This window comes from Argentina anserina, chromosome 3 (genome assembly GCF_933775445.1).
Source record: "Argentina anserina chromosome 3, drPotAnse1.1, whole genome shotgun sequence".
NCBI classification, from domain to species: Eukaryota; Viridiplantae; Streptophyta; class Magnoliopsida; order Rosales; family Rosaceae; genus Argentina; species Argentina anserina.
In genome coordinates, this window is record NC_065874.1 from 16009027 (window position 1) to 16152664 (window position 143638).

Here is a 143638-nt window from a genome sequence, read left to right on the forward strand (position 1 = left end):
TGAGATTTACAATGTAAAGAGAAGTGTAAAGTTGTCAGCATTTTCAAGCCAAATGACAAATTAATCATATAAGGAAGTCAACTTTGCCAATATAAGACATGCATGAAAGGAGACTCTGGATGAGCTCCTGTTGTTAACGCCACCCCCTGAATGGGGTGATATCCGGCTTAATCTCCTCCTGCTCCGGTCACCGGACCGGTGGCCATAGACCTAGAAGACCCAGCATGCAGACATGCTGGCCCGGTAACCCCTCTGCTTGCTCGGGTAACGCCATTAACGCCACCCACGATGGCTCGCCTTCAGGGATATATGCAATGTACTAGCACACGTTCCCACATCGAGGGAAGAGCCATGCTCATTCCCCAATGCACATATAAATAGGCTGCCTAAACCACCTAAAAGAGGTAACGTATTCCTAAGTCCTTAACTCTCGAACGTATTCCGCACCGGATACTAACTTAAGTTTCGGAGGGTCAAAGGCCAGCGCATCGCTGGCCCTTTGACTTTAACTTGTGTTGTGCGCAAGTCCCACTAGAATGCAAGGCTACGAGAAACTCGATCCCCCGGATTTTGCTCTCGTAACATTTGACGCTAGAAGGAGAGTTCTCGTCAGTAAGACTTCCAGCTTAACACAATGGTGATTCCGAATGAACAAGAGAACCCATCGTCGCCTCACCCAGTCCCCCCCCCACCCCCGAGAGGCGGACACAACGCTTTCGCTAAGATTGTTCCCCGATCCTCAGCACGGGGCCGAGTTATTCCCCCCCCCCCCCCCCGACTTCAAGACCACGGCTGGGAGGTCGTCCCAAGTACCATTCACGGATCCCCAGGCCGTGCTAGAATTGACACTCCAAGACTGCAAGTGACTCCAAGCTGAGATGGAGTTGGAACGTCAGGCCACGCGTACTGCCTTGGCATGCTCAACATCGCTGGAGAAAGAACAACAGCTCCTCCGGACCGCCCTTGAGGGCTAAATAAGTGTGGACAAATCCCTGGAAGTAGTGCGACAACGATTCTGCACTTCGGATATACGTGTGATGATCGCGACAGAAATGCCAGCAGCCGCGCAACATCTAGGGCCGCATCCTAAGACGGTGCTAGTCACCGAGTCTCTTATCAATGCTTTGTTGGAAGTGCCCCCTCCGACGCCGCAATATGTAGACATGAAAGCAGGAGATCAAGATATGGACCAGAACGACTCGGGGGTCCAAGTGAGCCCACCCACGCAAGATCTTCAGACTCAACTCCTACTACTCATGAGTGATACTTTGGAGCGACTGTCCTCCAGAGTCGATGGGATTGAAGCAAAGAGCACGCCACGGCTGTTGCAAGGGGGATATGGCGGCCGAACCGGCCCATTTACCCAGCTGGTGCAAGCGAAGCATCGCCCCTCGGGAGATAAACCGCTCAAGGTTACCAACTACAATGGACCCGTACACCCATTTGGAAAACTTCCAATCCGCCTTAGCTAGCACGCGGTACACAGACGCTCAGTCGTGCCACGCCTTTTAGGAGACACTTACCAATGAGGCCTTGGAATTGTTCCTCAGTCTCCCCTCGAACTCAGTGGATAACTTTGGGGAACTTACGAGCATATTCCTTAATAGTTTCATCTTGTTGGCCAACGCCCACCACGATACAAGCTCTCTGTTTCTGATAAAGCAGAGGAACGATGAGAAACTCCAGGATTTTGTAGCCCGGTGGCAGACCGCCACGGTGCAGTGCCACGACCTGGATTATATTCTTGCCATGGCGGTGTTCCCGCAAGCACTCAAGCAGGGAGATTTCCTCCACAAGATTAATGAGAATCCTCCAAAGACTTACAAGGAGTTGATAGAAACAATGACATTGTGGGCGGAAGTCGAGTACCGCACTTATGGAAATCCCAATGGGGCATGCTCGTCCACGCAGATCAACGCCCGAGACGGCGGTAGCCGGTCCGCATGGGACATGTTAGATAAACCCCAGGGCGCCAACAAACAGGACACCAGAGATGTGGGTAGAGGCGACAGGTACCGAGACCGCCAGGGGAGACGAGGTCGGACTGACCCGTATCCCACCCGGGGTCGCAACGCGCCAGGATATAGGCAACAATGGGCTCCCCAAAATGAGGTCTTCACAAACCTCACCATGTCTTACGCCGACATATATGAGCGGCATAAGAATCCCCTACCAAGGCCCCCAAATTGCCGATATGACAAGAGGCCGATGAGGTAAAATGGGAAATACTGTGTTTACCATGACGACTCGGGGCATGACACAGACGGCTGCTATACGTTGAGGTTCGCCATTGAGGAATTGGTCAGGACTAGTAGGCTGGATCAGTATAAGTCGGCAGCAATGGACGCCAATGCCATTCAAATCCATGAGGAAATAACAACCTTGCGCGACAAGCGATCCGCCCCCCCCCCCCCTCACAAATCGGCAAAAAGACAATAGACTTTGGAGCTCTACGCGCTCAGCCAGGGTGTCAAAGCCGCACCGGCTACCTGGGACACGATCCAATTCTCCAGAGGGGAAGCGCCCATTCGGACATCCCAGACCGACTCATTTTTGATAACTACACATTTCAACCATTACTCATGTCGAAGGGTATTGGTGGACACCGGGGCAACGGTCAGTGTTATGTTTGTCGACTGCTATCACAAGCTCAAGCGGGACCGGACGAAACTGTTCATCAATATCTTGGCTCTGACCGTATGACCATATCGCTTTTCTGGAGAGGTTGTGCAATATCTTGGCTCTGACCATATGACCATATCGCTTGGTTCAAGGACAAAACAAACAAGGATCAAAACCCGGTTCCTCATAGTGTCCTGCCCGTCCTCTAACAACGCCATCCTAGGCCGGGATGTGCTGTGGGGTCTCCACTGATTTCATCTTCGACAAGTTAAATATCTTACCGGGGTCAAGACCAGTGCGTCAAAAGTGCCGGGCCTTTGACTAAGAGAAATATCAGGTGATTCAAGCCAAAGTCGAGCGACTCTGAGACACCAAGTTCATCTGATAAGTCAACTACCCCATGTTGGTCTCTAATGTGGTAATGGTTAAGAAGCCAAATGGCTCGTGGCGAATGTGTGTAGACTACACCAACCTGAACTAGGTCTGCCCGATTAACAGCTTCCCACTCCCCCGGATAGACCAGTTGGTGGACATAACTGTCGGTTTTGGGCTTCTAAGTTTCCTAGACGCCTACTCGGGCTACAACCAAATCAAGATGCACCCAAACCACCAAGAAGACGCAACATTCGTGACTGATAAGGGATTGTATTACTATCAGGTATGTCGTTCGGCTTGAAAAAGGATGGGACAGCCTATCAGAGGGCAATAACTCGAATGTTCGAGAAAGAAATAGGCGAGACTATGGCGGTATATGTGGATGACATGGTAATCAAGAGCAAAATGCCGGAGGGACATATCGCCAACCTTGACAAGGTATTCTCCATTCTAATCCACTACGACATGCGGTTGAACCTAGCTAAGTGTGTGATGGGCGTAACGGGAGGTAAGTTCTTATGCTTCATGGTGAGCGAAAGAGGCATTGAGACTAACCCTAAAAAGGTTCAAGCGATAATGGACATGAAGTCGCCATCAACCAGGAATGAAGTCCAATCCCTCGCCAACCGAGTTGTAGCCCTCGCCCCTTCATCTCCCGCCTGATGGATAAGTGTACACCATTTTTCCAATTGCTCCGGACTCAGCAAGAGAAAGATATCACATGGGACCCGGAACAAGAGACGACTTTTCTCCGGCTCAAGGAATAACTAGGGTCAGTCCCGGCATTGACAACCCCGGTGCCTGGGGAAATTGTATTCTTATACTTAGCGGTTTCTCAGGTAGCAGTGAGCTCCGCCCTAGTCTGGCGAGAAGAAACCAAGGAACTCCCGGTATATTACAACGACAAAGGTTTGACTGGCCCCGAGGTTAGGTATCCGGAGATCGAGAAACTCACCTTAGCACTGATCACCACCGCCTGACGCCTTCGATAATACTTTCAGGCCCACACTATCTATGTAATGACTAACCAACCATTACGCCAGGCACTTCAAAAGCCAGAGACGTTTGGGCGATTGGTAAAATGAGTGGTTGAGCTTGGGAAAATTTTGATATTCAATTCAGGCCCCGGACAACGCTAAAAGGATAGGCCACGACCGATTTCATCGCAGAGTTTATCCCTGCAGAAGACGCCACATATCCCAACGTAGTGGCAGCCGCACCAGCGCCAATATGGGAACTCTATGTCAATGGATCGGGTAACAAAAACTGCAACGGCCATACGTGATCATTAATGACCCGGAGGGGCATGAATACCCATATGCTCTCCGGTTATGGTTTGAAGCCTCCAACAATATAGCCAAATATGAGGCACTGATCGCTGGGAACCAGTTTTATCGAGAGTTGGAGGCAACCAATGTCCGCATTTACAGCGATTCCCAATTAGTGGTCAATCAAGTTAATGGAAACTATCAATCCAACCTCCCCGACTCACCTCATACCAAAATTTTCCTGGGTCACTGCTCTGGAAATTCGAACACTTTGAAATCAATCAGATCGTCTAGGCTAAGAATGCTAAGGCGGATGCTCAATGCCACCAGTACGTCAACTACATCAGTCGCTTGTCTATCCCACTCTCAGTTATCATCTCCCCAGTCTCTTTCACACAGTGGGGACTTGACTTGATTGGGAAACTGTCTGTCATCCTGGGGCAATTCGGGTATGTCATTGTGGCAGTAAACTACCACACTAAGTGGATGGAAGCAGAACCAATGACAAAAATCACCACGAACTGGGTGATAAACTTCTTATGGCGCGGTGTGTACTGCCGATTCGGTATCCCAGAGGCTTTTGTCACAGACAATGGCACCCAGTTCGACAACGATAAGTTCAGGGCATTTTCCCATACGAATGGCATAACAGTTTTATATGCTTCCCTAGCGCACCCCCAGACTAATGGTCAGGTCAAAGCCATCAACAAGCTCATCAAACAGAACCTAAAAAAGCACCTCAATGAGGCCACCAGACTTTGGGCTCGAAAACTCCCAGAGGTGTTGTGGGCGCTCCGGACGACCCCGACAATGGCCACATCGCAGTCTCCTTTCCTCTTAGCTTTTGGCACCGAGGTCGTAATCCTTGTAAAGATTGAGGTTCTCTCCGAGCGAGTCGAAGGCTACGACCCAGATACAAACACCGTTGGCCTCCAACTCAATATAGATTTGCGTAAAGAACGCCAAGATAACGCCCACCTACGTAATACCAATGTAAAGCAACGCATCGCCCGACACTACAACAAGAAGGACAATCCCCGGCCCCTGACGGTCAGCGATTGGGTGATGAAAGAGGTAAGGCCCTAGCTGTCGGTTTACACCCTAACTGGAAAGGTCCCATGGAAATAATTGAAGCGGCCAGACATGCCACATTCAACCTCCAGGACACGTCCGGACGCAAGTTAGCACACCCCTAGAATGACCAACATCTCCGCTACTTCCCTAAGTATTCCCTGATTTCAGTCACCCAGTAGTTATCTCTGTTACTGTAGTTGGTCTCCAATTTTACATCTCCATCCTGTTTTTCTTTGGATTCTTTTTGTACTATTTGTCATACGGACTTAGTCAATAAACGAAGACTTTCATGATATATGCATTGATTATCTCCATAACGTTCTCCACTTTGGTTCAAATGACAATTTACTACACGATTATTCGCCAAAATAAACTAAACAAACGGTTGATTGCCAAAGGGTAAATCGCCCCGATAGTTTTTATTCATACAACACTGTTTACGACAATACATGAAAGCCCCAATTGTCCTATGCTAACTCAAATGCATTGGTCGGGGACATTCCTAGTGTAATAAATGCGAAGCAACGTTGTCGGGCCCTGATACCATCACTCTCAGCCGACGTCCTGACTTCTTTTCCTCCGCTCCGTGCTGTTGTTGCCTACGAGAATGCGCGGTCGCCGGGCAGGTTAGCCTTACTACCCACTTTCGCCATGCTAGATCTCGGCAGACGAATGGTGTAGTAGGGATCCAACTTGGCATCCAGTAGGATGTGCTCTGCTTATGGAAGGTTGGGACAAGCTATCATCCCTCCTACACAACCTACCCTCGAGACAGCTGGGCCGAGACATCGACAGCCTCCGGCCTTCCGAAGGATTCCAAGAATGTTTAGCATGAAGATATGTTTTTACGCCTAAACTAGTTTATGGAAACATGATGGAATCTGGAGGAAACAATTTGGGACTTCTGAGAGGTTTAAAACCCAGAGAGAAAACTGTGCACTCGAAACCATGGCTATTTATTGTGTTTTCATCCTTGAGGTGCTCTCCTTTTTATAGGAGAATAAGCCACGATCCAACGGACAAGATCTCTCACTCAAACATAAGGATTAAGGATGGCAGTTACGCCTAATTATGGTAGTCATGTGAACTGGGTGGCCACGTGGACTGGATTTGTGACTAATGGTTTTCCCAAGGTTTGACTATAATTTCCATTTATTAGGTGGTTGGACGTTTGAACCGTCTGACTGGGAACAGTCACCGAGCTTTCACTTTGGGCCTGGACTCTGGAGAAATATGGCTAGTACAAAAAAATCAACTCCATTCGCGGTTAACAAATACACATGGGTTTGAATCTCCATTTTCACTTAAATGGCTCGGATGAACCAGCCGGGGGTACATTTCAAAAAGAAAAAAAGATACAACAGGCAGAATAAGTGAGAGGCTACCCTACAGACTGGACTCGCCCCCCTCCCAGCATCTTCACCTCTTTCCTCGCCCAGGACCCCGACCATATGGCATCTTGAGCATCAAGGAGGTCGCCGGGGGATTCCCGCATGCTGGGGCTCTGACATCCGACGCGGAGGTCTCCGGCTGGGAGCGTTGTGGAGGTGTCGGTGATTTGGAGGGCGTTTGCCCATGTCCTAGACCGCTTCCCGGACTTTGCGTTTGTACGGAGCGTGCCATGGTATTCCGGGACACAGCCACCTGGAGATTGGGTGCGGACCCAGCGGGCGGTATCCTGACTTGCTCGTGCTGGCCGGCACGAGCGCCGAAATCTGGAGGTGCTTCCGCGCCACTTCGAGGATGATGAAGCCACGCTTCACGCCAAACTCGAAAAGGTCATGCCGCCCATCATTGAAACATTCCCGCTGGGTATCTCTGCAACCCTCCAAGTATGCCTCCTTCGACCGTTGCAGCGCCACCGCCCTTTCCTTCTTGAGCTCTTCAACGTGCTCCTTATCCGCCGCTTTTCGGCGCAGGGCAAAGTCGACTTCTTTCGCCACCAGCTTCTGCATAAGCTTCTCGGCCCACTCCGCTTCCAACTTCTCCTTCCACTCTTTCTTCCGGGCCTCTAAGGTCATGGTTGCTTGGTTCCACGCCTTCTCCTTCTCCTTCAGTGTCACGAGCTCCTTCTTCCTTTACGCCAGTTGCCCCTTCAGTTCGATAACCCTGGCATCGCTCTCAGCAAGTGAATCTTTGCCCTTCTGGAGCTCGCCTTGCAACTCCCCAATCGCCCCGTTGGCCTCATCCACCCAGGCGTCATTGACCACCTGCCGGTCCTCCAACTCCTTCACCCTCACCAAGAGTGATTTATTGATGGCGACGTATTCCTGGATGACCCGCGCGTCCTCGACCGTCTTCGCTTGGAATTGGGCCTCCACAACGTCCCGGGCGTTGTGCACCTCGGCCGCCACATGTAGACAGTATTAATTAAACCTTTTCTCTATCACATCAGGATCACAATTGAAACGTACACTTACCCGCGTGAGCCTCTTCTCCACCTCGTGGAAGTTAAGCAGGGCATCTTAAGTGTGCCAGATCATTGGCCCCTGGCACCTATGCCTTATATGCCCCGCCATCCTCCTCAAGTGGGGCGCCAAACTCCCCAACCTCGGCCAACTCCGCCAAAACCCCGTCCCTCGTCTCCGCACTTGTGGACCTCGTCCTCTTCGCTCTTGGTCCCCACCACTCTGGCTACTTTGTTGCCAATGGCTCCCCTCGGCCGCCCGCACCCCTGCCTCTGGCCTAACCCCCCAATTCGCCGTTGGGGCCAGTAGAGCCGGTGCCTCGACTTTCCTTGCGTCCTGGTCACCCCTCCCGCCTCACTGGTCACTTCCTCCGGCACTATCTGCTCTAGCACCGGACCGTGGTTGGGCCGCTCTTTCCAGATTCTCTCCATGACTTTCCTCTGAATCGGTCACAGCCACCACCTCCTTCGGACGGTCCGTCGCTTCTCTTTTTGGTCCATCCAAGGGCCTACCATCCCGCCCCACCCCCCAATACACTACCACCTCAATCGGAAACAGCATGTACTGCTTCAACACCAGAGACATGGGGTAGATGTCATCCTCCAACTTGTCCAGCACCGGGGGGAACCCCTCCCTCACATCCACGTCCATGTCCTTTGGACCCTACTCCAAGATGACGTCTTCAATCCCCTGGACCACCTCTTCGTACGTCATCTTATGGAATGGCCTAGGCTACTTCCTCTCGGGCAGCTTGATCTCTACCGTCGTTGTAATTAATCATTGTTAGAACCAACACAAGAAAATATAAACTCAAGCTAGCTTGTTAAGAACTCTTATCGACCGATTTGACGACATTATAGGCTTGGTATATGCCCATCATGCAGCATCGATACACCGACCTGTCGGCCTACTCTTTAAAGGTGAGCATACACCTCATCAATCGCTTCTCCATCATTGGTAACAATTCGGTGCGTATCGACACTGTAAAAACAAGACTTAGCCTCCGCTTACACCATCAAACGCGAATATAAACAAAGAACCGGGGGGGGGGGGGGAGACACAACTTACTTAGCGGCTGAAAGGCCCCTGACACTTGCAAAATTGAGGCTTCCTTCTGCCACTGCCCCTCCACCACAAAAGCCTGCTCCCTCTAGTTGGTCGGGGTAGAGCTCAGGTGCACAAACACCAAAGGGGCATACTTCTCCCCCGGCGTGCCATCTTAATGCAACCCCCGCTCCCCCGTTTCAGCGAATACTGGAGCGACCAGTAGACCAAGAACTCTCTCCAGCATGGCTTCCCTTGCCTAAGCGCCGAGAACACCGCGATGCTCTCCAACAATTGCAACCACATGTTAGGCGTTACCTGTTCTGGGGCAATGTTCAAGCTGGAGAGCATATACTACACGCAGAAGGACATCGAGAGAGTAAGCATGTACGCTAGCGCCTGCTACATTATACAACACGCTCCCTCCTGCGATATGTGAAACAGCTCTCCTTCGGCCAACAGCCTCAGGATAATTTCCGCTGGGATATCGTACACCTCCCAGATATTCTCCAACTCCTCCACCGTCGCGTCGCGACCGGGTGGATCCACCTTCTTGTCCCCCAGCCACCATCTTCGGTCGTCGCCACTGATTCCCGCTCCTTCAGTTCCTCTCTCCGCCATTTCAATGCCCTACAACAAAGACCGAGCAGATTACTAGATGACCATGCGTCGCTCATATAGGGTACGCCCACCGATTCAGACTTTCCCCATCTCACGGCCCGTTCTGACGTGTTGGTAGCCGGCGAATCTGAGTGAAAATCCTCAAATCTGCAACTCCCAACAACTCTGGCTGACTTTCCCATTTGCTAGAACTCCCACACCAACACATATTAGCTCATTACTCCCAAACCAGAAAAAACAGTAAAGAAACGAGAGCGATACATTTGGTAGTTGTGGATGACCTGACGTAGCGATTCTCATGTTTGCAAAAATGGAAATACCTACTCTTTTGCGATCATAATCGTTATGAATTCTTATCTTTCTTTCCTCTTCTGCTCTAACAATTTTCATAAATGAGACTGAACAATTCCATCCCTCTATATATAATCGCTAGAGATGATCCCGACCGTCGACAAAAAAAGGCCCTAGCCATCGAATCATCGCCATGTGCCCCACTACCGTACAACCGCATCGGTTACCCTCCCATGCGCCCCACGCGCGCGCATTGATCCATAAACCTTTGATCCTTCACCTTCCCCCGTACTCTATCATTGTCGCAGATGTCACCGTCGCTTCACATCCTCGAGGGACCCACGCTTGTCCCCTACATTAATTGTTCAGACCCTTGGAGCGAGTTCGCCACTCGCGTCGGGGGACTTCAGCCATTGTAGTGGGGGACATTCTTTGAAGGGGGACTTTGGGGACCCAGGCCAATCTCCAGACCCATGGATGCTCCGAGCGTGTTAGTTAATCCTCGAGCCTAACCCCGAGATCATATGTCACTCCAGGTCCGAAGACGCTATGATGTTAGTTAACTCAAGTGCCTAACTGCGTTTATTAGTTAACCCTTGTCTAACATTGAGGTCCCGACCACTCTCCAAGTCCTAGGCCACACTCCAGATCAACGACGCTCATGCACCTAGTTAAACCATGCGTCCGATGCGGAGGTCCTTGACCAGATCCATGTGTGTCTCATACGATCGGCAACCGACCAGGCGATCAGAACCTGACCCCGACATACCTAGGTCACGCTAGATCCATGGACGCCTTGAGCACGCTAGTTAACCCATATTTCTAGCCTCTGGGTCCTAGATCAGTCTCCATGGCCACAGATAGGCCATCTCGGATCCTGAGTAATTTGAACTCGGATATTTGCGCCGGAGATGAAGATATGAAACTCCCCACCCAAGAAATATTCTCAACTAGGGACTTGTTAATACCACCCCCTGAATGGGGTGATCTTCGGCTTAATCTCCTCCTGCTCCAGTCACTGGACCGGTGGTCGGAGACCTGGAAGACCCAGCATGCAGACATACCGGCCCGGTATCCTCTTTGCTTGCTCGGGTATCGCCATTGACGCCACCCACGGTGGCTCGCCTTCAGGGATAGATGAAATGTATTGGCACCCGTTCTCACATCGAGGGAGGAGTCAAGCTCATTCCCCAATGCACCTATAAATAGGCTGCCTAAACCACCTAAAAGAGGTAACATATTCCTAAGTCCTTAACTCTCAAACTTATTCTGCACCGGATACTAACTTAAGCTTCGAATGGTCAAAGGTTGGCGCATCGCTGACCCTTTGACTTTGACTTGTGTTGTGCGTAGGTCCAATTGAGCTGACACACCGGAATTCAAGGCTACGAGAAGCTCGATCCCCCGGATTTAGCTCCCGTAACACCTGTATATATACACCAAATTTTAATAAAGATTGACAAATCTATAGCTTATTATTGTTTATATTGATGTAGAGCATATATGGCAACTTCAAAGGCATAATTGTTATTTACTTATTTATTTGTAATATTTGATATTTCATTGTTAAGGTAGTCTTAGGGAATCAGTTTACAATTAATTAGGATAATTAGCTTTCCATTTAGCTTAGGTCTACATATTCTCCAAGTATTGTGAATCATATATATATGGGTATTGTCATCGTTGTAAGTGAACTTATGTTTTATGTTAAAACCAGTTTATTTGTGGCATAATTTTGCCATGTTATGTGACTTTTCTAGTAAGTAAATGTTGGAGACCTGTGTTTGATACCATGATTCCCATTATATATGGTCTTTTTTTGTTTCCATGGCCTCTAGGTTAAATCTTGTCTTATGTAAAATTAGCTTGGTGAAACTTCCAAGGGCTAGAAGGGCAATACAAACTATTATGAATTTAATGCTCAGTTAAAATAAGACAATGCGGCATCACCACAGATTGAAGGTTGATGACCATAATGCGCATTTACTATTTTTTTTAATGATTCTATTGCACCTTGTAGAACGAGAATCTGAAAATCAAATAAGAATGCAGACACGTGTACAAATAAAATGTGATTATTGAATATCAAGCGCGGAGTTACAATCTTTGTGAACTCCTCTGATTCTATCTCCGTATATGACTTGGCTCAAGGGTGACGTGCACTTGAGAATTTGAGTTTGATTTGGATTTGGTTTTGATGGAAAACGAGCGATTTGACCGCTTAATGATTCTTCGTGGACTTGAGTTTGGATTTGGATTTGATGAAGAACGAGGGATTTGGCCGCTTGATGATTCTTCGTGGACTTGAGTTTGGATTTGGATTTGATGAAGAACGAGCGATTTGGCCGCTTGATGATTCTTCGTGGACTTGAGTTTGGATTTGGATTTGGATTTGATGAAGAACGAGCGATTTGGTAGCTTGATGATTCTTCGTGGATTTTGGGAGACTTCGGGATTTCTTGAGAGTGATATTGCTCCCTTCTCCTTCTCCAATTGAAAAATCCCCCCTTTTTTTATGTTGAGATGGGTATTTATTGTGTCAAGAATACTCTATTTTATAGAATATTTTAATGACACTAAAATAATAATATTTCTTTAGTTGCATAATTAAATCAATATATATTTTCTGATTAATTTAAAATTAGTTATGAGAATAACTAAATTAAACAGATTCAAATAATTGATTTAATTATAACCATAAAGAAATTTATTACTTTAATCAAATGTCCGATTACCATTTCGATCATCAATGACATTCAATTTCCAATTAAAGCCGGAATCACGTAGCTTTGATTACGATCATCCATTTCTGTGCTAATGCGAATTTTATTCGGGTCCGTACTGACTTTGTTGACTTTTAGGCCACGTGTGCAATTTTGTCAGGTTCTTGGTCGATTTAATCATTTAATGAAAATGATTTACTTCATTAAATTTCTTGTGTCTACAAATGCCCCCACTTCAAGTCGTGCTGCAGACATGTCGTCGTCACGTGCCGAAAGTGCAGCTTGAAGTATGTACTTTAATTTGGAGAATTTGTGGAGCTAGCTTCTGGGACTCCGCAAATTTTGTAGTAATTTTCTTTATGACTTCCGAGATTTAGTTCGTCACAAAGGGAAATTACTGATTTTCCCGTCGATTTATTTGAATTGTTGTTGACTTGGCATGATTTGAGCATTTATTGATGATCATTGACAATTCATCTCTAGCATTTATTGCTCAGCAGTGTTGGCTTTTTTTTTCTCTTCTGCCTGCATTAATGAGCTGCATTGATTGCTCAGCAATGTTGGCCTTTTTTTCTCCGTCTGCATTAATGAGCTGCATGCTTGCTCAACAGTGTTGGCTTTTTTTTTCCTCTGCCTGCATTAATGAGCTGCATTGATTGCTCATCAGTGTTGGCCTTTTTTTTCTCTGCGTGCATTAATGAGCTGCATGTTTGCCCAGCAGTATTGGTTTTTTTTTTCTCTGCCTGCATTAATGAGTTGCAAGTCCTATTTAATCCCATGTAATCGTTGGTTCAACACACGAGTTGGAGAAGCTTCAATTAGCTTCTTACCAGTCTCGGTTTCAACTGGTGCTTCAATTTCATTTTCATGATCTTCATTCACAAACAGCTCTGTTGGTCTTCATCCTCCCTTGAGGCACCATATTTTGACACCCTGAGACTCCTGTGAACTATACTGAGCCTAGCAAGGGCTGCTTTCTTCAAGTGAGGTCCGTAGAAGTTATCAACCACCTATCGGCAACAGCCTTTCCATGTGAGGGAACTCCTTCCTCATCACAGACTTGTGAACCAGATTGGCTGGCTTATTTTGTTTCCTGGTCTTAGTGGTGGCAAACCAGCATGCTTGTAGGAGTGGAGGTTACAGAGGTTGTTGAGCTCCTTGCTGAAGCGGACGCCGGCCGAACTGCTTGACCAAAGAGTTGTTCTTCTTGGCGATCTCCCAGATCAACTGCCCCTGGTACAACGGCCATTAGAGACTTCGGCAGACGACAAATGTTTGAGATAGAGAGAGGGAGGTAGCGTGGAGGCTACTGAGTGGCTCTCAGACGTTTTCAGAGGGGGAGAGATAGATGTGCAATGTTGATAATCAATGAATCATTGATTAATCAAGTGTGCTCATGCGTTCATGCAATCGATATGTTTTTTTGTCTGACTTTTTTTGTTTGACTTTGACCTCTTTTTTTTTTACCTCTCTTTTTTTGTAGGATTTTGACAATAATTCGAGCGCCGCGGTCAATCTAACCATTTGACTTCTTTCGAAACGCGTTGATTTTTGACGGATTTGAAAAACGTAAACGACCTAATCGCTTGACTGCTCTCAATTCATAGATTTGACTACACTCAATAAAAGCATTTTAGGCTTTACACATCACATTCAGCATGACGGCTTTCAGAGTTTTAAGAACGTAAACGACCTAATCGCTTGACTGCTCTCAATTTATAGACTTGACATCACTCAATGAAAGCGTTTTAGGCTTTACACATCACATTCACCACGGTGGCTTTCAAGAGTTTGAAGAACGTAAACGATCTAATCGCTTGACTGCTCTCAATTCATAGACTTGACAGCAGTCAACAAAAGCGTGTTAGGCTTTACGCATCACATTCACCATGGCGGCTTTCAAGAGTTTCAAGGACGGGACGATCACTATCCTCGACGATGTCGAAGATGAGCAACATGATGGCGTCACCTTAACCGTATATCTCTCTCTTACCAGGCCATTCGCTTTTAAAGCTCCATTCTATGGCAGTTGAATTCCCGTCTTGCAATGGATTTACGCAGTGAATCATCAAGTAGCCAGCTACCAAATGCCCAGGTAAGGCGACAAGGTGCTAAGTTGAGACGTTTGTAGAGCTTCGCTTGATCATGAAAATCCAAGAAATTCGGCAAAATACTTTTGATCAGCTTCAGTGTATGCTTGATTCCTTTGAGAACTTGAAGGAAGAACAACAGATTCTAGAGCAGATGCTGGACTTACTAGATGCAGACATTTTTCTTCACGATGCAAGACTTGTTGATTTAGAACATAAAAAATGTCAAATCTGAGAGATTCCAGAACTAACTGCAACAGAGATTGAAGAGGCAAAGAAGTTACGAGCCAGTTTTGAAGAACGTCGGAGCAGCTTCAAGGGTTTGACCTGAATGTGACAGCTGACTTGAATGATCAGGATTTGCTCATCTCTTCTTCTTCTTCTTTTTTTCAATCAAACCCTTATATTTTTTTTTGATGTGACTGAACTTAAGATTGTTATTCTCAAGATGCCTACGTATCCTTCTAAAGAAAGAATCAAGTCATCACGTAGTTGAAGGGTTTTATTTTTGTGCCTCGTGCAGTTTAAGCTCATGCAGGCGTGGAGCGTTTTTTGTTTTGTTTTTGTTTTTGTTTTTGTTTTTGTTGTCTTATGCAGTTTAGGCTCGTGCAGACTTGGAGTATTTTTTTGTTTTTTTTTTCGTGTCTTGCGCAGTTTAAGCTCATGCAGACTTGGAGCATACTGTGATGTTTTCAAGCATGGTACTTCTTCAAGAACTTGCCGTTAATGGGACCGATCCTCAAACCGTCTTCCGCCACAATTTTGTAAGCTCCATTGGTGTATACTTCTCTAACGACATAAGGACCATCCCACTTTGACTTGAATTTGGAGCCAGACTTATGCGTCATAATGATAGGTCTTCGAACAACAAGAACTAAATCATCAACTTGAAATGACCGTGGTCGAACACATTTGTTGAAGGCGTGTGACATCCGAGCTTGGTAGCATTCCAGGTGTTATTGTGCATCAAGCCTCTTCTCGTCCAATGCTTCTAACTCTTGAAGGCGCAACTTGACATTTTCCTCATTTGTGAGACCTTCTTGCAAAGCGATTCTCAACGACGGAATTTCTTTCTCTAATGGTAATACGGCTTCGACACCATAGACAAGAGAATAAGGTGTAGCATTTTGTGGCTTGCCCCCCATCTTCAAGTTCTGGAGGAGCTTCGTCTACTTCAATTTCAAAATCTTCATGATCGTCTTCCTCTACATCATATGCTTCTGCCACCGTGATATGATAAGAGGTTTGGATAATGTTATCCTCATCGCCATTACCGAGGTTGGTATCTCCTTTTTGGCCAGTGAATATGATGATATGTCACTTCACTTTGTGTTGATCCGTGGAATTCACTTCCAACACACATTGCCTCCTCATGCGCGACGGGATAAGATTTCGGATTTCTTTGCTCTCCGCTTGACTACAAGTCATTTTCTTCTTGCTTATTTGTCGTTCCTTATGTTCGCACGCCTCCTTTGTGAAATGGGACGATGCTTTTATTGGGTGAAAATAGACTGTAACTTATCTCAAACTGACTTCAGCAACGTCGTCAACGTCCAGCTCAATCCCCCCTTGCTTGGCGAGATTCATGATCAGATCCTTGAGAACAAAGCATTTCTCTATAGGGTGACCAACGATGTGATGATATTTGCAATACTTCGGATCGTTGACTCGATCCATTTCTTCTGGACGCTTGCACTCCGGAAGATCTATTATCTTGTTTTCGAACAGATCCTCAAACATGCATGCCACATCAGAGTCTGGGAACGGGTACGTCTTTCGCTCCATCTCCTTCAATGTGCGTTTACTCCTATCGTAGGTTCGAGGAGGTTCCACCTTATTGAACTCCTTCTTATCCCGCGTAGAGATCTTAAATGGTGCAGTATTGATGACCATTGATTCTTTGGAAGGCTTCTTCACAACCTCGTCAAATCTGCTTCCGAAAACTTTATATGTTCGTTGGTCAACCAGGGACTCATTCTTTCCTTTATGACTTGCCAAGCTAAGCTCCATGTTGTGGGCTCGAGTAGCCAACTCTTCGAAAGAACGAGGCTTGATTCCTTGCAAGATGTATAGAAAATCAAAGTGCATGCCTTGGATGCACATTTCAACGGCTGACACCTCTGCCATTCGGTCCTTGCAATCAAGGCTAAGTGAGTGCCATCTATTGATGTAGCCAATCGCGGGTTCACCATTTTGTTGCTTCGTATTAGTTAGCTCCATCATGCTCACCGTTCGCCTTGTACTATAGAATCGATTAAGGAACTCGCGCTCCATTTGGTCCCAACTGTCAACATACTCCGGCTCTAAATCTGTATACCACTCGAATGCATTTCCCTTCAACGAGCGAACAAACTGCTTGACAAGGTGATCGCCTTCTGTCCCGGCGTTACTACAAGTCTCCACAAAGTGGGCGACTTGTTACTTTGGGTTCCCTTTACCTTCAAATTGTTGGAAATTTGGTGGCTGATACCCCCGCGGCATCCTTAAGCTGTCGATCCTCTTAGTGTAAGGTTTGGAGTAAGTGAGGGAGTCATGAGAAGGACCTCCATATTGAGCCCGAATTGAGTTGGTGATGATGTCCTGCAATTGTTGGAGTGATAAGGAACCAAGCGATTTGTCATTGTTCTTGGACGTTTCTCCCTTTTCGTTTACTTTGCTCCTGTCAAGCGACCCCTTGGTGGAGTTCTCATCTTCGTGATCTCCCAACTTGCTATAAAGCTCAGCGATTTGCATATCCTTTTCTTCAACTGTTCAGGTGAGCTTTTCAACCATCTCCAACAAATTGGAGAGTTGCTCCTCGATTGTGGATGCCCCCGTCACCAAGACCTCCACATTGTCAGAAGAGGACTCATGCGTCATAGAATGGAAGTTGTCGCCATCTTCTTTGGGACTTCCATGGTATGATGTCGTGCTTGATTCGTCATCAGAGAAAACGTCTTCCAGGATAGGGCCATCACCATGAACGAATATAGGAGATTGCTCATTTGGCTCATTCTCTTTTAACACTTGCTTCTTCCTACTTTGAGAGGCATACTTTGTTGCTCCCAACCTCTCCAAGGTGATGACTGGTTGACGAGGCTTACTAGCAAGTGCCATAAATGTCGTGGGTTGAGCTCTAGCCACGCTCCGGGTGACAAGGGCAATCGGTTCACTCTTTGATTTGGAGGATGTTTGTTTGGACTTCTTGACCGGCTCAGCCTCTTCGCTTGACCTCGCGGTTGTGGACTTGGATTTCTTCATTAGGACGGCTTGGTTGTTCTTGGAAACCATCGCACCAACGGATTTGAAAATTTCTTCGGAGAAGGAGATGAGAAGCCAAAAATGTCCCACCGGGCGTGCCAATTTGTAGAACGAGAATCTGAAAATCAAACAAGAATGCAGACACGTGTACAAATAAAATGTGATTTATTGAATATCAAGCGCGGGGTTACAATATTTGTGAACTCCTCTGATTCTATCTCCGTATATGACTTGGTTCAGGGGTGACGTGCACTTGATCTTGAGAATTTGAGTTTGATTTGGATTTGGTTTTGATGAAGAACGAGCGATTTGACCGCTTGATGATTCTTCGTGGACTTGAGTTTGGATTTGGATTTGATGAAGAACGAGCGATTTGGCCGCTTGATGATTCTTCGTGTACTTGAGTTTGAATTTGGATTTGATGAAAAACGAGCGATTTGGCCGCTTGATGATTCTTCGTGAACTTGAGTTTGGATTTGGATTTGATGAAGAACTAGCGATTTGGTAGCTTGATGATTCTTCGTGGATTTTGGGAGACTTCAGGATTTCTCGAGAGTGATATTGCTCTCTTCTCCTTCTCCAATGTAAAAATCCCCCCTTTCTTTATGTTGAGAGAGGTATTTATAGTGTCAAAAATACTTTATTTTATAGAATACTTTAATGACACTAAAATAATAATATTTTTTAGTTGCATAATTAAATCAATATATATTTTCTGATTAATTTAAAATTAGTTATGAGAATAACTAAATTAAACAGATTCAAATAATTGATTTAATTATAACCGTAAAGAAATTTGTTACTTTATTCAAATGTCCGATTACCATTTCGATCATCAATGACATTCAATTTCGAATTAAAGCCGGAATCACGTAGATTTGATTACGATCATCTGTTTCTGTGCTGATGCGAATTTCATTCGGGTCTGTACTGACTTTGTTGACTTTTAGGCCACGTGTGCAATTTTGTCGGGTTCTTGGTCAATTTAATCATTTAATGAAAATGATTTACTTCATTAAATTTCTTATGTCTACACACCTCTTTGAACCAATTGCTCAACACTTTCATGTAATGATAACTTTTGAGTCATTGGCAACTGTTTCACCTTCACCTATGCCAGTGAACATTCAGCATGCGCTGCTAGGCATGCATCAGGTTTTATGTGTTGATCTTGCTTCGTTGTTTCTGGACTTGACAATTGGTTTTGCACTAATAATCTAGAGAAAATTGCATGACACACTCACATAAATCTTTATCATGTAGAAATTTAATACAAGTTTCTCAAAGCTAAAAGGTTAGGGAGTCAGATATTCATAGCTGTCATGAAAGTGAGTAAGAATTAGTACTTCGCTCCGGATAGAATATAAGTAGAACGTCCTTGCAAATTTTCGTCTAAATTGAAAGCCTTACCGACTAATCAACTTGTACAATAATTTGCAGTCTCTCTCTCAAACAAACAAAACATCCAAATAGAACCCCATTAGATTTACCAAATCTACCTAAAAATCCCTCCCCAATCTCTAAATAGAAACCCAATCCCCGCCAATTACGTAACCAAAACCTCCACACAAATCTTAGAATATTTCTTTCCCGGCCAACAGCCCACCCCAATAAAAAAAAATAAAACAATAAAAAATAACGCGGTTTTAGCTTCCTCCAGCACACACTCACTCACTCTCTCATTATTAGTTGTCCCTATTTTGTCCTCTCTCTCTCTCTCTCTCTCTCTCTCTCTCTCACTGAAAACCCTCCTTCCGATTCACACGCACAGTCAGTCCTGAATTCATGTCGCATTTCCCTCTCAATTTCTTTCTTCCACTCCATCTCCAGATCCGAACTCACATTCCTTCATCTCTAGCTATGTCTCACTAGTTCCGTCCCCCTTGTTTTTTCTCGCTCCTCCCAAATGTCGAATTCGGGCCCTAAAGCCCGGCCCCGACCCGGCCCATGGCCCCCGGTCCCGGAAGCCTCCCCATTGCCGCCCTCCTCCTGGGCCAAGAAGACCGGCTTCCGCCCCAAATTCTCCGGCGAGACCAATGCCACCGACTCCGGCCAGATATCTCTCCCCCGGCCGCCGCGCCAGGCCGAGCCCGATCTCGAGGCCGGCCGCGCGCGGCGGACGAATGGGGAGACTGTTCCTGTTCCTGCTCCGGTTGGGGATAAGGAGCAGGCGGGGGTGAAGAGGAGGAAGGAGAGCGACGGCGGCGGGTCGAAGAATGCGGGCCATCATGGGCCTAATGGGCAGGCGGCGGTGGGGGAGCCCAATTCGCAGCCGAGGAGGGCTGCGAGGAGCGAAGAAGTGGTGGATGCGGTGCCGAATAATGCGGAGGATGATGCGTATCTGTCGAGGCCTTCTCATATGAAGTATGAGCTTCGAGACACGCCGGGGTTCGGTCAGTTTCGACAATGTACCTCATTTGTGTTGTAATTTTGTATGCTTTGTTTATGTGTGTTACTGATGTGGTTGGTGTGGAATATGCACAATGCCTTCTTCTTCTTTTTCAGTTCCCATTGGTCTTTATGGATTCCAGCATTATCTCTCGATATTGGGTTCGATAATTTTGATTCCACTCGTCATAGTTCCGGCAATGGGCGGTACTTATGTGAGTAGTTTGACGCATACTGTTGTGGGTTTCATGTTATATGTTTGTGTAGCGGACGGTGCAATGTTTGGACTGTTTGATTTGACTGGATTTAGGTGGTGTGTAGGAGGATACTGCAAATGTGGTATCGACAGTGCTCTTTGTTTCGGGAGTGACAACTCTCTTGCACACGTCGTTTGGATCAAGATTGCCCTTGATACAGGGCCCGTCGTTTGTTTATTTAGCGCCTGCTTTGGCAATAATCAATTCCCCCGAATTTCAAGGACTCAATGGAAATGTATGTGGTCTTAGTTTTTCAAAATCCCACAATGCGCTCTTATATGAATTCGTATCAGTGCTGAACGGTGGTTTTTTTTTACTTTTCAGAATTTTAAGCATATCATGAAGGAGCTACAGGGGGCAGTAATAATAGGTTCAGCTTTTCAAGCAATACTTGGATATAGTGGACTGATGTCATTGTTTTTGAGGTATGATTTCTGCATCTTACTACCTCATTATAAATTTTTCATTTTATATTATGGTTACTTGGGAAAATGAAAAGGAATACCTTGTATGTTTTAGTTTACTTTGTATAGTACTTGACGTACCTACCAACTGGTGTTGCTTCAAAAAGCTCGAGTGGGTAGGTAAATAGTTCTTCATTTGGTGGAGATGGAATTGGCTTATGGTGTCAAGCTTTTGCTGGTGTTTATTCTGGTAGCTTGCCTTTTTTTTTTTTGTTATATGTTTTTTTTAGAAATATAGAAATAGCTGGCATGTCCTTTCACATCATGATTTGATTATTCACCACTCAATAACATATAAATCATCCTCTTTTAGTAGCTCCTTATTCAGTGCTGTATATGGATCATGATTACCATTTTTTTAAACCCAGCTTTAAGTATGGGTCCCTCTACAAGCATGCAATATATTTTTCATTATTGAAACTATGGGACAATGACGAAGAAGGGGTAGATGTCTATACAGCCTCGTTTTTTCCACTCAAAATTTTGAAACTATGGGCCTACTATATGTATATGAAAATTATGTAGAAGACTTGTAGTAGTTTGGTCTTACGCCAGATCCCAATAACTCAACATCAGTTGACTTGCCTTTCTGTTTCAGGTTGATCAATCCAGTGGTTGTGTCACCAACAATTGCTGCTGTCGGACTCTCTTTCTACAGTTATGGTTTCCCATTAGTTGGTAGTTGTCTTGAGATTGGTGCTGTGCAGATATTATCGGTCATTCTTTTTTCTCTTGTAAGTTTATGGAAACTACTGTCCTGTGTTAGGATATTATTCATCTGTAGTTATACTATCATTTATTTTATTCCTGTAAGTGTCTAATATTTTGGTGAGACAAATTAGTTAATTTCTTTTTCTGCTTTCCACAGTACCTACGGAAGATATCTGTTTTTGGTCATCGTGTATTTCTAATATATGCAGTAAGTTGGAAATTCAATTTTTTTTTCATATTCATATTAATATTGATTTCATCTTATAGCTTGTATGTATGTCTTCTGTGATGTTATTTTAGTGACATCTATATAATTGCAGGTTCCATTGGGTCTCGCAATCACATGGGCAACTGCTTTCCTCCTAACTGAAGCTGGAGTGTACAATTATAAAGGCTGTGATACTAATGTACCAGCATCGAACATAATTTCTGATCATTGCAGAAAGCATGTGTCAAGAATGAAGCACTGTCGAGTTGATACTTCTCATGCCTTGAATTCTTCCCCATGGTTTAGGTTTCCTTATCCCTTACAATGGGGTACTCCTGTTTTCCACTGGAAAATGGCTATTGTAATGTGTGTGGTTTCAATTATCACATCAGTGGATTCGGTCAGTACCACTTTCTTCTATTTAATTTTGAATTTTTGGTTAGATACATCTTTTTATTTTGAACTGATTCTGAACAGAACATAACTGTTGTCTTAAGATAGCACCAAGGAGAATCATCATTAGCAGTTCTTAATGAGCTAGTCAGATCATTAATTGTATTAATTTCTTCTATAAGAGATGATCCCTATTACATCACTGTTTGAGAATTTCTTTTCAACATTACCTGTGCCTGTTGGAAATATTACAGTGTTAATCAACAGCATTATTTAACTGCTTTACAAAATTAGGCAATATTCTTGAATTTAACTATCATGCTGGTTATCGTTGTTCTCTTGCATGTAGTACTTGTTACTGTTGTTTCTGACATTGGTTTTTGTTCAACTTCTTAGATTGGCTCATATCATGCTTCTTCACTATTGGTGGCATCCAGGCCTCCAACTCCCGGCGTTGTTAGTCGAGGGATTGGTCTTGAAGGTCTTTCCAGCGTCTTGGCTGGTTTATGGGGTACTGGAACAGGGTCCACAAGTTTAACTGAAAATGTGCACACAATAGCTGTCACTAAGATGGGAAGCCGTAGAGCAGTTGAATTGGGTGCATGTGTCTTGATTGTATTATCCCTTGTTGGTAAGTGCTGTGAAGTCTCTGTTTTCACTTTAACATTGAGCCTCTAAAACAAAAATATAACATCTTGTGCAATGTTTAGTAAATGACATTGGCTAAATATTCTCTCCATATAGTTATTATTGATTTATAGTATTCCTCTGTTACTTGTACAAATATCGCGTAACTACTATTTTATCTTCTCTTATACTCGGGTGAAATCACATCTTTAATTGCTCCCCTTTGTTGTGATTAATTGCATTTGATACGATGTCTAGTTTCAGTAACTTTAATAGCTGGCATGTCTCTATTGGTCTTGGATTAAAGATGAGTTTCTTTGTGGTCCATTTTAGTGACTTTTGTCTCATAATCTTGAAAAAAATATATGGTTTCTTGACGTAACAAAATCAAATTGATAAAGGATAAATCTTAATACTGGAAGTCCTAGCATCCAAGGGAAATTTATGCATAGCTTAGATGGTGGTAGGGTTAAAGCTTTTTAGGGTTTGGCAGATAATGTTGAGTTCTATTAGGAATCAGTTAGCCTACTAGTGTAAAAATTCCGAATGGAAGATAATTTATTACATCTCTACCATCTTGATATTTCTTAACTAGCTATTATTATGATTTGCCTCCAGTCTGTCACATTTATTACCAACGTACATGGTGATTCTGTTGTCATGAAGTTTGCCTGAGTGTGTTTATTGCCAAAAGAACAAAAAACATTTTATGACTGCAGTAATATCTTGATTTAGGGCAAAAAATTAAAGTTGGTACTTTAACATGCAGGTAAAGTTGGAGGGTTTCTTGCATCAATTCCGCAAGTCATGGTTGCAGCACTTCTGTGCTTCATGTGGGCGATGCTTGCTGCACTGGGTCTGTCAAATCTACGTTATAGCGAGGCTGGAAGTTCTCGGAATATTATAATTGTCGGGCTATCTTTGTTTTTCTCACTGTCAATTCCGGCATACTTTCAGCAATATGGCATCACTCCAAACTCCAACTTATCTGTTCCAAGTTATTTTCAGCCATATATTGTTGCTTCTCATGGGCCCTTCCGTGGCAAATATGGAGGGGTATGCTTCCTTTTGATCTTCTATGATACAAAAAAAAATGTTATTTATGTGTTGTCTTTCCATGTTTAATGAAGAGCCAATAAATGTTATAACTAAAATAATTGTCCAACGTTCACAATTACCCTCCTCTTTTGCACCTGTTAAAGTGTCTTGGTTTGATGCATATGCATTCATCAAGTCATGGTAAAATTCCAAAATGGTCGCTGATCAGTTGGTTATTCTTTTTCTTTCTTTTTCGGCAAAGGACCAGCTGATTATTCATCCTTTTCAATTTACTAGTTGTATTTGCAGAATTATTTATTTAACATTTTATATAATTCCGTTAGATTTCAATTATTCTATTCCGATTTACTTCTGGTTACCAGGAGTTTCACCTCTGTTCCTCTGCCAATACGAACTGCTTACTATGTGAGATAGAAGTGAGGTATCAACTTAGATGAAAAGATGATTGATGACCTAGCTGAAAATATGATAGGTTAAATGAGGGTTGCTTAGTTGGTTCCACATACGCTAATTTATCAGTTTGGGGGGCGTGCATGTCTGACTGATTCTGCTATTTTCTGTTTGCAGATGAATTATGTCCTCAACACATTATTTTCATTACACATGGTGATTGCATTCCTTGCGGCTGTTATCCTGGACAACACAGTACCTGGAAGTCATCAAGAACGTGGTGTGTATGTGTGGTCTGAACGTGAGGTTGCAAAACAGGAGCTTGATGTTGCCAAAGACTATGAGCTGCCCTTCAGAATTGGCCGGGTTTTCAGCTGGGTGAAATGGGTTGGACTCTAAGAAAAGGGTCGGTTACAGTCAACATTGATCCGTTTTTAAGCTATCCGGTAACCTCTTTCAGGGTCATGATATTGTGCTGTGATTCTCAATGTAAGTTCGGCTCATATGCATGGTTATTGGTCTGGATACTGTTTTTGCATACACGGAAAGTGCTTGGAACTTCTTAGGTCTATAGGTCTTATAGAGATTGTGTACATTTGAGGAACCAATGAGTCTGGTAATGTTGTAATATTAGATTATGAACAATGTTTCTAGGTTTTCTATTTAGCATATCAGTGTATCTATTTTAAATTGCATTCCAAATACCAAATGAGGACCTTTTTCACGCGGTCGGGTAAGCGAACTTCCCCTATATGGAAATTTATGTTTTTTTGTCTCATCTTTGGCCAGATAGCTACTTTCACTAAACATTGGATTCTCAATGAAAAATTAGGTGCATATGCAACCATGAAAAAATCAACAATGTCAATCCAGGAAAAACCAAGCAAAAACCAAATGACCGGGCACCATTACCAATTCTTCTATATCACATTTAAAGATCAATAGTATTTATCCAGGAAAACAACCACGTACTGAATGAAGAGTAAGCAAATAAGATAACAGGGAAAGACAGATAGATGCTCAATACAAACTGATGCTGGCCAATATTAATACATTGAAACCTACAAGCTAATAATAAAATTACTCCTCCATTGCATGGACTTGTTCCACTGACTTTGAGACCTTGACTTTATTCTGATCTTGTCGAATCGATTCAGGAGCCTTAATCATTGTAATGCTCTGATCCAATTCCTTTTTATCATGCACAAATTGGGGTTTCTTGTCCTTAATCATCCTGATCAACATTTACCATGAAGATATTAGTATGAAAACTCTCACAAAAAGACGTTGGCATTACCTACTATAGATTGCAACAAAGAAAGAAAAAATGTACCTCTTCTCATAGTGCTTCACCTCTCTGACGACTCTAACCTTGTCAATCTTCTTAATGGCCTTGAGAGTGTTTTCTGTAATATTCCTGTCATATCTCTCAGGCCTATTTCTCTTCCTCTCAAACTCAAAAGTTGTATCCTGGAGGGGCAAAAATGTATAGTCATATATGATTAACAGAGTTATTAAGCTCCCCTATAAATCAGTAAATCCACTGGGACCAGATCAAGCAACATGTATATTTACCTGTGTCATATCCTTTCCACGCAACCGCCTATAGGCCTTAGTCCACTTCACCTTACGAGGATTCCTTTTCATTTTGAAGTTCTTGTGGCATTTAGATCTACAAAATCGAAAAATCTAAAGGAGAAAATGTTGTCAAAAAATTGCTACTGAAGAAGTGTAGATAATGCAAAAGAAACCAGTCATAGAAGACGGATAGACAGTTCTCAACACAAACCATAAGTAGTCATGAACAGAAAAACTATATCTTGCATGAATTTGGGTTAATATATTAAAAAAGGGATCTCATGTCTGAATTCCATTAAATTAATGGGGCATAGCGCCAAAGAAAACATTCTCACTAACATTTGACTAAATGTGACTGTTCAAATTTCTTTTCAAGCTAAATCCTTCCCTTAATAGATCTCGAATATATAGATCTCTTAACGTTAAACATTTTCCTATCAATCAAACCTAACAGTAATGTTGATGGATGTTTATTGTAAAAATGAATTTCCTTTATGTTCAAGAATCAGAACCATAATGAGCAAAATTTCCAGGCTTCCGAAGCTGCTGCCAATTTCTTTACAAAAGAAAGCTGTTTTTAAGTTACAGTTAATTTGATACTTCCACCTACCATAGGAAGTTCATCTATTACTTGAAAAAAAAACACCAATAACACATGGCAATTATGAACCCAGTCGAATCGTATCCTATGATATAAGTAAAGCAAAATTTACCTTCGCATCATTACGAACAAACTGGATACCGTGCCCAGGATATACAGTTGAAGAACAGAACCAGCACTTCTCCAACCTCATTGTCTCCTCCTAACTATACGCCCTTTGTCTGCCGACACAAACCGAAAAACAAAACTCTCACATTGGGAGTTACTAACCAGACAGGAACTAAAAATAAAAACAGAAACAAAATAACAATGTAAATCAACCATGGATTCAACTTAAACAATGCCTATTTAAATCATGTTCGATCCGACATCCAAGAATCTCAAGAGTAATCCCAGAATTACTAATCAACCACAGTTTGAACATAATCACCAATAACTCACCGACCCATCTAGTATTGTAATAGGATAAACAAACCCAAAACTACAAAACGACATCCTAACTAAACCAACAGTACACCACCGAACATTTCTCAAACAGCATAAATTTACAAAAGAAACAAGCTTCGGCTGAAGACCCGAAAATTAAGGGTTTCCAGGATGTTGGGGGGAAATGGAAACGAAGTGAAGCCCTAGAAATTAAAGAGAAAGGGGGAAGAGTGAAGGATTGAAGTAAAACCCTAGGAAGGTAGAGATGGTGGTCTTACCTGCAGCTTTCTGAATGGGAGAGAACTGAACACAGGGGGCAGCTAAGTTGGTATTTAGGGTTTAGTGAAACAGATATTTGGGCCTGAATTTTCGGTGCAACGGAGCCCCGTTCATTAAAGAACCCGACCCGACCCCGCTGAGTCTGGCAAAACGGGAAGTCATTTAAGAATAAAAGAAATATAAAACCTCTTAGCCCCGTTTGGTCGGCGGAAATCATATTATGGAAAAAAATTATTTTAATTTTCATGCTTAAGTGTTGTTTGGTTGTAATTGTTGTAATAAAAATAAAAAATTTGATTTGATTAGAAATTGACTCTCTCTTAAATTCGGGAATGAATTATCTACCAAGATGTGGTATTTTATTTTCATTGCCATCGGTGAAAACTAATTTCCTTTTAAACTACATCTTTTTTCCTTATAAATGAGTTTTAATGAAAATTTTGATTAAATATTTCATCCTAATTACTTACTAAAATAATGCTAATTTTAAATTCCCGATATCTACCAAATACTCATATGAAATTAACAAAATCTTTTTCATTTCCATATTAGCCTGAAAAGAAAAAAAATCAAATCTTTTTCATTTTCTTACATTCCATTTAAATAAAAGAGGCCTTAAAGATGGGGGGTGGGAAGCAACAAAGTTGCATGTAATCTGAAATCTAGTCAAAAACTTGAGGCATGTTAGGGAGTATGAGGTAGTCACTATACTATCTAACATATCTGGTCTCTGTTAGCGGATCAAGTCATAATCTAACAATTTAACTGAGTACTGTACTGATGATGCCATTTCATTAGCTGACTTCCCAGTGAACCAAAATGGTCTTAGTTGTAGAGCTAGGACAATGAGCATCGTCTTACACAATTAGGCTTCCCAAGAGGGTATCGCCAAAAAGAAAAAACAGTTTTTACAGCAGTCAATTCTCCAATAATAGGTTACATTTCAACGTCGGCAAATTTTTGAAATGTCTCCACAACTCAAAAATAACACTAGAGGAATTTTTGTTGCCTATAACCTGGGTCGCATTGAAGAGTGAAGACATGCGTATTTCTTTTCCAATGATGCTCTTCGGATTGAGAAAAAGAGGAAAGCTAGACAATGTTTCCTCCAATCATTACCTTGTGTTCCTTATTTCTGCTTCAGATGGTTGCAACCTGTTTTTGCCTCAAATACTGTAGGTGTTCCCTTTTCTGAAACTCTTTAGTTTAGCGAACAATGATTTTTTTTTTCTTTCCAAGAAGGCACTTTTTTTTTTTTGGAATAGGAGGCGCTTGTTGCGAGCACCTAACCAATGGTCCTCTTATTGCTTTTGCAAACTTGAGCGAACACCACAGTTAGAGCAAGACGTACATTCTGTAAAGCCTTTTATATTAGAGCTTCTGTAGTTCTAGAGAACTCTATTCTCCTAGAGAATGGAGGGAGGCGGATATAAGAAGACATCCAATCTCAGCAACGCTCATTTCATCTGTTTGAATCCGATTTTTCTCACAAGTGAAAGACATGTTTATAGGCTTCAGGTACGTAGCATAACCGTAGAAAGCCTTGCAAAAACGCTCATGACACTCACCCTAGACTCAACTAGAATAACTCGTATATATATACATAGTTTAGTAAAACTTGATAACTTTTACAATGAGGCTTGGTTTATTTCGTTACTAACTTATATTTAGTTCATGTTGTTTCGTAACTTTTCATATATTTTAAAACTATGCGTCGTTGATTTAAAAAAAAACAAACTTATACGTACTGAATTGGACAAGTAAACCGAGGAGACTTCTCATTGGATCAAAAAGGCTGCATGTAGCTTAAAGTCTTAATCTGTTGCAATATGAGCGACTCACATGTGAGGTGGGTTAAAGTAAAAGAAAATTAATGTTGGCCAAAATCTAAGAGATTAAGATTTTGAAAATAATGATAAAATCCAACAAAACAGAATAAATAAACAAGTAGAGTTTAAGAGTTTTGTCTTGTTTTAATCCTAATAGTCACTATCAAGTCTACTAGTGGTTATGAAGACGTTAGGACCTGTAAGTACGATATGGAACAACTACGTACTTAAGCAGGAAACAATATGAAAATTGATTCCACCGATAAGGAATAAAATGCATGCAAGTGACATAGATTACCTCCTCTATATATGAGATTAAGCTGCTGCATCTTGCCGGGTTAATAGAACCAGCAGAATGCAATGATACGGAAGAAAACAGCAACTCAATGACAGCAACCTCTTATTGTGTTTTGCAATCTAGGTGGTACCACTGGGTACGTAGCTCTTCTTTATTTTGTGTAGACGATGATGGCGAAACACATGCAAAGAGCAAAAAGGACTAATCATCTATCCGAAGTAGACTCTCTTGATATTGGATCATTTTATGACCCATGCCCTCAACCTTATAGAACCCACAGTCGTCTCCTTTGTGAAGAATCTTCACGGAAACATTCTCACTCCGGTCAGATGTCCTGAAAAGAGTACTAGTTCCCATAACAAAGAGGCCACGGAGCCAGCCTGCAGCCCCCGTAGGAGGGTATGAAAACTTCAAGTTAAACAGCTTAGTCCATGAGTCAGGCACATCATATTCTCTCATGACCCATACATCAATGTATTGATTTGCCTTATCAAAATCGGCAAGAAGCAGGCATTCTCCAGCGGAAAGTTCATACTCCGGGAAATGGTGCCCATCGAAATCCTTGGGAAGTAACATTTTTCTGACTTTGTGTTCCTCTTCCTGTGCCGAATCGAAAGCCATGATTTCCTTTTCATAAAGGAGCCAATGAAGTGCCTCATTAATAAAAGTCCCCTGATCAGATATCACATCTATCTCGGTATCGGAAACCTCAAAGGTTTTCCAAGCGTTAGCTTTTGACGAGAACATGGCGCACATATCAGGGAAATCAACCACACCATCGTAGGCTACAATTACTCTGTAGTCGTCGGTGGCCGGCAAATAGCCAACGCCAGAAAAAATGATACGATCATTATAAGACCCAAAGGAAACACCCGTGTCCGGTAATTCCCTGAAGAACCCAGTTGAAGGGTTCCACATATAATATATCTGATCATTAAAGACAAGAAACACAATGCCATTGCATGAGCCCAGTAGCTCGACAGCACCACCGGCCACTGGCTCGAAAGGAAAATTGAGCTTTGTAACAGACGAATTATCTCCAAACGACGGCGTCTCCAGGTCTATGGATTCGAATCGAGGACAGTCAATGGGGAAGAGGAGTCTAGGACTCAGGGTTTTGCGGTCACGAGCAGCTTGCAATTGGAGAATGATAGAATGGAAGCTTTTAGAAACGCAGATAAATCGGACTAAGGATTTCACGGGAAGCCAGGAGAGAATTAGCACTATCATCTCTTCAGGCAGGTCCATTGCACTATCTCATAACCAAAATATTTCATTTAGGGTTTCGGCTGTATATTCAACTCTTTTTTTTTGAGGTAGCTGTATATTCAACTTTATTAAAGGAGAATCGTAGTAAGAATTCTGAGATATTCAGAATACATTCAACTTTAGGAGTTTCCTATTCAGCATATATAAATATAACTGGAATTGCACTTACAAATTGAATCATGTGACGACACTTCAACTATGTTTCAATTATATTTTGCTTCATATATCATATATGAATGATTGGTTTTCATCTACAATTCTAATCAATGTCGGAATTGTGTGTGTTTGTTTTGTGAAGTACTAGTACTACATGGTTATCGTGTATCTTTATCCCTTCGATATTCTTTTTTTACCGGAGCTGGTTAATTATGCATATTCATCTGATCAATGTGAAATATCTGCATATCTATTGTTTTATATGGGATTGATCGTGAGCTCGTGACGGTATACTGATAAGTTAGGAAATTTTGTTTCGTTTTTGAAGAATTTGAAACAGCTTCCACATTGACTTAATGATGCCTGATTTCGTTTTATTTGATACATTTCATATTTTTCATGTTTGAGTGTCCTACGAGGTCAAATTGATGCAGTGCGAGCAGGAATTAGTCTCAAACGTTCGATAGTTGTGGTCTTCCTTTTTCTTTGGTCTGAGTTCAATAATTGTGGTCAATGCCACAAATCATTCAGACAAGTGCAAGCACTTTAAGAGGTGCTGAACTCATAAGAGGATTCTGGAAGTCTGTAACCCATTACAATTTGAGGTGGCGACTCCAACTTTGTGGAAATAACAATCAAATTCTCAAGCTAATTTAATGGATAAATTATATTTTCCAGAGGCTCTCCAGATTTGTCTATTTGAATTTTGAACAGATGAAACCTACTATGGGAGCAACTATTTTCCAGTAGAATATAATCAGCAACTTCGGATTATGACTCAGCAGAGCTCAAGCAATCTATCACTACATGACTACATCGCCAAGGCATCAGTGGACAATGGGAATTCAAATGAACCCAGTTCAAAGCTCTGGGTTCTCCACCAAATCAGAAGTATTTTAATTTGATTTTTCGTATTTTGTTACAACAAATACGAACAGAACTGATTAGAAACCAAAACAGATGGTGGATGGGGCTGAGCTTTGAACAGAACTGATTAGAAAATCAGAGCATAAATTTCGTTAATGGCTGGTGTTTGTGCCTGGAACTCTTCGGGTAAGTACACATCAGTTGCTAAGTTTTATCTTATATGTAGCTGGGATCTACTATGATGCAGCCATGCATATTACAAAAATATGGAACCACACACAAAACGGCAGACGGGCAAGTTCAGCTTCAGAAATCTCATAGTACTAAAGAGAGACACAGAGACAGTGATACCTGGTTCCTCCCTAATAATGTAATACATGCCCTATGTTCCACTTTCCGACCTTCACTTTGTTAGCTCCAGTTGTTAGCTCCAAATTACTCTTTCTTACATTGCTGAAACAATGATGCCCGCCGGTAAATTGATAATAAAAAACAAATTTTGAATGCAATCTGTTCGAAATGCAACCAAACACATTAACCTTGTTCAGAATGAGAACTGGTCTACCATATGAGAGCTTTAGGACTTGGGGACAGTAACATTGAGAATTTTCACATCTTGGTGGGGCTTGTCATCTTTGTTTGTCTTTACTTTTTCTATAGCCTGCCAAAAATGAACAAGAGTATCACAGCAATGATCCAGGATAATTAGTTTCACTTCAACTTCCATTTGCCATCTAGAAAGTTATCATTGCAGTATTTCCATTGAACCTTAAGATCAATCATACCTGAACAACATCCATTCCCTTAATCACTCTTCCAAAAACTGTGTGCTTGTTGTCCAGCCATGGAGTAGCTACCGTTGTGATAAAGAACTGAGATCCATTTGTGTTTTGGCCAGCATTTGCCATTGATACAGTAAAAGGCCTATCATGTCGTAAACTGAAGGAACACAAACATCACATCAGTAAACATTTCAGTTATAATAGTCCAAGAAATATGAAAGCTCTAGTTGATTACAAAGAAATTACTATCGCAACATATTCAGCCACCACAAGGGTCTGTTAGGGCATTGGAGATTACATGTACGTATGGAGTGTTCAAATGTGAGGGTTAGTCCCAAGTAAACACGGAAATATGAGAAGATTTTATATATATTTGTGCCCTTCTCACTCTTGTCTAAGTTGCATTACACAGTAAGAGGAAAATATAACTTAGAAATGCAAACAGTTTTTTCTAGGCAGCTTAAACCATTGAAAAACTGTCGAGCAACCAAACAAGATACAAGCAGAAATCTTTTACCACAGTATGATAAAGAATTTACCTTTTGTGAAATTCATCCTCGAACTCCCTTCCCCAAATAGATTGGCCACCAGTACCATCTCCCAAAGGATCTCCTGTTTGTATCATGAAACCTTTGATGACGCGATGAAATATGTGGTTATCATAATAGCCATTCCGGCAGTGCGTTGTGAAGTTCTCCACAGTTTTAGGGCATTCTTCTGGATACAACTTCATGTGTATGTCACCCATAGTTGTATGCATAATCTATGAAACCGGGGAGAAATAGAATATTGAAAATGAAATTAATTGATAGATGAGAAAAGACAATAAACATATAATAAGCAACAACAATCCAAAGGTATGCAGCCAAGTGAAGAAAGGTCTTTAAAACAGGTAATACTGGAGCCACAGTATTTTTTTAAGTTAAATGCAAACCGATATACATCTAAAGAGCTAATCCCCAAAGAGTTAAGTTAAGGTTGAACTTCTGTGTTTCTTCTCTGGTTCTTACTCTGCATATAGTAGAGAGACTGCAAAATTCTAATCTCTTATCATCTGGTTTCCCTAACTAGTAAATTCTACAACGGTTTTACTCACAAAGAAAAAAAAAATACACTTCAATTAATTTATACCCAAATAGAATAAATTGGGTACAACGTACAGGGAAATTTGCACTATAATTTTTTTTTTCGTTTTTCTCTTTTAATCAACCACAGAGAGCCAGAATTCCAATTCACGGCAAACCCTACTGTCTTTAGGGGACAAAATTAACTTTCTTAGTCATGCAGGTACAGTGAGGACATCTAAACCCCAGAGCTCTCAGGAGTCGAGACTCAGGAGATAACCATGGGTCGAACCCTACCACCTTTAGGGGACAGGAAGTCAACAATTAGCCAGGCAGGTAAAGTAAAGAAATCTGAACCCCAGAGGTCTCAGGAGCAAACCATGGGCCTGGCCACTACTACTAAGTTGGTATTCCTAAAAGGTTCTTAAAACAGGTAAATTAAATAAAGGATATTCTACATACAAAAATCTCTCCAAGGAATCTTTGATACACGCACAACACACACAGAGAATTTCAGTTATGAAATGTATTATTGATTATTTTTCATACTTTTGGAAAAGGGCATAATGAAACAAGTACTTGTCTGATCTTTTCTTTCTTTCCCTTATCCTTACACTCTGAATTCCAACATGTTCTGCTGAAAATTTAATGGCTCACAGAGACGAATAAACAACAATATCAACGGAGTTTTAAAATGAGATTATACTTCTACGGTTGACAGGATTTGAGATCAATCCTAACGTTTCACATTTTATTATTAACTCTTCACCAAATAAAATATTAGGTTTAACTTTTGCTTACAAAAAATGCAGTACTTCCAAACATAGAAGAACATGGATGAGAAGGTCCATAATTCACACAATAGCAAGTAACTCACCACATTGTCTGGCAGGGACGTTGTGACTGATTTGCCTATTTCAGAGGCAGCCAAGAGCTCATCAGCAGGAGGCTTCTCATTAAACACATCTCTTCCCTTTGTTGCATCTTCTGGCTCTTCTGGTTCTCTCTGACTGATTAGAGCAAAAAGAAGAATCAAATAATAGTCTAGGAGAACTGTAATCAAACGTAGGAGACCAGCTAGATACACTAAGACGGCCAGAATATTAGAGATATATATAAAGTAGAAAAACAGTTATGATGTTATACTCAACTACAACTATCATGAGAGTTACATTAAATCTTTAATATGATCAACAAAAGATCAACATAATACACCTCTTAATTGATTTGAGCCAGGATCAGATCTCATATTAACAACCATGCAAGAATCTCAGACAGCTAAAATTACCAAAAGTACATACTTCCCCAAGATACAGATAAACAATAATGACCAAACAAGTATTTAAAATCGTTCAAAGCAGTACCTGAACAAATAGATTCTGTGTTTCTTGAAGGCGCAACATATGAGAGTGGGATCTGACAAAGGCTCTTTGCTCTCATTGACATTTGCTGCAGCTGCAGGAATTTTTCTAACTTTTTTACTGCTTCTGTCGCCTTGGTATAAGGCAATTCTCAAGAACCTATCATTGTTTTCCACTTTTCCAAGGATGCGGGCAACTTTATTAGTCTGTAAGTTTACAACCTACAAATAGAAATTATGTATGAGAACAATATAATATAATATGGTCTTTTTAAAATATTTTGAAGGGAGAGAGGATGTCATACAATCCTATTAAATGACAGTATTATCTTACTTTTATCCCAAGAAGAGTTGGATATATAAGAAAATTTGAGCTCTCATCAAAAACTGCATTCGGCTGTGGCGCAGTTTCTGTTTTCTCTATCTCTTTCTCAACAGCCATCCTTCGACCAAAGTCTATAGCTTCCAGCTGGTACAAAGGTACATCACTTCTTTGGAGATCTTGGGCGACCTAATGTGGACAAGATATTTCACTAAAGGCGTCTCCAAAATATTCTCAAGAACAAAATTAACATAATTAAAGATTTATCACATAATAAGCAAGCATTACCTCAAGGGATTCATCATAAACTCGTCGTATTTTACCAGTTAAAAACCAAAATACACGTATCCTACGGTCAGGTGACGTAACCGAAAATTGTTTGCCATCTGGGCTAACCTGAAGAACCAAAAATTGAAATTTACTAGTAAAAAGTTCCTCGTCATGCATTAAGTTTTGAGAAAAACTGAAACAGTGAAGGATGAAGATTAAAAATTAAAAAAAACAAGATTAAGCTTTATCCATTAATGCAAATAGAATGCTACACGGGATGGATTGTATACAGTACCTCAATTGAAGAAACTGAAGTTTTGCATTTCACTATATCAAAGAGATTTGTGTCACTTTTAAATCTGAATTTCATCCTGCGAGCACCACATGAACATAATTGGTTACAGACTTTCATGACTACTAGGAAGGACACATTAAAGAACCTGATAGTCATTCATTCAAGGATATCTATACATATGAACTACAGGTTTGTATTATTTATTCGTTAATGAGAGAAAAAATGCAGAGAATTTACATGTCACCACTACATTTTCTAAATAATAGCACCTGCAATTTTATCAGTAGTCTATAAGAAGTCTTCCATCAGTTTCTAGTCATATTACACTATGATGAAGGTTAACTTATAACTGTTAAGCATTTCAAGTCTGACTACAACTGTAGCACTGTTGTTAAAAGAATTTCACAGAAATTTCATACAACTCTTTGATCCTCATATACTTTGCCCTATAAAAGGTTGGTGAATGTGTGCAGAGTTAATGTTTATGGATGAAGAAGCATTATTATAATAACATGTCAAAGCAGCAAAACACACATACCCATTCTCTGGGAACTCAAGTGTAGCGGGATTCCAATATTCAATCATTCCCTTCTCATCAGCTGATATCACCGTATCATATTCATGATTGTATCTCATGAATTTCACCGGGCCCAAGTGTATCTACGGAAAATTAGTATTAGAGAAGACCTAGAACTAGAAAGGACAACTTTAAATTAGAACTCTTTAGGATGCATGTATCCCATTGTTTGGAAAAACAAAAATCATGGTGACGAAAGATTTTGAAACATCCAATAGTTGCAAATTACCTTTCTGGATATTAAAGGTTCATTTGTACCAGCCCGCGCATCAAAAATGTGTACATATGATGAGTTTCTATCACTGATCGCAAGCCTGGCTTTGACATCCCCTTGTTTGTAGACCCACTCAACAGCACCAGGAACAAAGGATGTGTGAATCATGGCCATCATATCATAGTTGACAACATCATATATCTTCACGGAAGGATCATTTGAAATTGTACAGCAAAGCAAACCATCAGCACTAACCTGCATAGTAAAACCCTGTCATGGTTCATGACTGCAATAACAGCATGATTTGAAAAAAAAAACTGTGCTGCTGTCTTGCTGAATATAAATGGGTGCACAATAAACTGAAGCATTACAAACAAAAGCATCCACTGTTTCCAAGATCCTAGTAATAAAGAGAATGGGAAAAGCATGAAAATTTTAATGGTATGAAGAACAGGATATTTGTATATGAACTTAATCATTAACTTCAGAATATGACTAAGAAATTAGATAACGAGTCAGAAGTCCCTTTTGTCAGCTTGTGTGCAAAATAAGTGAGGTTTTGGGAACACAATTTCTGTAACCCCATTCCTCAATCACTGTGCATCTATTACAGTGTTCATACTGTACCATTGAGCGTAAACCCTAGGGTATTGGGTGTTCTCAGAAACTAAATGACAAAGATGTAAATGACTAAACCTTATTTCATGAGACTTTTGGTTTTGTCAAGATCCAAATCATACTTGTTAGAAGAAACCTTGCATGTTCCATCTAGACCTGATAGGAGATTATTTTCTATTTTTAGTCACTCACATTCAATTTGGAAGCTGAAGTACCTTGTAAGGTCTGATATATTGTCCCACAAAACGGCCATCTTCATATCTTTTACCCCCTAGATGTTTGATACATAAAAAAGCTGCTTTAGATTTTCTTTTTTTCGCTGCTTCACTATTTACAATTTTTTTGAAACTAGGGATCTGGTTTTTTTCACCTGTCTGATCCCTAGGCTTCCCACTTGACCCCACGACATTTATGGAACTGGAAACTGTAGCAATATCTAGGTAGGTACCATGGGAGAGGGTCAAACCCCAGACCACTTGGGCAAACTAAGTTTCTCACCACTAGACCAACAACTATTTGCAATATCCTTGCAGTGGCTGCTTTCTTATCTAATTGCAGTATCTTCATGGGAGAAATTCTTTTAGGGATCAAATGTACACTTTCATGTTGCCCTATTGTCTGGGAGATGCAAGTTTTTCAGAGCTCAGAGTAAAATGTACTGGGATGAAAATATAATATATTTTTTCCAAGTTCATTGCAGGGAAAGGAAAAAAGGATCTTTAGGGGAGTAATAAAATTGGAAGCTTGATTACACATGGCAAAGGGTTCATTTCTAGGCTTCACTTTGGCGTCAATCTCTCTAAGCTTTAGAGACGGTTATTTTCAGGCCTTTTCATGATTTGTAAATTATGTTGTCTAGTACGTTGTAATCTAATTTGCTAGCTGACTCAGGGGGCAAACAATCCCCTGCAGTGAATTTCGCTTAACTACTAGTAAAGAAAAGGTGTTGTGTGCTCATAAGAACACTCAGAAGTAGTTTTTACAGAAACTAAATTGAAAAATGATACTAATGGTGTGCTTGGATGAGGGAAAGAAAGAAGGAATTTAATTCAAAGTGAGGATTTTATAATTTCAAAAGACAATTCCCTCATTTGGCAACTATAAATTGGAAATTCTAGATTTCTGTGGAAAATATAAAGAAGGAATTCATTGTTCAAATTCCCCACTTGAATTCCCCACAAAATAGGTGGCATTAGCAAATTTCTTTCCAGTATTCAATTATCTTTCCAAAACAATACTCTTTTTATATTTCATCTCTTTAATTTATTTCAAAATTTCTTAATCTATCACAAAAGTCACATTCCACATAAACATAACCAAACAGTAGAATTTACAATTAACAAATTACAGATTGATGGGATTTTAAGATGCCATCATTTATAAATTTCATGGAATTTATAATTTCCTCATCCAAACACACCATAAGCTTTCGCATAAGTACAACACAAAAGATAAGAAATGCTTGCAACACATCTCTGATCAATCAGGACTAAAAGAAGACAAAGAAAAGTTCATTCATTTAGTGAATGTGTCTTACACATCATGAAATTCAACAGCAAATCAACATGTGATATTTTATGCGTTCCCATGAATATTTGCATTCGCAATCAGGATAGTTCAGAAACAGATCAATAGAAAACCAAGAATTCACAAGCATATGCATGTAGATAGATAAGTTTGACTACTGTCTCACTCCAGGCTCATAATCAATCTTTATTTGTAGATTAGAACAAGGCAGTAATCAATCTACAAGCAGGATTGCATGGCATGTATGTAATGAGGTAACATATTTAAACTTACAGCTAGACCTTCAATGGGACCAAGGTGAGACCTAAAATGCTTTGCAAATTCAATGCCAATAGGCTTTTTCTTCCAGAACTTCAAGTGTCCTGGTCAAAAGAGATAGAGAAATGAGGAAACAAAACACTTATCTGTATGTATGTAACAAACTGAAGACAGAAAAAATAAGTGACATGTTAGGATTATCATGCGCCAATTCAGCAGTCCAGGTAATTACATAAACTAGACAACCATCAGTTAGAGTATAAGAAGATTTAGATACATGTTCAGGCATTGCTGCTATAATTATGCTAAAGAAAATTTGCATCCATGCTTGTATTCAGACACTCTTCGAAAGTGTATGAAACTGAGTCCATATCAGATGATGAGCTAGCTGTGGAAACACCGTCATCGCAAACAAACGCTTCGCTCACAATGCACAAGTTTCATTATAATAAAATAGCCAAAAAATAGTACATAATAATTTAATCAAATACAGATCCATGAATACGCAGTGTCTGAACCCTAGATCAATAAATTGGAATGCTTGAAACTTGTCCTATTAGAAGTTCAGTAACGCAATCCAAATCAAAGCTTTCCAAATAGCCACGTATATCACAATACTATGCTACCAAGACAAATGTAGCCGACAACATGCGCAATACTACTAGCAGACCTACAGATTCAAGCCATGAGAAAACTCACCATCGACACTTCCAGTGACAACAAATTCGGCCGCCGACACAGCAACATGAGTAACCACATCTCTGTGCATATAACTCTTTTCGTACCTGTTCATGCCGCCATATCAAGAAAACAATTTCATACATTTTGAGAGATAGTATTAACAAAACCTCAAAAACAATCATCGAAAAAATCACAAAAACTCATGACAGATTACAATGACTCCTAAACTCCAACACAGTCTTGCTAAGTTGACAAGAGCTTAGGGTTTAAGCCAACAAATCCACATCAACACAGTTTCAATCACAAATTGCGGAACTCAAACCTATAATTCAATTCATCAAATCAAATTTTCAAGTCCGATCGAGAGAAGATTAGCTCAAGAGTGAAGAGATGCCATACATGAGAGCGGAGGGTAAGGCATCGAGGTAAGCCTGCTCGAACTGGAGAGGGCGCTTGGGCCGAGCTCGAGGCGCCGGACCAGGCCCGACTATCGGCTCCTCCTCACTCTCCGCCGCGATCGCGTTACCGTTCTGAGGCTCCTCCGCCATGTTTTTGCTTGCTCCTGGTCGAAGTTTGAACTACAGGTGAGAGGAAAACCGCAGTGCGCGTCGGATTCGGAGCTTCGCCGTAAGTATGCCGGAGCTTGGACGGAAGTTGAGCGCTGAAGAATTGTGCAGGGGCTCTGTAATTGGCTGTGGGGATTTTGAAACGAAGAAGGAAGGGAGAGCGGGTCGGTTCAGTCACGAATGGGTGTGAAAACAAAAATATAAGCTTCGGGCTCTTCTTTTTGGGCCGGGTTCTGCTCCCTATATTTGGGCCTCTCTATTGGTATTTCATTTGGCAACCCACAAGACAGAGGATTTGAAATTAAAAAATTTAGTAAATGGACTTCATAAATTTGAGAAATAATCCAACAACACAAGGTTTGAAACTATGAACTTTCATTAATTAAATGGTCAAGATGGACAACGTACCACATTATATATGATATATCCAATGTTTTCGGGACATAAGCGTCAAAATAGTTCTTCATGAAGGAAATTTCTTTTTGTAGAATCAAAACAATGACACATAAAGACCGTATCTTTGGCTTTTGACAATAGATATAAGATTGACCCTATATTTAGAAGTTTTTCCCCACCTAGTTAAATGCAAGCCGACCACTATGAACATGTATAGTTTGTAAGCTCCTTTTTCTTTTTCTTTTTTGAGAAAAGTATAGTTTGTAAGCTTAGAAATCAATTAGAGAAAAAAAAATATACACCCCTTCTATTTCCTTATAAACTAGCTATATGCTTTTGTCTTTCAGTATTTAGGATTTATCAATGGGTGAATTCTGAAGATTAGGACACTTCTTTTGTGTCTATCGCTCCTAACAATCTAATAAGTTAGTGCAGCATTGTCTTAACAGGTATTGGTCCATTTGCCAAATTATTGTTTTGCGTTTCCCCCTACAAGCACATGATAGTGTTCTTCTATCAACATGTGCTAGTGCCAAACTACATATATGTAATTAGTAACATTTGGTAAGATGGCAATAGCCTAACACTTTAATAAGTTAGACTCCTTGACAAATATCTTTTTTGGGCCAATTAGATATAAAATACACAAAAAGGGTATACTGTATTAGTGCTATAATAATTGCAAAATGTGCCTTTTTATTTGACTCATAGTAGGAGTTTAGGACCATAAGTATATGAGAAATTTTAAATACACACCTCAAACCTCTTAATACACACTCATACTTAATACACTATCTATTTCAATTTTTATTTTAATATTTTTACTAAATACACCACATAAAAAATCTAAAATACCCTTGAATTAAAAAATCACAAAATACCTCAATATTTGGCTATATAAAGCTATTTTTTTTACAGTGATTAGTATATTAATATTTATATTAACATCTTATAGATATTCATATCGATTCTTATTTGTTCTTACGAATCATTATAGATCGCAATTGTTTTTTTTTTTCAAATTCTCTAACCATAAAAATGATAAACAACATGAAGAATATATATCATAAAGAGTTGAATTGATTGTTTAAAGAAGATGAACATTTATTTTTTAAGAATGTATGAAGATGAAATTTAATGAAATGAAAAATCATATTCTTTTTCATGAATTACCTTGTTTGGGACTCCAAAAATAGCAATGATTTTTTTTTTTGGTGAAAAATTAAGAAATGAATTGATTTTTTTCCATCAAAATATATACAAATTTAAATGTTCTTATAAATTTCTTATTTTGATTGTTTCCAAGAATAAATTCTTAATTTTGATAATTTAATGCCAAAAATACTAATTTGTACCCTAAACTTGGCCATAATTGTCAGTTTACACATCGAACTTGCATTTGAGTTAATTTATCTTCTAAACTTGGCAAAAATTGCTAATTTGCACCTCATCCGTTAAATTTAATGTATCTATTCAATTTGAAGTCACATGTCATGCATTTGAGGAGTAGTATTGTCATTATATATTTTTCATATTTAATAATGAAATAAATTAATAAAATTACATAAGAGGAACACTTACTACTATATTTTCTATTTTTTTAAATATGTTATTGATTTATATATTTATTGTTTTACGTTATATAATATGTTAAAATATATTAGAAAAATATAAATAAATACATAGAAAATTTAAAAAAATGTACATATAAAAATATATATACACAACAGACTATATTTGAATGGGTGAGTATGTTGAATATATAATTCGAAGTAGGGTTAAGTATGTAGAAAAAAAATGTAATTAAAAATAATAATTCTCCTTTTAAATAATATTTTTATTTATTTTTAAGAAAAATATAAATAGAAAATGACAACATTACCCCTCATGTGCATGACATGTGACGAAACATTAAATAGAAACAATTAAATTTAACGGATGAGGTATAAATCGGTAATTTTTACAAAGTTTAAGAGGTAAATTGACTCAAATGCAAATTCAGGGTGGAAATTGACAATTTCAACCAAGTTTGAGGTGTATTTTGACAATTTTGCCTAATTTAATTTGTTTTTGATTTTATAGATTTGTTACATGTACATATTTTAGTCATTTAACATACATGCAAAATCTTATATGAATTATTGAATAATAATGAGAGGGAAGCCAATCAAGCCATCATAGAAAAGTCGAAAACGACCTAAATACGCAAACAAACATTTCATGCTTGTTTGAGTAATAGTCATGAGGAGAAACTATTATATATACTCGTCACATATCTCACGTGGCGTACCCCTCTAATATTATGGTTTATTTTTTTATATGTGATTGTTTTTTATTAATTCTTATATGTAAATAAACTTTTGTTATTTTCACGTCGTGCATGTTAATGAGATTCCCCAACTCTGCTACCATGAACGAACGATTATAAACAATTCGATTGACGAGTGATCGCGAGATCAACCTTCCCTTCAATCAAACCCAACGTTACTGTACACGAAAGCCGATCTACACTCATCTTCATGTGTGAAAGGGATTCGCAAGTTTTAGAAGCAAACCATTAATCATCATGTGAGTTCCACCCAAGTTTAGCCAAGTAAAAAGTAGGACATCTCCTCAACCCCACCATCTTCCTCCCGACGAGACACTGCACGTGCTTCCCGAATGGCCTCCGCAAGCAAACACAGACCCCCCTTCACATCCAGACACACAATTCCAGTTCAATGCCGCCGAAGCCACACATCTCCAAACAACGCTGCCTTGAATCGAAGGGGGTCTCCGGGGGGGGCCATGTGATCGATCGCTATACAGCTTTAGCTTATAGTGTCACTACTAGATCGTCGCATGCATTTGGTATGTTTCTCTTCCATTCCAAACAATTCTGTATCTATCGTTATTTATGTTCTTATTGTCGGGATCTGATGCTTCCGACACGTACCGGCATTGACTTATCGGACTAATGACCGTGACCTTGCTTCGTCTCATGCGCTTCCCCTGAAGTCACGCCTTATGTCATACGTACCTTCAAAGGCCCCCCGCTCCGAACAACGTCCCTGTTGGACGAGTATAGCTAGTATTCCGGTGACATGGTAACCCCACGCAACGTAAAAGTTGAACAATGAATCTGTCGTGGAAAGACATTTACCGGAGAACTGCCCAAAAAGAGCTTGGGGGACGGTCAATGGGGTTGTTCTGTGACTTGCAAGTAAATATAAGAAGGGTTTGGCCGTTTGGGCGTGAAAAGATCAGAGCTCGAGGGTTAGAAATGTGCAATATATGTTTTTATTTATGTTGTGTTTGAGACTAATAATAATCCACTTTCTCCGGACAATTAGATACAAGCCGTCTGCTAAATGGCGGGGGAATAAATGGTGGAGGAGTACATCTCAACAGTGCCCAATTGACGCCATGGAAAAATGGGTGTCGTTTGATCGCTGATGCACCCATTAGCGATCCCAATCGCCTGTCCGGGTCCTTGGCCAAAAGCTGCGAGATGAGGTCCTTTGCCATGGAAGGCACGGCAGGTTCCTTCGGAAGTTCCAAGGCACGAGCAACAATATTAGCTAGGGTTAGCTCATTGTCCACACCCTTGAAGGGCGTCACACCGTAAAAGAGTTCAAATATAAATATCCCTAACGTCCACCAATCCACTGCACTACCATGCCCCTCGCCGGACACAATCTCGGGGGCCAAGTATTCGTGAGTCCCAACAAAAGACATGGAACGGACGTCGACAGGCTCGGCAACAAACTCAGGTCCGTCCCGATTGCCCTGCTTCTTCTTCTTGCGCTTGCTCTTCGGGTGGAAACATGACACGGCAGGAACTATACAATTTGGAATCATGCATGAAGACGAGGTAAAGCGAGGGGGATCTGCTGCATACTCTTTTTGAGGGGCCGCGACTGGAGTGTTCTGATCAGAAACTAAATGAGCAGCAGATGCAGTATCATCGCACTTCAATGAGAGGTCAAAATCTGTAAGCATGATGTGTCCATCTGATCGAACTAAAACGTTTTCAGGCTTGAGATCACGATACACAATTCCCATCATGTGAAGGTACTCTAGAGCTACAACCACCTCAGAAGCATAGAACCTAGCCAAGAGATTGAATAAAAGTTAGTTCTAAGCCTTAAGTTTCAAACGACATCTTAAATCATATTCACATATTCATAGTGCACTTTGATTGGTATAAATAATATAATTAATAACAACCTGCTAGAGTGGGAAATGATGGTTTAAGAAACTAAATCTAAAAAAGTACAAAATTAAGCATAATTTTGCAAATGACGATCAATCATTAAAAGAAACAAGTAATCTACAACATCAAAATTGACACCATAATACCACATATCATAGTTATAAATCTTCTTTCCCTTGAATTTATATATTATGGTAGGTCAGAGCCAACACATCTGTGTTGTTACCTACAGAACTGATCGTCATTGATCAAATGGTTACTGCCTTTGCTGGTTTCCTTTCCAACTTGGTGCAGCCGTGCAGATTATATGATTGACACACTGCAAGGCCTACAACAATTTTCTATATTCATATTACCTGACCAACCTTATCTTTTATGTCAGTAAAAACAACTCTTGGTAGATCATTGGCCCCATGCTTTTAAAACGTTTGGTTGGGAACACTTTTGGAAGGAAATATGATGAAGAGTTGGTCAAAATCCTTATATCAGTTTCTTAAAAAGAACACTTTGGCATTTTTCTGGTAGAAAAAAGGGAGAGGAATCTATCTATATCTGGGTTATATTTCTTCAGTCAAAATCTGTTTGGCCTTCTACTAACAGTTTCAATTTTTCACCTTAGTTTTTACCATCCTTTACCTGAGTATACAGACAAAGTGGATCAAAGCATATATATATAAGCTACAAAACCAGTGGACCTTCCCCAAGATTCCCTACAGTCATAATTTGGATTTTTAGTTGAAATTCTACGAAATTCAAAAAATAAAACTGTATAAACAGTCTGAAGTAGGAACCAGAAGACAAGAAAGAAAAATAATGGGGCCACATGGCAAAAGAAAACTATTGGGGTCACTGTTCCAAGAGATATCATACGTATCCCCTGTTTCAAGTAATAAAACCCAGAAATCCTGCTTAAACTTACCCTCAAGGAACGAAAGGTAAGAGCAAGAGGTCCACAGTTTGTATTAAATCTTTCTGATCGATCTTATGTCATGGAACCAATAAACATGCATGTTTTAAATCAATAGGGCATAAATAATTGGGTCAGCTTGTAGGTTACAAAGTGATTCTGATTTTAAAATCATGAGTTGTTGCTCAACCAACTACAGCAACAAAGCAGAGGTAGATAATACATAGACATTGTCACCAATTATAGTGAAGAGACATACACCAAACAACACACGTATATATATCAATTGCCCAAAAACAAACACGCATAAACTGATAAAAGACATTACATCCCTATAACTCGGTTTGATGGAAACCTAACCCGTCCCTGACCTAAAAGATCTTAATGATCGAAACACGGATGACCATAAACACCACAAGGTACTGATATATCCGATTGCTTTATCTTGAAGTCCCTTACGTCTTTAAGAACAGAACCAACGAACGTGGTTGCATAGGGTAACACATTGGAAGAACAATAAGCCAATTTCGAACATAGTTATAAGCCAAATAATGTCCAACTACAGCTAAATTTCACCTTCCACCTAAATTAATAAATTCTAATCTACCATCTTAAACCCTCAAGTTGTATCGATTCTTTCTTCGGACCTGAACTAGAGTCACTGACTGTTCACAAATAGAACATTTTATAATTACGTACAACGTGCACTACATGTTCCGCAGATTTGGTCATTTGGTTCTATTCGAACTTTCTACTACTACGTGTATGTAATTTCTAATTTATTCACGTCGAGGCCTCATAAGAGTCAACGCATCCACTTTAAGATCCTTTGGATCCCTTTCTCACAAAAATAGATCTCCCAACCTATTAGCAAAAAAATAATCACCCTTCTTCCCACAATTAACGTAATCGACTTTTTATTTCCTCATACTTACACCCCGCCACGTGGCAAACCAGGGTTACCAAGGCGACTCCTCACAATTTTTACCCCAAAGGACACACAGTAAAATCCGTCCCACTCAATCAAAACCGCGATAAAACCCAATCTACGGCGGAACCGCCGGGCCCCACCAGTTCAACTGGTAACTCACTGCTCCATACAATAGCGTGGGTCCCTCCAAGAAGACAGTGATAATTACTCCGAACCGAAAAAAGAGGCGGTGAATATTTACCGCATCCCAGAAACGAAGCCCCCTCCCGTTTAATTTTTTTAAAAAAGAGACACAGTAAAAAAGTAAATACTAATAGTGCTAACGTGCGCACCTGACGGCAGGTTCAGGGAAGCGTTTCAAAGGCTGGCGCTGTCGGAGTACGTGGAGGTCACCGCCGGGGCAGAACTCGGTGAGCAAGAAGAGCCAATTAGGCGCGTCTATACTCGCGTAGAGCGTGGGCAAAAAGGGGTGCTCCAACAATTCAAGTATTTCCCTCTCTGTCCTCGCCCTCCCTTCTTTGCTCCGACTAATCAGCTCCTTTTTGTCCATCACCTTCGCCGCGAAAAACACGCACCCCTTGGCCTCGTCGCCGGCCTTGAGTTCGGCGAGGTAGACGGACCCGATGTCGCCGGAGCCGAGGCGCTCGGAGAATTTGAGGTCGGAGAGGGTGAGCTGTCGGGTGGGGGACTCGGATCGGATCTTGTGGATGGCAGACCAGCAGGGGTCGGAGGAGGGGGAGTTGGTGCGTGAGGGTTTGGAGACGAGGGAGGTGAGGCGGGCGGAAGAGGAGCAGGAGGCGGTGAGTGTGGTGGCTTCGGAGCCGGAGCTTGTGCTGCGTTTGGATTCGGTGGCGGCAGTTGTGGCTGTGGAGGTGAAGCTTATGCTTTGGAGGTCGTCGGCTAGGTCGTCGAGCCAGGGCTCCATTGAAGAATGGAGGGACTGAGAGAGAGACTCGGGAGTCTCACTCTGAGAGAGAGAGATTGTGTTTGTGTTTGTGTTTGTGTGAGAGAGAGAGAGTGAAGGTTTTTTGAAGGGTGGGAAGAAGTTAGTTTGGGCCTGGGAAAATGGATTTGGGTTTGGGTTGAATGGGAAATATGGGTACATGACCCGCCCCGATTTTTTGTTGACACCGCCTTAATGGTTTGACAATTTCATTAACGCATCATGTGCTAAAAATCATGCCATGTTATCTTTTCCTGGTCCAGAAGAAATTAAACTATAGCTCACTATATTCATATCTTATCATAGGGCAAGATTATAAATTTATGAGAATGCATCAAATTTGTTTCTCAATTTATTTGAAAACCAAAATATTAAATCTCAAACTTGTACGTCAATTTTTTTACAACTTTTGAGTATAATGATATACGTATAACCTATAAACTGATATAACATATAGCTAAGAATACTCTGAACATTTCCTAGCCTTTTTTGAGTTTAAAGTCGTTGCATATAAACTCTTTAATCACCTACCCATTGTATAAAAAGTGCATTGCTATACTCCACGCCATTTAATCAAATTGAATGGCTTCAAGAGCGAACCTCCTAATGTTTATCCAACTGTTAATTGTATATATCATGCCTTGATTATCTCCATTAGTTCGTTCACCTCCATAAAGTTTCCATTATTGCTTAGATCGTATCAATTACCTAGGTCTGCAATAAATTTTTTTTTTTGGTCTTTCCTTTCCTAATAAGAGGATCATTTTCGAAAGGTATTGAAGTCCCCTTGCATAATTAGGTTTTCTTGTGGATTATGTCAACATATATACTTCCTTTTCCCTTTAACTTCCAAAGTTCCAATAATAGTTCCGAACCTAGATATGAGGGTTCTACACTTCCATCCCCATGTTTTACCAAATTCTACACTTCCATCCCCATGTTTTACCTATTCTACACTTCCATCCCTAGATATGAGATACTCCATCATACTACTTTACCTTTTCCTATTATGTGATAAAGCAATATTGGAACTTAACTCCACTAAAATACATCATTAGCTAATAAAAATTATTATATATACTCGCCACATATCTCACGTGGCGTACTCTTTTAATGTTATTGGTCCATTTTTTACTATGTTTGTTTCTGATTAGTTACTTATATGTAAATAAACTTTTGTCATTTTCACTCCGTGCAAGTTAATTATATCATAGCGTAATGTGATTGGCTGGGTACACCACATGACAGTGCCACGTGGTGTGGTGGGTACACATAATAATCACTCCCCTAGCTAAATGCATGGATTTGTCTATTGAAAATAAGCAATTCATTAGTCAAGAACAGTTTTGTTATGAGAGCTAAATCTTGGGGGACCTAATTCCTCATAACTTTGTATTTCGATGTGTTAACTCAGTAGGACCTGCACACAATACGTGTCAAGTCAAAACGCAAGCGATGCGCCGGCCTTTGACTCTCCGAAGCTTAAGTTAATAATCCAGGGGATAACTCAAACTTGGGGATTGAAGATTTAGGAATACGTTACCTTTTTTATGTGATTTATGTGGGCCTTTTATAGGCGCATTGGGAGAAGTGTTGAACTCTCCCTTCGATGTGGAAATGTGGACCAGCAAAAGATGTATTTACTGTTCAGGCAAGCCGCATTGGGCAACGTCAATGGTGAGGTTCAAATCGGAGATGTAGTTGTCTCGCTAGTTGGCATGGCGCCCGGCATCACCGGGTTGCCGGGCAATCAAAATCATAGGAGATTTGACCAGGAATCACCCTATTCAGGGGAGGTGTTAACAAGTTTCTAGTTATGTGCCTCATATTGATCTTCTCAACTTTGAATTTTTGATGCATTATAGGTTATTTTCCTTACTTTTTTAAAATGTTTAGGATTACTTCCTAGTAGAGCAAGAAACACGTACACTTGAATTAACAAAGAAAATTAGTTATAAATATATATATATATATAATCAGAAAAAAAATGAAATGTGTCTCGGAGTGTTTCAAAAACACTTGATATTAGTTTCATAAAACATTTGTAAAATGATTCCTCCACAAATAGTGGTTTTGTCACATTTAAAAAACGTTTCTTTAAGTTTTGAGAAATAATTTCAAACAAGACTTTATTTTATGCGTATAAATAATTTTTTTATATAAAAAGAAAAAGCCAATCGAAGACGAAAGAGAAAAGACAAAAACAATCTTGGAAGAAAAACGCATGTGGAGAAGTGGGATTTGCCTAGGAAGTATGGTTTCAAAATGAATTTGAGTAAACGATGCAAACCCGCACGAGTACGTCGTGGGGGTGGTTTCTCGAGACCTGAAAGTTGTAGTAAACTTGGCAAAAGCATCGATGCATGCGGCGGAAAAAATACATTTTCATTTTGCTGAAAGAAGGATCAAGGAAGGATCGATGTGCATGTAGGGCACATTTATATGTATTAAAATCAGAGGCTTATTCTTAAAGTAATGTTTGGATGCACCGAATGCTTCTAATTGTATTCTATTGCTACTTAATTGGGTTAAGATATGATTTTTGTAGTTCTTAATTTGGCACTGCGAATAAACCAAATGGTGTATGGAGAAGACAAGATCTTCGAGGTTACAAATCTCTTCGCTTTTGCGGGTGACCAGAGCTTTATGGTTTGTCTGTGGATTTTCACAAATGTGTCATCGTGTTACCATTGTAATTTTTGTCTTGCTTCTAACTTATTAGTCGTTTTTGTTTTGGTTCTTAAACCTCAAGCTTCGTTTTAATTCAGTACTCGATGTTTCTCAAATGGATCCGTACTATATGAGGTTGGGACCTTAATTTAGACTTCAGTATTGAAGTACACGTATTTTTTTTAATTAGCACACGTATTTTTTTTTAAAGGTGTGTGCAAGATGCTCATTTTAAATAATATATATACATATATATATGAACAAGTTTTACGAGCTCTCTGACTTCGAGCAGCTTAACACATCCTGAAATGAGTTGATAGACACGATTAATAACAGTTAAAAAATTAAAATAGCCAAATATCACTATGTCAAACTACATTCGCTCAACTGGCTAGATAAAAATCTAGAGTTCGATCTAGAAAAATATACCATAGCTAGAGGGGAAAAATACGTACCAGAGGATTAACTAGAAGATATAGTCTACGCAACGAAGAAAATTTCTTATAACAGCGCGCCATGTAACAAATGGATAGATCTACGCGCGCGGACTGCTAGGCTGTCGAACTCGTTGCAAGTACTAATTAATTAAGACCAGCTCATGCATGTAATTAGCATTACTGATCGAGTACGTAGTTAAATAGGCTAATAGAAAGCAATTAAGCTTCTAGCTAGCTATTTCGTGATCTGATAGAGGTACGTGAATTCAGATGCCGTACGTACATCATGGTAGATGTTGTGTGTGCCTTGGCCCCCAAAATTAATGTCCCCGGCAAACAAATAGACAAGAACCGTGTGCGTAATTACAATAATTTAATTAGCAACCTAGAATTTGCAACAGAAAGCAATTACTATATTGAATCTTATATGTCCATGATTATATTAATTAGCAACCTAGAATTTGCCACAGCAAGCAACTATATTTGAATCTTATGTGCATGATTACATAAATAAGCAACCTAGAATTTGCCACAGCAAGCAACTCGATCAATATATATGCGGATAACCATTTCTGGTTTCACGCACGAGTACTCTTAATTAACCTGGCCAGGCATGCATTATACTTATTTATATATTTAAAGATAGAACCACTGATCAGTGATCGATCATATATAATCAACTTCACAACGTACGGCTTACCTTCCGGCCAACGCCACCCGCTTTCTCATCACTCCCATAATTAATCGACCTAGGTATCTTAATGCTTAATCTATCTTCACATCCAAATTCTACAGTAACCTGAAATGGTGGGGACTTAGTCACTTAGTTAGCATTGCATGCATCCATTTGTTGAGGAAATTAGCAAGGATCGAGCATATATATAGCTGGACGTATTGATCTATCATGTATTTGTTATTGCCGACTTCCATTACATGTTCCTGTCTAAACTATTGAGAAACGCAGTTAAGAATCACATCCATAGTCTCTGTCATGGCATCACCCTTTTGTTTTCTTTGATTATTCTCAATTTCTGATGTCGGTCTCATAATCAATTATATACGTCCCTCCTGAGAAGTAGTAATATATTATATATGTACACTAAGATATCGTCACTATTAGTCTGGCCTAGAGTTGTTGTCAGTTTCAAAATCGAAGTAATTGATAAAGGATGAACCACACTAATATATCCAGATAAACAAATATATGTTGAGAATATACATTCCACGTTAGGAATTGAATTATAACATGTGTGTTAATACTAGTTTGGGTCACTTCATCCATTATTAATTAGTTTTAGATGTGAAATCTAGATCATTTTTATCATGATGTCAGAACGGATTACCTACGACTACGTGTGAAGCTCAAATGGTCACACGGACTTCACGTCACTTAAAAAGTTGTCCACGTGTATAGTTTGAAAATTCGCTACACATGCGGAGGTGTGTTGAAAATATACATCTCACATTGGAATTGAAATACATAAGAATTTGTAAAGATTTGAGACACTTCTTCTATTACCAATTAATTTTAAATATAAACCTCATATCACTTTATCAATATCATCATTAACAACGAGTATTATACGCCATCTCGTTCAACCTCTATATTTGAATATATTTTCTTGCAAAGTTCTATCCAGTTTAAACACAATGATTGTGATAATCTCACTTGGCAGTTTTGTGTGGGTCTATGGATCAGCACTTGCATATATATGATCATCATATAAATCAAAATTTCAAATTAATATAAATTCAAAGTACAGCTTGATTGCCAGCCGGCCAGTTCCACCTGATGATCGAGCGTTGCTTCCTATAATCAATCGATGTACGTACATACCCTACTGTCTATTATACATGTTGAGATCCCAATATTAACCTTTGTTAGGATTACAGAGTATATTAGAAAAGGGTCGGTCATCATGTAATTTCATTATTTCAGTCATATATGTACTCTTGTAAACATACACTTTACTATCAGAATGTTTACAATATAGTCCATAATTCTCTTTGCGTTTTCTTTTCAATTTCAATAAATCTATGAATATTATCAACAGTACCAGCTGGTGTTGCGTGGACTATCGTACGTAGATGGATTCAGTATTGTTGACATATTAGCTAAGAATTGAATAAGTATACAGAATTACAGATCGATGATCCATCCATTTAAAAACGCATCAAGCATGATCGATCATTTTCTCGATCGGTCGAAATTGCCTCAAACTGCTACTGAGGTCATGTATTACGTACCAACAACTTGCATGGGCATATGTACATATATAGCACATACAGACAGATCTAATTTCTTAAGAACAAAGGTGGGATCAGAAGTATGATCGACATGTATGCACCATCAAATAATGGCGATATCATGCAAAATATCCTAACATTTACCTAATTATTACCTGGAATTAATATATATTATGATCTGTATCAAAGATGAGGATACTATGATATTCACAACGTACGTGTTCTGGTATTCATAACTGACGAGCTGTAAATTGTTGAGCATATATAATTATATAATTACTCTGGTAAACGTACGACTGAACATCTCTCCGAAAAGTTGAATATGGCGGCCTTAATTAAATTAGTAACCTCCTGACGAGGATGCATTGACCAACTCATATTGGAGAGCAAACAAATCTCAAGAGAGGTCTTTCTATTTCTTCTGCTGTGGACACCGATCGAACAACTGCTCTAACTATTATAGCAATGTCATGGTATATCATAATAAGTGCTCCACGTAAATAAGAGCGATTATAAGTTCTTCAAGTGCGGCAATATTACTTGTTGAAATGCATTACATACGACATGAAATTACATTTTGAACATGCCTTTTTGTTTTCGTCACCATGTATAGATCCATCCCCTGCTATCACTAGTTCACTACCCTTATAAAGAGAAGAAGGCACTTGAAGAAAACCAACTGTACGTATTTAATTTGCAATCAGAATGCCAAATTTTGGACCTCTGGTGGGTTTGGTTGTTTGATCGAGATGCAAGGCATTGTACCTGCAGGACCCTTCTCTACTCTCAGAGAAAGTGGAACATTTACTTTAGCAGGTTTATCCACTAGTCTGCATAATCTCGATCTCACAAAGAGGACCTCGCATTCTTGGTTGCTTGCTGAAATGGATGCGTCTATACATCAGTTTGGCCAGTACAATACTATCCATGGAGGATGTGAGCTGACTTCAAGAAGCAGATTCATGAAAATGTACTTTAGCCGTTTTACTTGACGTGTGCATGCCTTACCAATTTCTTCTGCAGCCAAGAAGCGCTAGAGTAGTCATAGATAGTACCCGTTTTCGATTCATTACTGTTAGTGAAAACTTTTTCTTGAAAAATGTTAATTGATTAGCTATCTTTGTTGTACGTCTTAATTAACGTCCTAACATTTTTTTTTATTAGATGCAGATCGACTTCTTGTGCTATGTTGGTCTTAATGGGATAAGGGGAGGTGAGAATGTGATTAAACTTAATGATATCAAGATATTGCTGAACTCTGCAATCGATCGGTCTGAAATTTCATGCATTGACACAACCTTTTCCGTATTCTCAGAATCTCAGGTGAACTTGTATACGGGAAAGAGATTGAAGAGTCGAGAATATGGATCTGATTATCTGAACAATGAAGAAAGTCATTGAACAACATCTGACAATTGATGTACACTGATATGCTATTCACAACAGACACAATATTATCTCATCATCTTGAAGTCTGTAATCAGTGGAATATACATACTCAACTAATTCTTATTCTTCTATATGAACACCACAGAGATAACGAGTGTTTTAGATGGATGATACCCTTCAATCTTTTTAATAGAGACTGGTGCGTAACCTATCACTTGAAACAATCTCAATTTAGATAAACATATAGCTTGCATAGCATGAAAATTGCTACTTGCTACCGCTATTTTTTTTTACTCTTACTTTCTGTGAATTCAGAATCTAAACTTGTGCCTTATAAACCATTCGTATATTCTAGTGATTAAAAACACAAACCAAATGATGAAATTGTAGACATAAAATAAATAAATTCAGAAGGCCATGCATGGGTCATATCATAGTGCACCACATAATGAACTACAACAAGTACCTCTTCAACATTCTCCATTTCTCCTTACATAGTTACATAGCCAAGTAAACTGCAGAACAAGTACGTACCTCAATAGTGTCATTAGGGTGGAGTAAAATCTGAAATAGAACAGTAAAGGAGTTAGCTAGAATCCAACTTTGCCTATATACTAGGACAGTGTCACTCACCCATGTCAGTCGCACCTCTACTAAGATTAGTATCTTTCAGATCTGAACATGTTTCATATTAGAGGCTTCATTTAAAAGCAAGAGCTTCGGTCTCTAAAGGAAAAACTCAGCCAACATGGCAAGCAACCACGTCTGTGATTGCCTGTTATAAGTGGCGAACTACTGATCGAAGTTGAGTCTCAGTGCTCCTGAATTGTTCACTAGGTAGATGATAACACAAGTTTTGGATCTACAAAAACCATTTTCCTTGTGCAATCCAATAGTATTTACTGCACGGTCCTTTTCTTGTGAGTTAGGACTGATCTTTAATTTAGAGTTTTCAGTACCCTATTGGAAATAAACAAAAATCTTGATTTAAACCTCTGCAACTCTCAACCACAAAATGAAAGCCAAAATAAGGAAATTAAGTAGCATATAGAGAAAACCGGCCAGTTAGCCTATTTCCAATTTGTTAATTAAAGAACATTCATTCAGCCAACAACCCCTTAAAAATATCTCTATCAAAATTTAAAACTCAAAGCTATATGAATATCACAGTTCTCCATTGATAAAGGAGATCCAAACAGCAATATATATAATCTCAAAGGTTGCATGCTGTACGTTTTGCATGGAGAGCTAGCTCACAATATTTTACCAACACGCACAGCCTTGATTTCCAAAGGTTATGTTGGTGATTTGAGTACGTTGTTGCGTGTCAGTGTGTGCACCCTGTGGCCGGAGATCGACTTTGGATCATGCCACGCAAGATTGTGAATTAGTTGCTCGAGATCAATTTCAGTGCTCCTCTCTTCTGGTTTTCAAGTTCAATTCTTACTTGGAAAGACTGGTTGCTTGGTAGGGCAGTGTGTTCATCCCAGGCATTGCATGCTTGACAAGGTGCTTATTAATTACTTCTGCGTAGCCTTTGGACTAACCGGAATGATAAACGTTGGCGCAATAAATCCCAATTTAGCCAAAGGATGGTGGCATCTTCCAAGGCTGGGTAGGATCATGTACGTACCTAGACAAGCTCACAAGCTAATGATGTAAATTGTTCAAATACTAGCAGTATTGAAGACAACGGATGACGCGCTCCATAGCCTGGTTGTCCTTTCAAATTTTTAGATGTAATGTATAGGATCGAGTGTATAGCATAAATTTGATTTTGAGCGGCAACTTGTTATCGTGAGTTAGGAGCTGGAACAGCTGTGTTGAAGAGCTGATAAAGCATAAGTATGGTGGTGCTAACAGCTAGATTTAATCATTAGGATTAGTGCTATACAACAGTACAATATTCTCCAATCTTTCCTATAAATAGATAGCTTAGCTTGTATCAATTCAACACATCAATAACAATCAATATAGCAACTTATTCTACTTGGTATCAGAGCCAATCTTTTCTATTTTCTAATTTTTGGGTTCGTATTCTTACCTTTTAGAACCGGCAGTGTTCTTGCAGCAGGAGCTTGGCGCCTTCCTCTATCCTCGTCGGAATCATCCGACGACGTCGGCACTCCGCGGCGCGTCCAGCTGCTCGTCACTCTCTGCCTCCAGCGCCGCTTCGTCCTCTGCCTCCGCCTCCAGCGCCGCTTCGTCCTATGCCTCCGCCTCCAAGCGTCACCTCTCCACCGCACCAATTTCCGGCTCCACCTCACCGACCCGAGCTCTCCATCCGATCGAATTGGGCAAAGGCAGAAGCAAGAGGGGTTTGGAAAATTTTCGGAGAGGTTTGGGATTGTTTCGGTGATTCAACCCTAAATACCACCCGGGTTATTTTTAACCCGACCCGCCCCAGAAACGTTTTTGACCCGGCCCGACCATAGCCGACCCGACCCGGACAAATTTGACCCGGATCTGACCTGGCCTGACCCGACCCGGACAGATTTGACCCGGATCCGATTTGATCCGACCCGCCCCGGCCCAAATTGGATAGGTTCATATCTTTGTTTTTTTTTGTGTTTCCGCTGTATAATCTCTGATCTTTGATTTTTTTTTTTTCAAATGGTTTTCGGAGACGACGTTGAGAGTTTTCGGACAATGATGTTTCGAACTTTGAAGTCTCTGTTAAAAGTTCTGACAGTGGTTCATTTGGAGGAACTAAACTCAATGAGACCAATTTCCGTAAATGGAAGAGAATTATGGCAGCTCATCTTCGAGGAATGCACAATATGGGGCATGTAACCGGAATAACTAAAGCTCCAAGTGCAGATGATATTGTTGCCTACACTAAGTGGGACGACGATGATGGTCTTGTCATGTCTGTCTTGTGGAAAGCTATGAATGAAGAAATAGTTGATCTGGTGGAGTCATGTGACACTGCGCAAGCGATATGGAGGACACTCGAAGGCTTATATACTAATGACTCTGATTTTATACAGGTTCATGAGTTAATGTGCACAGTTTTGGCGATGCAACATGATGGACAATCGGTGGCGCAATATTTCACCAAACTAAAAAATATTTGGGCTGAGATTGATGTGAAACGTCCTTGCATGATCAAGAATCCAGAGGATATTGTCTGGTACCAACAAGAAAAGGAGCTTGAGCGCGTTCATCATTTCCTGAAAGGTCTTGATGCAAAACAGAACACTGCGAAAGGGGAATTACTTAGAAAGACCGAACCCCCTAGCCTGATTGCAGCTTTCACATATATCCGAAAGGATGAGTCTCAACAGGAGAGTCTTTATCAGACACAAGTTGAAGTTTCCAGCCTTATTGTTCGTGCTAGATCTCCAGCACCGCCCCTTCAGCAGGCAACTTCCGCTCCACTTCATCGGCAAGGACCACTACCCGGCTTCGGGAATCAGCCCCGTCCTCCTTGCTCTTATTGTCATGATACTAACCATGCTCGTGCGACCTGTTGGAAGCTGTATCCTCACCTTAGGCCTAAGAAATCCAATTATCGTCCCAAGGCGAAAGCAGCTATTCAATTCATCCAAGAACCAGATATCTATGATGTGGTTGGACATGATCATCATACAACCGGAGGAGTAATGCCTACCGCATCCATCGCTGGTCGTGGTAAAATTGGTATGGCTTTAAATATTTCTAACTTTGTTGGTTTTGATACATGAATTATTGATTCTGGTGCGTCTGATCATATGACTTATGACAAATCTTATTTTTCCATATTATCTCCTCCACCAGTACCATATGTTACTAATGCTAATGGTGAAGCCTTTCCCGTCATCGGGAAAGGATCGGTTCGTCTTACTCCCACAATAGAGCTTCATAATGTGCTATATGTCCCTGCTTTATCTCATCATTTGATATATGTTTCTCAATTGAACATTGACGCTAAGTGTTATGTGACATTTTTTCCTATGTATGCGATCTTTCAGGATCTTCTCACCAGGGAGTTAATTGGTCGGGGGTATCTGAGGGGCAGGTTGTTTCATCTGGATCAGACATATGTGGGGGAAAAACCACGGGCACCATCTCGAACCGCTTTAATCTCTACTTCTGACAAGTTAAGTGAAGTTTGGTTATGGCATCGTCGCTTAGGGCATCCATCTTTTAGTGTTATGAAACAATCCATGCCTACTTTTTTTATTAGTGTCGATGCGTCTTCTTTACGTTGTGAGACATGTATTTTGGGTACGAGTCATCGTTCTACTTATTCCCATAGTCATTCTAATAAATGTATTATTCCTTTTGAATTAATTCATTCTGATGTTTGGGGGCCCTCCAAAGAGTCTATTGTGTCAGGGATGCGGTATTATGTGTCATTTATTGATGATTGCACCCGTCTTTCATGGATTGTTCTCCTCAAAACTAAAGATGAAGTTTTTCCGGCTTTTCAAGCCTTCTATACCAATGTACAAACATAGTATAATGCCACAATTAGAGTTTTTCGTTCTGACAATGGGGGGGGGGAATATGTGAATCATGTCTTTCAGGAGTTCTTTAACACACACGGAATTGTTCATCAAACAACGTGTCCTTACACACCTGAGCAGAATGGAGTTTCTGAAAGAAAAAATCGGCATTTACTTGATATGGCTCGGTGTATTCTTTTTAGTGCCCATATGCCTAAGTACCTTTGGGGTGATGCTGTCCTCACCTCCGCCCATCTCATTAATCGTCTTCCCTCTCGTGTCATTCAGGGGAAAGTTCCATATGAGGTGCTTGCATCTCATGTCTCATTACCCTCTTTTCATAATCTTCCTGCCCGTGTTTTCGGTTGCGTTGCTTTTGTCCATCTTCCAAAACATCAACGGTCTAAATTAGATGCCCGGGCAGTTAAATGTGTGTTCGTTGGGTATGGAGGACATCAGAAAGGGTACCGCTGCTATCATCCACCTACCAGGAAGTACTATGTCACTATGGATGTTACTTTCTTTGAGGACATGAGCCATTTTGCCTCTTCTGATACTGCTCTTCAGGGGAAGAATTCATATTTTGAAGCGATGTATCCTGGAGAGGGGGAGACAAGTAAGCCAGTAGATATAGTGACAGGTTCTATTAAGATTACCAATGTGTCAGCTACACATGCACCACCGGATGATTCCGACAGTGAAGTCACTCCAGAGATTCAGGAACCAGAAGCTGACAGCACAAAAGCCCCTCATGCCTCCCCTACTGTTGTTTATACCCCTGACCAACGTTCCCCTGGTACAAAAGATCACTCACCTGAGGTTAGTCATTCTATTGGGGCTAATACTAGTGAAGCTAATAATAGACAATATGTCTTGCCAAATAGGTCTAATCGAGGTCAGCCAACAAGAAAATATGAACCTACCCTTCAGACTAAAGCTAAGTACCATGTGACAAATTTTATGTCTACCAAAAGATTTTCTAAGTCATATGAATCATTTGTGAATCACATTTCTACTGTATCAATATCTAACAAAGTGCAGGATGCATTGGGAGATAGATGAAAGCGATGGAGGAAGAGATGGAAGCATTACAGAAGAACAACACTTGGGAGCTTGTACCTCCACCACATGGCAAGAAGATCGTGGGATGTCGTTGGGTGTTTACAATGAAGCATAATCCAAATGGATCAGTAAGCCGATATAAAGCACGCCTAGTAGCAAAAGGGTTCACCCAAACATATGGCATAGACTATGATGAGACATTTGCACCGGTTGCAAAGATGAATACTATTCGGGTATTGCTCTCTTTTGCTGCTATCTTAAACTGGCCACTTAGACAGTTTGATGTTAAAAATGCATTCCTTCATGGAGAACTTACAGAGGAAGTATATATGGATCTTCCTCTTGGTTATGTGGCAGCTTCTCTAGACAACTTTGTATGCAGATTGAGAAAATCTTTGTATGGTCTTAAACAATCTCCTCGTGCTTGGTTTGGAAGATTTTCACAATTCATGAGGAAAATTGGCTACATGCAGAGTAATTCAGACCACACATTATTTCTCACACACCAACAAGGGAAGGTAACAGCCCTAATCATATATGTTGACGATATGGTAGTTACTGGTAATGATACTATTGAGGTGGACAGATTACAAAAGCAGCTAGCCACAGAGTTTGAGATGAAGGACCTAGGTACACTCAAGTACTTCTTGGGCATTGAGGTAGCCCGGGGAAGTGATGGTATCTATCTGTGTCAAAGGAAGTACATCCTTGATCTACTAACAGAGACATGTATGTTAGATTGCACTCCAATTGATACTCCTATTGAGCAGAACCATCGGTTAGCAGAGTACCCAGAACAAGTGCCCACTGACAAGACTCGTTATCAAAGGCTAGTTGGACGCTTGATTTATTTGTCACATACCAGGCCAGATATTGCGTATGCAGTAAGTGTAGTGAGTCAGTTCATGCATAATCCGAGTGTAGATCACATGGATGCTATTGTGAGGATTTTGAGGTACTTGAAGTCAGCTCCAGGGAGAGGAGTAATGTTTTCTAACCACAACAATATCCTTGAGATTTGTGGCTTCACAGATGCAGACTGGGCTGGAAATATTACAGATCAGAGGTCCACATCAGGGTACTTTACTTTTGTTGGAGGTAATCTTGTTACGTGGAGGAGTAAGAAACAAAATGTGGTAGCTCGATCTAGTGCTGAAACAGAATACAGAGGTATGGCTCAGGGAGTGTGCGAGTTGTTATGGCTTAGAAATTTGCTACAAGATTTGGGTGTTAAACCTAAGTGTGCTATACAGTTGTACTGTGACAACAAGGCAGCTATTGATATTTCACAGAATCCTGTGCAGCATGATCGTACAAAACATATAGAGGTTGATCGCCACTTTATAAAGGAGAAGCTAGATGCTAAGATCATATGTTTTCCGTTTGTTCCTACAGAAGAGCAACTTGCGGATATACTCACAAAATGAGTGTCTAAGAAGGTCTTTTATGACTCACTTAGCAAGTTGGGCATGGTTGATATGTATGCGCCAACTTGAGGGGGAGTGTTATCGTGAGTTAGGAGCTGGAACAGCTGTGTTGAAGAGCTGGTAAAGCATAAGCATGGTGGTGCTAACAGCTAGATTTAATCATTAGGATTAGTGCTATACAACATTACAATATTCTCCAATCTTTCTTATAAATAGATAGCTTACTTTGTATCAATTCAACACATCGATAACAATCAATATAGCAATTTATTCTACTCAACTATCTTTACTGTTGTATTACTCTCATCAGTCTCATGCGATATTTACGTACTTAACAATTCGCTAATTGTAGATCGATCTCTTCTCGTCTCGTAATAATGCATATATACATGCATTAAATAAGTTAAGCTTAATTTGTTTGCAAGACATGAGAATAATTAGTAACTGTAAAGCTAAACTATAAGTCAAAGAAGGGTTGCAATCGTATCTTATGTATTGATGGTTAAGACGAGTAGTCGTAAAGCTTCCACCAATCAAGATAGAAACGATAAAGTTGATTAAGGTCTCTGTGGTTTTATCACGTGCTACCCTAATGAAAAAAAATGAATCATGTATATGAGTGTATTATGTGCTTCGGCAGAGTGTGAGCACCAACGCATGTGATAGGCACGTGTCTCTTTAAAAACCTCCATCAGTCCTATAGTAAACTAGACCCGAACAGCCCCGAACCCGAACCTGAACCCGGAATTATTGACTTGAATGACTTCAAAGTTCAAACCCAGGTCCGCCGCACAATTCCAGCGATTTTCTTGCCGCCACCAACTCGCTCCTCTTGGACGACCACCGTCCGTGTTCCGATAGAGGGTATAGCAACACCGAAATTTAGCTGAGAGAGGAGAAATTCACGAGGTGGTGAAAAAAAAAAATCTAGACTAGCTCTGATTCAAGAACTAAAAAAGAGGAATAAAATGAAAATCCAAGAGGGTGGTCGAGAGATTGCCAAGAGGGTGGAAAAAGGTTGCCGGAATTCTGATTCGTCGCCGAGAACTTCCAATCCTGCAACCTGTTTCTAAATAGGTTTTTGCCGAAAACTTGCTAAAATCTTACATGTATGACATGTGTTTTAAAGAGGAAAAGGAGAGGAATTGAATCATGGTGGTTGTGTGGCTAAGAGTGGCCGGATGGTCATCGGCGCGCGATGGCCAAGCCTCGCCGGTTCGTAAGGGTGTAGAGAGAAGAAGATAAAACATCAATGAGGGTGAAGGTTAACTTAACTTTGACCGTTAACGAAACTGAGGACATTAAAACAATCTGATGGCTGTGAAAAGTTTTCATAAATTGACGGCTAGGATTATCTCTATTTCATTAAAATAGTGAATTGTGCTGGAGCACCTTGGTGCATACAATCGTCTTCCCATGTATATACCAAGAGAATGATTGCATACAATCCCATATCTATCAATGTCAACTTTGATTGTTTGCAGTGTGGTGACTGATGAGGGATCGATACTCGTTTGAGACTTGGGGACCAGAACGAAGAGATCTTTGTGAATTGCGACTATCTCCAAAATTTTAAACCCTTAAAAATTTGGAGGAGTTCGTCCAATCTCGATCCTCACGGTTCACACCATGTATGCCTTTATGTTTTACTAAGGAGTGACTTATTTATGACTTTTTGTATTAAGTTGACATAAATTTCTGATAACACGGTGAAGCCAAGTGTTGTACATTATCAGCACAATAATTTTGTTAACTTTCTGACAGCTTTGAATTATATTTATCTTTCCCTCATGCCATTGTTGCCATAGAGTAAATGAAAATTGCTGAATAGCTCACACTTTCCTAGTAGATTATTGTTATACTGTATATGATTAGAAGTATCTCCCTATTTTCTATTATTTCTGACAATCTTTTCTATTCATTCTATAAGGTCCTAAATAACATTCTGTCAAATTAGTCAAAAGACAAAGAAGCCTTACTCTCTTCGCTGCTGCTAGGATACCGCGTATTTCTGAGACAAACCATATGAAATCTGTGCTTTTCCGCCATGTGAACAAAATTGAAAAATTGAAACCAAAGTAAGAAACAAGTAGAGAGGAGACTAGACTGGAGAGTAAACACACCATAACACACTGACTGAAGCTATCTTAGTTATTGTTTCTTTGACTTGTCTGACCCTTCCCGTGAATCTAATTTCCTCCTCCTCCTCCTCCTCCTCCTCCTCCTCCTCCGCTCTCTCTTTCTCATTCACTCCCCAACTGTTCCTTTCTCGTGCCCTAATCCCCTAAACCACCCACCCACCCGCCCCTAATTTAATTCCATCTCAACTCAAAAGCCAACACCCAACATTGAAAACTTGTCTTCTAATCTATTTACACCACTGTTGCAGCTTCTCATACTGATAGGAGCTCATTCATGCTCAAAGGTATGTTTTTTTACCTCTAAAGTTTTGATCTTTAGATGATTAAGTGTGAGTTTATTAAGCCCTGTTGATAAACTGTGTTTTGGATTTTGTGGGTTTCTAAAGTTTTAATCTTTTATTTGATTCTGATATGAACTTTGAACATTTCTGTGTTTTAGTATTAGAAAGTTTTAATCTTTTATATGATTCTGATGTGAGTATTGAGCCTTGTTGATATTTTCTGTGTTTTGGGATTTTATGGAATGGTGCGATACTCATAATGGTAATTGACTCATGTTGTATGCATAATTGTCTGTTTATAAGATTCTTGGTCGGATGGATGATGGTTTGGTGGGATATGGAATCGTGGGTTTTATGTGTTTGTTGGGTTGTTATTGTCAGTTTAGAAAGATCTGTTTGGATTATAAAAAATCTTTGATTAAAACCAAGATTCAGAGGTAGAGGCAGAACATGGGTTTGTCTATAAATGTGGAAGAAATTTGGGGATTTGTGAAGGATTATGTTGTTGTTCTTGCTGTTGTTTTTGTTGTTTCCCATATGTTTCTTGGTTAGACAGGCACATCAATTAGTGACTTTGTTCGCCTTTGTAGTTTCCAATGGCATAAGAAATGGCAACTGTGCCTTTGTTTCTTATGCTCAAGCCGTAATTGGCCAACCAAGGGCCGTCCAACAGTGTTCGATATTCTAATCTCTCATTGTTTCAGATTTTATACCTGGGGTGCCTTTTATTTTGGTTTTGCTGTTAATGTTGGATAGTGCTTGTTGGGGATAGTTCTTTTTCTTACCATATGATTTGTGGAAAGTAGCCATGTCTTCCAGCTTTACAGTAATTGTATAAAAGTTTGGGATTTTAGGTAATTTCTATGTGAGTTGTTTATTGCAGTTAGCGAATGCGCCTGCTATATTGAGAATATAAGTTGGATATAACTGAAATGCAGCAGTAATGGCAGGCTTTGGATGCTTCATTTTGAAGACAGTAGAGGGATCATAGTGGGGCCAGTTCAGTCTGCAATACAGTATGGTTGTAGTGAACTTCAGGGGATATATTTCTGTGCTTCTCTATCCCCACAAAGCTTACTCAGAAGTGGGCTAGTGTGAGGATATAACTACCTTGTGTAGTCGTTCATTTGATCCGTCAGATATGAGTACATTAGGCACCAGGTGTGAGATTGTTGAAGCAAGAGAAGAAGTAGATTCCCAGTTGAAAATGGAAAAGAATGATGGCAAACAATGTGTGCCAGATTCCGGAAATAGGTTCTCAATTGAGGATGACATTAACAAGCTTTTTCAGGCCATTGATGTTAGAAATTCAGGCAGGGCTTCAGGCCCATGGTGTGAAAGTAGCAGAGATGCCTTGAGGAAGAGTGCTATGAAGAAGCCAATGAGAGCTAGTACATCAAAAGTATCAGGTATAGGAATTTCCGAACCTGTAAGTTTGAAGCAAGCGCTCAGAGGATTATGCATCTCTCAGGCATCAGAGATGGCTGCCATGAAGCGGCTATCAAGGCCAGGTCGTTCATCTGGGGTTTCAGAAGCAGGAACTATTAAAAGGTTGTACAGGGCAGTGGTAGTCGAGGCAAATGGATCTGGCCTCCCATTGAATGAAGGTAAAGTAAATTTTGTGGAGATCTCTCTAGTACCAGATGCATCAAATAGCTCTCAGCAGATGCCTGGATTCATGCAGTCAGAGCCACAGGTTCATGCAGACACAACTCCAGCTGATGCGTTGATGACAAAATTAGAACCACCAAAACAAATATCTTCTTTGCCAACAGCAGTTCAGAGTAAGAGATTAAAGGAAGAAGATGCAGAACTACAAGATCCTTCATCAAGCAAAAAGGTCACGCAGCTGGAGGTTCCGATCGCCACTCCAGATTCCTACAAGAGCCAGCATTCTGCTTCTTCTCAGTCTAGCTCCAACAGCAGTAGTAAGTTAAGGAAATCTTCTGGCAGTGATTCACATCTAATCAAGTCACTCCTCAGTAGCAAGAGCTTTGTTACAAACACAAAGAAGAGTTTGAGTTTGGGTTCTAGTAGTACCAAACTAGAGAACCAGATAGTTGATAATGATTTAGTTTCTACTGGTGGTAAATTGGAGGGCCAGATGTACAGTGGCACTCCAAAGCATACAAGGGATGCAACTGTGAAAAGTTTGCTGGTCTCCAGTAGTCATAGTGTAGAAAGAAAAGTGAAACCGGATTTCTGGTCAAATTACAGTAACAGAAGCAAATCCATAGTAATAAATGCTGATGAGAGATCAAGAGAAAAGGGAGACTTCTCACAAAGCTCAAAAAGTAGCATTGGTGATTATAGTAGCAGTACAAGCACTAGTGAGGAGAGCACTCTAAGCGGGTCTTGTCGAAGTGGCAAGAGGCCTCACATGTCGAAAGACTTGAGATGGGAAGCGATCTATCATGCTCAGAAGCAGCAAGGAATCTTAGGTTTGAGGCACTTTCAGTTGCTCAGGAAGCTTGGATCTGGGGACATTGGAACTGTGTATCTTGCTGAGCTGACAGGGACAAACTGTGTATTTGCAGTTAAAGTAATGGATAATGAGTGCTTGGCTACCAAAAAGAAATTGATTAGGGCCCAAACAGAAAGAGAGATTCTGGAAATACTGGATCATCCCTTTCTCCCTACTCTCTATGCTCACTTTGTGTCAGAGAAGCTCTCCTGTTTGGTTATGGAGTATTGTCCTGGTGGAGATCTGCATGTACTGCGACAAAAGCAACCCAGCAGAAACTTCTGCGAACAAGCAGCCAGGTACTATTACTTTCTTGGTGTTTAGCTGTTGTTAGTTCTGCTTGCCTTCTTGCTTTGCTAATATATGTGGTCAGATCCATACAGCCTTAACTATGATCCATTTTAAATGTCGTTGTCTGACACCAAGTATATTGTCATCTTCCAGTTTCTCCTTAAGTTTCCATTTTATGGACTTAGCAGAGTTTTAAATATAAGAGGGCGGTTGACTAATTGGTAATGATGCGGTATTCTTTTGGTAGATAACTTCTTATGAGCCTGTCCGCCATACGTGGCCTATTAGTTTTATGTCAGGAAGTTAACCATAGGATATACCGTATATCATATTCCTAGTGCATGATCACGTACACCTCTTAGTATATGTTGGGAAGGATCTAGCTAGAGTTTTATTTCAAGCATTAGCAATATTTTTCTTTTCATTGGGCGAACCTTGATGAAATTATCAACTAGTACATAATTTCACCTTCCATTGATTTGTGGCCTTGGAGCTATTTTCATTGGCATGGTTGATAATAGTGTAGTTTGGTTCAACACTGTAAGGCTTCTACCTTGCACTCGGGTTGCAAGCGATTGCATGCCTTCATAGGAATGTTTTCGATGCTGAAATCCTACATGAGAAGGGGTCTTTTACAGCTCAATCCATCAGACACAGTCACCCATGGTTGACATAATTTTGTCTGTTTGCCCTTGTTTGTCTTATAGTAAAAAAAACATTTATAATGCTTGCAGTGAATCTCATCGTGTCAGTTGGTAAGTAAAAAAATATTGGGGTGGGGTGGGCTGATCTGGTTTTCTTTTGGGTGATAATGGCTTGTTGATGCTGGTAATCTTTCATTTGAATATGCTTAACTGTCAAGGTAGGGCTAAGAAGCTTGATTACATTCATCAGATTGAGCATTATTGTAGTCCTGCATTTAAATATTTCATGACATTGTATCGTATCATGTAGGTTCTATGTCTCTGAAGTCCTCCTTGCACTGGAGTATTTACACATGCACGGTGTTGTGTATCGAGACTTGAAACCAGAAAATATTCTGGTCCGAGATGATGGCCATATAATGCTCACAGATTTTGATCTGTCCCTTAGATGTGCAGTCAGTCCAATGCTACTCAAATCATTATCTCCAGTTGTGGAGAGCAGAAAAAAGATGCCAAGCCCATGTATTGAATCAAGCTGCATAGACCCTTTCTGCCTCCAACCAGCCTGGCAGGGCTCCTGCTTCACTCCTAGGATGTTATCTGGTGGTGCAAAATCTCGGAAAATAAAATCTGAACTTGCTAACCAGGTCAAACCACTCCCACTGCTTGTAGTGGAGCCAACGGATGCCCGATCCAACTCCTTTGTTGGAACCCATGAATACCTTGCTCCAGAGATCATCAAAGGAGAGGGTCATGGGAGTGCTGTTGATTGGTGGACATTTGGAATCTTTCTGTTCGAGCTGCTATATGGTAAAACACCCTTCAAGGGATCAGGAAATGAGGAAACCCTAGCCAACATTGTCTCGAAAAGTCTCAAGTTCCCAAACAACCCTATAGTTAGCTTTCATGCACGAGATTTGATCAGGGGCCTCTTAACAAAGGAGCCTGAGAATCGTTTAGGATCATTAAAAGGGGCTGCAGAGATCAAGCAGCATTCTTTCTTTGAAGGCCTTAACTGGGCATTGGTTCGGTGTGCAGTACCACCAGAGCTGCCCAAATCGGGTGATAGTGTAATTGGTGCACCTCCTTCCTCACAAATGCAGGAGAGCAGAAACTGCAAGGAGTCGGAGGGAGAGCACTTTGAGCTGTTTTAGTCCGATTATCACGTCAGAAAGGAAGTTGATCTCCTCCTTCTGCTGTTCAAACTGATAGTGTAACTTGTAAAGTAAATGTAAGTTGTAGACTACGATATATGATATTAATACTGATAAATATAGTAGCAGAAACAGGACTTCGGAGTAGCATTTTCCTTTGTATGTTGTTCTGCAGTGCTGCATGATCCTAACTACAGCTAACAGAAATTAGATTGATCTTTCCAGCACCCTCTGACCATTTCTATTTTGTAGTAGAGATTGTATGAAACTATGAACTGAATATACATGCCTAAACTAAACCCGGGTACCTCATAAAACATCTTGCTATTTATTTTGCATTCCATCTCATTCCAATTTCCAAAACATGGAGAGAAGCCAAGTTCCTAGTTTACATTTTACAAAGTCTGATATTTTTCCTTATAATTTTCTTCTGATGATCAAGAAAGTATCTAAATTTATAGGAAAATAAATAAATAAATATGCAGCAAATAAACAAAACTCCATCTCTTCAACGGTTCAACCTACAAAATTGTAGTCACACAACCAAAGCTCAAATCTCCACACTTCTCGGAGAAAAATGAAGGCATTGCACAGTGGAGTACCAACCCAACTAAACTTACCACTTTGCCACTCAACTCACCCTTCCCTAAAACCCCAATCACCTACTCTTCTCCCACACTTCTCATCTCTCCAAACCCCGAAGCTCAACTCAAACTCCCTTAAAATAATCCCCTGTTTCTCATCTGGGTCTGCCACCAAAGCATCAATGTCAGCTTCTTCCACTCCCTCCTCCACAGAGACCAAACCCTTCTCTGTTCTCTTTGTCTGCTTGGGCAACATCTGCAGAAGCCCAGCTGCTGAGGGAGTCTTCACGGACTTGGTCAAGAAGAGGGGTCTGGATTCCAAGTTCAAGATTGACTCTGCTGGAACCATCAATTACCATGAGGTGTGAATTGGGTGTAAACCCAACTGCTGTTTTGGTTTTTGATGCTGCAAATGTTTTTGTTGGGTTTAGGTTGTTGAAACTAGTTGTGTTTTGTTTTGTTGGTGTTGGAAAGGGAAATCAAGCTGATCCGAGAATGAGGGCAGCTTCTCAGAGACGTGGGATTGTGATTACTTCTTTGTCCAGGCCAATCAAGGTGGCTGATTTTCGAGATTTCGATGTCATTCTTGCAATGGACGAGCAAAACCGAGGTGGGTTTGGTTCAAAGGATCATCCCTTTATGATTTTATTAAGATGTTTTGATGAATAATTGTGTTCAGTGTAATTGGTTGACTTGTGGTGTTAATATTGGTTGTAGCTGATATTTTGGAGGCGTTTAATAGGTGGAGATTTAGAGAACCTCTACCTGAGGATGCTTATAAAAAGGTATGTAGCGACGAGCGAGTATTCAGTACATGAGTTGGTATGGTTTTGGTTGTTCTTATATGGTTGGTGATGATGCAGGTCAAGTTGATGTGTTCTTATTGCAAGAAACATGATGAAACTGAAGTGCCGGATCCTTATTATGGTGGACCTCAAGGTTTTGAGAAGGTATATATCAGCTTCCTTCATCTTGGCCGTGAAAATTTTATTCTCGTGTGTACAAATGTGAGGAAATGAGAGGCCATGCATGTGATGTGCATGCAATTGTTATGATGCTGTTGTTTAGTTGTTTTCTGCAATATGCTTGCAAGTTTAATAAAAATTCTGAGGACAGAGCTGTTTCAATAGAGTGGTATCTCTATTCTCATTGGCATTTGAAAAGTTCAAGGTTGTTAAGCATTTTTTTCTTAAAGTAACATTTGTGAAAACAATCTTTTTAAGGTGAATTCACTTCCAAAAGAAATCTTTATGAGTTTTACTTTTCTGTGCCATTATGTCTGGATATGACTAGTCATGATTTTTGACTTCCCGTTTATGTTTTATTTTAGCATCTCCAGACCCTGAGTTACAACACCTTGTTCTCATAATTCTCAAACCAAAGTTCATAGACACTAACTAAGCATTGTATTTTTTTTTGTTTATACTTTTGCCTTTGTCAGAAACCCATCCCAAAATATCCGACTTTAACCTGTTCAACGGCCCTATGAATACTTAGGATTATCAAAATCTATAAATTTTGGTTCTCTTATGGATTATACTAATGAGGAAACTCATACATGTTGCAGGTGTTAGATTTACTTGAAGATGCATGTGAATCATTGTTGGACAGCATATTGGCTGAGAACAAGCATATTTTAGATTCTCAGTGATCCCTGCACAGGATTTGGACCGATAAGCAAAATGTCCATCAATGCATAATGCTTGTTAGTATTGATGTAAAGCAGCTGGCTACTTGTTCGCCCGTGAAGTAGCATTTTGTTCTGTATGTGATCAACATTCTCATATGTAAGTAATAAGTAGCATCACTTTCCATTCTTCCTATAGTCACTGTTTCATCAGTTTATTGCAAAAGATTTCCCATATTTAACTTGTTTATTCTTAATCCTAAAATATTGCCTCTATTTATCATTTTTACATTTAGTGTGGCCTCAAAACAAATAAATAAAAGGTTCTAGGGATCATTACTTAGTGTTTTTTTTTCTGTCTATATGGATCCTCTTCTTAATATCTTGGAAGAATCTACCGACTAATTTGGTTAATTTCATTAGAATATATGGAAATTAGCACTGATTTATGATTTACTCTGAACAAATGTTAGATATCTACATTTTTGTTAATGATGTTTGGTTCACGAATTAGAGGTAAACATGTATCATCTTTTAGTGTTAATTCCTACAGCTATAACAATCTCAAACAGACTCGCCTAATAACAGAATCCTGAAATTGCAGATGCCTACTTATATTGAACTTTACCAACATGATAACATAATCTTTATTTGCTACCTGATTATCTTGTAGTTTCTGTTTGCATTTTGTGAAACACTTGGAGGGACAAAGAGAGTAGCACAACAATAAATTGCAATTCATTTGATTTCTTCTTCAATTACATAGTTTGACTTTTAATCTTGAAGTTACAAAAAAGTTAAACGTGAAAGATGTTACTGAAATCATATTTCTGTCAATATATTCTTGTAATATATAATTTTATACACACTGAATTATGCTATTGCAATTTCCCTATCTCAAGATAGACTAGCTTTCCAAAGCCACACCATTTGCTCTTTGCTGATGATAATATGTTTGGGAAGGCATCCATAACCATGAGGGAATGTGAGGATAAAAAGGGGTATTGCGTGACTGTGAGGATGCTTCTGCTCAGCAAGTGAACTATGCTAAGAGTAGTATTACTTTTAGCAAGGGAGTTTTAGTTGATGTAAGGGAGCAGATGGCTTAGTTTTTGGGAGTGGTGATGGTAGCTAAACATGAGTGATTGAGAAAGATTCCGAGTTCCCTTCACTAATACTTAATTGATAGACTCCGTAGTTATAGGTTGATGGTGGGAGGGTTGACTGCGGAGATGAAACTATAGCACATATTACTAGGAACTGTGAACATATGCGAGGTGTGATGATTGGTTGCAGTGTGTACACGAATGGTTGCAACGTCACTGTAAGCTTTTAAAGGAGATTTGTAAGGTTCTGTTGATGATAATGGGGAGTGCTCGGAAGGAAAGAAACTTCTGAGCTTTTGCAGGAACTGAGGATTGGTCATACACTCATACTCGATCACTTTCCATTCCGCAACTTCAGTTTCAGTTGAAGTCATGTTCTGTTAGCATTTAACGCTGCTAGGCGGGTTATAAACAAGAGGGCTAGACTGTTCTTAATCATGTTATTGGTATTTGCAATTTTCTTTGAAACCCTCATTGTCCATTCTCTTGTTGAGAAAGATGATGCTCCATGGATTATTGCAGCGTCCCCCATGAACCATGGAAAAATACTTTGCTCATCAACAATGATGCATGGAAGTGCTGACCAATCAATGTGGTGCGCAATGTTTGATTATATCTTTTAGAAGCATATCGTGATTGATAGAATTTATGAGAAACTCATTGGATTAGTGAGCTCTGTAATTAACAACGATCGCACACTCAGTAAAGAACAACTATTACACACTCAACAAAGGAAATGTATATGCTAGAGGTTTTCCAAAGTGCATGTCATTATTGGACACCGACCGATCCCTTGACATGTAGAACCCGAGCTGTAATAAGGAGACAGAGAGATCGAATCACTACCGCCCTCTCTCAAAATAGAGGACATTTGACTATAGATGTCTTTTCTGTGATATTAATTTGAAGTATAAACATGTTATGCTCAGACAAACAATTTACTCTAATTGACACGTTGTTTCCGATGAATCATATGATTAAAACCAGATTACGTTAGAGTTTAAAATGAGCATTGAAGTTACTACTTTAATGTTCGACATGGAAGTCATTTACTTAAAAGTCTTCGTTGGTCCTTCATATCCTTGTTTTAAGATTATCACGTTATTAGCACAACGGCATCGTAGATGCTGAGTGAAGGCCAGGTAACGGAGGAGTGAGTACAAATAACAGAAACAAGAAAACGTTTTGATGAAACAGAAACTCAGGGCAGCAAATTATTTCATCAAACGTAAGACAAAAATGGAACACCTACAAAACGTGAAGACGCTGTTGCATCTTGCATGCATCGATGAGTTACACTTACTCTCAAAGTTAGAAGCTAGCTCTCTGCCTCCCTCCCACGTAGTCAATTTCAGGTTCATGCAGACCCTTCTCTCCTTCCACGGGTCATCAAACGACTCATGCATCTACCACCTGCTACTGCGCGCTTCGATTCTCACTTTCGATCTTATATATACTACTCCGGCCATCTTTCTCTTTTTAACCAACACCATGAAGTACCGGGACACAGATACGGCGGAGCAATGCCGTGATCGCCGCCATCGCAGAATCCAGATGAGGCGCTCCAGGTGGTGCTTTTGCGGCCAGCACTTTCACCCCCAGCTCAGTTCATACCGGACTAATTACAATATGACTACTCATGAAATGCCGCAACACAATGAAAAGAAAGATGACCAGCACCGGAATCCAATGCCTGATTTCGGAAAGTTTTCGATTATAAGGAAGCGCTCGGAGAGCCTTATTGACGATGGCTTATTTGTGAAGGAGGACTTCTGCCGGCTTGAACTTCTTGGTGGACAGCCTATGCATTTCTTTGCCGTCTTTGATGCTCATGGAGACCCTCATGTATATATATCATGATTATATCACTTGTTGCATGCCACTCATCCTCTATGATTTTGAAGTCTCTTGTTTGAACAGATCAATTTTGATTGGTTAATAACATGAAAAATGAAAGTAGGGATTTGTAAGAAAAATTTGTTGTGATCGATTCAGGTGTCAACGCTGTGCAAACAATTGGTGCACCAATTCGTGGCGGAGGAGCTGCAGCGCGTGTGCATCACTCCAGGACTTGGTGAGAACCTGAGCTTGGCTTTGGAAATGGGGAGCGAGCAGCAGGACGGAGAGGAGACCAGGTGGCATGGTCTGGTAGGAACAGCCCTAGAGAGGAGTTTTCAGAGAATGAACCGTCTCTGGCAACACACTTGCACTTGTGGGAACATTACTGATGATTGCAGGTGTGGATTGATGATCCTCACACCGCCGGTGGTGTCTGTTGTGGCAATCTTAACAGCCCGGAATATTGTCATTGCCAACTCCGGTACCTCACGCGCTGTCCTTGGCCGTGCCGGTAGTTTGTTTCCTCTCTTCGATGGTTCGAAGGTATGCATGCATATGTACTTACTGGATACGTACTACGGTTGTAGTCTCTTGCTAAAATTTTCATTGCATCACATTCTCCAAACTAAACCGAAAGTGGAAGAGCTCAAGTGCTCAACTTTCTGAAAGGGTGATCGTATAAGGTCATGAAGAAATCTTCAGATTGATATTAGTTGTGCTAACAATTACCAGTAGAACTGCATGTAGAAGTTTCACCTTTTAAAATTTAATTATGAAATAATAAAATTGTAGATAATAACTCAATATCATGAATTATATAACTTATTAAATCGTAAGTGTGATCTTCGTCATAGCAAGTAGGGTACTGACAACTCATCAATTAACTAATATCATTTACTCCCTTCTTCTTCCTCATAGAGAAGACTATTAGCGGAATAATTGTGAAAAGTGAGCATCATCTATGTATACCCATTTTACTTGATAGATGCAAAACCTCAAGTAATTATATTTTGGTGGTGTGACTGTTCTCTTGTTATAACTTGTTGGTAGCCTAAAAGACTTGATGCACTAGATCAGAGGCTTCGTGCAGTAGGTGGTCGGGTTCTCCATCACAACGGCATCCGTGTATATGAAATTCTTAACATGTCTCAATCCCCAGGTAATCGTTTAATCGATCTGTTGATCGTTAATTAATAACTACAGTCCACTATCTAAAATTGTGTTACACAGCATGTTAATTTCATATAGTTGATTGCACCCGGTATTCTCATTTCCAGACCTATTGCATTTCCAAGTAGCGGAAATATCACTTTAGTCATCAAAGTGTGCTTGGGTCGACAATTTGGTCATCGAAGTTTTGATTACTTCACTTTAGTCATTTAACTATACCATCCGTATGTCACATTGGTCAATCTATATATCTTTTATGTTAAATGGACGTTAAATCATAATATATATGGTCATGTTTCATTCCAATTAGAAACAAATTAAATCATAGAGAAGAAATTGTCAGCTTAATTGCTTTAATCTCCAAACTACCCTTCGAGTTATAAAAAAAAACAGTGAAAAAAACGGAAAAACCCAAGTGATAGACGGTTTTATTGTTGGGTGACCAAAGTGAAGTTTTCAAAACCGATGACCAAAATGTCGGGTGGAACATACTTTGATGACCAAAGTGATATTTCTTCCTTCCAAGTATGATACACCCCAAGTTCTTCAACCAACTTCTTATGTCTTCCCATAAAAATTAAAGTCTCAGTTTACTTTCATGATACCAAAATTAATCTATTCGCGTAATGGAAGTCAGAAAGCTGTAATATTTTCCGGAGATAGATTGTAACTGTTCTTATAGATTACTCAAGTTAGTCTTCATGTTCAAGCATGATTGCACATAACAGTTCGACGTGTGACTTGTCATTCCCTTCTAGTTAGTGATGCTAAATTTGTTGCAGTGCGAAATGGGGATCACCAACTTGTGAATATTTCCATCACAGAAAGAAAAGGAAATGAAGATGAGTGCTTGATCTTAGCCAATCATGGTATTTGGGATGCTGTATCAGATGAAATGGCTTGCAGAGTGGCTACAACATCTCTTACATTAGATGTGGAGGGAACAGCGAGCGCTCCAGGCAACAATGGTCGTCTTTATGATCCAAACACCAGCGACGGCGAGACAGACATGTTTTTCTCTTCCAGAACCAACAGTGCAGCTGCAATACTCTGCCGCCTCGCCGTGGGCCGTGGAAGTCGAAGTGACGTTAGTGCCATAGTTGTCAATCTAGCGGTTAGGTCCTAATCAAGACAAAAAAAAATGCGATTTAGCAACTTTTGCAACTGCAGTCTAGTAATCTTATAAAATCAAGGCATGCAGCATATTATAAGACAAAATATCATATATGGGATCCAAATATCGACAAACAATTACAAAAGTCTTAGTGCAGGTACCTTAAACATAAGAATAGGATGAAGAATGGAGTAAAAAAATGACAAGCAACATTTCTCCACTGGTCACGTATAGAATTGTCTAATACCGGTTTACTGTACTGTAACATGACCCCAAAAAAAAGCACGAAGGGCTATATATACAATCCACTTCGCAAAGTGAAGCCACTGAGCTTCAACTTACTGGTGAGAATTGAAATAAACTTCGCCAGCTGCAGTAGAACAAATTTAGAATTCTGTCCCATGCTTCAATTCTCAGTGGCTTCGTTAATCAATTTAACTAGTGTTTCCATATTCTTTCTGTACCTTCATACTAAAATCTGTTTCTTCCAACTACGCTTCCTTCTTGGGTTGGCGCTTATCATGCAAGAAAATGCATTTACAAGGTCCGAATCTTCTTCATTCAGAATGTTCTTTGCTGCACTTGGGTTATCGAGAAGAAGCTTTGCTACAAGGTACCCAGCAATCGACCATGTTTGATACAGCTGGGCTTGTTTTCCAATAAATCTTGCTCGCTTGGTGTCATAGTATTCCGGCCACTTATCTTTAGATATGCGTTTCTCAGCCAGCTTGATAGCTTTTGATGCAATTTCTGGTCTGTCAAGCTTTATGCAAGCCACAGTGAGCTGAAACAAGCCCCATAACAGTGTTAATGACACCAACAACCCAGTCAATGCTAGATGATAAGGTAAATAACATGAATGTTTAAGAGACTAGTATATTAGGACATGTTGTCCACAGCCTGGCACCCTTTGTAAGTTCTAGTCATCATCCACATGTGGTTACTACTAACATAAGCACCCACCCAAACTCAAGACACCTCATAGATTTCTTAACAATTTTGCAGTCAAGTTATGCTTGCGCAGAGGAACCACACATGTTTCACTTGCAATCAAGCAATTTGACCTTGTTCCAATGACAGCATGTGCCCTGCGTCATGCAGGAAATACGCTGATTCGTTTTAAGACAGAAACAAGTGTTGGGTGCATATTAACAAAAGATAGATCTGACAAATGATTTTTTTATCTTGGTATATAATTTACAGGAGCATCATTTCTGAAACTGCATCATCTGGAAATTGTAATGTAATACAAAAGATATATTTTTTTTTACCAGTAGTCCTGGCCAATTTTAAGAATAAAACAGCCTCTGGAACTTCCTAGAATATATCATGTTATAGCATGCTGACACTGTATATCAAAATTATAGTATGGACATAACTGAGTTACCACCAGTGACCTAACTTAAATCAAACACATGGTGTCAGGACTCAATACACCCTATAGATTTGTTAACCATTTTGCAATTAAGTTATGTTTGTACAATGTATCTTTCACTTGCAACAGAGCAATGTTAACTTGTTCCAATGGCAGCACATGCCCCGCATTATATAGAGGATAGGCTGATTCATTTCAAGACAGAAAGAAGTGTTGGGGCCAAAATAGATCTGACAAATGATTTTTTTTCCTTGGTAAATACGTATCAGGTGTTTTTTTTTTTGAAACTGCATCACCCGGATACTGTAATGTAATTTAAAAGATATTGATTTTTTTTCTTTTATCAGTAGTCCGTGGACTCCTGGCTAATTTTAAGAATAAAACAGCCTCTGGAACTTCCTAGAAATGTCATGTAATAGCATGGTGACACTGTAAATCTACAAATCTAGTATGGACATATCTGAGTTACCACCCTTGACCTAACTCAAGCCAAACACCACAACCCCGCACCTACCGACACACAAATAGTTAAACACACATTATCAATGAAGACATCCAAAAGAAGTTTCAATAATAATTGCAATGCAAATTTAAGGTGACTGCAGCAGGTAACATGATGCCATGGTGAATTGGTGATGTTATCAGTAGCAAACATAAGGTAATAAAGATAGAGAACTAAACTGGCAAAGTAGGAATACGCTGGAACTAAAAACCAATATCAAGATCAAGAGGAAAACATTTCCTAGTATTTGAATGCAAACAGAATTCTAACCTGCCAAAGTAATGTTGGCCAAGAACCTCCATTGTGGTAAGACCAGGGACTGCAAATCAAATAAAGTAAACGGTAAGTATTCAGAATCAGGGGAAAGAAAAATACAAAAATCAAAGTAGAGGCCCATTACGTGTTTTTGGGATCACTGCCTGTGATGATTTGCCATTCCCGGCCTTCTAGCGCAGGATAGCATATTTTAAAGGGCATATCTGCCACCAATTCCTCCCATTTTGCATCAATAAGATCCAGTATAGCATGTGACTGCTCCAATGTTGCAAGACTGCTTACGATAGACCACAAGTTTCCAAGAGAAAAGAAACGGAAGTCCATGTGAGCGGGCTGCAGGTTTCCAATCAAATAGCCACCTTGACTGGGCATAAAGTCCACAAGCCAGGATGGAATCTGATCTGGGTAGATATTGAACTTATTAACAGCATCATATGAGTATTCCTCTGTCTTGTATCGGTAAATTTCATTGAGCCTTCTCATGTCAATCCAATAATATTCTCTGATATGAAAGGATAATGCAACTAGACGATTTTTCAGAGCTTGCATGAGGTCAGCTGATGCATCCTCTGGAGCAAGCATTTCACGTGCTCCAAGTAATGCGGAATAGAACAGTGCCTACAAAGTAAAAGCGTCAGAGTGCTTTTATAATAACAAATAAACATATAATTATACATGATATATGAGTGCTCACAGACGCCTATACACCCTCAGAATCGTTGACAGTATGAAAGTCCATGCAGATGAGATAGGCGCAAATCAAAGCATGTACTTCATAAATCAGGGAAAGATGAAAAAAATATGAAGCAAAGTGGCACACCCCAATGGCTCTCAAAGGTGTAGTATAGATGTATAACAAATTGGGCTTTACTCTTGAGGTATTATTCATTTGGAGGAAAAAGAAATTTCAGAGTAGGGATAGTAGCTCTTTTTTTTATCCCACATCTCTAATATGCATATTTTGGGAAGGGAACCATTTAAGATTTGCCAATCTGAATATTTGAAATGTGTTTATACTAGTTCCCACTCCCATATTACCTCTCATTAATGTGCTAAATATTGGCAAATGCCCTTCACATCCTCGATTCTCATAAGTATTCCCCAACTATTTCAGATATTCGAATGTGAAACATAGACCGGCCAAAAACTAATAATAAATAGATAAAATGCCACCTCACAGTATTTAGTAGAAATAGGCAAGATCATACTGCTCAGGCACAAGAAGATGACAGAATCCGTCCAAAAGGTGCTTGCGAAAAATAATTAACAGAAATAACTTGCCTGAATCTCCAAAGGATGACCATGAATTCCCATCCGGCGATCTATCATGCAAGAACCATCTGTGACCAGTAGTGTTGGAAACATATCAAATCCATCTGCTAGACAGAGCTTTAAAATCATTTTTATCCCAGTTTGTACATCAACTCTCTCTTGCACTGAAAGATCTCCAGAGCATTTTCCATAAGCTCTTAACAGGATAATCCACCATAACCCTAGACCACAAAGCACAAGTCTTAGTCAGCAACTGATGAGATAGAAATCAAATTTTGAACTATGAACAGGAATGTTAGAATATAATCCACACCAGCACTCTGAGAGAGAGATGTCCCGAGTGTTTTGGCTCACAGAGAATGATATATACTAAAACTCTTCTTCAAAAAAAAAAAATCCCTACCAGAGTCAACAGGGGCAACACGACCAATAGCAGCTTCACCAAAGTCAGGATCTAACACATCTTCAGTTGCATAGTCATCACCTTCGAGTGGAACAGTTCGAACCTTGAAACTGGCAGGCATCAATCCTTGACCAGGACTATAACAATCCATGGTTTTCTCCCAGCTCTGCAACAGCAGTGAATATTAGAAACAAACTAAACCACACAATGCAAATTCAGCATCTATAAGATAGCTCATTCTTTGAAGAGAACACACAAAAAGCTAGGCATGATATTTTTTTTTTCCGAAGTATTTGAAAATTTAAAGTCTTGGAAGACGTGACTTCTAGAATGTAGACTTTAAAATATTTCAAAATGGACAATAACAATCAGTTGAGCAGAGAATCGATACTGTTATGGGTACATAAGGTAGAAGAGAGGACCTTAGTATATAAGCTATTTAGTTATTTTACAGAATAAACCTCAATTTTAATACAGTTACACATGTAAGTGCTCCGAATGAAATCTTATGATTGTTCCCGGATAAATCCCATGGAAATCATCGATTATCAACTTTCCAATAACTGGTAATTGGAAAGCCAAAAAGTGTTTGAGGCAGAGACAAGCAACAGTCAAGGAACCCTAAGAACCTATGCAGCTTCAAAGGAAGCAAGTTGCCCATAGGTTGGCTGAAAAGAGAAGGAGAGGGAGAAAGACAGGACGAATACTCCTAGTCAAGATTGTGAATGGCAGCCGGCTGCTGCTGCTGCTGCTGCCATAAACATTGGGTAACGCATCCTTGCATTAAGAATATTTTACTTGTTGCAGAAACACCAAACTTCTTCTTGATGCTGTGAGTGTACAAATTCTATATCGGTAGCCAGCCCACGTTAATTATATTGATTTGACCTTTATAAAGAACTGCAGAGAGGTCCACTAAAGTTGGTCTATTATAAGGATGGAATGCCAGGATTTGATATGCAATTGGGCATGTTCGTAGATTGTGGTGAACGCATCTTCGAATCACAATGAAGGTCTTTCATACTTAATAAGGTTGTATTCTGGAGAAAATCGAAATATAAGAATATCTCAAAGAAAATATGTAAGATGAGACATTTATGAGAAAATAGAAGAAAACTTACTGCAAGGGACCAAAATATTAAAGTAGAATTCCAAAAACTGAACTAGAGTTAAGCATTTTTGTAAGGGTCAACAGGGTAATCAGATATACCTGCAACTGAAGGGTATGAAGAATAAAGTTCCGCACGATATCATACTCCCCTTTTAAAAGGAAGGCTATCCCGGATGGTATAAAATCCCGAATGAAGACCTGATCATAGTTCAGAGTACTGGGGGAGCTTGGATCATTAGCAGCAATGGTTCCAATAGGATTATTACAATAATAGACCATGGAGTTTCTTAGCAAAGTCCAAGCTTCATCCTCAAGTGAATTGCTCATAATCTTCTGCACAGCATCTTCATGCACTGCTGCTGCAGCCGGCTTACCATTTGACCCAAAACCCCCATTTCCATTGTCCAGTGGCTGATCCACTTTGAATTGATTCGCATCTGAACCGAGTATACCATTAGAATGACCTGATTTCACCTTCTCCGATTCATCCACAAACAAAGTCCTACGCTGATCCTCCGCAGGACTTTCCATCCGTTGACAATTATACCTCATAGAATCCAATCTACGAGAACCACCACCCGCATCCCCCTGAAAGACACCAACACCCCTGCGATCCCCTAAACCTCTTGAACTTTTACACACCTGAGCGCGCACCGAACTCCTCTTCCCTCCATTATTCACACCACACTTAACAGACATTCCCCCATTCACATTGCTGAGAAATGCATCGAAACAGCCGAGGCGACCGCTTCCCCCATACAAAAGCTGGCGAGCAGCCTCCACAGTAGCCATTGAGCCTATCACAGAAAATCAAACGACTTCAAAAACCTGCATTCAATCTCTCTCTCTTCCCTAACGAAAACTCAAAAACTAATCGATAATCAATACCTCGTCTCTTAATCAAGTAACCTACACATACACACAGCCCGAAACTCATAAAAAACAAAACTGCTGATCCAATCCGATCTTATCCATATCGTCCAAAATTGAATTTCCACTAGCTATAAACTCACTAATTAAATATATAAAAGCAAAGCCTACTGAGGAAGTTGATGATCAACTAATCTAGAATCTTGGCAAACAAAAATTAACAAATTCAAAAGCGTAAAATTGGATGTGAATTGTGAATTCGAATATTTTACCTGACAAAAATGAAGCGCGCGGGTGGAAGAAGAAGAAGAAGAAGAAACCTCGGTGGTCGGTGTGAGCAAAGCAACGATCAGACGCAAGGCACCATGGATTGTGTGAGGAAGGAAGAGATGCTTTTGGTTTTTGGTTGATTTGTGAGGGGGGAAATGAAATAGGGTTTGTTTTTCTCTGTAATTTTCCTTTTTGTATTTCTCGATCTGGTGACTTATGACTGGTGGTGAGTGGCGGCCATAATTAGTAGATTTTGTTTTTGTTAATCAGCCTTTTGATTCCTGGAATCCTGTGGCTTTACGTGTCCATCTTTTACTCTCGTTATTTGTTTCCAACTACTTGCGTATGAATACAATTTTACTCCCGTCTTCGCTTATCTGCCGACTATTGCTTGATTTGAAAACTAAGTATTGTTCGTGTACCTGCATTCGTGGCACTTTAACTCCAATTAGCTAGAAAGGCTCACAAGCTACAAGATATATGTGGATGGAGAGAAAGAGTTTAGTAGTTACCAACATGTTAGACATATGGTTTCTATCTTTTTCGAATTACATAAGCAATGGAAGCCATAGGGTTTAGGGTTATCATTCTTAAAAAAAAAAACCATAAATCAATAGCAGTGTGAATCACCCAAGTTAGCTGAGTACACCATAGAGTAATATGATTAACTGAGTACAACATATGACAGTATTACGTAATATTCCATGCACATAGAATAATTACTCGTATTGTAATACAAATACAATTATACTTTCCTTGTACAAGAGAGTTCCTTTTTTTAATAACAAAAGTGGGAGAGACTTGCAGTTGCTCAATATATGTGCTTACTTTCTGGCATCATCACTCACCAGCCCAGATTTTTTGGGTTCTTTAGCCATCAAACTAAATCTGACCGTAGCTACTGTTGCGCAATGAGCCAATATGAATCATATTAATTTCAATTTACCTATAAAATACATCTGTAAACTGTATTTATGTGGATGAACAGAATTAAAATAGATCGAAGCTTTAAATTTTAAGGTATTACAGTAGATACTAATATTGACTATAAGTCTATAAGTCAAGGTTTTACGCCACAGAGTGGCGTTTATTATACAATTCTACAAGTAAAAGGATGTCGAGACATGCAGCTCTATGCATGTATATATGGGCGTGCGTAGTTTAAGTTAGGCTTCAACGGGTTGAGCTTGGAGGCGAACCTTGAGCCCATCAACTGGGAAGGGATTCATACCACCTGTGATCTTGCAATTAGGGTTTACAAGTTCCCATTTGAATCTAATAACGAGATGGTGCATGAAACTGAGAATTTGCAGACGAGCGTAGTCCTTTCCTGGGCAAATTCGCGGACCGCTTCCGAATGGAATGTTCGTGTAAGGAGGAAGACTTGTTTTCTCGTATCTTGCAGGATCGAACTCTTCTGGCGCTGGAAAATATTCAGTGTTCATGTGTGTGGTGCTCACTGTCCAGTAGACCTATACAAATTACAAAACTTAAGCACAAATCAATTGAGAACTGATCGAGTTAAGTTTATCTTTAAGTATCAATTAACGTACATACCTTCCATCCTTTAGGAATTGTATAACCTTGGTAAGTGAAGTCGGTTGCAGCCTCTCTAAATGTTCCCTGAAGAGGTGGTATGAGCCTCATCGCCTCTAAGGCCACGTTCCACGAATACTTCATTTTTTGCATATCCTCCCAGTTGAGTTGCTCGCCAGACTTTTTGGACTTCAAATCTCCAGTTGTTCTGTTAATTGGTAAAACAAGATAGAGTTAACCCTGAAATTGAATAACTAATGCTTATGCAACCTAGCAGCTGACTGTCCCGATATATCCTCGATATATTCACGATATTAAGAAAACGATACGATAAGTTGTTTATCGGTCAACCCGAAAAATCAAGTCAAAGGGCGATATATCGGGTTGACCCGATATATCGGTTTTTTTTTTTAATTTTTTTTAAAACCACGTCGTTTTGAAAAAAAATTTAAAGAAAATGAAAGATTCGTCGATAGTATTCGATGATGAGAGAGTTTATGATGAATGATTACCTCTATTTTTATTAATTAATATTATTTATATATTTTAATTGTCAAAAAAATCAAATATTTTTTGTTTATAAAATTTATTTGGTATATTTTGAAATATAAGTTTTAATTTCTCAAGTTTATTGGTATATTTTGAAGTATATGTTTATAAATATATTAAATTTAATTGAAAATTATTAAAAACGATAAATCCGATATATCTCGATATATCTCCGTTATATCCTTATTTTACAAAATCGATACGATGCTGATAATCGTTATTTAGAGCGTTCTGTATGAGTATATGACTGGCCAAACAGAGACACATGCATATATTATTTCTGCCTCTAGCTACGTCGTCCGTCAAAACCTCTAAACTAGCATCGAACTATTTCTAACATCTTGTGCCAGTGGCATGCATCACAATTGGATTATTAAGCAATGACTGTCAACTTGTAACTAAATTAAAATTGATAAAGACATATGGAGACCAAGCTTGCATTGCCTTGCCTATATATTTTGTTGCATATATAACTCGCAAGAATTCCTATAATATATATATGGAGCAGCTAGGATTTTACTTGCCTACAACGCGACACACACAATGCTAGCTTCATCGTTTGAAGTTTTCTAACTCATGTTTCATATAAATTAATAGCTAGGTACGACGTACATGTCTAAATTTTATTAGAAAATTAACTGTTTATCTCTTTAATTACTAGAAACACATCGGGCATGAGAAGAGAAAGTAAGATTTACCAGTTCGGACTTTGTCATAGATGTCAGGTCTTTCTGCCAGGAACTTCACGATAAAAGTAGTAGTCATGACTGGAGAGATGAACGCAGCGGCCACGGTCCCCATAATTTTATCAGCAATTTCGTTTTCCGGCATAAACTTCCCGGTACTCGGGTCAGTCGTGGAGATCATATAAGACATAATATCATGCACCTCATTCTCGGTAGACGCCATAACTTCTTTCCTTTCCTTAACAAACGATTGAAAAATCTCCCTTGCAGCCTGGGCGGCTTTCATTGCTCGATGAAATACAGTCCCAGGAATATTCACAGGCATGGTGTGAAGTGCCAGCATCATTGTGTCCATCAACTCCACAAGCTTCTGAATACGACCATGGTCTTCCACTCCCATGAAGAACTTAGCCGAGAGAGTCAAAACGAGTAGCTGCGAAAGGTGATGAGCCTCGATCACCTGTCTGCCATCCCAGTGCATTTTCAGGTTGTCAAGAACTATGGAATCCATCTGCTTCACGTAGCCTACGAGGGCTTCCGCTTTCAGAAACCCCGGTGCTCGAGCCACGTGCATTTCAGTAGCTCTTGGTATGATAGTGGAAGCAGCCTTTTGATAAGAAGAGCGGAAAAGCTTTTGCATGGAGTGAGATCTCCATACTGTAAAGAGCTTCTCTTCGTTGGAGGCCACAAATTTGTGACCAGCAGTGCCACATAACACCACGGTTGGCTCCCCCAGTATCTTAGTTTTGAAGATTTTGGAGGAGTATTTTTTCATTCTGTCCCCAACAAATTTGTCATGGTCACTGTGTAGAAAGGCAAAGGTTTCGCCGATAATCGGCCACCCAAAATTGCCTGGGGGAAGGTCAATGGCTTTGTCATGGGATTTTGATTTATTGAAAGACCAAAAAAGGACTGCAAGAGTAGTAGTAGTGAAGAGGGCAAATAGGGTAGACAAGAAGATGTAAAAGTTGTAATCCATGGTTGAATGGCTAGCTACTACTATGAGTTGATGAACAATATTAGCTAGAGTTGCTCCTTTATATAGAAGTATGTTTGCATGCTCGACTATAGTTCCTCTTTCTTACGGATCGGATCAAGAATATATGGACCTTTGGTTGGCTAAAATAAACAAATAATTGCCATGCTATTTAAGTAAAATCTCATCAAAGTCAATAATCAAGGGAACATAATATAGATTATTACCTAGTGTTATAAAAGTATTCTTGATGGGATAAATTTTTACATGCTACTAGTACCACGTGACAATGCCTAGTGGTCATCTTTACTTGTTTTATTTCGACACGTGGATTTATTACACTAAAATTATAATTTAACATATTTTTATTATTTGTGAAATGACCTTCATGGGTATTAATGATCAAGATTTTGGGTTTAGAGTTTAGAGTTTAGGGTTTAGGGTTTAGAGTTTAGAGTTTTAGGGTTCAGGGTGTAGAGTTTTTGAAAAAAAAAAACCTAAAATAGTATTTGACAAAATAGTTTAAATATAATTTTTTAAATTAAATCTTGCATGTCAAATTGTGAATAGAAAGGTAGACCATTAGGCATTGCCACGTGGTGATACGGTAACACTAAAACATTTCTCGATGACGGGTGCCAAGCTCCGCTTAATTAGGTTCAAGGTGGCCAACGTACTACTAGCTAGTCCAGGTGGTACGCGTACGGTGATACGTCTTAGATATGTCAGATTTAAGAGAAGCGTTGAAAGAATGTTGTTGTTGGTGTTGCTTTTTTGTTTTGTTTTATTTTTAGAATGGATTTTAAAAGAGCTTATATTCATACCTCCTAAAACAACACTTATGTCTTTTTTTTTAAGTTAGTGCTGACTTTGTTACCAGCTGAGAAATTACCGATACATATAAATATAAAAATAAATAAAAAGACAATGATTTCAATAATACATCTAATTTATCAATTTTTTTTCTTACGATGATATATCGTTTTTAATAATTCACATATGCATCGTAACAAAAATATTGTTCTCACTTTGTAGACGTTTTTTTTTAAATTTTAGCTTTTTATTATTCCAGTTTATTGTCATCCGCCGTTTTGAATGCATTTTGTTGTTATGAATTATAGATAAATTTTATTGTACAATGATTCTATTCAAGCTTGAGAGACTCGATATAGTTATAATATGTTTGAATCGATTGAATGAATTTTTAAAGTAAAAATAGAGTTTTATTGGACTATGGGCATTTTGGGAAAATTGGGAAGGTTTAAATAATATTATAGTTGTTTGTCAAAGTAAATTAGAGCTCTAATTACTAGAGAGGTCTAAATACCGTTTTTGAAAATATGAATAGAAGCTCCAGAAGTTATAAGAGGAAGCTTATTTTTTTTGACACTTGGGCCTTTTTTTTTTGAAAGGGAGTTGGGGGAATAATCCCCAACACAAAATTATTTAATTAAACAGAACATCAAATAAATGCCTCAGAGGGCACATAAGGCCAGAACCCCGGGCTACAATAGAAGCAGAACATAAATTCTCTTAGAGAACATCCCTAATAATAGCAGGACTCTCATCTGACCAAAATTCATCAACATCAGAAAAACTAGCAAGTTGTGCTAACCTGTTAGTCACGCTATTTGCTTCACGGAATATATGACTCACTTGAACAAAGGGGGGTGAATCTAAGTACACCTTACAATCCTCCACAAGCCGACCCACATCAGATAAATCACAAGTTGTACGCGCAATTGTCGCAGCAAGCAAGGCACAATCGCACTCTATTTCAACGTCATCCCAACCCTTCTGAATAGCAATAAGAATACCTGAACGCAATGCCTCCGTCTCCATATGTAGCGTCGACCCAACATGATTAAACGGTCGAGCCAATGCAGCTACACATACACCAGTAACATCACGCACCACTACTCCTATGGCTCATTTCCCTGTAGCCTGAAGAAAGAAACCATCAACATTGATCTTCAGTCTATCACTCGGGGGTACCTGCCACCCTACCTTCATTCTCTTCTCCTTCTTACGAACTACCGTAGTAACACTCTGAAATTCAGAAAGCCATTGAGTTTCCCAATTCACCAAAAATCACGGATCAAGACCTTTTTGTTGCCACACTAATTCATTACGGGCCTTCCAAATCGCCCAAAGTAAGATAAACCAAGTATCACATTGAGGTTTGGATAATAGTTCCAGCATATCAAAAAACCAACAAGAGAAAAGAGTCACTTAATTCTTACACCCCCACCGCCGACATAGAGCTTATATCCCAAATCTGAGCAATCTTCTTACAATCTCTAAATAAATGGAGCTCATCCGCCACATTCCTACCGCATAACACACAAGAAACATCATCAATAGGGATGTGTCTCCGAGACAATTTGGCTCGAGTAGGGAGAATGCCCTTGACAAGCCGCCATATAAAACACCTGACCTTGGGAGGAATATGCGCATGCCATATTGAGCTCCAGAAACGCTTCAACACATTCCCATTAGAAGACGAGGCAACATCGATTTCATTACCCCCCGGAGAAGCCCAAGCAATATGATAACAACTACGAACTGAGAACATACCTCGCTTATCATAATGCCACATGAATCTGTCCACCACCCTGCGACTACAAAGCGGAATACTCAAAATGCCTTCCGCATCTTTTGAATAAAACAGCTCTGAAACCACCTCTTCAATCCAACCATGATCAATCAAATCCGACAGAATCCAATCCTCAGAACCCACCATCAACGACGAGATCGGTCTGAAAGACCGAGCTTTTGGAATCCAAGGATCATGTCAAACCCTAATTTGATCACCCCGCCCAACCTGCATCCCGATACCTTTTTGAAGAAATTCCCTTCCTGCTAAAATGCTCCGCCAACTGTATAAAAATCCAGCCTTAGCCTTGGCATCTAAAAAACTCATTTTAGGAAAATAACGAGCCTTGAACATGCGTGACACTAGAGAGTCTGGAAACATAATTATCCTCCACCCTTGTTTAGCAAGAAGAGAAAGATTGAAAGTGTGAATATGTCGAAACCCTAGACCACCAGCCGATTTCGGAGCACATAATCTATCCCATGCAGTCCAATGGATTTTCTTATTCTCCAAATCATCTCCCCACCAGAAATTAGCCATCAAGCGTTGCATCTCATGACACAAAGCCTTAGGCAATTCAAAACAACTCATAACATATCTTGGCATCGTCTGAGTAACAGCCTTAATTTAGACCTCCTTGCCTGTAATGCTCAAAGTCTTACCCTCCACTCGTGCACCCGTTTCTGAACTCGTTCAACAAGAAAATGGAAAGCCTTAGTTTTGGAGTAGCTAATCTCAGTAGGCAATCCCAAATACTTATCACGTTTATCCACCCGATCCACACCCAACAACGCAGCAATAAAATCCTAACATAGCCGTGGCACATTTCTACTAAACGAAATACAACTTTTATCAAAATTGATGCACTGTCCCGAGGCTTGTACATATTTACTGAAATCTCCTTCAACTCAAGGCATTCCACGAACTCAGCTTGGAAAAATATAAATGAATCATCAGCAAAAAAAACAAATGGCTCACCGTAGGATCACCAGTGCAAATCCGAACCCCATGGACATCCACCTTCACCTCGGCCTGGCTAATTTCGATAAAACTTCACCACATAGCAGAAACAGATAAGGGGAGTTACTATCACCTTGTCGGAGACCTCGGCCAGGTACAACTTTTCCATAAACCTTGCCATTGACAACAAATTGATAAGTCACAATTCTAATGCAATACATCAGCCATTGAATCCAAACTCCACTGAAACCAAATTTAATAAGAAATTTCTCAAGAAAAATCCATTCAACTCGGTCATATGATTTACTTAAATCTAACTTTAATGCCTCATAACCCTTCTTCCCTCTCCTTCGCTTCTTTAAAAGGTGAGATATCTCAAATGCAACTAAAGAATTGTTAGAGATTAATCGCCCTACGACAAATGCACTTTGGAAGCACTAATCAAACCTGGAAGTAAAGGCTTCAAGCTGTTGGCCAACACCTTCGACCCAATTTTGTATAACACGTTACATAAACTAATCGGTCTCATTTGGGACATATTCTCAGGAACTTTCACTTTCGAAATGTGAGTGACATTGGTATAATTAATCACCTTGGTAAGCTCCTCATTACCAACAAACGACCTCACCGCTGCCACAACATCCTTACCAACCAGAGACCAAAAATGTTGATAGAAACTTGGCGAAAACCCATTTGGCCCTGGAGATTTTAGAGAATGCATCTGCTTCAAAGCATCCCAAACCTCAGACTCTTTAATCTCTCTAGTTAAACGACTGTTAACCTCATCACCAATAAGTCGAGGAAGCACACTGACTACCTCCTCAATGTTAACAGGATTGCATGAAGTGAACAAAGAAGAGAAATAGTTGACCACAATCCGCTCCAAATCCTCATCAGTCGTACACCACTCACCATTCTCGTCCTTAAGACCCTTGCTTATATTCTTTTTCCTTATATATGAAGCTCTTTGGTGGAAAAATCTCGTATTAGAATCGCCCTCCGCTAGCCAAAAAACTTTGGCTCTTTATTTCCAAAAACAAGTCTTTTTGTGTTGTAACTCACGTAGCTTAGCTTCCAATTCAAGTTTCTGATGAACAAAAAAATGAATTAAGCTTATAAAGATCAGTCAACTGCACCCTAACCTCCTCTATTTGTTTCTTTAGACCGCGGAACTTCTCTCCACTCTAGGCCACGAGCTCCACCCTTGTATTCGTAATCTTCCTACATGTACCAAAAAAAGGGTCCTCCACCCCGGCATCATTCCACACATTCTCAACAACTTTCTTACAATCCTCTCCGTGAAGCCAAACATCCTCAAAACGAAAACGTTTTTTCTTCTTCCGGCGTCTCTTCTTTTTCCGCCGAATATCAATAACAATAGGGAGATGATCACTTTCATTAGGAGGTAAGTGTCTAACCACCGATAGGGGAAAATGCTGCAACCAGCTTTCAGACGCCAAAAAACGGATTTTTTATACAATATGATTACAACTCCAACATAAATTATATGTACATGATATATTTGATATATACTGATTTATACTGATTTGTTTTGAATTTATATGTACATGATATATTTGATATATAAGTTAATTTCATCAATATGCTAAAACCATCACAGAGCTGCATAACAAACATACATGTATTTATATTTGGCTCACCAATTAACTTTTTATACAATATGATTACAACTCCAACATAAATTATATACAACCTTCATAATGGTCTTCATGCTCACAACCTATCCACTACTATAGTTGCCATTGTGGTTAGCTCTTATTAATATCGTTTACAGAGAAGAATAAAAAGAACTAAAGTGTGCACAAGACTTGCAGCATAATCCTAATAATTTTTTTCCATGTATATCTTGCAACAACCAAACCGTCATCGATCACCCATGAACCAAGCAACAAGAATAAGATTAGATATAGAGTACATTATTAGATCTATAAAATTATAATAAACTATGGTAAATTGTATAAACAAAATTAACATTGATGAACAATAACCCGTATAAATTTTCTCCAAACCTTCAGCAAACTTCAATTCATAGTTATACAGTTCTCACTTCATTCCAATCACTAGGAAAGATAATTCGATCCAATTCCTTACTATTACTTTGATGCTAGGAAAAAAAATAACTTTTCCTTCTTGTTCTTCTGGGGAACTAAAGACATTAAAGGCCAATAAGAATAAAAATATGACTAAAATCAATGTCCTCATCCAAATTGTATTCAAACAATTTAATAAGTAACTTCAATTCTTTAGTATGTTCATGTCAATCCAAATTGTATACAAGAATGTATGTCGTCAGAATAAATATAAGAATTAGCATATTCTAAAAATTAAATATTTTTTAGGAGTTTGGCTATTTATAGTTAGGTCTTTAAAATCCTCCACAATCAGTCATTTAATGAAATTCTTGAGACTCAATCAACTTTTGAATACCATAATATGTAGAGGTACTTTTAAAAATCTTATTTGATCAAAATTTTAAGAATATTTATAATCCTGATTGAATACCGATGGACTTTAAGAATACAAAACAATCCTATAAACGCTCAATTGAATACATCATCAAATCTCTTCATGAAAAAATAAATAAATATAAACCTAAAAGTATACAAAATCTTTTATCATATAATATTTGTTAATACTGGAAAAAAAAAACAATTTTACGCTCTTTAATTCTTATATAAGAAAACTGTCAACATGCTTGAGAATCATCGAAACACTTTTGTAAATCTTCTCTCTAGATAACTATTTCTTGTCCTCTAATGGAAGGTTTCGTGTATTAAATAATACATTAAGCTCGTTAGCCTTCGTCCTTCACACCAAACATGAGAAAAACAAAAAACTCGATAAGAATCTTCCTCTTTAGATGAAGATATCCAAAAATATGTTTAGGGACATTGTAAAACCACTAAAACATATTCATGAATTCAACCAATTGAAATATGTTTGAAATTAAAGCCAACTACAAAATAGTGAATTATAAAAACGGCCTATAACATATGATGTTTGCCAACCAGATATATCTCTCTAAAAATTGGAAAAAAAAGGCTAGGAAAGTCTTTAAGCACCATCAAGTAAGCTTGTGTAACTTAAGGGTTTTAATTAACTATAGCTTACGACATTATTGAACTAATCATCTTTTTTAGAGTATACCAAGTAATATGCTACTTCAAAAAACGATGTCATTCGTGCAAGCTTGAAATAATGAGGTTTATTAATTATATAATTAACTTTTCTCTTCTTTTCATCATTTTGTAATGTTTACTTTTGAATTATAGAGTTATACTTTGATGGACCTTTAAGTTTATATTATGGATTATATATTTTTCATCTATACTTCTATAACCAGAAAATCTAAGAATTGAGATGAACTATACTTTGAGGCTATCAAATGGTTCTCTGCTTTGCTTATTGTCATTGGTGAGTACTTCATTTCAGTTAACTTGAGTCAAGCGTTTGTCATGCTCAGTATTTGATGTTGACATTGGAGGCATTTGCGATAATTCACGACATCACTCAATATTGAAGCTTGATACGTCTTATTGCAATTAGGTATGAGTTTTCCCAAAGTATTTATTATTTCTTTGAGTTGTGTTTTTTTTATAAATATGTCGAATAATTTGTATGAGTTCAATGATAATGAATACTCCATTCCAAAACCATATCATAAAGGAACTATCTAATTTGACAACGAGAGACAATTTCAAGCCTCTTTTTTCAAGTTCACTAAGAACAAAGAAGAATGCTAAAATCATGATTTTCTCATCTATAGTGTGTAAAAAAAATTCAACTATTTTTTAGCGAGTTATCTTACAACATTTATGAGTTACATGAAAATTGGTCTCATTCTATTAGATATGTTGAACATCTTTTATAATAATTTACTTTAAAAAAACATGCATATATCAAAATATAACTATAGGAGAACCATTAAGTATATGCATTAACGCAATCATTTCTATGCATTTTTTTAAAAAAAGAAGTAATTATGCCATCATTAATGATGATTATTCGTAGATTAACTCATCAGACATTTTATTCTGATGCGTGCAAAAAAGAGTGGAACTTATTTCAAATGTGCTAGATACAATTGTTATTTAAAAAATCATTTACACATTTTTAGATGCATCGATAAATAAACATTTTTCGAATATAAGAATTGATGATATGTTGGAAGCATTATACATACATAAGAAAAGATTAAGAAAATCCAAATTCAAATTTATAGAAAAAAAATAGAATGAAAAAAATACCATGTGTGAATCTAGTACTTGCTACATATGTGTGAATCTTGCTCGGCCAATTTATCCTAGAAAATAACTACCATTATTTAGCTAAAAGACTCTATGATTTAGGTTACTCTAGAAAACTTTATGTAGGAGGTTTTATTAGTTGTCTATCCCTGCTCCAATCCTCTAGTTTATTTGCTTAAACACATCCAATTAGACACAATCACTTATTCTACCAATGTAATATGTCACGCCCCGAATTTTATGTAATAAAATTTCAAATTCAGAAACATGACTACTCCAATTAAATTCAATATTACACTTACATCGTGGTACACAACTTGAGCAACAAAGAATTCAATCTCTCTTGAGAGGCATACTATAAAATAGTCCAAGAATTACATAACTCTTATCACTAACTCAACTTCTCTAATCTCTTATGTTGCAAATCTGAATATCCACACCTGCACATATAATCCTACACCATGAATTGATGCACTAGGTTGTAAACAATAAACCCGGTAAGCTTATAAAACTCGTATGAGTAAACATAACTCAAGAAACACATGCTTATAATTTTTCAATATAAGCAACAATCATTTATTTATTTAACCCCATAAAACACACTCTCACAAATGCATAATAAAAAAATGAGTATAGATAAGGAATTCACAAATAAAAGTAAATAAAATTAGTGTAATTCCTGCGTAGAATTTAGTTCAGGAGATCACACACATACAAAAGCAGAACAGGGAAATATAAATTTGTGATTCCTACATAAAAGCATAGTTTATGAATTCACAAATAAAAGTAAATAAGTTTAAGTGTAATCCCGGCATAAAATTTAGTTCACGAGATCACATATAAACAAAAAGAAGCATGAAGGGAAGAATTTATCAACTCAATATGAAACCCAAGAAAATATCACAATCCATGATCTTAGTCCCTTATGGACCCTTGACCCAACAACAAGATGAAAAAAAAATAACCATTAAACTCACAAAACTCTATTACACCAACCCTCACGTCGCCCTCAAGAATAGATTGACAAAAAGACTAGAGCTCTAACTAATCATCCCCACACCCGGCCAAGGTGTGGTTCCAACACTTGTGTAATGCCACTAAGGCAAAATGATAGAGATTCAATTTTCGCCACTAAGGCAAAACAACAAAACTCACAATGAAACAACGTTTCTACTGGAAGGTACATTTTCTTCCCTTCCGGCCTAACACCACAACAATAATCTAATTTACCGGAAGGTACATTTTCTTCCATTCAACCCTTCCGCCACAATAACAATTAACCACAAACAACATCACTATATTCCACATATATTTAATGAGACAATATCATCATATAATATAGCAATGTATATATGCATATCACAATTACCATTAAATATATATATATATAAATCACTACATTATGTCAATAACCAAAAGTAACGTTAACAACGTGAGATTTACTCACCTCTACTCCCGTTGCGTCTTCTACACATGATACAAATGTCACTAGTCAATGCAACTCACTCCATAACAAGCATTGCATACCTAATCATAGCACAGTCACAACTCATCACCACCCAAAGTATATTGACAATGATCACAATTCTGTTTTCCCTACTTAGACTAATTCCAATATACTACCAGAGGCTAAACCTCACGGAGACTAATGAAACTCTTTGACATACGCACAAGGTTGATACGTCGTCATCCACGACTTCATTCAAGGATTAAATCTACACGGGTCGACCGCTAAAACATTATTCCTAATAATCATCTTAACATGCTCAAACACTAATTAGAACTAAATATTACATGTTAACATGCTTGTATCAACGCATACTCAGTGATGGAGCAGCTAGTAGTTCCAATTAAGGTCAGTCGAGCCACCATGAGCCGTCACAAGGGACTGTTCGTGGGCCCCACAAGCTACTAAGTCTCAACTCATCAATCACAAATTTCACATCATCCAACATGAAATTGAAGGCACATAAGCAACTCTTACCTGCGTTTTTAAAACAACTCAGTTTGAACCACTCCTAGGCATAGCTACAAGCTCACCTATCACCAAACCCGATCAGAGCTCCAACCTTGATTAACCAAGGTCATTCCCAAAGGAACTACAATGAAGAAACCAAGCCATTCGCACCAAGTCACTAATTCAAAGGTCCATCATCGTCAAAATATCAAGATTCATAATCATACTACCCTTGATCTTGTTGCGTCGATTTTGAACTTGTGGGCTCGAAATGTGGTCGGAGGCTCTCATATGGAAGACCTAAAGACAACGGCGTAGATAACTGGGTTGGGGTTCTAGTGGGAAATGCCAGACACAACCCGAAATGGTCACGCAACTACAGTGGACCCGAGCACGTCAATTCACAGTTTCTAGCTTGAAATGAGTCAAATGACTACCATAGAAGGCATCAGAAGGATGAAAAGAAGAAGATTAGATCAGCTCTGACTTCTGCAACTGCTGAAATGTTGGAATTGGAAGTCGGGTCGTCATCAGGTCGACTTTGGGCCTTTGAATGCGTGCTAACCGGAGCAGAACCACACAAACCACGCACCAACACAGCGAGGCGTGCATGGAGAAGAGGAAGAGATCTGGGCTGGCTACGTCGCCAGGGACTGCCAGAGGCCCGGAGCTGCCTGGAAAAGGCGGGTCAGGTTAGGTCAGAAGAAATTCTTCGATTCTAAAGGTGATGCGCGTGGGGAGGGAGAGAGGAAATGAGAGTTAGGCAATAATAAAACCCTAAATAGAAATTTCTCTATTTATACTTAAAATTTATGAAACCCGAAACTTCTGTTGATCATAACTTCTTCATACGATCTCCAAATTATGCATGCCATGTGTCTACGAAATCGTATGGACGAGCTCTACAACTTTCATAGAAGAATTTTTCTGAGATTGCCAACACTCTTGACCCCTCACAATAACGTTTCCGAGTAATTATTCGCTCGAACCCCTTCAATTTCACCCTCGTACCATATAACATCAGACTACCCACAAAAGAATAATCTCCGAAAAATACTTCAAAATTAATTATGAATTTCTGGGATATTACATGATCATTGTTTGTATGCTCCATATTTACAATAATGTCAATGTTTCTATTCCTCAATCTATTCGCTGATGGCATGATTTCGTCATCGGAGGCACATCTTCAAACTTTCTGTGTTAAACTATTAATTATGTTCTAATATGTAAGAGACACACGGTGATAGTGTTATATGAATCGCCATTTGTAGCTATTTCTTTTGAGACCATTTTATATGTCGTGCTCCCTAATAATAATGGTAGCGATTTATTTGCTATCTTATTTAACAACATGCACAAGTTTGGCAATCTATATGCTCTGTATTTAGGATGAAAGAGCTGGTTTCTAAATCTTCTCACATTTCGTTTAGTAAGTAGTGCAAAAAGGATGTTTAAGAAGTGCTTTTGAGTGTCAAAGTCACTTGCAAAAAAAAAAAGGATATTTTTGTGCATCCTTAGGAGAAGGTGATGCTCATGTAGCCATTTGATCTCATGAGTTTTTGTATCGAGCACGCATTATGTAAGGTGGTTGGTTCTTACTTTATAAACTATTACAAAGCGTTACTAGTTCGTTAGAAGTTTTACCCTTTTGATGAGTTTGAGTTTTGAAACTGTGTTTATTATAAACTAATGGCTAAAAGTTGATTTTTCTCAATTTCCTATATACTTTGAAGTTTATAGTGATATTTAAAATGGTTTCATTATGTTTTTTGAAAGAAAATTCATACTGTACTATAATAAACTGTATCAATATGTTCATACATTATTGATTAATTTATGAGAAACCTAAAAGTTGTCGGCGCACAGATCTCTCATATCTGGCAACGACTATCTTAATCTGGAATATCAACAATATGCACATGGTAGATGTCGATGTTCAGTACTTCGTCAAGGCTTCTAAGACCTGCATTTGGATTTGGTTTAGAAAATTGATGTGATTTCCTAGTTGCATGGCGGGCATGATTTTGGCCAAGGCAAGACGGTACAACGTGGTGGTACTGGCCAACTGAGATATGACAGCATGAGTCGTGGTAGTATGAACTTAAAATTTAGAGATTAGAATTTAGAGTTTAGCACGTTTAGAGAAAACTAGCCCAAAAATAGTAAATGCTAAATTTAATAAATACAACAACATTTCCTGGCGTAAATATGATCGGGCTCACCAAAATGAGTTTTGTAAATTTTGTTGTTCTCATTGTAGAAATGTATCATGCATTTCAAACTGACATTTTGATGAAAATATATTTTGATTTTATTAATAATATGTAATATGTTTTTGTGGAAGCGACTTGAAAGGTCTAAAATAACATCCTCTCCCAAAGTTTCAAAATAAATGAGCCAACCCCATCTGGAGAGCCTCTAATATTTCCATCGCCGTTGCTTAACCCAAGCCACCAATTCCCCAATCAGATTCGCAATAAACCAAACCACCAAGGTTGAAACCACGACGAGTCAATTCGCCAAAGTTGCACAGTTCCAATGTCGCCAAAGTGGCACAGTTCCAATGTCGATCTAGACCCGGAACCTCCAAGCCTCCGCCCAACTTGTTTGAGCAAACACAATGCAAAGAGAAGAAGAAGAAGAAGAAGAAGAAGAAGAAGAAGAAAAGGACTAGGTCTTGGAGATTTAGTCGACTGCCGTTAAGAATCCTAGTAAAGCATGATAAGTTTTTCCATGATGCTTAATTTTATTTATTTACTAATATTAATTTAAGATGAGTTCAACTTAAATATGTATACATAAATCATGATAGTAGGAAATGAAGTCAAATGTGAATTAAGGAGTTTAAGCTATATGGAAAATTTAAATTCATGCGGAGGCGCTAGACCTTGTTCATCTTTCCCCAAGGTCGGCACTGTGCCGCAACGGTAGAATCCCCATGTTGAGAAGTCTTACATACCATGCTTTGCCACATCTTCTCTTGAGTGATTCAATATCTTGCGAACACAATAAGCTTAATCACCATATACTGATGAACATACTTCAATAAATTGATCAAACCAACATACTTCAATAAATTGATAAACTAAGTCACACGCCACATAAAATTATTTGATTTCAATAAAGATTAGTCTTCATACACGCTCGATGCGGGTATGGATCGAAAGGGCCACATACGAGTGTGCGTTTATTTGTTTATTAAAAAATACATTAAATATATAAATATTATAATATTCCCTATGTTGCTACGGTTTCCTTTAATAGGATGAAATATTGACGTACACAATCTTCCCTTGATTGTTGTGTTTCTTAAATAAATAGTCTTAAACTCACACGTATGCAAAGAAAGAATTATGTGCATGTCAATTTAGTTATATAAAAAAGGTAGGAGTTATGAGTAGAGGTAGTAAGTTAAAATTCCTTCCACATCTTATTTTTTATTTACTATTCTAAACATTATTTATTATATTTATAGTATTAAAATTTTAATAAATATTTACTACTATAAAGCGAGCATTCAAGTACCACAAAAATACGAACTTCTGAAAACACCATTTTTAAATCTCACACTGACAAACAAATAAATCGGGGTATTACGATCAAATTTTAAATAAATTAAATAAAAAATATTATTTATTCTCAAATTTAACCGTACAACCCACTTTTTCACGTAGATAATTACCCTTTTTTGTACTCCCATAAGGTGTGGGTGGTTTCTAGTGAAAGATAATATCAGGCATCAAGAAATATACAGTAGTTGCCTCTGACCATATAATGGTGCAATTGTTTCGAGAACACATGTCGACCGGTCATCATTGCCATCAGATTGATGCCGAACGTTTGGAGGTTCGTGACACAGCCCCAGCCAGTGTGCCCTACACCTTAGCTGGTGGTAACAATTAGACCTCCGATGAGTGTGCGCAACCAGACGGTCGACTCTTGATGTGTGCAATGTGAGCACTAGCACATGGCCCTCAATTTTTAGGGTCGTCTAGGTGTCTAATATATATAAATTCATTTATATTGATATATAATCAAATAATTAAAAAAAATTAAATCGAAGTCCAATCCAGAGGTCTTACTATTCATTAAATCATTATCACTACTTCTTAATTTGACATTATGTTCTTCACTTCTCTAGCTCTTTGGGTCTGCGTTCTTCACTTCTTCTCTTTCAATCTGTCATATTGCCTTAATCAATCATCAATGATTTTAGTGGAGAACTAAGGGGTGAAGAAGCAATCCATTCATCCTATAATTTAGGGCCCCAAACTCATCGATCCCTTCTGATAAGGTGAGTTTTCACTTCTCAATAATAATTGTTTGCACCTTTAGCTTATACTAATTTGGAGAAGTAATGTGCTACTCTGTTTGTGATATTCATAGGTCATGATATTCTTATAAGTTTGTTGTTTATGGCTTTATTCTACTGTTTGAAACAAAAATGATGAAGAGACTCTTGTAAGTTGCAACATAGATGCTGTCAATGGAGCTACGGTAAGAGTTTTGAAGTTGTAAGAGGTTTGAACTTTTGTATTTTGTTGGCAACAACAACTTAATTTTCTAATACTTGAAGGGCCGCATTTTGAACCTTTACTTTGCACAGTGCCGCAAAAAAGTTTGAGCCGGCTCTGAACCAGACTTAACAACAGACCTCCGCTTATAATAACATGAATGCTGAGTCTTTCTAGTTTGATGTTTCTCGTAAAATGTTGAATGCCATATCATTTCCCACCAAAACTCCCACCATCATGCAAACCATAATCAACAACCTTCACGAGAACTGCAAAACAATGTCGGACCTCAAGCAAATCCACGCTCTGCTCCTCACTTCCGGCCTCTCCCACCAACAACCCTCCACTTCCCAACTCATCAACTTCTCATCTCTATCCGATTCCGGTGACACAGACTACTCTTACCGCATCCTCACCCACCTCCCCACCCCCACAGTATTCGACTGGAACGCCGTCATCCGAGGCTACTCCAAGAGCCGAAACCCTAACCGTTCGATCTCCATCTTCATCAAAATGCTGCGTCATGGGACCTCCCCGGATTACCTAACGTACCCTTTTCTGGCCAAAGCCTCAGCCCGGTTGCTGAAGCGTGAGCTTGGCGTAGCAATACATGGCCACGTTGTCAGAGGTGGGTTTGAGTCGGATAGGTTTATAAGTAACTCCTTGATTCATATGTATGCTACTTGTGGAGATATAGTGTATGCGCGTAGAGTGTTCGATGGAATCTCCGTGAGGAATTCGGTGTCGTGGAATTCCATGCTGGATGGTTATATGAAGTGTGGCGATGTCGTTTCGGCGAGGGAAGTGTTTGAGTTGATGCCGGAGCGGAATGTTGTGTCGTGGAGTTCTTTGATTGATGGGTACGTTAAGGATGGGGAGTATGGGGAGGCTTTGAGGGTGTTTGAGAGAATGCGAGTTGTAGGGCCGAAGGCGAATGAGGTGACTATGGTGAGTGTAATGTGCGCGTGTGCGCATTTGGGTGCGCTTGAGCAAGGGAGGAAGATGCATTGTTATATGGTGGAGAATGAACTGCCGTTAACTCTGGTGTTGCAGACAGCTCTCGTGGACATGTATGCGAAATGTGGGGCGATAGACGAGGCTGTAGGTGTTTTTCGTGGGGTTAAGTTGTGGCAGTCCGATGTTTTGATATGGAATGCAATGATCGGAGGGCTTGCAACTCATGGATTGGTCGGACAGTCGCTTGAATTCTTTAGGGAGATGCAGATGATTGGAATTGTGCCGGATGAGATCACGTACTTGTGCTTGTTGAGTGCTTGCGCTCATGGGGGGTTAGTCAAAGAAGCTTGGCATTTCTTTGACTCTACTGGCAAACATGGTATGACACCCAAGTCTGAACACTATGCTTGCATGGTGGATGTTTTAGCAAGAAGAGGCCAAGTTGAAGAGGCATACCAGTTTATAAGCCAAATGCCTATTGATCCAACTCCTTCCATGCTAGGTGCACTGCTAAATGGGTGCACGAACCATGGAAAATTAGATCTTGCAGAGGTTGTTGGGAAGAGGCTTATTGAGATACAGCCGAATCACGATGGTAGATACGTTGGTTTGTCAAATGTTTATGCTGTTTCCAAGCGCTGGGATGATGCAGGAAGTTTAAGAAAAGCCATGGAGAGAAGAGGGGTGAAGAAATTCCCTGGGTTCAGTTTTGTGGAGATACGTGGAATCCTTCACAAATTTATAGCCCACGATAAATCATGTCCTGATACGGAAGAAATTTATGCGATGCTGAATGTTATTGTAAATGAGATTAGATCTGAAACTGATTACATAGATCAAGATTGCTTTCTTTATGCAGAGGAAAATTTGTGACATTTGAAGCTAACAGAACAAAGGGATGTTACTATTTGAGAACTTCATGAGCAGGTTTGCTTCAAATGTCTCTGTAAGACAGAATAGGCACTGATGGATCAGAACACTAATTTCACCCAGAGTTTTAATGATGTACCAGTTCCTTATTACAGTTGCACGAGTATTTTTAAACGAAGATACATGAGCTAAACCATCTTCAAGATTTTACTAGGACGTAATAGACTTGGCTCAGACTCCAATTGTGTTGATAGTTGCACAACTTATGCCTCTTCGCCCAAGTACGACATTTTTTGTGACATCCATAACCCATTTGCTTCACAAGGAACTGAGTGAAATGTGAAGCTTAATAGAGCAAAGGGCTGCTACCGTTTGGGAACTTCATGAATCACGAGCAAGAAAGTTGCAATCATATCGATCTGTATCCTTTGGATCTTGTGAAAAGCATCTCGGCGACGAAAGTTACAATGTGGATCATTGTAAAAACAGAGAAGACACTACAACAACGTGGATCATAAGTTCATAACACTAATTTCACATGGCATTCCCCACGACATCAATACTTGCTTTTGGATTTTCTTCTCGTACGTGCACATTTGTCACAAGTATATCGAGTCTACAAATATTGGAATACCTACAAATATTGAATACTTTGTTGTAGATTTGTGAATCAAGAGGTAGTTTATCAGGTATCAGTCTCTGTTGGTCATTGTTCTCAAGGTTCGATACCAGATAAACTACCTCTTTCTTTTCATTTCCAAAGAAAAGAGGAAGTTTATCTGGTATTAAACCTTGCGAACAATGCCAACAGAGACTATGATACCTGATTCGGAATATGAGTTTAGATTCCCCATTCAAAGCAGACACCCATGTACTGCCAGTACCCATAAGCTGAAAGAAGTTTGTACAATTACAAGATTACAACAGAAACAAATTGTCCTGATAAATCAAGCCTAGCTAAGCAAGTCTGCAAGAAATTGGACTGATTGTTGCACAAAGCAATATAACTTCTTGCAACTATTTACCAAGAAAAGAAAAAAGATATATTGTCAGACAGAGCTGTAAGAAACTGGCACAATATCTTGAACTGATGAAATGATTACAGCACCGCAATAACACTCCGGAATTTTGCTTGGGGCTTTTGCAAACCAACCAACAATAACAGTAACATCAGCACAATACCCTTAGAATCATGCCTGCAAACATAAAATAAAATGTTTATAAAAATGAGGTTGACATAATACATCAAACCAGTACCCAACTACATTGATAGTAGCATAACAAATTTTTCTAACAGCACAATAGTATTGGAAAAAAAAATTGACGCTCAAACCTGTTGCTTTTTCTTTTTTGGCCTCCTCTTTCTACGGGGTTTATGAGCATCAGAGTTGGAGCTCAGATTACTACTTGGAGTTGCCCCTGAACTTGAGGAATTTCTAGCTCTAAAAGTAGTTCCACTTCTGCTACTTGATGCATTGCTGGATGTAGACACTTCAGCACGTTTTGATGAACTTTTGCTTGATGAAGGACCGAATCTCGATTGAGCACGTACTGGACCTGAGCGAGAATTACTTGATGGTCGAGGGGGAGGCATCAAAGCTCTAGCTGAAATCTGTCTCTAATTAACCAAATTCAAGTAAGGAAAAGATAAAATTAATAACATATCACATTCACTTTGTAAAAAGAGTGCTATAATTAGTAGAAAGAAAACCTGATTTTTCTCATCACTGGACATGCCAGATGCTGCTTTCCCAGAAGCACTGGATGCCTGTTCCCTGCGGAGCAGATGACAAAAATTTAAGATCATACAATGCAACATGTCATATTTAGACACTAGATTCGTACTTGGATCTGTTAATCTAATCCTACATTTTGTACTCTAGCTCGGAAACTGAAGAATAGAAACCCTTGAGCAAGTAATAAGTTCCTACTTATTTTATCTATATGGTGTGGTCCCTAAGTGGCACAAACCCGGTTCTGTCATCCCAGTTAGTTTTCCATCCAAATTACTGTTGTGGAAACAAGTGATGCCTATGAACCATCTCCCTCCACTGCAAAAATAGTATTTTTGTCTACATATTCTTTTTAACTAAAGAAACTAAACCTACAAGCTAAGATTTACAATTCCCATTGGCTCCTTAAAAACCTCCCAATCAACCACCACCACCAGTGTTCCATTCCTCAATGCCACCCCCACCCTCCAACACATCACCACATCCCTACCCTACCCTCACAATCACTTCCATCATCAAAATTTTGCTAATAAAATGAATGAAAAACCTATACCCAGCTACATTAGACTGATTCATGAGTAAAATTGCCAATACATAGCTGAAAGGCCTTGAAAGTTTTGCCTATGTGGAAACCACAGTGATTATTAATAACTGGACAGGGAAGCTGCTTTTCAACCGCCAAGCGAAATGGTATCTACTCATGACTACCCATGTCAGTGATCTTCTCAAAGGATGATTCTAGTAAAACGATTATAATTGATGAGATAGGTGCCCGAAATACAATAATTTATCTTCTTTATAATCTTGAATCTTTCTTTAAGGAAACGATGAAAGAACAAAAATGCTGTCAAAGGAATGGAAAATGGAAATGTAATACTGCAAAGGGGCCATGTGTTGCAACATTGGCAGAATGGACAGAAATAATGACTATGATGCAAGAGTCTTTCACTTAGCCAACACTGGAATGGTAAATGTCACGGTTCAGTAAGAGACTCTTTCACTTAGCCAACAAAAAATGTACTAATTACAATGCAAGTATTATATTCTAATTCATTAATCATCTTATCCAAATTACACTTCAGATGTGACCAACTCTTACAAACCAAAGTTTAGTGAATAGTGATGAAGAGTAAAGTACCACCTCGTCCAATTGTAAAGGTACAGATATGAAAAGATTCTCAAGTATAGAGATCTTTAATACAGTTACGAAAATACCTTGTACTCTTATCTGTCCATTCGTCATCTGCATTTCTTTCATCACTTGAGCTTCCACTTTGAAAGAAATCATCTTCACTAAGATCCAAGAGCCCGTCATCCTCACTCCCTGTTTCTGTAGGGCAGATTAGTAGAAAGGGTTTAGGTGAACTATTTGATAATAAACAATGACACAACCACTGGTATGCTGACGATATCCAAATTCTTATGTGACACAAATGAGAAGCATCATACAATATTTTAGCACAATTAGGCAGGAATACAGAAGTTAATTTAAGTGAAGCTTTGTCTGATAGGTTTGGCCTTCATGTTAATGATGAGTTTATTACCTCCAAAAATTCTCTGCAAAGAATGTATCCTATATGTTATCAATAATTAATTCATACTGCAGTGTTGGCTCATGATTGTAAAACACCAATAGAGTGAAAATAATTTTAACCTCAAAATGTGGAAAGATATATTAGCTTGTGGAGTAAACCATAAAAAGAAAGAGTACCTTCCAAATCCTTCCCGCTAGCGGCTGCAGCAATTAAATTGGCCTTAATCTGCTTACGGAGCCTATTTCTATTATCAACAATCTCTGAATCAACACCTCCGGTAAACAAAGCAACATATTTCTCGGTCTTGGGAAAGAACTGATGATCAAAACATAGCATGAACTTTTAGCTTGAATTTATTGAGATCATGTACACATTTTAAGTAACAACTCAAAGCCTGGACGATGTAAAGTACAAATAAATTTATGTTTTCCCAGTAAGGCCAAATTTAACTGAATTTTTACATTTCAAATTTAAGAAGCTATTTGATTCTTAGTCGTAATAGAAAGTGAATTACATCGATAAAGGTGTCATATGCAAGAACAATATACACGGATAGATCAAGGATTATTGTGTAGCTTACCCTAACATATTCCAGATCTTCTTTTAATTTGGAAAGTTGCACAGAATTATCTGCCTCTTGCGCCTGAGCAGCTGTAGTACGTTGAAGTCTCTCCAAGCGTCTTATTCTTCTCTCAATTTTCCTTCTCTCTGGAAAGCAACACCTTTAATTCTTTTATGTAACTAATGAAATTAAACCACAAGCCATACAGAAAACTGTATAAAGCACACTGGTAAATAAATTACCAGGAAAACTCATACCAAAAAATTTTATCTTCCGATCTCGCAAAAAAATTTTACGTTCCAATGCAAGCCGAGTATGAATTTCTTGCTGTTTCTTGAGTCCTTCTAACTTCTTTTCTTGAACCTCCCTGACTTCAGGTGGTAGACTCTGGAACAAAAAACGGTTATGTTAGGCCGTATTAAACAACTCCCAATAGCATTTGGGGGTGTTAGAGAGCTAAATGATTACAGTGTTCTGACAGCAGATTACATAAGTCAGAGTGTGAATTCACAACAATATCAATATCGGTAGAAGGAGGCTAAAGAAAGATTGTTGGAAGCCCTTATTCAAGCTTGTAGAGATCTCATTCTACACAATGAGATCAAAAAACCAGAATGCGAGAAAGTCGACCACTGTTAACTCTATTATGAGATTTAGGTCAGACAACCATTAGCGGGAGAGAAATGCAGTTTCTGTCTGACAAATTTCACTTTCTGGTACATGCTTTGTGCAATAGAATACTTTAATTTTTCACTATTCCATGGGAATGCTTACATTTCCTTGCCCATGTTGCAACTCTATCATGTTTCTATCAATTAATTGTTTCGACGTCTTCTCAAAATTTATTCACTGTGAGATTATGCATCTCTACTCTCACCCTAACAAAAATAAACATACAGAAAATTTAGAGTCTAAATAAATAGCTCTTCCGACATATTTCTGAACAAACAAACAAGCATAGACTTAACTAACATATTCCTCGTACCGTTCAGATTTCAGCATATACTTGATAAGAGTTGTTCTTGATTAATAAAAACATATCATCCAACTCAAGACTCAAACTCACTGAGACAAAGCTGACCCAAACAACAACTGAAGCAAAGCCTTAATTGGAAGAGGTGAAATATTGAAGAAAGAAGGGAGCTTACCTTACGGAGCATGCGCTCGACGGAGCGAATCTGATTCTTGAGGGAGGCGGGCTTGGGCTTCTTCTCGACGCTCAAGCTTCCAGTCCGGGAGCGACGGCCGGCAGCAGGCTTGGCCCTCCGTTTAACACAGCCGCCGTGAGCCATGGCGTTGCTTTGTTGCTTCTGCAAAAGACAGAGACACCGATTTTTAAGAGCTAATTGGTTTCGGTGTAAACACAAGGAAGGAATAATAACAAATGATTTTACCGCTTGGGTTTTCTACTATTGGTGGATTCGGGACTAACCCTACGCAAGTTACTATGCGACCTGTCGCAGTGTATCCCACAAGGATTGGGATCCTCTCCTTAGCTGAAGCTCGTCCTTAGTTGTCCTCAGCTTTCAATCACAACCGTTCACACGATATCCAAAGGCTATTATGATGACACCTCAACAAAAGTCATTATATTCCCACAAAAATTATTAAAACTCAATAAAATCTCCACTTGCAACAAAACGGTGCTTATCTGTCGTTGACGACCCTCATTCTTCTCTCTTCCGTGAAAATGAATCAAGTTAAATATATTTTCTCTATTTACAGCTTTGATTAAGGGACAAACTCATAATTATCTGAATCACATCCCACAAGATTAATCTCATTACCACTTGAAACTTGAAAGTTTTACCAACTACTACTATATATTGCACTACTGCTCCATGCCTCCATCTATATTTCTCTATAACTCGAGGGAAATACCACTTGAATCTTTCTCCATTTTCATAACAAAGATGGGAGCTAGGTTTAACCTGAAGCTTTCAAGGACTCTTGCTCTTTGTTGCTCTGTTTGGATCATTTCCCTCTATTAATTCCCTTTTTATTTCTCTGAAACAATATAGGATTAATAGATAGAGATTCTTGTTTTGTTCTCATCTATATATCTCCCTTTTTTGTTTTTTTTACATCAATTGTTGATAGATATATAAGTCGCTGAATCTCTCTAAGCCATATAAAAAAAACAAATCAAACTTCTTCAACCCAAACATGAATAAATACCCAAAATAATTTACTGAGTTTCATATTAAGAAATGACGGATGATAAATTGATATGAAGGAAATCAAGGATACACATGTTAGATTTAACACATATAACAACATACTAGATAAGTCTTCTATCTTAGTTTTAGATCAAATGCATAAAGAATAGATACATATTGTTTTGGGGATTGACTCGATCCATTGATCTTCTACTAGTTTCACACTTTTATCTCTATTATTGATGGGATAAACTATATAATATTTTTATGTGTACTAGCAGGGATCAAATCAGATGGCTTATATAATTAGAGACAAGAGTAGTTATTGCCAGTTCCATACATCAAGGAAAACGAACAGGTAACTATCTTGTCCTAATCTGATTTCTTGATAACCACTACTTTGAATTCAAAATTCTTGCAGACATAACTTGTACATAACATAATCGATCTATGTAAATATATATGTGTATTAGTTAATTAAATATACAAATATCAAGTCCATTAGTCACTTGCAGCCATGCTTAATATGATCCTAGTTCTAAATGCAGCAGTGCTGCTTAGGTATATCTTACAATCTCCCACTAAATTGGGATAATATTAAGCACAGTTTATAAGTAGCTACTTAAATTGCGCATATGAACTCAAATGTATTGTCTGCTTTCAAAATCCTGTCAACTCAACTCAGTCATAATGGATTATGAAGAACATGATGAATTAGGAAGTCATATGTCTCTTAAAATCACATTACAATAAATTAAATCACATGGATTACCACAAGTATGGTAATGCTTGTTGAATTAATCGATTTCAAGCATAAATAATCTTGATGGCTACATGAAACTGCACATTTCACTGATATTAAATCAGTAGCACATAATGTATACATTGACTTAATAATATGTAGTAACTTATCTTGAACAAGACAGAACGTTCAAGATGTTATAAAATGTTGAATGAAAACTCAAAATATTCAATTTGTAAATACTTATAGAATACTTCATGATGAGGTCTTACAATAAATATTTGAACTACTAATCATCAAGACTGCATACAATAACCATTTTCTTGACATGTTCTTCAAAAACTGTAACTGATAGTGCTTTGGTTAGGGGATCTGACATTTGCTCCTTTGTGCCAATCTTAACCGCTTCAATCTCATTATCTCAGACACACTCCCTCACAGAAAAGTACTTTACATCTATGTTCCTTGATGCATAAGTCCTCTTATTATACTTTGCAAAGAACACAGCCGCAACATTGTCACAGTAAATTGCCAAAGGCCTCTCAATTGTGTCCACAACTTTCATTCTAGAAATAAAATTCCTTAACCAAATGGCATGTCATGTAGCCTAAAAAATAGCAATATACTGAGCTTGAAATGTTGAGGTAGCAGTCAGTGATTGTTTATTGGTCTTCCATGAAATTGCTCCTCATGCTAACATGAAAAAATATCTAAATGTAGACTTTAAATCATCCAAGTCATTGTTTGTATGAAGCATCAGTGTAGCATTCAACTTCCAATTCTTGATCTTCAACTTTCTTATACACCAACATGTAATCCCTGGTGCTCCTCAAATATCTCAAGACCTTTTTTCCTGCAATCCAATGTTCATAGCCTGCATTTGATTGATACCTGTAAAGCATATTCACAGCAAAACTAATATTTGATCTTGTGCACACTCGTGCATACATAAGACTCCCAACCAATTCAGCATAGGGCACTCTATCCATGCTTTGCTTCTCCAAATTATTCTTAGGACATTGTCCCTTGTGCAATCTATCACCTTTTGACATAGGTGCATTTCCAAGTCTACAATTTTACATCCCAAACTTTTGTATAATCTTATCAACATAATTTCTTTGAGACAATCCAAACATGCTTATGTTTCTATCTCTCGTAATTTCTGTACCAAGCACATAATAAGCTTCCCCCATGTCTTTCATATCAAAACTTTTCATCAAAAAATCCCTTCGTCATTTTTAACATTCACATATTACTGCTAGCCAATAGGATATCATCAACATATAAAACCAATGTTCTAAAAATCCCCGCCTAGGACCGCCTAGGCGGCGCCTAGGCGCCCGGAGACCCTTGGCCGCCTCGATTTTGGGCCGATTAATCCCCGATTAATCCTCTAGGCGCTGGTTTTTAGCTGTCCGCCCGATTAACGCCTAGCGTTTTTTAGAACATTGTATAAAACTAAAAATAGAAATGACTCCCACTAACCATGCAGTATACACATTCATCCTATTTGTTCTCTTCAAATCTAAAGCTAGTAATCACTGCATCAAATTTTAAATACCACTATCTGGATGCTTGTTTCAGACCATAGATTGACTTTCTAAGCTTGCAAACTTTGTTCTCATCTTCAATAAAGCCTTCTGGTTGAAGCATGTAGATGTCTTCTAGTATATCACCATTTAAAAAAGGTTGTTTTGAATCCATTTAATGTATTCAAGGTTGAAGTGAGCCACCAATGCCATCATCACTCTAAAAGCATTTTTGGTAGAGACTGGTGAAAAGGTTTCATTGTAATCAATTCCCTCCTTTTGATTATAACCATTGGCCACAAGTCTGGCTTTGTACCTTTCCACTTTGCTTTATGCATCTCTTTTAGTCTTGTAAACCCATTTACATCTAATTGACTTTGAAATTGCATCAGTTTTATCCACCAATTCCCAAACACCATTATGTAACATGCTTACCGATTCATCTTCCATTACAAGCTTCCATTTGTGACTATTTTCATATTTCATAGCTCCTGCAAGTGTGGTTGGATCCTTTTCTTCCCCCAAATCAAATTCAATACCAGTCATGAATAGTTGGTAATTGATAGGAGCACTTTGTGCGTCGTTCTTAACATGTTTTTATCTCAATTTGTACTTTGCTTAACCCTTATTGTTGTACTATTGAGTTATTGAGTCGTAGTAAGAGTCTTGAGCGGTATTGGATGCATTTTTGTGCTTACATGAGTTAAAACGCATAATTGGTTTAGAGTCCTAGTTTGACTAGGAATCCTTGTTAGGTTTTGAAACTAATTATCTCTTACTCATGATTTTATTTTCTTATTTTCAAATTGGATTAAAGAGATAATTAAAGAAAAAAAGATGGAGCCAAGTCATGCAACAATTAAATAAAAGATGATCATTAAAGGCATAAAACATGGCATTTTTTAGGGATTAAAACATGACATGTTTTAGGGATTAAAGCATGACATGTTTTAGAGAATAAAACTTTCCATGTTTTAAGGATTAAAGCATGGCATGTTTTAGGGAATAAAACTTTCCATGATTTAAGGGATTAAAGCATGACATTATTATAGGAAGAAAGAATCAATTTCAAACCCTATCTTTCCTCTATATATACAAGGCTTCACCTCTCAAATATCATGACTTCTCATTAGCATTCAAGAGCCAAAGCTCTACTAAAACACCACCATAAACTTCCCTCACAAATTAGCCAAGCCGTCCACCCCAAAACCATCATCATCTCCACCGAGTTTCACCATTGAAGACACACCTCCAAGGTTCCTACAACGTGTGATTCTCGCAACTCGTCTCCATGGCTTCGTCTATTTGTGTTAATCTACAATTCTTTGTCTATGAAGATTGTAAGTTGTTGTTTATGTGGAAATATTGGTTTTGTATTTGTTTTAAAATTTTCAGATTGTATTTGATATTTTTTTTGAGACTATGTCGAATCTATGTTCTTATAATTAATGAGTTTGTATTTCTATTGTTGTGTTCTAATCATCTTTCTCATACTTTTAGATAATTTTTAGATATGTGCATATGAATGTAGTGGTTGGATGCAATCCCTAAGATTGTGTTTGAGTGCTAGATTCATCAACCATATTGACACAAATCGAATCATGCCCTAAGTAGGTTCGGTTTGTGTTGATTAAAAGTGGTAAAAATTCTGGAAATTTGCATGTGAAACCATGGTAGGTGACGCCACACATGAAACATGTCTCCAACAAAGATTTGGTACTTAAATGTAATCTTGTTTGATTTCTACTCTAAGTGTTATTGAATTTGATTGCATGCAAATTTAGATTAGGCCCTAAGTCAATCTAAATGTTAATTGAAATCTTGCATGATTAGATGATCCCCTAAGGCTCTAATTGTATTGGTGCCTAAAAAGTATGTAATTGGTCGAATTAGAATGCATGATAGGTTCGAACTTGTAATTATGTGGTGTAATGATAAATTTGGTTTAAGTTTGTTAAAAAGAAGTCGATCATGTAAATAGTAATTTATGTTTTATTTTAGTAGTTAATAATCAATCTCAAACTCCCAATTATTTGTTAACACTAAAAGTTTAGAGTTCCCTTCAATTCCCCGGAAAGAACGATCCCTGCTTATTCTATACTAACGATGATGTTTTACAGGGTTTATTATAGACGTTTTAACAAAACGCTCTATCATTTTGGCGCCGTTGCCGGGGAATTGAGAAAATCTCAATTCTTTAAAGTGTTAATTTTGTGCGTCGTAAAGGGTTGGTGATAGGAGCACTTTGTGCGTCGTTCTTAACATGTTTTTATCTCAATTTGTACTTTGCTTAACCCTTATTGTTGTACTATTGAGTTATTGAGTCGTAGTAAGAGTCTTGAGCGGTATTGGATGCATTTTTGTGCTTACATGAGTTAAAACGCATAATTGGTTTAGAGTTCTAATTTGACTAGGAATCCTTGTTAGGTTTTGAAACTAATTATCTCTTATTTATGATTTTATTTTCTTATTTTCAGATTGGATTAAAGAGATAATTAAAGAAAAAAATATGGAGTCAAGTCATGCAACAATTAAATAGAAGATGATCATTAAAGGCATAAAACATGGCATGTTTTAGGGATTAAAACATGGCATGTTTTAGGGATTAAAGCATGACATGTTTTAGGGAATAAAACTTTCCATGTTTTAAGGATTAAAGCATGGCATGTTTTAGGGAATAAAACTTTCCATGATTTAAGGGATTAAAGCATTGCATTATTATAGAAAGAAAGAATCAATTTCAAACCCTCCATCTTTCCTCTATATATACAAGGCTTCACCTCTCAAATATCATGACTTCTCATTAGCATTCAAGAGCCAAAGCTCTACCAAAACACCACCATAAACTTCCCTCACAAATTAGCCAAGCCGTCCACCCCAAAACCATCATCATCTCCACCGAGTTTCACCATTGAAGACACACCTCCAAGGTTCCTACAACGTGTGATTCTCGCAACTCGTCTCCATGGCTTCGTCTATTTGTGTTAATCTACAATTCTTTGTCTATGAAGATTGTAAGTTGTTGTTTATGTGGAAATATTGGTTTTGTATTTGTTTTAAAATTTTCAGATTGTATTTGATATTTGTTTTGAGACTATGTCGAATCTATGTTATTATAATTAATGAGTTTGTATTTCTATTGTTGTGTTCTAATCATCTTTCTCATACTTTTAGATAATTTTCAGATATGTGCATATGAATTTAGTGGTTGGATGCAATCCCTAAGATTGTGTTTGAGTGCTAGATTCATCAACCATATTGACACAAATCGAATCATGCCCTAAGTAGGTTCGGTTTGTGTTGATTAAAAGTGGTAAAAATTCTGGAAATTTGCATGTGAAACCATGGTAGGTGACGCCACACATGAAACATGTCTCCAACAAAGATTTGGTGCTTAAATGTAATCTTGTTTGATTTCTACTCTAAGTGTTATTGAATTTGATTGCATGCAAATTTTGATTAGGCCCTAAGTCAATCTAAATGTTAATTGAAATCTTGCATGATTAGATGATCCCCTAAGGCTCTAATTGTATTGGTGCCTAAAAAGTATGTAATTGGTCGAATTAGAATGCATGATAGGTTCGAACTTGTAATTATGTGGTATAATGATAAATTTGGTTTAAGTTTGTTAAAGAGAAGTCGATCATGTAAATAGTAATTTATGTTTTATTTTAGTAGTTAATAATCAATCTCAAACTCCCAATTATTTGTTAACACTAAAAGTTTAGAGTTCCCTTCAATTCCCCGGAAAGAACGATCCCTGCTTATTCTATACTAACGATGATGTTTTACAGGGTTTATTATAGACGTTTTAACTAACGCTCTATCATGTTGGCGCCGTTGCCGGAGAATTGAGAAAATCTCAATTCTTTAAAGTGTTAATTTTGTACTATATTGTATATTTGTAAAAATAAATTCGTGTAAATAGTATGGTGACCAGTAACATTCAGTAAAAACAATTATAAGTAATTTCTTTTACATCTTAAAAAAAAAAAGTAAATCTCTGTAAATTTTTTTTACTTTTTTTGTAAAGTGTAAAAATGTAAAAATACTTGTAAATTGTAAAAAAAGAAGAAGTAAAAATAAATTTTGTGTACAGTAAACAAAAAATTAAAAAGGAAGAATTAAAAAAATTAATGTATATGAATAGTAATCGGTAACAGTAAAGTACGCACAGTAAATAAACAAACGTGAACAGTACTTGGTAAAAAAATTAACCTTTTTTTTTTCTAGTGATAAATGTTTTAATTTTGTTGTTGTATGCATATATGATACTTGTTAGATAATTAAGGAAACTAAAATGTTTATTTATGCTTAGTTTATTGTAAGTTATAAAGTGAACGGAATAGGTAAAGTCCATTTTGTTAATATTAGCTTTAACCCTCCATTTGTATCTTGTTAAGGTCACTTGGGATTGAGGGCGGCTTTTATTAACACTTTGCGAGCAGTCTAACACACAAATTTATTCCAAGCTGAGTAGGGGGCATACTATTTTTATTAACATAGTTCAAGGTTTAAAAAATTGGATCTCAGAGGCCCATAGACTGACATACATCTCGGTGATGGAGTCGGTAGTGGAAACATTCTTTCGAGGGTGTAGCCTCCGTGGTGTCCAACAAATGAGTCATGTCTTGTGACTATCTATGAATCTAGCTATCCAGCCTTCTGAAACAAAAGAATGAGTTTGTGTCTAGACAACATACTTAGGCCGCATGTCCACCTCGCTTTATAACTTAGAAAATAACTTTGTATAAATAGATTATATATTTTCAAAAGAAAATGATATTCTAACTTTTAAGGTATATCAGATAAAGCAAGACCCTTACCTGGGACTGTTTCAGTCCATTGCACAGTTAGCTCATCTGCTCCACGTACCTTAAATGTTAGGATTGTGTGTGAATAAAATCAGTTAGACTTTGTAATACTTTCACTTATAGATTTCGTTACAATAAAAAAAAGACTAAAAAATAATGAAGAATAAAAGAAAATAGAAAAAAAAATAAACAAAATGATTAGAGGAAGGAAGTTCCAAGTGGGCCAGAAAGTTCTGTTATTCTATTCGAGGCTTATGTTGTTTCCAGGGAAACTTCGTTCGCGTTGGGTTGACCCATTTGTTGTTACTAACGTGTTTGCTCATGGTACAGTTGAGATTAAAAGTAATACAACAGGGAAGGCATTCAAGGTGAATGAGCATCGACTTAAGCCCTACTATGAGCCATTTGAGGAGCACACGTATGCGGAGACAATTGTGAGAGATGCGCCTAACGGAGAATGAACATGAGAAAATCTAGGCTGAAAGGCTATAAAACTCAAGCGCTGCATGGGAGACAACCCATTTCAACCGTATTTGTGGATGAGTCGTCTACGGGAGTTTGAATTTTCTAATCCCTTCACTCTTATAGTTGAATTGTATATGTGTTGATATGTGATCTTATTCTATGCTTGTGAATTACATTCTTACTATTAAGCTTATATTGAGGACAATGTAATTTTCTAAGTGTGGGGTAGGGTTGCAAGATCATTGATTGTTTGTTTTTGTTTTGATTTATTGTTTGTGTCATGATATAAAAAATCCAAAAAATGAATGAAAAAAAATTGTATTGCTTTATTGAGTCTTAGGATGCCCCTAAAGTCTAGGATGATTATGTCTCTAAAATACATAGATGATGGTTTTGCATTTCATACGAATTGAATTGTAAATTTCATTGATGATGTGGATTTGGTATGAACATGTGAGATTTGGATTGATTCATTATGACATACATGTTTTGGTGAGTTGAAAGTCCATAACAACCTGTGAGTTTTTGAGCCTATATGTACTTTTTTTTTCATGAGATGTAATTTGAAATTTCGTGATTATTCATGAACCTCACTATTCTTTGCATATTCAATAACTATGTGTCATAACTTTTAATGGACTCTAGAATTTACTAGAACTCACTTTTGTGATTGTTGAAACATTTAAGTCATAAAATGCTCTGATTTTGAAAATGATTTATGGATCATTTCTAGGAATACCACCACTTTAGCCAAACAACCATGTATTTCTATATGTGCCATGTTTGAGACCCCTTAGTTGAACCACATTTGAGCCTATATTGAGCCTTTTATTCATCACATATGTTATCTCCATGCTTAGTATAGTTACATCTACCTTGTCCTATAGATTTGGCAGAATTCTTATTGAGATGATATTATGATGATACATCAAATGAGTGTGGGGTGGAAGACATTTGAAAAAAAAATCAACAAGCTTTTAAGCAAGCATTGCCGAAAAAAAACAAGAAAAAGAAAAAAAAAAGAGAATGATGAACTCGGCAAGAAAAGAAAAAAATGTTATGTTGTCTTTCATTTGTGATTTGGAGTTGAGTTGTAATTGAAGGTCTAAAAATTTTTACTTGACCTTTGTCCATGTTCACTTTGTGGTTAGAATGATGATTGTGCCCAATTTGTTATATTCGGCCCCTGATGGTGTGTGGTGTCATAAGGATGATGTTTACTCTGCTAAGTCTATAGGATTACCTTTGTGATTCCTTGATATTCCATGCCTTTAGCTACGCCTAAACATTTACCTTATCTAATGATCCTAATGATTCTTAAAATGAGCAAATCTTGGTTTGTGGAGACGATCACAAGAGTTGAGCATATGGTTTTGGTCCATTTGTGTACTTAGTTGTTAAATGAGGTTTTCCTATGTTATTCACAAAGTGCTTTCATTTGTTGAAGTATGCAAGTTATTTGATGTCTTAATATCGTTTCTCTTGCATATACTTATGTGTGAATGATAACCATGAATTTGAGTGAAAACAAGAGAGTATGCCTTGTGAGGAGGATTGGATTGACTAAACATGTTAAATGCTTATTGTCTCGTATCTGACTAATTCATACTATGAAGCATGTTTATGAAACTTGGAATTTATGTGCTTATATTCAAATGCTTAAACTTGAAAACTATGTGTTTTGAGATTCTGAGACAATCATTTAGGGGCAATAGTGTCTCATTTAGTTTTGTTTTGCTAAGGGACTAGCAAAAGCCAAATGTGGGTTAGTTGATAGGAGCACTTTGTGCGTCATTCTTAACATGTTTTTATCTCAATTTGTACTTTGCTTAACTCTTATTGTTGTACTATTGAGTTATTGAGTCGTAGTAAGAGTCTTGAGCGGTATTGGATGCATTTTTGTGCTTACATGAGTTAAAACGCATAATTGGTTTAGAGTCCTAGTTTGATTAGGAATCCTTGTTAGGTTTTGAAACTAATTATCTCTTACTTATGATTTTATTTTCTTATTTTCAGATTGGATTAAAGAGATAATTAAAGAAAAAAAGATGGAGTCAAGTCATGCAACAATTAAATAGAAGATGATCATTAAAAGCATAAAACATGGCATGTTTTAGGGATTAAAGCATGACATGTTTTAGGGAATAAAACTTTCCATGTTTTAAGGATTAAAGCATGGCATGTTTTAGGGAATAAAAATTTTCATGATTTAAGGGATTAAAGCATGGCATTATTATAGGAAGAAAGAATCAATTTCAAACCCTCCATCTTTCCTCTATATATACAAGGCTTCACCTCTCAAATATCATGACTTCTCATTAGCATTCAAGAGCCAAAACTCTACCAAAACACCACCATAAACTTCCCTCACAAATTAGCCAAGCCGTCCACCCCAAAACCATCATCATCTCCACCGAGTTTCACCATTGAAGACACACCTCCAAGGTTCCTACAACGTGTGATTCTCGCAACTCGTCTCCATGGCTTCGTCTATTTGTGTTAATCTACAATTCTTTGTCTATGAAGATTGTAAGTTGTTGTTTATGTGGAAATATTGGTTTTGTATTTGTTTTAAAATTTTCAGATTGTATTTGATATTTTTTTGAGACTATGTCGAATCTATGTTCTTATAATTAATGAGTTTGTATTTATATTGTTGTGTTCTAATCATCTTTCTCATACTTTTAGATAATTTTCAGATATGTGCATATGAATTTAGTGGTTGGATGCAATCCCTAAGATTGTGTTTGAGTGCTAGATTCATCAACCATATTGACACAAATCGAATCATGCCCTAAATAGGTTTGGTTTGTGTTGATTAAAAGTGGTAAAAATTCTGGAAATTTGCATGTGAAACCATGGTAGGTGACGCCACACATGAAACATGTCTCCAACAAAGATTTGGTGCTTAAATGTAATCTTGTTTGATTTCTACTCTAAGTGTTATTGAATTTGATGGCATGCAAATTTAGATTAGGCCCTAAGTCAATCTAAATGTTAATTGAAATCTTGCATGATTGGATGATCTCCTAAGGCTCTAATTGTATTGGTGCCTAAAAAGTATGTAATTGGTCGAATTAGAATGCATGATAAGTTCGAACTTGTAATTATGTGGTGTAATGATAAATTTGGTTTAAGTTTGTTAAAGAGAAGTCGATTATGTAAATAGTAATTTATGTTTTATTTTAGTAGTTAATAATCAATCTCAAACCCCCAATTATTTGTTAACACTAAAAGTTTAGAGTTCCCTTCAATTCTCCGAAAAGAACGATCCCTACTTATTATATACTAACGATGATGTTTTATATTATAGACGTTTTAACAAAACGCTCTATCAATAATCATAAGAAATTGCTGGTTTTCTAACTCTCTCAAACCTTCTTAAAATTAAAACTGGTTCAACAACTTCATTTGGTTGTTGTACTCCTCCATCTGCTGCAACATTAACATCTTGATTTTCATAAACAACTACATTTTCAATATGAATAGCTAGATTTGCAATGTGAACTGGTTGAATTTGATTTGTCATATTTGGCTTAGTCAACACAATGTCAGTAGCAAGCTCTACACCGTATTGTTGCAATATTGTTGGATAAACAAACCACTCTTCCATATTAAAATATATACATGCTTATCCCTAATGTTATTCAGATAGAAGTAACATCATAATGAATTATATACACGTAGATAAAGAAGTACACATCATAAACAAGATTTTGGTATCATTTGTGATACACTATCTCTTATGAAATGCATAAATAAATTGTCTTTTGTACATTTGTTTATGTATTTCCAGAAAATTATGATTCATAATTTAACCGCTTTGGAAGTTAAAATTACATCATTTATTTCCAACATTCTATATTCAAATTCCTTGAAACATGATGATACACACATACATCTCATCTAATTTGTTAGTATTGAGATTATATATATGTATATGTTTGTAGCATGCAACAGAAGAAAAAAGATCTGCATTCATCAATAAATCATGGCTACTGTGGCAACATTAGAATTAATTGAAGTATGCAATTGTATTAAGGGCATATTTTAATCATGGATATCATATAAGACAATAATGTAATTAAATATGAAACCACATCACATACAAATCAGTACACACGTTTCGGAAAAACAGTGGAAGAATTTTATCCATAAAGTTTTTAATATTCACATGCATATCAAGTTCCAGATTGTAATTAAAACTAACTGGCATCAATCTAAAACTGGGCAGACTGCTCTGATACCAATTGTTAGATTTAACACATATAGCAACATACTAAATAAGTCTTCTATCTCAGTTTTAGATCAAATGCATAAAGAATAAATATATATTGTTTTGGGGATTGACTCAATCCATTGATCTTCTACTAGTTCCACACTTTTGTCTCTATTATTGACGAGATAAACTATATAAGATTTTTCTGTGTACTAGCAGGGATCAAATCAGATGACTTATATAATTGGAGACAAGAGCAGTTATTGGCAGTTCCTTCCATCAAGGAAAACTGACATGTAACTACATTGTCCTAATCTGATTTATTAATAACCACTACTTTGAATTTTGAATTCTTGCAGACATAACTTGTACACAACATAATCAATCTATGTAAATATACATGCACATCCCGGGGTCAAAACCAGACCCGTAACATACAGTAACCGCCGTGATTCCGAGTTAATGAACACTATACATCGTTGTGACGTATTGATCATCCATCAACTTGAAAACACAAGGCTGAAAAGATAAGTTTTAATGAAAATCAATTAACTCCTAATATGATCAAGGAAATAATACGCAAAATAAGTTCTTGAAAGTGACTCAGAGATCGAGAAATATCAATTTACCACAAAATGAAGTGTATTCTCGAAAAATGGAATTGGACGGGAAATGTCAAGTACAGCCACGTCTCTAGCTCTCAGCTAAATTTCTTTAAGCTATGTCATTGGTACCTGAAATGTAGAGGGTGAGTACTCATCGTCGCTAATCCGGTAAGGGCCGAACCCAACAAATGCAGGGTTTGAAACATGAAAAGAGGTAGTACTCACATATGCATAACATATAAATGAGGCCTCAATTCAAAAATAATGATTTAGAGAATAAAACTAAAATATAAATTGGTTTAATAGTTGACAAAGAAATCCATATGCAAATGCTAACACCAATATAAGTATAAAAATCAATGAGTTTATGATATGCGGAATTTTAGTAATCTAGTGACCGAACCTAGCGACTAGGAGGGAATATAATCACCCCTTAAGTCGAGACCAACTACGCTTATTACTAATAATAACAATAAGTGAGCAGATAACGTAATAATATTTAGAATGAAATAAAGGAATGAATACTACACAAAGAAATCCACTGACCTAGATGTTCCGGCTCACCCTAACAGGCGGCTCCCCCTACACGATAATATAGCAGAAGTCCAAGTTGCAAGTCCTGTTTCACTGCTCTAAGTGATTATGCTTGTCCTGAATTGGTTCACGGGGTTATTAAGAATTTGAGTATTTAATAAAATGAGGGCTTGACAATTATCAATTTGGTCAAGCTAAGGTTTCCCTAATTTGACCAAGATATTGAGTGAGTAATCTGATTTGGACGCAAGTTAATTACATTCAAATTACTTATTAATCGTCGATAATAAACTCCATACAATCTCAAATAATCTTCGACAAATGGTCGAAGATATTAGATACTTGTAAATGAACAATTTAATTATAGTTTTTTTCCAACATTAATCTAAGGTTAGGAAACATAGTGATTCCCAAACGGTGGGAATCCATGTTAACACAATAACCCAAATGTTAAATGACTTATGTTGCCAATTTGTAAAATCTAGTTTTACTTTTTAAAAACTAAACTCAAAGTAAAAAGTAAAATAGTAAAGGTAATATTAAGTAAAATGGTAAAACAGTAATTCTGCCAAGGGTAGAATGGTCTTTCACATGGGCAGTAAACCAGTAAAAAGGTAACTTTGTTACAGTAAGAATCCAAGATTTTTACCCCTCACTTCTCCGATCACACAATTTGTCAAATTCCGGCCAAAACAACACCTAATTCTAACATGCAATTGCAATACAAGGTTTCCAACTCAACAACAAGCATCAAATTGAAAACAGGAGCCGAAAAGAGAAATCCTGCTACCTCTATGAATTTCCGGAATTGAAGGTTGGAAAACTAGTGACCCCCAAGCCTTGCTGTGTCGTCCTCTTCCTCCTAAACTCGGCTGCTGCTATCTAGTACTTCTCCAGAACCTTGCTTCACATTTCTAGGCCTTCACTTCCTCAACTGAAAGTAGAATAAGGTTCGACGTCGATGGGTTTTGCGACAGAAAAGGTAAGGCAAGAATGGAGATAAAGACCATACTTCAATCTCAGAAAGTTAACTTGGAATTGAATTGGGTTAGGAAATAAAGGTTTAGAAATTACCAAGATTGAATAATTGGTTCTCTATGGCTCCAACTCCTTACTGGTAGTTAAGGAGGTCGACGATGGAATACAGCGGAGGTGAAACAGAGATGAGAAATGTAGATTAGGATCTGGGTTTTAATGAAACAAAAAGATAAAAGATTTGGTTCTTCAATATGGATGATATAGCAAACCAAAACGGAGGAGATTAGCTCAAAGGGAGCATTAGTTCTTCACCATAATTTCCCCAATTTCAAAGGGATAATGATTCTCAAAAGAGCTGTGAGCCTGTGAATAGTAGAAAAGAATGGTTCAATACTTTAATGATTATATTATTTTTATAATACTATTATTATACAAAATACTTCACCTACATTTACAAGGAAACTAAGTATCTTAAAATATTCTACATGAATATGATTGCATGTGTGGTTCCTGTATATAGAGTGATGGAAAAGAGAAAAAATAAGATAATTAAGTGGCCAAGTGCCTTGTCTCTGCCGAACGGTGGAATCGATGGTGGTGTAGGTGCTCTTTGTTTGTATTGTGGTGTCACAAAGAGAAGAATGAATAAGGAGAAGAAATAAAGCAAGAGGGGAAGAGGTGGATCGGTGGAGAAGAAAAGAAAAGGTAGAGAAGGCTCTCACACGTGCCACAAATCAAGAGGGAAAGCAAAACAAAGGAAATGTCCAATATAGAAAATAAATTTGTTAAGAAGACCAAAACTTAAAACGTGAAAATGTTAGTCATAAAATAGTTTTGAGTGTAGAAAATTATTTCGTACTCATGGCAGCATTTTAGTTAATAACGAAGTGTTAAATTATTAGTTCAATATTTTAGAAAAAATGTCAGAAAAATTAGTCTTCTTTGTCAAAAATTTAACAAAAATTTATGTAAATTTACAAAATGTGTATTAATGAATTAAATATATAAATATCAAGTCCATTAGTCACTTGCTGCTATGCTTAATATGATCCTAGTTCTAAATGCAGCAGTGCTACTCAGGTATATCTTACAACACATGCTCAGTAAATCAAAAGGGACGATACGAAATACAGAGAGAGATGAGAGAGAGACGTTTGGTTGCTGTTATTTTGTTGGTTAGTATTGTACGTTAATTAAAAGGTGTTTGTCTTGAACTCGGTGATCAGTGGACATTTCTTGACTTTGGCTGAGCTGTCATCACAGTAGCCTTTAGGTTTCGTGTGAACGGTTAGGATCGAAAAGCTGAAGACAACTAAAGATAAACTTCAACTAAGGAGAGGATCCTAATCCTTGTGGGATACACTGCGACAGGTCGCATAGTAACTTGCGTAGGGTTAGTCCCGAATCCACCAATAGTAGAAAACCCAAACGGTAAAATCATTTGTTATTAGGGTAAATTATAAAAAAAAATACTATCTCTCAATTTATATTAGAAAAAAGTCATTACTTATGAATTAATTATAAAAAGATAATCACATTTAAGTAGAAATTATAAAAAAAGTCAACAAAATTAGAACAAAAAAATCACTTTAAAAATATTTTTTGGATTGTTTTGCCATTTCTCACTATTTTTTTTTCTTTTTTTCTTTCTTTTTCTAATTTCGGCCATAACTTTCTCGTCTGGCGATAGATTTTGACGAAATTAGTACCGTTAGAATGATCTTACTCCCCTCTTTCATTTGATATATTATCCACTCCGAATCAACCAACCGTACAAGACGCAACAACCATCGCAAATGGTTGCCGCCATCAATAGCGGTGCTCCAAGCAATTCCGACGAAACCGAAGCTCAAGGTTCCCTAATTCTAGCTATTATCTTCATTCTAAGCATACTTATACCAATCTCATTTGAATTTTAACAAAATTTCGCATATTTCCACATTTCTTCTTGGCATGTCACACTTCTTGTCACAACCACTATCACAGACACTATCACACTACCTGTCACAACCTCTGTCACACTACATGTCACACCTCATGTCACACTACCTACCACACCCACTGTCACACTACCTGTCACACCTTCTGTCACACTACTTGTCACAGCCGCTGTCACAACCATTATCACACTAATTGTCACACCTGCTGTCGTAACTGCTGTCACAACCTATGTCACACCCACTGCACACCTACTGTCACAACCGCTGTCACACTAACTTTCTGCTGTACAGGTAGTGTGATAGCTAATGTGACACAATGTGATAGCTATTATGATAGCAGCAGCGGTAAATTCGTTCAAAATCAGCATATGTGCATCTTCCATGAACCTGCGCCTCCACCCCGCGCCTCCATCGTCAAACCGTGACTCAATTTCGCGTCTCAACCTCGCACCTCCACCCCGTGTCTCCACCCCGCACCTCCATTGTCAAACCACAACTCACCGCTGTCACAACCCCTGTCACAACCGCTGTCACACTAACTTTTTACTGTGACAGGTAGTATGATAGCTAATGTGACACACAATGTGATAGCTACTGTGATAGCAGCAGCGGTAAATTCGTTCAAAATCAGCGTATGTTCATCTTCCGTGAACCTGCGCCTCCACCCCACATCTCCACCCCGCGTCTCCATTGTCAAACCACGACTCAATCTCGCGTCTCAACCTCGCATCTCTACCCCGCGTTTCCACCCCGCACCTCCATTGTCAAACCACAACTCACCGCTGTTACAACCACTGTCACACCCACTGTCACACCTGCTGTCACACTGACTTTCTGTTGTGACAGGTAGTGTGATAGCTAATGTGACACACAATGTGATAGCAGCAGCGGTAAATTCGTTCAACATCAGCATATATATATATATATATATATAATTCCTCTAGGCACCATTAGCGACATCTTCTGCATCTGCATCGCATCTTCTCTGACGAGGACTCTGCCTGACGACTTGGATCGAGCTCAATCGAAGCCTCAAGCAAGATCAATCAGTGAGAGATAGAGAGATAAAGACTAGTGAGAGAGAGCTGGAGAGATCGACCTGAGATGAAGAATAGTGGCGGTGTCGATTCCATATCTGTCGACCTGGAAAGCTATCAACCCAGCCTAGAGACAACGACGCAACGCCGCTGATAAAGGACCAGTGCGACACGACATGCCGAGTTCCAGGTCTCTATCGCCACTGTTTTAGTTTCAACGAAGGAGATCCAACTCTCACTCTCTACTGAGTTTCGGCATCTCCACGTCTTCGTTGAGAACATGGTCGTTCTCGCCACTGAGAAGAGCACCTGAAGACGAAGGTCTGATGAAGGTTTGCGAGATCTGGTTGTCGCCACCGAGAAGAACTCCCGACGATGGTCTGCGAGATGTCGAGATCTGTTTTACATTTAAGTCACTGGCAGTCTCATAAATTAATTGAAGTTTATGGGCAACGTTGTATCAGTTTTGAAAAAGTGACTAGATTCTAATTTCTAATCTTTGCCTGTTTTTTTTTCTAATTGTGTGTATAAATTAACTTTTTAATGATATGCCCTTGTTATTATTCCTTCCATATGTTTACACCGAAAACTAAATGCCTTGCCCAATGCCACGTGTCTTCCAGAAGCAAAATTCTCAAGGTTTACTTGTGTTTCTCTTTCGTTTAGTTTACTTGTGTACCAAACTTGAGTCAGAATTATGCGTGCTAACGAATTTGAGTCTGCAACCATACTAGTGTGTTGGGCATCTCTTTCATTATTTAGCTTCAATTACCTTTAATTTTGATCAAAACCAAAATCAACTTTTAATTCTGTGCAGGACATACTTTTTTTGTGATGTGTGGGAGGTGCTGTTCTGATTTGCTACTTTTGTGGTGTATGAGAGGTTCTGTATGGGATTGTGGTTTTTTTAGCTTTTGACGCTAAAGGAGAGACTCAGTACCAGGCTTTAAGCATAGTGTGCCTATTTCTGTTTCGATTTTAGGGCGTGTTTACTTTCCCGTAAAGGGAATGATTAAGCAAGGAAGGAATCATTCCGTTTTTCCTTCAAAAATGTGTTTATTAACAAAGCCGATTGGAAATACCGTGGATCCCACCAGAAAATTCAGTAATCAATCCTCCATTTTGATTCCGCCTCTGGAGGAAAATTTTATGGTGCAGCGCTGCATACGTGCAGCGTCTCTAATCCACCATTCATACATCTCACGAACTCTACGTGCGTTTTAAGACACCATCTATCCACCGTTAGATTCGATATGTATGATATACAGCGCTGCACCATAAACGAATCCTCCTCCGGACTATATATTCATTCCGGACCAATGCCGAATCAAGTTTTCATCCCTAAAATATCCAAACAATTTATCAATAATCCTAAAATACTCCCACTAAAAACCTAATGACTCATCATCTTCGCCTCCCCTTTTCTTCGTCTCCCCCTTCTTCGTCTGCCTCAAGTAAGCTCTCTCTTTCTCTTTTTCGTCTTCCTTCTTTAGTAATTCTTCTTCATCTTTCATGATATTTCTCTTCTTCTCTCCATGTTTGTTTGTCTGTTTTTTTTCCTGGTACCAGGTTTATTATTTGTCAGATAATGGCTGAGATTTCTAGTTTGTTCAATTTTGGTTTTTGTTTTGCGTTCTGGTGTTGATGCAATTGAGTGACCCGTTATTGATGTTTTGGGCTGTGGTTGTGGATCAATTTGTATTCAATCTGATTTAGACTGGAGACTTCTGATTTATGAAATGCGGTTGCAAAATTTATGTATTATGGGGTGGTTTGGTGTTTATGGTTGCTCTTATCATTGTCAGATTATAATTGATAAACTCATGTCTAATTGTTCAAAGTTGATTTTACTTGGTGTACTCATATTCAGATTATAATCTATAATGCACACTATGTTTTTATCGTTAATTTAGGTCGTATATGAGGAATAATTCTCTTCCTATATATATGGAAGGTGCTCCTGTTTATTCTCCAGAAGAGAGGTCATCCTCATTCTGCAAATTCTTATATAGCTGATGACTTGAAGAAAACATTTTGTGTGTTAGTGTTTTATGGAATGTGCTTGAATTAAAGTTGATGTACTCGAATCATAGTAGTTCTCTAGTTGAACACAAGGTTGCTTGTAGGTAGTTTTGGCTATGAACATTTCACTTATTCTGATTGTTTCATTAATCTTTCAGGAAGCAACACTTTGTTTGGACTCTACTGCACACTAGGCATGGAGACACCCTCAATCTGTATATGGTTTCACTGATATGTATTTTCTTACTTATATTACAGTACTGTTGTTGTTCTTTGATATGTCAATAGTCGTTCTTTTCTCTTAGTTTTTTTTTGATTTCCAGCTCCCAGCCACTTTCTTGTGTGGGGCCCAAAGGCAAACCCAGCGGAGGACAACCCCCTAATGCTCCATGGTGGTTCACCGTTGCATGCCGAAGCGGGGGGCTAGTCTAGAAACCGGGTATCAGGGTATCCCCACGGACGAAGGTAATACCTCCAGCGTGGGACTAATCCCTGACGGGGCCCATGTGAAATTGTTTCAACCCGGAATTTCATCGGGTGTCCTGGCCACAGTAATGTCCTTAATGCCCCAACTCTTTTCTCGTAGTTCTTCATCGACAAAATGTGGTTAAAGCATGAATTTTTATGCTATTATAGTATACCCCAGCATCTTATATGAATTAATCGATCCAAAAAGGTACCTATAGCTTATTAAAAAGTTGCTTTTGATCTGGACGTCTATGAATTTATGGGTGCTTCATTCATGCATATTTAGAAATCATGCATATATTTGGCTTCCCTGAATCTTGTTTCATGTGATTTAAGGACAGTCAATTCACTTAGAATTATGAGCATTGTAATTATGAGCAGACAGATGATCATGAATTATGAGCATTGTAATTATTGCATCAAGTTACTGATATACTCTCATCTGTGTTATATTCTCATCTTATTTTCCTTTGAGTATGGCCTTTAACAAAGTTGAAGTTGATGACAAAGCCGAGTGATCTGCTAAGAATGAAGGAAAGTTTCGTATATTGCATGAAGATGTTTTTTGAAAACTAATTTTTGAAACGTATACTGAATGTGCCCTTATGTTCTTTGATTTCTTTCACTCTAGTGTGTGTGTCTATATATATATATACGGGGCTTTTCAGGTAAGGAGGTCCTTATCTTAGCTTAAGGTACGGATTTTCATTTTTGACGAACTTTTCGATCGAGTTTTCACATCTCCACCGTCCAATATCTAGGTAATAATGTATAGATCATCTCCACAAAATGTCAGCCGATTCCATAACCGTTAAGGTACTCATAACTTCGATTTTCTACTCAAAATATGAATGGTTCAGGTTCGGCAAATTCAATACGTCCATTGGTTTTGATTAGTTCAATACCTTAACGATCATGAAATCGGCTGAAATTTTGTGTAGATGATCTATACGTTATAACCTAGATATTGGACGGTGGAGATGTGAAAACTGGATCGAAAAGTTGGTCAAAAATGAAAATCCGTACCTTAAGCTAAGATAAAGACCTCCTTACCTGAAAAGCCTTGTATATATATATATATATATAGAAGGCTCTAGTATATATGATTGATCTAAGTTTAACTAAGCTAGAAACTTGTGATTTGGTTGTGTACTAAGTCTGCACTGACATTATTTTTTTTTCCACTATGAGAAATAGTTTGAATTTGATCCAACACTGGATTTTTCGATACATAGATATACAAAAGATGGATGATCAAGGCAACAAAAACATGGAAATCAAAACAAGGTAGTACCAATGCAGCTGGTTATGCCAAAAACTGCAGCAGCTAGTTAAACTGCAGCAACACTGTAATAGGTTTAGGCATCTGCTATACATTAGGCACTTAAATTCTTTAGTCTTTGGATCACCTGGTTACGTATTGGCTAATTGTCTCCCACCCCATTGTTATGGATATTCTCAAGTTAAGTGGGTATCATCAAGTGTTCATCACATTCCTTGCTGATGTGGATATGGTTTTAAGTTCTTAAACCCGTAATTCAATTCAAACAATGCCTTTGTGTTTATTGTTTGATCTAACTACTGAAATTTTAAACAATTTTGGTTGCTGCAAAAGTGAGCAATATCTGAATTTGGGAGATTCTTTTTTTTTTTTTGGTCAAACGGGCGGCTTTGCTTGTCGAGGTTTATGCTTCTTGAACAGGCCCAATATTGAAATTTCATTCATACAATATGATGGTTTATTCAGCTCTTGTGAAATCAAATATACAATTGTGAAATTTCGGTTGCCTGTTCCCTTTTCTTATTTTTCTTCGAGAACAAACTGAAGTAATTTCATTTTGTGCTAGGAGCAACTTGCTGTACTGAACTTAATCCATTTGCTCTAATCTTTTGCTTCATCAGTAACCAATTGAGGCTTTACAGATTCATGTTCTCCTGGCTATTATTAGCTTCAGAAATGACACCTTTCTCACTTTAGGGGAATTTGGTCTTTAAGTGTTTTATTCCTTTTGGTTAATGTTAGATTTAGCAAGAAGGTGGTGGAAATGGCTACAGCGAAGGAGGTGGGTATAAGCTATCTAAAGATTACTTGCAAGATCCCAAATCAGCTCCTGAGCTGCCACCACCTATTGAAGGGACTTACACTTGCTATGGTGCAATTTACACAGTAAGCTTCTTTATTCTTCATCTTTTCCTTTTTCTTTGAGGAAATGAACTCAATAAAAATACAAAAACAGAGTACATAGGGAACTAATGCACTTGTGAGGTTAAAAAAGGTGGCGGTATGATCTGCACAAAAGTAGCAAGGTGAGGTCTCAAACCTCCAAACAGGTGGCAGTTCGCTCTTATTGAGTTCAACACAGTACGGTAAGGTGATTTTACTTCCCTATGTACTCTGAGGTATGTTTTACTTCTACTGTACTGTTAGAGATGTTCCTTTTCTCATACACTGGTGCACCTCTTACGTTTAAGTAAAAGCGCTCATGATACGTAGAGCTCATGTCAATTCTTAGATAATGGTCAAACCTGGACAGTCATCTAATACTTTTGGGAGGATCGTGGAATTCTCATCAGGAGTTAAATTGGAAAGAAGTTGGACGACTTGCATCTAGTACCATCGTGCTTTTATATTAGAATGTTCTGGTTTTACCTTTCTATTCTAGTGTTGAAAGAAAAGTTCATTTAGCTGTTAATGAATGATGGTAACCAATATGATGCAGGTAACTTAATATGGTGCAGGTCACTTTGTGCTGTCCAAGTTACAATCGAAGCAACATTCCAACACATACCTAGGTATCTACTGAAGCAGCGATGCTTCAGCTTCTCATTTCCAGAATTAACTAGTTCTTTTGAATACATTGCCAAAAGAATGATTTTTTAATTTTTCATCTTTGTTGTAGAAGCTCTCGGTTCTCTTCGTTTTCAACGAAAAATGCACAGCTATGTAGGCATTTTCTTGCTTTGCTCTGTTTAAGCTGTCAGCATTATTTATTGAAATTGATAATGCAAATGATTCAAGCGTCTGTGCTCTTATTGTTATCATACTTTGTAATGTTTATCTAGGTTTTTTCATGTGACTCGAGTTTAACTTTCTTATCCTGGAAACTCAAGGAATCAGCTTGCAAGAATGCTAGCTATTAATTCGAGGTTAGCACCAGTTGAAAGTAAACCCATTTTCTGCAAATTAGCAATTATAGTTCTCTATATCTTTGTTTTGGTTTAGAAATACAAAGTAGAAATAAAAAAAAAATGCCGTTTACATCACATGCTGTTTACTTATATAAGCCTTAACAACTAATCTAATTAAGGTCTCACATGTTCTTTCCTTTTGTCCTCTCTACTAAATGGAATCCGATGTGTTTGTTTTAGAAGAACTACACAAAAGTCCAGAGAGAAAATGTTTACTCAAATTAGGACACAGATACCGTAATTATAGGGATTAAGTATTTTGTCCTAGTGGGAGTAAACGTGTTGTTGTTATGTGGCCAGTGGTCCAATTAGTGGGGTGTGTAAGCAAATTTCTTATGCAAAGGAGAAATAAGAACTTTGGAGTAAACATCGAAGCAACAGGAAGCTTGCGAAGGCGATCAGATCTGAAGCTTGTTTTGATTGGTACTTCTTAGAGTGTTCAAATTGTTAACTCTAGTTCAAAAGCTTGGTTGATCTCTTAATATTTGTTATTAGGTAGTCACGTAGTGCATTCATTTTCTTTTGCTGTTGGTTTTCTGTTTGATCAGGAGATCATGGCTCTGGCAGTAGTGGGTGGAGCTTTTCTCTCTTCTGCTCTTGCTGTTCTGTTTGATAGGATGGCTTCCCGGCCGGTTGTTGATTTCATTCGAGGAAAGAAGAGCACCACTGAGCTGCTCTACAAGTTGAAGATGAAGTTGCTGTCGGTTAATAAGTTGCTTAATGATGCAGAGGAGAAGCTAATCAAAGATCCAAGAGTCAGGGAGTGGCTTGATGAGCTTAAAGATGTTCTCTATCATACCGATGACCTCTTGGATGACATCAAGTCTGAAGCTCTGTGTTGCAAGCTGGAACAAGAAGATGCTGGAAGCAGTAGCAAAAGTCAGGTACTCAGGTACCTCAGTTCTTTTTCTGTTAATGAATTTGAGAAAAGTCTGGAAACCAGGATACTAGAGATTCTTAACAGATCAGAACTTATTGTCAACGAAAAAGATGTGCTTAATTTGAAAGAGGGTGTTAAAGATAGAACACAAGCAAGACTGCCTACAACTTCTTTGGTTGAAGAGTCTAGTGTGTATGGAAGGAATGAAGAAAAGGAGGCCATTATCAAGCTATTGCTTGTGGATGATGTATCTGGAAATGAAACAGATGTTCTTCCAATTGTGGGCGTGGGCGGGATGGGCAAGACCACTCTTGCCCAACTCGTATACAACAATGACAGAGTCAAAAAACATTTTGACCATCAGTCATGGGTGTGTGTCTGAAAGATTTGATATCACCAAAATCACACAGTCCATTTTCCAGTCGGTGAGTTCAGAGGCTTGTGAAATCACCGATCTCGATATGCTTCAAAGGAAACTACAGACTTCATTGGCAGGGAAGAAATTGCTCATTGTTCTTGACGATGTTTGGACTGTGACTGATATGGACTATGGAGTGGGATCTATTCAGCCAACCCTTTTCTAGTGGAGGTACTAGAGGTAAGATCATTGTCACAACACGTATTGAAGGTGTTGCATGCACTATTGGTACCCTTCAAAGTCAACATCTTTTGCTATTATCTGACGAAAGCTGTTGGATGGTGTTCTCAAAATATGCCTTCAAACACGCAGATCCATCGCTTGAAGTGATTGGGAAGCAGATTGCTCGGAAGTGTAGAGGTGTCCCTTTAGCTGCAAAATCACTTGGGAGTCTTTTACGTTTTGAACCAAGTATTGAGAAATGGAAAGAGATATTGACCAGCGGCATATGGGAGTTAAAAGAGAGAGAGACATTTTGCCGGCTCTGGTTGAGTTACCATTATCTACCTCCACATCTGAAACGTTGTTTTGCTTATTGTCCCCTATTTCGTCAAGATTATCCAATTCGCAAGCGGGAACTGATTTTGTTATGGATGGCTGAAGATCTCTTACCCTCGAAATCGAAGACTACGGTTGAAGAAGTCGGAGATCAATACTTTGATGATCTAATGTCAAGGTCATTTTTTCCACCTGGTTTTTATCATTCTACTTTCGTAATGCATGATCTTATCCATGACTTGGCAAACTTTGTCTCGGGAGAGTTTTGTGTAAAGTGGGAGGGCAATGACTCAGTACCGGAAAGTGTCAGCAAGACTCGCCACTTTTCGTGTCTAACTGGCAGTTTTGATCAATGGGACAGTTTGTATGAAGCCAAGCATTTGAGGACCTTTATTTCACCACGTAGTTATAAGCACCTGAGAAGTCCCGACCTAGATGCTATATTCCTGAAGCTCCAGTGTTTAAGAGTGCTCACTTTACAAAATAACGGTATTGTTGAGCTGCCTAGTTCAATTGGCATGTTGAAGCATCTCAGGCACTTTGACTTGTCTTCGAACTTCAAAATTGAAAAGTTACCCGATGAAATTTGTACTTTATATAATTTACAGACCTTATTGTTGGGGTGATGTAGAATCTCTTGAATCTTTTACACTCCTCGCCCTTGTCACACTTGAAATGTATGATTGCCCAAACTTTGTTTGTTTTTCCGATGGATGCCCAAACTGAGGTCATTGCCACAAGACATGCACAACCTTCTCCCATCTCTAAGGGCACTGTATCTGATAGAGTGTCCTGAATTGGAATCATTACCTGAAGGGGGATTGCCGTCTAAGCTTGGACATCAATTGCCGGAAGAAACTCATTGAAAACCGTAAGCAATGGGGTCTACAAACACTCACCTCGCTCGACTACTTCCGCATCGATTATTTAGGATGTGAACAATTCGCTGATTCATTTCCAGACGAAGGGCTGCTGCCCACCACTCTCTCACATCTCAGTGTCAGCGGTATATCGAAGCTCGGCGGCAAGGGGTTAACACAACTCACCTCTCTTAAAAGATTGACTATTATCGATTGCCCTGAACTACGGTGCTTGCCAGATGAAGGGCTACACACTTCCCTTAGTTATCTAGGGATCGACGGTTGTCCATTACTAGAACAGCGTTGCCAGAGAGAGTCCGGGGAAGATTGGTCCAAGATTTCTCACATCAAGAGCATTCAAATCAATTTCAAATTAATATGACGTGCAATGGTAAGTATCCAATTCTCTCTCACCTGCTTCTTGTAAACTGTCTGTTTAACTGATAACCACCTCTATTTCTCACTGCATTTGTTCATTTGTACAAAGCATAGATATATATATATACATATTTTACCTTAAACCTCTAACTTCAAATTCTTATATAGGCTCTGTGTGCTTTGTAATTCCCTAATCAAATGATCTCACAGCTGAGATATCGGATAGAAATTTTCCGCCGACATTGCACATGGTTAATTCACCACCTTTTTCTTCTGAATTTATGCATCAATGGTCATGACAACTGTTGTGGTTCCTATGCTGCTAAACATAATTTATATCCTTCTAAGTTCCGATTTTGAATTAGTGCCATCATGCGAGTACATAACTATCTATATGTACTATCTATGTGTTTTCATAGTTTTTTTTATTTCCAATTCCAAGGCATTTTTTATGTGGGGTCTGAAGGCAAACACAGCGGAGAAAAACCCCCCAATGTTCCACGGTGGTACACCGTTGCATACAGAAAGCGGAGGGGTCAGTCTAGAAACCGGGCATCAGGGTATCTCCACAGCCGAAGATAATTCCTCAGGCATGGGACTAATTCCTGACAGAGCCCATGTGAAATGGTTCCAACCCGGTAGTCCAGAAACCGGGTGCTCTGGCCACAGTAATGTCTTCAATACCCCAACTCAGTCTCATTTTGGCCCAGTTAGAAAAAAAGATGTGTGTAATGCCTCCGCCAATGATCGAACCCCTAACCAATGTCACGTTTAAGCCTTGGTCAAAGAGTTATCGCGGTCAGAAATCACTACACCACACCACGTGGTTATGTATTTTCATAGTATAGTACTCTTGAAGTAGTATCAATTTTTGACAGCTTTTTCTTCAAATTTATGGCAGGATGACATTATCTTCATTACGCACCAAATCAGAACGTTTAAATATATGAACTATGAAGCAGTAATTACAAGAATGCAATTACTGGTGGGCCTAGTACTTCCATCACCAACTTCATGCCGCCTCTTTGGCATTTTTTTATTTAATTTTTTTTCTGTTTCTCTCCCCCTTCAATTATTTATTGATGCTTAGTTATTTTAATCATGACAGTTTAATAGTATCCGGTTCTGAACTTCTCAAGCAGTTCAAGGTCATTTCTGAGCTAAGCATTCTGTATGCAGATCTTCTTTTCTTAAGTTTTTTGGGGTACGTTAATTTCATTTGTATCAGTTGCTTTCTTATCTTTCCATTCCCAAACCTATGGAAATATCTATACGAACCACTATATATATATATATTCTAGAGATACACTTTAGAGATGAAATCTATACTCATGCACCCCATCTGTTGGTGGAAAATCGAAATGCACACATGCTTCATTATCTTTCTAGATTTTATGAAGGATGACCAAATTAATGAATTTCAAGCTGTTAGGAACTTGGGATTGCTTCGAAATCAAAACCTAGTACCAGATAATAAGTATATGGATCGGTTAAACGTAAATTAGTCCTACGCTCAGTTGAGCTTAGCGTACAGATAAAACATATTGGCGTAGATTATTCTATCCTGCTGAGGTTGGCTACAGTCAACTTAAGAATGAAAGATTGCATCAGTGATTGTTAGAGCAAATGTGGTTTTTTTGTTACTGAAGATACTCCCTCAAGTTTCATGTGTTGAAATTGAATAAGTCATAGAGACTCCACTCTACCTTCTTACAGAATTCGTTTCAATTTGCAGGATTCTCTCCTCCCATGATTGGCAGGGGAATGTTTGTTGATGTATATCCTGCTGTTGCTTAACTTGCTTTTTCTAACTAAACCGTCACCATCAAGATGTGTGCCAAATAATTCTGGTAATCGTCGATTTATCCAAGTCTGTACATTGATCAAGTTCGATGGATTATAAATGTCAATACGTACGTTTCATCCTCAGACAGATGGATACTCTTGAATGTTAGAGTACCAAAAACAATCCCTTATGTAACCGAACGTTTAAGATGAGGCCATACGTTTCATCATTGATTATTTTCTCAATTTCATGATTTAATATGCTCATGGCAAATTAAACGAATTCCAGGCGCGCCCGTATGCTGCCGCACAACTTTTTGGAAATTCAAGAAAGAAAAAATGAAAGCAAAGAACACAGAAAATTATTCACGATTCATATATAACTATATCCCAAACTTTAACATAAGATATCAATGAGGCTAAGTGCAATGAAATCAGGCTATACGACTGTTTTAATTTGATAGCAAACTACAGTAAAACCTCGTTAAATGAAACCCGATTAATTAATAACATCATTAAAATAATAATTTTTACCAGTTTTGACTTGGGGTTAACGTGTTAAATATAATTAACTAGATTTATAAGATAATAGAAATTCGATAATTCATATAGACCTCATAAATTATATAAATTAATAATTGTTTCAGGATGAAATAATTGTGTATTATTGAATGATATGAGGGCCTATATATAGGCATTACAAAACCACAATCCCGTAGGATTCGGACTTCTAATCTATTACGGAGATGCTAATCTATCTCCTAACAGGAAACCTATTAGGCTAAGACACACACAAGGGTAGAATAGTAATTCTCCCGGAACACTCCCCCTTGTGTCGCATGCCTAGGTTGCATAGTGCACACATCGTTGCCTCGGTAAAAACCTTGTCAAGCAAAATAAAAACCTCTTGGGTAAAAACAAAAGCTTGATCGAAAGGAAAAAGAGCACAACGCACCGTCTACATTTGATAGCATCATGTGAGGTAGACTCCCCCTTAAGTCTACGAAACAACTCCCCCTGATTAGTGCCATAATCATGGAGTACAAAGAACAACGTATACAACGTTCATTACATGCTTCTCAAACGTAGTCTTGGGCTAATGATCAACCATTAATCTAGCCACACATCCTTAGATCATCCATGCTATACTTAGCCAAACTTAGATCTTAGGAAACAAGATTGCATAACAACTCAAAACAAGAGTTTGCAATGAAAATCAGATTCTCGGATAGAATGACCTTCACTCACTTAAACGGCCATAACTTCTTCGTCAAAATAGGTATCAACGAACTGTAAACTGTTCTGAAAAGTAGACACCCGTGGCTTTCCAGTGACATAAGGTTCACAACCTCATCCGATCGGAGTAGTTCACAATGCTCTGTCGAAGTTGACTGACTTGCAAATTTCTGGACAGGACTGTCCTACTTTGCTAAAACGGCCATAACTCACTCAATATGATAGCTATGAATGAAAGGTTGATGTCCCTTGAAAGTAGACACATAGACCTTTCCAACGGTACTAATTTCACCATATTTCATCGAGCGAGCTGTCCTGTAGGTCTCGTTGAAGTTGACCTATGAAACTGGACAGATTCTGATTTGTCACATTCAATGTGTCTTTCGCAAAAAGAATGGGGGAATGGACCAATGAAGGACTGATTTTGGTCCAAGACGGAACCGTACGCATCCTCTACGCTACCAGTGTCGACTGCTACACCAAGGCGTACGTTGATGTTGCTGGAGCTGCTGGCGGCGTTGGTGTGGATAGGATTTGTGTTGGTTCACTAAGTGTAGAACTAAACCCATGTCAAAGAAGCAATGCAAGTCCAATGACAATGCATAGGCGCATAGTTAATCACGTCATAATGAAAGCAATAGTGTCCCAACAACACTAGCATGTATGAATGTATAGCTCATTGAATCTCTTCATCATCTATACTTAGACAGAATAGAGAATCAAGAATTAGCTTCATATGAACACATATGGGTATGAGTTCTTGCAACCGATTGTACTACGTTCTCTCGAACGTCGCAATCTGATTACATAAGCTCTCTGTGGTCTAGAGGCATTTAAAGTCCCTCGGGCACTCTCATATCTGCGTCAAGATCCCTTTACAAATATTCTATGACCACTATCATATGCTGCAAATCAGTTTTCATGGACACTACTACTGATCAAGTAGCGGAAAGCAATTATGTCCATAACGAGAGAATATAACTCATCGTAGTCAATACTAGGATAATGAGACAATCTTTGCGCCATAAGTCCTGCATATATCGCATGACTTCATCTTTCTCATTACACTTACGAACAACGACCAACATAACAAGTCTAGTTCAGCCTGTATTGATTCTTTCCACTTCGGTCAAGTTACTCATCATTGATACTTTACAACGGAATAAGAGCATAAGCGAATACATCATCAATCATGGGAGATCAATCCATTAAACACACGCGCGCGCTGTATACGATCAATTCGTGAGATTTCTATTCTTCTCTAACATCAACAAAAGGAGTCTATAACGTCCCACAGAAACTTAGTTGATACACATGTTTAGAGAATATATCTTGATGATGGGCGAAATACTTGTGCCTACGCACTTCACTTCTTTCTAGTTTTGATTCTAGAGAATAATGGTCTCCCCCTCATCTAGGCAGGAGCCAAGACCGAAGCTATGACCCTTACTAGTCCATCTTTGCGTTTGCCGCCCTTGTTTTATGGTGCAATGCCACGGGTGCCGACAACACCACAGCGTACGATGGTGCCATCGCCGGCTTCCTTCCCACTGTCAGGGATGGTGCCAACGGTGCTAGGACCAGGTCATATGAAATTCTCTCATATTCTGAGAGTTCCAACTTTACCGGCACATCACAGCATTTATGTGCGATCTCGTCACTTTTGCAATATCGGTAAAGTCATTGAGCATCGAATCTTTGACTTTCTGGAGGTCGATAATGCGTTGCACATTTGCTCACTTTGAGTAGTGCGGGATCTTAATGAGACATAGTGCCACACCACGTCAATTCCTGGCGTTAAAACCAGAATGGGAGCATTCCATATCTCCCCCTAACGACGGGAAGTATGTCTCATCAAAGTGACCGTCTGCTAATATCGCAGGATTGAGATCAACGGTTGTAGATTGGAAAATAGCGGACAAGTGTTGGTGATTCATAAATCATAACCAACCAGAATACTTAATCGTTTCAAGTAGACCCATTGAGATAACTACAATAGAGGCACATAAACAACTTTAACCAAATAGGCGTTTAAGGAAAAGAACGTTGGGATCATATCCAGTAACCATCTGGTACGCACTAAACGCTTGGCAAGTTGTGGGTCTAAAACGAATAAGTGTCGCTGCATGCAACATCATTACATATCTCCATGCAAAAATCGGCAGGTTAGTACCCATAACCAAGTCTGAGCTCTGCTAGATCGTGTAGTGAATGAACATGAGGAATACTATGTTCAACGACGATCCCAGTAGATATGCAAAACGAAATCATCAAAGTCGTGGAGGTGAACTCTCCAACGGTATCCAATCAAATAGATTTGAGAGGATGGGAAGGGTGGTGAGCCCTTAGTATGATGATCATAGCTAAAAACTTTAGCGAATGCAGCGTTTCTTGTGGAAAGCAAAGCGACGTGTGACCAACGCGTCGATGCTCTTAACCTATACCATAAAAATACCGAAAAATGTCCGTATTCGGTTGGATAGGGTCCACTAATGTCACCTTAAATACTTTGTAAGAATGGAATGTTCTCGGTTGGAGCCTTAGCAAATAAGGACTTCCTTGAAATCTAGCAAAAGAACAAGCTTTGCAAAATGAGCGATTGGCATCAGAGATTGTCATGGAGGCATTAGAAGACACGGGAGGCATCACAAGCTCCTGTGAAGGAGGGGATGCCGCCACCGACGGCCTTAATGCCATGGAGCCGCCGAAATAGGCAGGCTCGGCCTCACCGTGTGGAGCATGGGTGAGGTGGTCCTCCAATCGCTTCGTGAACATGAAAAATAGATGATAATGTGAATTTCAAAGAACTCGAATCATCATATCTTGTTCAAAATGACCAAAAAAAAACGATCATGTCAAAACCGAGAAGACAGTAAAACCGAACCCATGATTCAAAGAATCTTGAGTTACATAAAGCTACTGCTGCAGGCAAGCAAAACGATGTCTACAGGCTAACAAAGCTACTGTCGAAGCTTGAAAAAGATACTGTCAATGAAATCTGACAGATTTATTCCTCTCCATTCTTAACACAAATATCAAGATGAAAATCCATCATTGGCATGTATGGCCTTTAAAACTTAGCAAGGCACGAAGATATAGAACACAATCTCCGCACGAGATCCGTAAAACAACTACCTGCGCCGTAGGACAGTGTGGGTGGTTACGCAATTAGCAAGACACTCGATTTCACGGCGGGACATTCTCAAAATGAAGATTAAGAGAGTCAACGACGCGGTGAACTTCTCTACACAATACGCCGTAGGATATTGTAAGAGAGGGGATTGAAACAAATGGCAATCCCATCGAATGTATCACATGGCAATAGAACTACATTCTTCAACTCAAGAGTTGGAAAAACATGGTATTAGAGCAGTTGAATACCAAACAATTTGGGTGGTAAAAACCATCCAATTGGTGCGGGTGGTCACCAATAATAATAAAATCATTTGAGCTATGAAACGACTTGGAGAAAACCGGAAAATTAACCGGAAAACCATGTCAAATTAACTCAAAACCGGGTGAATTTTGGACTAGGAAAACATGGCAGCAAGAACTGCTGAGATATGCCGGAAAAATGACGAGAAACGACGAAAAAAAAAACGTCGGAAAAACTCGTCGGAAGCCGGCGGCACCGATTGCCGGAAATCCGGCCGGTATGGAGGCCGTAACTTCAGGTCCGACAGGGAACGCCGTCCGGAACCGGATGGCGGTGCCGGAAACGCCGGCAAATGGCCGGAAGGCAGCGAATACGCCGGTAAAACGCCGGAAAACGTTCCGGAAACGCCGGAACAGTAACCGGAAAAAACGACGTCAATTTTGACGTTCCGAGGTCCGTTTTCCAAATTTCAAAGTCCAAAATCACAATGTAGTGCTATTGGGGTCCCATGTAACCCAAAAGCGGCCAATTTAAAAACCACGTGAGTTGCAAACGTTGACCATGCATGTTAAGCCAAGGCAAATAAAATTCTCACGAGTCCAAGAAAGACGAGAAATTTTATAGAATATGCCAATATTTAATACAACACAACCAAACTTCCAATTCCAATAGACGACTTAAGCTAAAGTCGAACAAGAAACATGGCAATGCCAACGTCATACTTGAAAAATAGTAAGCAGAAAACATAGTCAAAATAGATTGACTAATCAAAAGTCCGTAGCAACAAAATCTTGCATATCGGATCGGGCGGAGCCTTAGCCTGAGGCTCAAAAATGTTTGCTTACTTGAGAATGGAAGAATGTTACTTTTCCATCTCCAAAATTCCCTCAAGAAATAGATTCAGGTTCCAATAAATGACATGTGTTTCTCGGATGTGGAGCATGTTTCAAGGTCAACTCTGGTAATACGTCGTCATAAACGTTCATTAAATCACTTTTAAGTGTGTCCCATAGAATTCGTTATTTTTGGGATCTTTTTTGTCAGCAAATAGTGCTGCATCAGAGTAATGAATCAACTCAAATAAATGAGTACGTAGACCTTGAGATTATCGTTTATAGACATGAGTTTAAGAAAACTCAAACATTCAAATAACAGTCGCGATGGCGACGCATCCATAAGAAACGAGGGTTGTATAGGTTTCGAATAATCGAAACTATTCAAGTATGTAACCAGAATTAGAAGGGTTGTGATGTATATGGTCACAAAATAATCGATGCATATTGGCGATTCTCATGATCGCACCCAAAACAGCGGTGCACTCAGGCGACCACACGAAATCGATATCTTCCTTTTTAAATAATAACGTGACTCCCCCAGGACCGTCACACAAAAAAACGTCGACCAAGAGGGGAATCATATCCCTCTTTGGTCTCATCGGCGTTATAAGAAAGGCCGGAAAAGAAGACATGAAAAAGGCTAATAGCGCCCGATAATTTATTTATATATATATATATATCTTCAAAAGCAGTAACTTTAAGAAAAAACATACTTGTTGGTCTGCCAAATAGACCGCATATAATTAAATTGCACTGCAAATCGATTGTCATGCATGAAGTTGCTTGATGAATTACTTTTCGATCTTCGTCCGATGACATAAAAATCTTGGGAGGATACGATCAAAATCATATGTAGATGACAAAAGTATAGTCCATCTCGGCATGAATGTCATCACCATAGTACGACGAGTGATCACTTTTCCTATGCAAGCACGTGAAACATAGTTAGAAAACGAAAACGTGAGTAGGAAAAGAAAAAGGAAAAAATAGAAATAGTTTAAAGGCCCAAAAGGGTAGAGAAGACGGGAGTAGCTTCTTTTGAGCGAAGAGTTTGCTTGTGCAGTTCGCGTTCATTGCGTATATATGCGGGAGGAGCAATTTTGAATCATCTGATGCGGGGTTTTTCGGGGCAAAAAGATGTTTTTGCGGAGCGAATGCGGAGGATACCCTGCGGGGCTGCGGAGGCTGCGTGCAGGGGCAGCAGGGGGGGTCGCAGGGGCTGCAGGGGCCACAGGGCAGAATCTGCGTGCGGGGCTGCATGCGGCTGCGATGCGGGGGCAGCAGGGGTGCGTGCAGGGCTGCGCGCGGGGCAGCATGCAGGGGCTGCGCGCGGGGCAGCATGCAGGGGCTGCGCGCGGGGCTGCGGGGGCAGCATGCAGGGGCTGCGCCGACGAGGAACGTCGACGGGAAGATGTCGGAGGCCGGAGACGACGGTGGCCGGCGATGGAGAAGAGAAAAAATTTCTAGGGCTCTAAAAGTTCAGGGTTTTAGAGCAACGTGCTGATAACGTGTTTCAGGATGAAATAATTGTGTATTATTGAATGATATGGGGGCCTATATATAGGCATTACAAAACCACAATCCCGTAGGATTCGGAGTCCTAATCTATTACGGAGATGCTAATCTATTTCCTAACAGGAAACCTATTAGGCTAAGACACACACAAGGGTATAATAGTAATTCTCCCGGAACAATAATGACATAATTTTATAAAAAATTTTACATTTATGAGGATTTCATTAGACAATTTATATTAATATCATCAAACAACATAATATTTTGAACCATGTAATACATAAGAAAAAATAGTATATTTAATAAAGTATACTTGATAAATTAAAAAAGAGAAGTTTAAATACACACCCTTAAACACTTAATACACACCCTATATATCAATTTATATTTCTAATAACATTTTACATGAATGTCAAATGACCAAAGTAGGCATACACAAAATTTAAGAAAATTAAAAATAAATTAAATAATTAAAGACATAATATTTACTTTTGGAAACAAATAAAATAAGAAACTTTTCTGTAAAAATTTAATTTAGAATCTATTTTGATTGAAAACTACACCAAACAATCAATTCCTTCCTTAATTTTCACCTCAAAAATAGAAAATTATATTATAGAATTCCGAACAAGGTAATTTATGTACAAACATTCTAATTTTTCATTGAGAAGTTTTAAATACACACTGCTAATTACTTAATACACATCCACATCTTTTCAGTTTTAAATCAAATTTCATATGTATGGAAAATGACCAAATTATAATTAAGAAAATATAAATATTACAATCTTAAAATTTTAAGAAACTAATAATCTGAGAAATTAAGTAAGTTTCTGTAAGGTAATAAATTCTATTTATCTGATAGAAAATTAAGTAGAAAATTTTGATTATCAATTCATCCCTTCATTAATTTCTTAAATAATTCATAATTTCCAATTTAGAATGTCAACCCAAAGTAATTTATGTTAAGACATTATGATCTTTCTCATTTTAATTGTAATTTAGTTTTTCTTCTTAAAAAAAATAAAATCGACGATGAAGATGAAAAATAGGTAAAGTTTATCAAACAAGATGAAAAATGCATTTATCGTTTTTAATGTTTGAGAATTCAAAGAACAAGTATGTGTAAGAATTTTTGAATAATCAATATTTGTGGATCATTACATATTCAATATATCTTAGTACAAACTAATTATATGAAATCTTTTTAAAAATCATATGAAATTATAAGATACCTTGAGGCTTGAGTTAAGGGTATTTTAGGCACTTTGGGTTGTGTATTTAGTACAAAATTAGAATGAGAAATAAAATGAGTGGTGTATTGAGTAGTAGGTGTGTATTAAGTATTTAGTGGAGTGTATTTAAATTTTCTCTTTTTCATTTCATTAGATTTCATCTTCTTACATTCTAAAAACAAAAAGAAGTTCATCTTCTTCATTTTTTTCTTCATCGAAATACGTACATTGACGATCAACGATGTCTATATATATATGTATATTTTTTTTATCATTTCATGTACGAAGAAAATGAGAATAACAATTGCATATCTATAATTATTCCCAAGAACTAACAGTTACTGACATATATTACCTATGATTTTTTAGAATAAATCGACATGAACTTTTACAAGATGTCAATGTAAATTAATCACACTAAATAGTAGCCTTATATAGCAATATAATGAGGGTATTTGATGATTTTTTTAATTTAAGGGTATTTTAGGTACTTTATATGTGGTGTATTTAGTAAAAGTATTGGAATGAGAATTTAAATTGGTGATATCGTGAGTATATGTGTTTATTTAGAGATGGGTAAATTCCTTCTTTGGTACCTGA

At 38.6% G+C, this 143638-nt stretch overlaps 11 protein-coding genes and 2 pseudogenes across 19 annotated transcripts; 6 read left to right on the plus strand and 7 right to left on the minus strand.

The window, feature by feature from the left end:
- The first annotated feature begins 19489 nt into the window (after positions 1-19489).
- On the plus strand, positions 19490-24948 carry LOC126785706 (nucleobase-ascorbate transporter 12). Its single transcript, XM_050511332.1, has 10 exons — positions 19490-20149; positions 20262-20359; positions 20466-20636; positions 20726-20826; positions 21464-21599; positions 21734-21784; positions 21897-22184; positions 22574-22808; positions 23574-23860; positions 24431-24948. Exons 1-10 carry the CDS (start codon positions 19663-19665, stop codon positions 24650-24652), a joined length of 2076 nt encoding a protein of 691 aa, XP_050367289.1. The 5' UTR covers positions 19490-19662; the 3' UTR covers positions 24653-24948.
- Positions 24949-25139: 191 nt separating this feature from the next.
- Positions 25140-27117, minus strand: LOC126787775 (probable ribosome biogenesis protein RLP24). The gene is made up of 4 exons (XM_050513674.1): positions 26545-27117; positions 25829-25942; positions 25587-25723; positions 25140-25487 (listed from the first exon to the last, which is right to left on the minus strand). Exons 1-4 carry the CDS (start codon positions 26623-26625, stop codon positions 25334-25336), a joined length of 486 nt encoding a protein of 161 aa, XP_050369631.1. The 5' UTR covers positions 26626-27117; the 3' UTR covers positions 25140-25333.
- A 2348-nt stretch (positions 27118-29465) lies between these two features.
- On the minus strand, positions 29466-30512 carry LOC126787168 (F-box protein CPR1-like). Its single transcript, XM_050513090.1, has one exon. It carries the CDS (start codon positions 30510-30512, stop codon positions 29466-29468), a length of 1047 nt encoding a protein of 348 aa, XP_050369047.1.
- A 1330-nt stretch (positions 30513-31842) lies between these two features.
- LOC126785952 (peptidyl-prolyl cis-trans isomerase CYP71) lies at positions 31843-40261 on the minus strand. Of its 3 annotated transcripts, none has more exons than XM_050511637.1 (14): positions 39924-40261; positions 39543-39628; positions 38859-38947; positions 36456-36695; positions 36188-36309; positions 35650-35725; positions 35373-35480; positions 35097-35273; positions 34767-34984; positions 34280-34412; positions 32878-33101; positions 32342-32495; positions 32122-32217; positions 31843-32009 (listed from the first exon to the last, which is right to left on the minus strand). In XM_050511637.1, the coding sequence occupies exons 1-13, from the start codon at positions 40070-40072 to the stop codon at positions 32134-32136; spliced, it is 1860 nt and encodes a 619-aa protein (XP_050367594.1). In that variant the 5' UTR covers positions 40073-40261; the 3' UTR covers positions 31843-32009; positions 32122-32133. The 3 variants fall into 3 exon arrangements, with proteins under 3 accessions (XP_050367594.1, XP_050367593.1, XP_050367591.1); XM_050511636.1 differs by having other exon boundaries at positions 32096-32217; XM_050511634.1 differs by having other exon boundaries at positions 31843-32217.
- Positions 40262-43748: 3487 nt separating this feature from the next.
- On the minus strand, positions 43749-47509 carry LOC126785953 (serine/threonine-protein kinase D6PKL2). Its single transcript, XM_050511638.1, has 2 exons — positions 46852-47509; positions 43749-44576 (listed from the first exon to the last, which is right to left on the minus strand). The coding sequence occupies exons 1-2, from the start codon at positions 47442-47444 to the stop codon at positions 43787-43789; spliced, it is 1383 nt and encodes a 460-aa protein (XP_050367595.1). The 5' UTR covers positions 47445-47509; the 3' UTR covers positions 43749-43786.
- A 15677-nt stretch (positions 47510-63186) lies between these two features.
- On the plus strand, positions 63187-68261 carry LOC126789021 (serine/threonine-protein kinase D6PKL1-like). 4 transcript variants are annotated; one of them, XM_050515062.1, is made up of 3 exons: positions 63187-63549; positions 64430-66309; positions 67256-68261. In XM_050515062.1, exons 2-3 carry the CDS (start codon positions 64688-64690, stop codon positions 68097-68099), a joined length of 2466 nt encoding a protein of 821 aa, XP_050371019.1. In that variant the 5' UTR covers positions 63187-63549; positions 64430-64687; the 3' UTR covers positions 68100-68261. The 4 variants fall into 4 exon arrangements, with proteins under 4 accessions (XP_050371019.1, XP_050371018.1, XP_050371020.1 ...); XM_050515061.1 differs by having other exon boundaries at positions 64485-66309; XM_050515063.1 differs by having other exon boundaries at positions 64488-66309.
- Positions 68262-68637: 376 nt separating this feature from the next.
- LOC126789025 (uncharacterized) lies at positions 68638-70586 on the plus strand. The gene is made up of 5 exons (XM_050515068.1): positions 68638-69045; positions 69158-69293; positions 69401-69468; positions 69547-69633; positions 70251-70586. The coding sequence occupies exons 1-5, from the start codon at positions 68677-68679 to the stop codon at positions 70332-70334; spliced, it is 744 nt and encodes a 247-aa protein (XP_050371025.1). The 5' UTR covers positions 68638-68676; the 3' UTR covers positions 70335-70586.
- A 2189-nt stretch (positions 70587-72775) lies between these two features.
- On the plus strand, positions 72776-75551 carry LOC126789024 (probable protein phosphatase 2C 75). The gene is made up of 5 exons (XM_050515067.1): positions 72776-72841; positions 72914-73261; positions 73412-73798; positions 74306-74414; positions 75208-75551. The coding sequence occupies exons 1-5, from the start codon at positions 72776-72778 to the stop codon at positions 75549-75551; spliced, it is 1254 nt and encodes a 417-aa protein (XP_050371024.1).
- Positions 75401-81815, minus strand: LOC126789023 (alkaline/neutral invertase E, chloroplastic-like). 3 transcript variants are annotated; one of them, XR_007671466.1, is made up of 8 exons: positions 81621-81815; positions 80578-81275; positions 79368-79533; positions 78974-79185; positions 77817-78310; positions 77687-77735; positions 75701-76323; positions 75401-75547 (listed from the first exon to the last, which is right to left on the minus strand). XR_007671466.1 is itself a non-coding variant. In XM_050515065.1 (8 exons), the coding sequence occupies exons 2-7, from the start codon at positions 81268-81270 to the stop codon at positions 76006-76008; spliced, it is 1932 nt and encodes a 643-aa protein (XP_050371022.1). In that variant the 5' UTR covers positions 81271-81275; positions 81621-81815; the 3' UTR covers positions 75410-75547; positions 76004-76005. The 3 variants fall into 3 exon arrangements, 2 of the variants coding, with proteins under 2 accessions (XP_050371022.1, XP_050371021.1); XM_050515065.1 differs by having other exon boundaries at positions 75410-75547; positions 76004-76323; XM_050515064.1 differs by lacking the exon at positions 75401-75547 and having other exon boundaries at positions 75629-76323.
- A 950-nt stretch (positions 81816-82765) lies between these two features.
- On the minus strand, positions 82766-85368 carry LOC126788732 (beta-amyrin 28-monooxygenase-like; annotated as a pseudogene).
- A 14490-nt stretch (positions 85369-99858) lies between these two features.
- Positions 99859-101493, plus strand: LOC126788751 (pentatricopeptide repeat-containing protein At5g08305). The gene has a single exon (XM_050514765.1). The coding sequence runs from the start codon at positions 99859-99861 to the stop codon at positions 101491-101493; it is 1635 nt and encodes a 544-aa protein (XP_050370722.1).
- An 850-nt stretch (positions 101494-102343) lies between these two features.
- On the minus strand, positions 102344-106671 carry LOC126786850 (rRNA-processing protein efg1-like). Of its 2 annotated transcripts, none has more exons than XM_050512809.1 (8): positions 106469-106671; positions 105578-105707; positions 105339-105466; positions 104935-105073; positions 104439-104553; positions 103202-103265; positions 102824-103102; positions 102344-102686 (listed from the first exon to the last, which is right to left on the minus strand). In XM_050512809.1, exons 1-8 carry the CDS (start codon positions 106610-106612, stop codon positions 102681-102683), a joined length of 1005 nt encoding a protein of 334 aa, XP_050368766.1. In that variant the 5' UTR covers positions 106613-106671; the 3' UTR covers positions 102344-102680. The 2 variants fall into 2 exon arrangements, with proteins under 2 accessions (XP_050368766.1, XP_050368765.1); XM_050512808.1 differs by having other exon boundaries at positions 102824-103108.
- A 21245-nt stretch (positions 106672-127916) lies between these two features.
- On the plus strand, positions 127917-132471 carry LOC126786656 (putative disease resistance RPP13-like protein 1; annotated as a pseudogene).
- The last annotated feature ends 11167 nt before the right edge of the window (positions 132472-143638 follow it).

What these genes read in the sequence shown, in the direction of transcription:
- LOC126789024 (XM_050515067.1), top strand. Translation starts at nt 72,776, where the DNA reads ATGCAGACCCTTCTCTCCTTCCACGGGTCATCAAACGACTCATGCATC. An exon ending in CTCTCTTCGATGGTTCGAAG is followed by an intron (nt 73,799 to 74,305) that starts GTATGCATGCAT and finishes ACTTGTTGGTAG; the next exon opens with CCTAAAAGACTTGATGCACT. An exon ending in TAACATGTCTCAATCCCCAG is followed by an intron (nt 74,415 to 75,207) that starts GTAATCGTTTAA and finishes AATTTGTTGCAG; the next exon opens with TGCGAAATGGGGATCACCAA.
- LOC126787168 (XM_050513090.1), bottom strand. Translation starts at nt 30,512, where the DNA reads ATGGACCTGCCTGAAGAGATGATAGTGCTAATTCTCTCCTGGCTTCCC.
- LOC126788751 (XM_050514765.1), top strand. Translation starts at nt 99,859, where the DNA reads ATGTTGAATGCCATATCATTTCCCACCAAAACTCCCACCATCATGCAA.
- LOC126785706 (XM_050511332.1), top strand. Translation starts at nt 19,663, where the DNA reads ATGTCGAATTCGGGCCCTAAAGCCCGGCCCCGACCCGGCCCATGGCCC. An exon ending in CGGTCATTCTTTTTTCTCTT is followed by an intron (nt 21,600 to 21,733) that starts GTAAGTTTATGG and finishes TGCTTTCCACAG; the next exon opens with TACCTACGGAAGATATCTGT. An exon ending in GTGTATTTCTAATATATGCA is followed by an intron (nt 21,785 to 21,896) that starts GTAAGTTGGAAA and finishes ATATAATTGCAG; the next exon opens with GTTCCATTGGGTCTCGCAAT.
- LOC126789021 (XM_050515062.1), top strand. Translation starts at nt 64,688, where the DNA reads ATGAGTACATTAGGCACCAGGTGTGAGATTGTTGAAGCAAGAGAAGAA. An exon ending in TTCTGCGAACAAGCAGCCAG is followed by an intron (nt 66,310 to 67,255) that starts GTACTATTACTT and finishes CGTATCATGTAG; the next exon opens with GTTCTATGTCTCTGAAGTCC.
- LOC126786850 (XM_050512808.1), bottom strand. Translation starts at nt 106,612, where the DNA reads ATGGCTCACGGCGGCTGTGTTAAACGGAGGGCCAAGCCTGCTGCCGGC. An exon ending in TCGGAAGATAAAATTTTTTG is followed by an intron (nt 105,467 to 105,577) that starts GTATGAGTTTTC and finishes GTTGCTTTCCAG; the next exon opens with AGAGAAGGAAAATTGAGAGA. An exon ending in CCAGTGATGAGAAAAATCAG is followed by an intron (nt 103,109 to 103,201) that starts GTTTTCTTTCTA and finishes TTGGTTAATTAG; the next exon opens with AGACAGATTTCAGCTAGAGC.
- LOC126785952 (XM_050511637.1), bottom strand. Translation starts at nt 40,072, where the DNA reads ATGGCGGAGGAGCCTCAGAACGGTAACGCGATCGCGGCGGAGAGTGAG. An exon ending in GCCTTACCCTCCGCTCTCAT is followed by an intron (nt 39,629 to 39,923) that starts GTATGGCATCTC and finishes CGGCATGAACAG; the next exon opens with GTACGAAAAGAGTTATATGC. An exon ending in CTTCAGTTTCTTCAATTGAG is followed by an intron (nt 35,481 to 35,649) that starts GTACTGTATACA and finishes TTGGTTCTTCAG; the next exon opens with GTTAGCCCAGATGGCAAACA.
- LOC126789023 (XM_050515065.1), bottom strand. Translation starts at nt 81,270, where the DNA reads ATGGCTACTGTGGAGGCTGCTCGCCAGCTTTTGTATGGGGGAAGCGGT. An exon ending in GGCAGTGATCCCAAAAACAC is followed by an intron (nt 77,736 to 77,816) that starts GTAATGGGCCTC and finishes TTTGATTTGCAG; the next exon opens with TCCCTGGTCTTACCACAATG. An exon ending in GGCCAACATTACTTTGGCAG is followed by an intron (nt 76,324 to 77,686) that starts GTTAGAATTCTG and finishes GGCTTGTTTCAG; the next exon opens with CTCACTGTGGCTTGCATAAA.
- LOC126789025 (XM_050515068.1), top strand. Translation starts at nt 68,677, where the DNA reads ATGAAGGCATTGCACAGTGGAGTACCAACCCAACTAAACTTACCACTT. An exon ending in GAACCATCAATTACCATGAG is followed by an intron (nt 69,046 to 69,157) that starts GTGTGAATTGGG and finishes GGTGTTGGAAAG; the next exon opens with GGAAATCAAGCTGATCCGAG. An exon ending in AATGGACGAGCAAAACCGAG is followed by an intron (nt 69,294 to 69,400) that starts GTGGGTTTGGTT and finishes TATTGGTTGTAG; the next exon opens with CTGATATTTTGGAGGCGTTT.
- LOC126785953 (XM_050511638.1), bottom strand. Translation starts at nt 47,444, where the DNA reads ATGGAGCCCTGGCTCGACGACCTAGCCGACGACCTCCAAAGCATAAGC. An exon ending in TTCCCTGAACCTGCCGTCAG is followed by an intron (nt 44,577 to 46,851) that starts GTGCGCACGTTA and finishes TCTCTTGGCTAG; the next exon opens with GTTCTATGCTTCTGAGGTGG.
- LOC126787775 (XM_050513674.1), bottom strand. Translation starts at nt 26,625, where the DNA reads ATGAGGTTGGAGAAGTGCTGGTTCTGTTCTTCAACTGTATATCCTGGG. An exon ending in GTGGAAAGGATATGACACAG is followed by an intron (nt 25,724 to 25,828) that starts GTAAATATACAT and finishes TTGCCCCTCCAG; the next exon opens with GATACAACTTTTGAGTTTGA. An exon ending in GTGAAGCACTATGAGAAGAG is followed by an intron (nt 25,488 to 25,586) that starts GTACATTTTTTC and finishes AATGTTGATCAG; the next exon opens with GATGATTAAGGACAAGAAAC.